Genomic DNA, 144179 nt, shown 5'->3' with positions numbered 1-144179 from the left:
ATTCCGTAGGGATGCGCACGAGTCGAGACATGTCTCGAATTCGAGTCGAGATTCGAGTCGAGACACACTTTGTAAAATTCGAGACGAGTCGAGACAAACGTATTTCTCGACTCGAATTTTCGAGTCGAGACTCGAGTCGAGTCGAGACAGCTGGTAAAAATCTCGACTCGACTCGAATGTCTCGAAAATTTTTCTATAATTTTTAATATTATTTTGAAGAAAGTGCTCGATCAGAAACACTCGGCACGAGAATTTCGGAAACTGCAGGACTTGTCAGGTGTTCGAGGAGTGCTATGGTGATTGTCTTCAGCAAGTGGCGAAACCAAGGGGAAAAGACGTCCAAATGTCGAGGGGTTGGGTGCTCCACCTCATTACAAATGTCGAACGTCGTAGGCTGGGCAGACTGGTAAAACAGAACAGGCGGCGAACTGCGTCGGAACTAAGATCAGAGTTTAATGCTGGGCAAAGTACAAGTGTGTCTGAACTAGTGTTGTCAAATTTCCGGAAATTTTGAACCTTTTTTTTTTTAAAAAAAAACGTTTTTTTCGATTTTCCGGAAAAATTGAAAAAATAAATATGTTTGTATTAGGTTAATTTTACTAGTAATGATATCTCTTTTTTTCAAACACGCGAAAAATTTAAGTTCAAAAATTTCAATATTGCGAATATTAAAAAATAGCACTCGAAAATAAAACTATTCCAATTATTATCTATATATTAAAATACTAGATTTACGCGTATATGTTTCTCCTCACAGAAAAGTTTATATGTTTGTCTCCAATCCTTTCAACAATGAGATCTCGAACCCACAAGTGCTAGAAACGTGCCGTTTTCATTTGTCGATTCCAAATTTTATGTAAATTGTCCAGTTCTAACTGAATATTTTTATATTTAAAAAATGGCCATTAGTTGTTTATTACATTTATAGGGGTACACAAGAAGTACTGTGGGGGCACGTTGACTCACTGGTAGGGCGTTCACTTCCGGTGCATGGGGTCCCTGGTTCGCTCGCCGTGTGGACTTTGTGGTGGACAAATACCATGCTCGTGGGTTTTCTCGGGGTTCTCCCGTTTCCTTCCACTTTCTTCATTCCACCATTTCATTCATTTCTCATCATCACCGTCTCCTTTAGCCTAACCGCAATAAACGTGGGACGTAAAACTAAAGATTTCATTTCACTAGAAGTACTGAAATTTCTGAAAAAGTAAAGCATACCCTTCCAACATCACATAGTTGTATATAGGGGTTGCATATCTGTCAGGCGTTTGTTTCATGGCCAAATGATAATGAAAACGAAGGATAACCATTTCTCCAGTCTAAGATTAATCTTCATTGCTTGGAGAGGGTTTTTTTTCAATAAACACCGTTTATCACTGACATAATTAATTGTGTATGTACTTTATTTACTTATTAAATAATGCATGCAAAGGCATGCATACACGATATGGGCGTTCAGTAAATGGATACTTGAATATTTGAATTCAATTATCTATACAAGCCGGCTACGAGTCTTTTGTCCAAACTACTCTTTGGGATGAGCTTCTTACCAGATGTGTAGCCTACCGAAGGACCACACATATGTTATCGAAACTATTGTACTATTGTTTTTTTTTTTTTTTTTATGCTTTGGCAGAAAGTTCTGTAGATATCGAAGCCCGCCAGTGAAGCCATATCTAGCATCTTGGTGCTAGATCTAGCATAATTCACTCCCATTTAGCATATAACATCTTGACTTTAGGATCTTGGCAAAATCTCATTCTTTCCTCTGGAGAACAGAAAAAGAACGAAAATTTAGATGACTCACTGACCGTTGGGAATTATCCCTTAGTTGAAGCGATGGTTGGAGTAATAAAACCAGTTAGTATTTCCGCTGTTGTATTGTTGAATTCAGAAAAATGTTCAAAAATAAGCAAAACGTGACTCTGTACAAGATGTTTACTTACCCATAGTTTTATTATTGTCAACTGAACCCTGAGTGTCTGGGATGTTTCAGTCCCTTCTCACTTTACAACTTGAGAGGGGAGGGGGTATGACCGCTAAAAGAAATGCTTCAGTGCTGCGTCGGAAGCGGCATGTTTTGTATATATTTCTTAAAATGTTATCCATTCTTAAAGTATAAATTCCCCCTTCCTCCCCTGATTCTCTTTACAATACAGAGAACCGACTCTTTAAATGAAGAAAGAACCCTGAACCCTCCCGAAAATGCAAAAATGAATGATGCGTACAAATAACAAATTTGTGGATGAATCAAATAATGCAGATACATGAAATGATGACGAAGATATGTAAATAGATTTGAAGGGTTCATATTTGTGTATGTGTACGTGTGTATGTACTTGTTTCTGAGTATTTATTTGCGCGTGTGTCTTGTAATTGTTATATTAATATCCACTGGATTAAGTGAAAGTATAAAATGGATTTGATGACTGCCAAATTGACGTCACCTTGGTAAGTCATTATTTTTTAATATTTAGTAATATTAAATTAGATTATAGTTTAGCGTCGTTTTCAGGAGCAAAGCTCTACAAGACGTGAACGTACAGTTTAACGTCGGATTTGAAACACATGAGCTCCTACCATGAATCAAACCTCGTTCGAGAAAGGCGCATACGCTAACCACATAGCAACGGGAAGCTCAACATTTAGTGATATGTATATTAAGTTGTAAAATTATATTCCTTTAATTTTCAATAATATAATCTTCACAATGTAAAGCATTCGCTAGGCACGTTATGTTTCAGTCTCGGGGTTGGACTGCGGGATGATAGAAATCCGAAAGAGATGTTTTTATTATATTTTGTACAGTAGATCTGCTCCTTCATAATCTCCGTGTTTGATAAGAATGAACCTCCCTGGCTCACGTATACGTAATATAACAAACCATGCACATTAAATGCAAGACTAATATAGCAAACATTGAAGATGCCCCCTAGAAAATTTTCTTCGACCGCCCATATCTGGAGGTACACAATTTCGCAACTCAGTGGATACGATGTGGATGTATTCAAAGTCTACTGATTTACCCATAAAATTTAAATTTTATAACAATATTCTCAGTGAATACTAACCTGAGGAGAACTATTTTTTTAATTCGATCGCTAAAGGAGTTTTTTTTTTTTTCACCAGGTCTCGGTAATCGTCTGGCACGAAAACTGAAGTTTCTACAAGTGTTTCCCCAGCATTTTTTTAAGAAAGGGGTCCTCCAGGAGCGTTATTTAGGGTGTAATTCCTGCGTTTGTTATATATATATATATATATAAATATAAATATAAATATACTGTGTATATATATAAAGATAAGTAGGAGCGGGTCTTTAAAATTAGTTCGGAAAGATAATATGAAAATCTGGCATAATTTGCAAGAATCTATATAAATATAATAGTTTGTTTGTGTTTGTCTGTCTGTATGCAGCCTGGGGACCAGACGAGTGGACCGAGAGTTACCAAATTTTAGTCAGGGGTACCCTGGCCCAGGCCCCAGATCAAGACGAATCTTTTTATTTTTTTAATTCGAACCAGGGGGTCTCAGGGTGCGCTTACAGGGACATGTAAAAGTGGTAGAAAATGGCTGATATTACTGTCGAATTCATAGTTTTCGCGGTCGCTGAAATCAATGGTGAAAGTCTGATCACATTAACTTACAAATTCACCCTATTCGGGCCGGTGGTCACCGGGGAGGGGGGGGGAAGTCGAATACCGAGACATGTAAAAGTAATCCAAAATGACAGATATTAGTGTCAAATCCATAATTTTCGCCGTCACTAATATCGATGGTGACACTTCCATTTGCGATGATTTGCAAATTAAGCTATAATTGTATGCGGGCCGGGGAAAAATCTTTAAGTTTTGCGTCCCACGGTTATGCCGGTTAGGATAAAGGAGACGGTAATGATGAGAGATGAGTGAAAGGATGGAATGAAGAAAGTGGGAGGAAACGAGAGAACCCCGAAAAAACCCACGCACACGGTGTTTGTACACCACAAAGTTCACTTGCAGGGGCTGGGATCGAACCCGGGACCCCAAGCACCAGAGGTGAACGCTCTACCACTGAGCCACCGCGGCCCTCAATGAGGTTGGAAGCTGGTCAGTCATGGCGGGAGGTGGCACATGCCATAGGAGTGGCACAGAGTGTGATTTCCCGATTGTGGAATCGATTTCAAACAACTGGAAGTGTTCGAAGAAGATAAGGACAGGGTCGTCCACTAGCAACCAAAGCCAGAGACGATCGTTATCTCTTGTTAACAGCCCGTCGAAACCGGCGTCAGTTTACAACTCTGCTGCCGCGAGCCTTCCGAACAACTACAGGACGCACAGTATCTACTCAAACGGTCCGCAATCGCCTTCGAGAAGGTGGTCTCTACGCACACAGGCCTATGGTGTGTGTCCCATTAACTGCATGACACCGTGTTGATCGAAGAGCGTAGGCGGAGGAACATCGTGGTGGGGACGCAATGAATGGGGCAATGTTTTCTTCTCTGACGAGTCTCGATTCAGTGTAGAGCCTGATAATCGACGTGTTTTCATCTGGAGAGAGTGTGGAACACGACACAATCCCATGTTTGTGCGAGAAACATCCCAGTATCATGGTGGTGTACTGATGGTGTAGGCAGGAATCAGCATTGGTGGGCGTACTGAGCTCCACATCATCCGAAATAGCTCTTTGACGGCTCTCAGATATAGGGATGAGATCACGAAAAATCTTGTTCTTCCTTATGCTGGTGCCATTGGTGATTCGTTCCTTTTTATGGATGACAATACTCGTCCTCACATAGGTCGGTTAGTGGATGAGATGCTAGATGCTGAGGGTATCGCTCGGATGAAGTGGCCAGCATGCTCTCCGGATCTCGTTCCAATTGAGCATGTCTGGATAATGCTTGGCAGACGAATTGCCGCTAGGCCAGTAAATCCAACAACCATTCCAGAGCTGGAAGTCGCTCTTCTGGATGAGTGGCACAACATCCCCCAAGAAACCATCGATAATCTGATTGAATCCATGCCACGCAGGTGCGAGCCCCTGTTGGCTATTCGAAGTGATCATATGACATATTAAGGAACAATTAGTGTTGTTGCCTTGCCTGTTTGTGAGCAGTTCGAGAGGTGCACACAAAACCGTCTTGTGTCATGAGCCATGTGAACAAGGTTTTCCGAGCCCCAACACCAGTATGTGCCCCATTTTTCTAATGTATCTTAAATCATTCCTTCTTGTATGATAACATGAATCAAACACAAGCTTATTCATACACTATCTTAAGGTCTTGTGTGATATTTCAGCTGAACCCCTAATTTTTTGAGCATTATATACAGTATATATATATATATATATATATATATATATATATATATATAGTGGCGGATCCAGGATATGATCAAGGGAGGGGCTAAACCATAGTTTGCAGTTTTATCCAGTGTAAAGCAGGATTGAAGCCCATTTTATGCAGTGTATACTTGAGTGTGAAGTGGGAGGCTATAGCCCCCTTGGATCCGCCTCTGTATATATATACATGATCGAAAATGGCCTCGAATCCATACTCGCTGAGATGAACAGAAGATGCCGTTTAAATCCACAAATACAGCCCCATTAGTACTCTAAGGAGGATGGTGACATGTAAAGATAATTGAAAATTATCGATATTAATGTCAAATTCATAGTTTTGGGGCTCCACAAGTTCATTGGTGACAGTTTTGGTGCCCTTTGTGTCCAAAAATGAAACGTATTCTCCCCGTGCGAAGAACGGATATTCTGCTAGTCTGTAATAACTAACGGAAGTTTCATTTAATATATTTCTCGCTGCTCAAATTTACTCACTTGTGCGGTATATGTGTGTAAAGTAGAATTAAAACCTGTTGCTCTAAGTATTTTTCCGTTAGCGAAATACATTGTATATACACTAGGACGTCGATAATCCTAACGTCAAAAATCCGAACGCGGTCCCTAGAAGCTTTTTATATTTCGTCTTAACGCTAGCGATAAACAAACAATAGCGTGTCCATCGACATTATGTGAAGTCAGTGTTTTTACAAAAGTTCATTTATATGTAATTGTTTGTCATGTATTTTTATTTTCATTTTTTCTTAGGCCTATAAGTTTTAAGTGTGACTTAGAGTACAAGCAAGTTCTTCAGAAACATTAAATGTAAGTAGCCTTACGTACGGTATTGTAATTACTGTATGTACTGAAAAACCACTGTATCGATAGAAGAACATACCGTACAGTATATGTAAGCCTAAAAGACATTTTCTTGATCATTTTCGAAAATCCGAACAATTTGAAAATCCGAATACCTATAGTCCCGATTAGTTCGGATTTTCCACTTCCCACTGTATATGTTGCAGACAGGCCCGTGCTGGCCCACCAGGACACCGGGACGTGTCCCGGTGCGCCCTCCGAAACATCACAGTATAAATAAAGATACAAGATTTAGTAATAAATTCTTACAGTTTTATTGATAAAGAACCCGTGAAATGTACAGTGCGCCTTCTACATAAGGCGCCCTACGAAACATCACATTATAGATCAGTGGTTTTAGTTACCTTGTATACCAGCTTTGTATAATAAATTCAAATAGTGATTTTTAATAAAGAAGCTGTGAAGAATACAAGGCGCCCTTTACATAAGATGCCCTGCGAAATTTCACATTTTTTAAAAATGTATTCTTCTGTATTCCAGTTTTGTATTATAAATTCATACAGTTGCTATTGGCATAGAACAGGTAAAGAGTATAATCACTTACAAAAATATTATAAAGTTATGTAGCTATAAAACGAAACAATGTAATACCTCAAGAATAGTTCGGGTAGTCAAAAGCACGATGCATTCATGAAATACTATATTGATACTAGTCTCTAATTTAAGATTTTTACGGCATCGAAGCTTTCACAGTCTTAATATGCATCCATATGTCCGAGTATATTGATTGTTCCTGTGTGTTCGGATAATCAGTATATATTGTAATTCTAAAATATAGCTATATTAATTTCCGTAAAATGTGGTCTTCCTGTCACCGTGGCACGGCGTATCCTCAGGTTGTGGAAAGAAGAGAAGGCCTCTGGGATATAGAGGTTAGCTGCGAATATACTGAATAAGCAATCGCGGACAGACAAGGGGTGATCCTCCAGCTTGGGTATTTGGTGTGGGGCTAACAACTCATCCTGTAGGAAATAGGTTTGTTCAGATATATTCGCAGAATCCTCGGATCAGAACTGATAACTTGGCACGAACTCAGCAAAGTAAAATCGACATGAGAATTGGAACATGGAAGATAAGAAGTCTCTATAGGGCAGGCGCGTTAAAATGTGTAACGAATGAGTTTAGAAATAGAAGATGGACCTAGTGGGATATCAGGAAGTTAGATGAGAAGGAAATGGAGGAGTCAAGTCGGGAAATTTTACGTTCTTTTACGGGAACGAATTAAAAATTACCAACTAGGATCCAATTAAAAATTACCAACTTTTCGTTCACAAACCAATACGTAATATCAGCAATTACAGGGTTGAATTTATTAATGATAGATTTTCTTTTACTTCTCTTGAGGGTTGGTGGTGTAATATTATTTTTTAAATGAACATACTCTAACAGAAAATAAGGATGACAATAAAAAAAATTTTTTTACGAAAGAATAGAACAGGTATTTGATCATCTCCTGCATACCATATGAAAATTCTGTTAGGCGGTTTCAATGCGAAGGTAGGACGATAGGATGTTTTCATGAATAAATGTCTGCATGAGGAAGATTGTGACAACGGTGTTAGACTCGTGAACTTTGCAAATCCAGAAACCTTATCGTGATGATTACAAAATTCCCACATCGCGACGTTCATAAATATACTTGGACCTCACCAGATGGAAAAACACAATCAAATTGATCACGTTTTAGTAGATAGAAGAAAACAGTCTAGCACAACTGATGTTCGGTCATTCAGAGGAGTTGATTATGATAATAAGAGAGACTATCGTTGAACAAGGGAAATATTCAATATCTGAAAACGGAGCGCTTTAATTTAAAGAAATTAGAGAGTCAGGTGAGAGGGGAGCCAGATTGAAGTGTCGAATAGATTCTCGGTTTTAGAAGGTTCGTAGTGCACTAGTGTTCAGGATATTTGGTTGAAATTAGAGATAACATTAAGATTTCAGCAAAAGAAATATTGGGACACGCGGAAATACGTAGGAACATAGCATGGTTCAACCAGGAATGCACTAAAGTAACAGAGAAGAGAAAACAGAAGAAACAGCGTTGGCTACAAAATCCGAACAAAATAACTACATAAAATTTCACTGTCATCTGGCGGAAAACTTCCAAATCTTTTAGAACAAAGAAACGCGATTTTTGAAAGCTAAAATTAATTAACTTGAAGATAATAATAAAAATAAAAACATTTGGGACATGTATAAATGCATTAACGGACTTAAGAAAGGCTATCAATTTCGTGCTTATATATTAAATAAAGCTCAAGGAACAGTTCTCACTGATCAGAATAGCATCTTAAATAGATTGAAAGATTTCTTTGATGATCTGCTTAACACATAGCCAAAAACTAAAGTGTGTGGAGAAAGTGAAATGCATACAGCATAACCGTATATTCCAGAACCTAACCAGACAGAAATAGAAATCGCTATTTAAAAAATAAAGAAACACATCTCCGGGTGTAGACAAAATTCTGGTTGACTTAATTTTAGCTGGAGGGGAAAAATTGTAGAGCAAGATACACAAACTCCTGGAACAAGGAGGAATACCACAAGAGTCAAAAAATCAATCATTATTCTAGTTCAAAAGAAAAGCAACAAAACTGATTTAATAATTATTGAGGCATTTCTATTCTATCAACATCCAATAAATCCTCTTAAACATTCTATTAACAAGATTAACTCCATACAGATATGAAATTATTGGAGATTATCGGAGCGGATGTAGGTAAAATCGATCGAGTATCGACCAGATATTTACCATTCGAGAATACTTGAAAAGAAATGGGAATACAATATCCTGGCAAATCAATTATTGACTTTACACTCGAGTAGAAGGGAAACATTGTACAACATACTTACAGAATTTGGAATACCGAAAAAGGTAGATTAATTAAGATGTGTTTAAATGAATCCGAAAGTAAGGTTCGAGTAGAGAAATTCTTGTTCACGAGCTTTCACGTTGAGAATGGCCTGAAACAAGGAGATGCGTTGTTGCCATTATTTTTTAACTTTGTTCTGGAGAACACTATAAGGAAAATCAAAGACAGCAATCAGGTCCTAGAGCTAAATTGTATTTACCAGGTTATGCCGTATGCTGCTGAGCTAAATTTAATAGGGGTGATAGAACAATAGAAAGGAATGCAGAAATCTTAATTAGGCTTGCAGGGATATGGGCTTAGAAGTAAATGCAGAGAAAACTAAATACATGGAAGTTTGTCGGGATTGTAATACTGCATTTTATGGATGCGTTAAAATATCAAATAATATTTTCTTTCGACAAAGTGGATACTTTCAAATATCTAGAATCATTATTAATAGACCAAAACTATAATCACTAAAAATTTTGATGTCAACTGAAAGCATGAATTTAGTGTTATTATTCAGTTAAACATCTTTTGTTGTCGCGAATTCTGTTGAATAATTTGTAGCTTAAAATTGAAAACGATAATCATGCCTGTTGTGCTGTATGGTTGCGAAACATGGTCACTGACTCTGAGGGAAAATCGCAGACTGAAAGTATTTGAAAACAAGATTCTTAAACCAGTATTCGAACTCCAAGAGAAACTGGAATGGAGAATGGCGGAAACTCCATAACGAGGAACTGCGTAACGGTAAACGAGGATACCGTTTACAAAAACATTGTTCGGGTCATCAAGTTTAGGAGGCTCAAATGGGCAGGTTATGTAGCCAGAATAGAAGAAATTAGAAACGCTTTCAAAGTTCTAACTGGAAATCCAAATAGGAAAACGAAAATTAGGAAGACCGAGGCGCAGATGGAAGGACAATATTAAAATGGTTCTCGCAGAGATTGAAATATAAAGTAGAAACTGGGTCCAGTAGGCTAAGGACAGAAATCAATGGAGAGCTTTTGTAAATGGGGCACTGAACTTCCTGTGTCCATAGGCCATAGAGTTAAATTTATATTAAGTTGTTGATACATTTAACTTCTTTTTATTTGACAGAAATGTTATATATATAGGGGAAGGACAAAAATCTACAAACACTTCATACAGGACACGTAAGTTTGGCCCTCCACTGTACAACACGTGTTGCGGTTGCCGATCGCTTTTTGTTTTCAATGTGTCATGTGGACCTTCCTCTTCCGTCAGCAGTTACCAGTTCACCTGTGAGTGTCGTGGTGTGAAAGTGGTGCGGTAAAATGGGCGACCTGACAGACTTCCAAAGAGGCATGATCGTTGGTGCCCGTCTGGTTGGAACTTCAGTGGCAACAGTGGCGAACATTGTGGGGGTATCGAAAGGCACTGTGTCCAATGTCACGAGCATACACAATTAATGGGCAAACGACGTCTGCAAAGCACAACAGTGGTCGAAACACAATCCAGTCAGATAGGGACCGGAAGGTACTAAAACGGATTGTGCAGCTAAAAAGAAGACCACTGCAATGAAAATTAAGTCTGAACTCAATTCCGGCCTACAGAACCCGGTTTTGTCGAAAACAGTGCGACTGGAATTTCATAAAATGAACATTCATGGCAGGGCAGCTATCGCCAAACAACTTGTCACAGCAGTAAATGCGAAGAGGCGTATCCAGTGGCGTAAGGACCACAAGGCATGGACCCATGAGCAGTGGAAACACGTAATGGGTTCGATGAGTCGACCTCCACCTTGTTTTCAACAACTGTCGTGTTTACGTATGGAGAACACCGTCGAAGGCCTATGATAGTACAGACTGTCTGCTCCCAACTGTAAAGCATGGGGGTTGTTTTGTTACAGTATGGGCAGTGATATCGTGGTTTTCTGCAGCTCCATCATAGCCCTGCATGGAATGATGAATGCTAAGGCGTATGAGGCCATTTAGGGCGAACAGGTTCTACCCATGGCCCAAATATTGTTCCCTGATGGTGATGGCATCTACCAAGATGATTTGGCACCCTGTTACGCTGCAAAAACGGTAAAATCATGATTTGAGGATCATGACCAGGAGCTATCACACCTCCCCTGGGTCCCACAATCACCAGATCTGAACATCATTTAGCCATTGTGGTCATCTGAGTTAGAAAGGCGTGTTCGGTCTCATTACCCTCCACCAGCATCCCTTAAGGAACTGGAGCATGTTTTGAAGGAACACTGGTACAAAAGTCCACACACCACAATCTAGGAGCTGTATACGTCCATTCCACGTCAGATCCAAGCTGTTTTGGACGCAAAAGGAGACCCCACACGATACTAGTGATGATTTTCACACTTTTGCAAACGTTTTAGATTTTTTGTCTCTCTCCTATATATATTCAAGGGCGGATCCAAGGTGGGCTATAGCCCCCCCCCCTTGACGCTCAGGTTTACACTGGATAAAATGGGCTTCAATTCTGCTTTACACTGGATAAAACGGCAAATTATGGTTTAGCCCCTCCCTTGATCATATTCTGGATCCGCCACCACTGTATATATATATATATATATATATATATATATATATATATATATATATATATATATATATATATATATATATATATATATATATATATATATATATTCCCGTTTGTATTGGCGCCCTTTTAATAGACTTGTCCACCGCCCTCATCAGTATCCCAGCACGGCCCTGGTTGCAGACATGTTACAGCAAGTAAGATCACTAGCATCAGGCCAACAAATAGTTTTTAAACTACATTTTCCTGTTTTTGCCAATATTTCCGAACAAATGATTTTTTCTAATGGTTTCAAAATTTCCGGAATTTTACATAGAACAATGAAGATATCTCTATGAAATATATGTTTGATTTAACATATTAACTAAAATGATTCTGTGATTAACAAGAATGATGATTCTGATAATACCCAAATTTTCCGGTTTTCCCCAGCTCGGGAAAACAGTAAAAAAACTGTTTTTTACCCAAAATTTCCGTTTTTATCACAGGCCTTCACAACACTAGTCTGAACACACAGTGCACCGAACACTCCTAACGATGGCGAATGTTAACACCACGACATCGGCAACTATAACTGAAATGAACTCGTGACCATCACCACTAGACCTTGGCACAATGGCAGAGCATTGCATTGTCTGATGAATCCCGATATCTTCTTCATCATGACGATGTGAGGGTGCGAATCCGTCGTGTTCAAAGGGAACAGCTCCTTGACATCTGTACTGACTGCGGGACGGAGACAAACTGGCTGCGGCTTAATTATTATCTAGGGAACATTCAGGTGAGCATCCATGTGTCCAGTGGAGCTCGAGCAAAGCACCGTGACGGGGAGGGTCGAGCAAAGCATCACCCCCTCCCCGCAATTTACGGGAATTAGATGACCTGTGTGTGCATATGTGGTGCCAACTCTCTCCAGCGACCCACCGAGGAACATTGCGACCATGCCAAGACGCGTTGCCGTTGTTATTCGTGCCAAAAGTTGGACATACTAACAATTAGGTAGGTAGTCATAACGGTCTGGCTGATGAGTGTGTATATTTTAACTCGTATATTTTATCTCGACTCGAATTTCGAGACGTCTCGACTCGAATTCGAGTCGAGTCGAGACAGAGACTGTCGAGTCGAGACACGAGTCGAGACAGCACCATATTTTCGAGTCGAGACACGAGTCGAGACAACATTTTCTCGAGACGAGTCGAGACAGGCTTAAATCTCGACTCGACTCGACTCGAATGCATCCCTAATATTCCGGCTGGAAAACTATTGTAATCGAGTTCTTGATATACCTTAGGGGGTCTGTGAAAGTAAGCAGAAAGGTAACAAATGGAATCGAAGTTAATAAACGGGTTGGGCTAGGTAGTACTATTTAAATCACTTTCTTTGATGCCCCCTCCCCGCAATTTTACATGCCAGAGACGCCAGTGTCCACTTCTATGCATCTACTAGAATTTATTACATTATAACCTGAGTGTGGTGGAAGAGTGAAGTGTTAATCCACCGTTCCTGGTTATAGGATTCCTTATTCGGTTGTTTCGTTTAACGTCCGACTGTTATGCAACGAGGCTAAGGGAGATGTCGATAGTGAGATAAAAGGCAATGTTAAAATGAAGAAAGTGGAAGGAAACGGGAAAATCCCGACAACACCGATGTACACGGTGTATATACATCACAAAACTCACTTGATGGGAACTGGGATGGAATCAGGGACTCCACACAGCAGATGTGAGCACTCTACCACTAAGACACAGCGGCCTATTAAGAGGAATCATTTATTGGTGTCGCTAAAACTAATAAATAATGAGTGTTGAATGCATTTATGTCAAATTATTTTGATGTAACATAGAAAATGAATATGAAGCAACGATTTGGTATGTAAAATGAGTAAAGTGTACTTGAATCTTTTTTAAAAGTGTATATCTTAAAGATCATACATCTAATCATTCGTGTTGCCGATCATCCGAGTTTTGACCGGACACTGCGGTTTTACTGTCCGTTGTCCTCTTCATTTGTCTGATCGGACGCCTTTCGCTGTGTAGTTGAACTAAGCGTATTTTTTCTGCCGAATTTATGTTTTGTGGTTAATTAATTTTATAATTAAGTTGAAATTGAAAAGAATGGTCGTAATCCAAATTTAATGAACGTTGAGCATCACATATTATTTCCCCCAGCAAACTCTGGAAAGATTTTCAGCTGGAAGAAACACATATGAACTGACAAGAGAAACAGACTACTTAACTTCTGGTGTATTTTCATATCTAAATGTTATGTATTGAAGTTAAGAGGTTAATCAAGAAAGATAAGAGCTAAGAGATTATCTTATTAGTAGTAGTAGAACCTAGTAGTACTGCTGCTACTATTATTACTACTACTAATAAACGCTAGTAAAGACAGTAAAGGGGATCACGCGACGAAGTATATGTATGGGAAATATGGATAGGCACCGTTAATGTCACTATTACCCGTTAAAATGTTAACAGATTGACTCCGTTAAAGAATTCGGTAGAGATAATCGTCCTAACTGTATATAGCAGAAAAACAGAATTAAAAACATTCACACCTGTTCAAAAGCTATCGTGTGGAGTAGCGAATAGATGGATAGATGGGCGTACTAACAAAAGACTATCTCATGTCTCATTGCGTGATTCTGATAAAAGAAAAAAAGGAAAAAAGTTGTCGATTGGGTATTCCAATATTCACATAGTGGCTGCACAGACTGCTGTTGTTTTAAAACCTCGCACAGACGCCGCTGCGTGGCGCTAGTACAAGTAAATACACACTGAACAACTGCTGAAACGCGACCTCTAAAACCATACTTGAGAACTAAGTCGAGGCAATCTTAGAACAACTGAATCAGTGAAACTGGTGATAGTGGTTATGGTTGTAGTAGTAGTAAAGTAGTAGTAGTAGTAGTAGTATAATGAAACCTGGATACTAGTGGCTACGGTCAGTTCCACCAGTGACGTCGTTAGAAGGGAGGATGGGGGACCAGTCCCCTAAAAATTGATTTTGATTTATTCATTTATGTTTCATTCTCTGAAGTATAATAATAATAATAATAAATAATTTAATATGATCAAAGGAATAACTGAGGTCATTGTCCCTGATTTTGCCCATTGGCGCTCTAATATTAAAACATGAGTTGAGTTGATTTTGAGTTTAACGTCCTTTTCAACAGCGAGGCTATATGAGACGGGACCTACTGATTAACGTGGAATCCGAACCACATGAGCTCCCGCCGGGAATGGAACCCGGGTCTCCTACGCCAATATTAAAGCATATCCTGATACTTGAAAAATTGTTGCTCTAAGATCAATTCCAAAAACAAGTGGGGATAGGATAAGTTATTTTAGACCTATTTCTGTAAAGAATGTTATATCTAAGAATTTTGAAAAACGTAATATATAAATTAGGGATGGTCAATTCTGGAATTTTTACCTTTCGGAATCCGTAAAGTCAAAAAAGTCTGGAGTTCAGAAAAATTCTGGAATTTAGAAATTTCCGGAGTTCGGAAAAAATCCCGAATTCAGAAAAATTCCGGATTTTTTTTTAGGAAATCCCGAAAGTGAAACTGAAAAATAATCAATTCTAGGAAGTAACATCTAAACTGTCTCATGCCTTTACGCAGCAAAACATCAAAAGTGACTCTTATCATGCAACGAACATTTACAGGCATCTATACTTTATGAAAAGACCTATCTTCCTGAAACTTTTACGGAAGGAAAAGTATTCAAATAATTAACAAAGACAAATGACATCCTTAACTCAATACAGCCATCTGCACTGAGGAATCAAATGTGTTCTAATATAAGATAAGTGGGAAGACTTAATGGCGCTAGTTCAGCAATAACATCCGTCTTCAAAGAGCGACATCCTAATCGTGAGCCGGTGACAGACAGAGCTGTACGAAAACTAACCCGCAAATTCATGGCAAAGGGAAATGATGATTTACCTCGATCAGGACGACCGCGAAATTCAACTGATCCAGACACATGAGTAGCTGTGTTGGGGTGTATTGGTGGAAAGTCCTATGAAGAGTGTGCGACGACTATCAAGTGAACATAATGCTAGTATCAAAAGTGTTCAAAGAATATTAAAAAGGAAAAAGTGTCACCCTTGAAAAATTAAAGGTGAAACAAAAACTGCCAGAAGATGATTTACATACACAAATGGAGTTTTATGAGTAGGCGTTGGCCCAGGTAGCTCGTGACCCAGTGTTTCCTCATAACATTGTTTTTAGTAATGATGCAAATTTCTATGTAACAGGTGAGATTAACAACCAAAATGTCCGATGCTGGGCTAATACAAATCTTAACTGGATACATGCATCAAAGATGCAAGATGCAGGTAAGGTAATGGTGTGGTGTGTAATATGGGGCGAAAACTTATTGGACCTGTTTTCATTGATGGGACCTGGGATGCTGCATAATATGGAAATATGCTTGAAAACACTGTTATGCCACTTTTGTTGGAAGAAGAAGGGTGATTTCGTCAATATTGGCAAAAAGATGGGGCACCGCCACATTATGGTGGTAATGTAATCGATGGTTCAATGAACACTTTCCTAATTGTCGGCATGAACCAGATGAATGGCCAGCAAAGTCCACCGACCTACCTCGTTTGGATTTCTATCTTTAGGGACACTTTAAAGCTATTGTCTAAAAGTGTAAAATTATTGACATTGGCTACCTGAAAAGAAGAATCATTACGGCCTGTGAATAAATATCACCAACCATGTTTCGCAGAGTGTACAAGCACTGGGTCTCACGGTTACGGATATGCATAGAACAGAATGGTGGGCATGCTGAACATGTTATGTGATTCTAATTGTCTCATGTGTGTTAGCTCTCTCTTTTCCTGGTTATTAAAGAATACGTAATGTGAGATGTTACAAAGCTTGTTTTTTTTACTTTATCTTTCAATTCGAAACTTCGCACAACACATTTCACAGCATTTCACATATAACATATCCTAAATCTATTCACAACTTCAAAAGTGATGTAGGTTTTGGAAAACTAATCTTACCATTGTGTTTCTCTTCGAAGGAGGATGTTGTTTAATATGTCACATGACCATGTTGTCATTTAAAATAAAGAAGTTGATTCCAAGAGGGCGGTCACTAAGATGGCGGAAGACAACCTTAAACACGTCATAATGTTTCCCCCCTTGCACCACCATTGAGCCCAATTGACTTCGGATCGACTGCATTTACAGTTTCTCAAATATTTAGCCCGGTCCAGATTTTGTATTTCACTTAACAAAATATTATCTTTCAATTACTTCGGACATTTTGACATTTTCCAATATGGCGAACGAAGAAGTTGTGGGATTTTAGTATGTCATTTAAATAATCTTTATCAACATCTGTGTCAAATTTTAACTTGTTAATCTTTACTTCCTAAGTTCAATAAAATTGTAAATCAGTTTGACGGTAATTTTCGGAACTTTAGAATTTAGAGCTAAATATTTGTAAAAGTATGCGTTTTATGAAAAATTGTTTCTCTGTAAAAAATATTGTGTTATCTATGTTCTATAAAACGACACTAAGTTTATCTCTTTATGTTCAACCATAGCGAAGATATTGCTATTTTTATCTGTGTATTGTTCATTTGATACTTCCAGCCGCCATTTTCCAATAAAGGGGCGAAAGTCACCTGGGATTTCAGAGGACTTTTGGTTTGTTGTTTAGAACATCATTCCCAACATCTGTACCAATTTTCAGTTTGTTACTAATTTGTTCCTTTCTTCATTAAAATTTGAGCTTCGTTCACTGCACTATTAAAGAATGTTTTCGTTTGACAAGTGAGCAAAGAATTCGTATTGGTGCGTGTTGGAGAACACTAACGCTTCAACACTAAAGTGTGTAAGGTTGATACAAATAAATAATTGTAGATTTATTAATAATAATACTAACTATCTTTTATTTTTAACATTTAATAATACTAAATGCCATTATTTTTTAAATATACTCTCGTATATAACGACATTGATGGAAATTACATATTCATGAACATTGTTATACGTACGAACATAAGTTTTGTTTCTTTATATATGTGTAACAATAATCCTTTTTAAAGTACATATATACTCAATGTTCGTTTCATTCGGAAAGTCCATTACATTCATACATCAGTATTTCAAATTATTTTAACCATGGCTATGACTATTTCTATTTACCTCTTATAAAAACTACGTCAAGGGCTAAACATGAAAGCTCTCTGTACTACATTGTAAAATGTTTATTAAAATTTTAAAATACTTATACTCTACTTCAAAAGTATTGTGTACATAAATATTCACAAATAAATTAGATATTGTACACTTAATAATATTTAAGCTCAAGAGCACCCAACGTTGAATAACATTTAATATTTTATAACTTCGGATAAATTCTAATTACGGTGGGGCCAGATTTTTCCGCCTAAAAAGTCACACCTTTTTCATAACTATAGAATATTTTGGTTAGGTTAGGTTAAGTTTGGTTTGATTTGGTTAGGTTATATTACGTTTTATTTACCTTCATGGTTTGTATAGATCGGTAACGGCTTTCAAAAAGATGTGCATTATATTCTCTTGTTTCAATGTTGTTTCTCCATTGAACATACTGTATTTCTGTTCCATTTACTTCAAATATTACACACTAATTTCGTTTCACTACTACCAACTCATTTCTGCTGTAAAATTTCTGCTTTTTACTTACTTGTGGTCCCCGCACTTAGAATTAACCCATAACCCTAAATAATGTTACATTCATATTTAATTATTCTTATATAATTTATATCATTGGCGTACCTAGGATATTTTGATCGTGAGGGGAATTACTTCTGAATATTGAAAGCGCAATCATGGTTTCAGCTTATGGTCCAACGGTATTCCTGACGAGTCAACAGTGTTATAGGAGATCTGATTCACCTCTAGGTATGCCTATGATCTATATAAATATATTAAGTTTAGTAACTATTGTTGTTCTAAATTAGTCACAGCCTCGAAATTTCGTAAATAAATTTTCTATACAATCTAAATATTGCTTTTGCAGATACATGTCCTCTATTCTCTGCTCCACACTTTACTCGCATTGAATTAGCTGACATTATAATTCAACAAATATTTTTATAACATGTAAGTGAAAAACTATTACACTTATCTTGTATTGAAAATAATTTACAAACAAAGTCACGGCCTTCATCACTGATCTTGTGGCAAGCGCGTATGCCTTTACTATATGTGGTCCCGGCTTCGATTCCCGGTGAGAGAGCACAGAAATTGACTTTTACAATAATTCACTTTCATTAGACATCCGTCTCTTCTAGCCTAAAGGGCATAGTCGTGAGACGTTAAACTAAAAAAAAAAAAGAATCATTATTCCAATCTATTTTAATTGTGCTAAATATTTCTAACAAGAAAACTTATTTTGATTTGTAATGGAAAGCAACTTGTTGAATGTAATTGCCTTTGAGTGCTTTAATATCGATGTTAAAGAACAAATATTTTTGCTTCAAAGTATTATCCGAGTAGCAGTGTCACGTGTACATCAAATAAAGAAGTTTTGTTTGTAAGGTCGTGGCATTTTCTCAGTTAATATTGAAACCGGAAGTCGTAGTAGATTCCATTTCTGGCTTTAGTACTATAGGAGGCACACATATAGCTATGTTCTATTTACAATTTTTATGTTAATCTCACGCGAAATTTTTGCTTAATATTAGAATAATTTACATATTTGTATGTTAATTAAGAGTATATAAGTTAGTTTAGGATAGAAGTATTTTTCTTTTCACGTATTCTTGGAATTATGCATAGGATTATGCATATATATATATATATATATATATATATATATATATATATGTAATGTTAGGTTAATTAGTATATAGAATAGGTGAATTAAACATTGTCATTTGGAATATAAAAATATATGTAGGAAAGAAAACTTAACTTGGAAAAGAACCACTGAGTAAAAAAAAAAGAAAAAAGAAAATGTTCCGTAGCAGTTAAAAGCTGTGTACGTGCACCCAGGATTGCTATCTAAAGTTAAAGAATTGTGGTATGAGAGAAATTTTATCTAGATCATATATTTAAATCATACTTCTAACTTAGTTAGGTAGAAGTGAGCAGAGTTGCTAACGTTGCTGCAGATAGTGCCCTGGCAACATAGATCCTATCCCATTACCTTTGTGTATTTCTGCTCAGATATTTTAGCAAGTGGGTTAGAATTCTTGGGAACAATAAGGCGTTAGATTTTCGTCAAGTGACCATTTTTCACACTAGAAACTTCGATAGCTTGGGTTAGATACCGACGGCAAAACCAGCCTATATTTTTTTTCTTCAAAGCGCGGTTTCGACAGTAAGAGCTCCTGCTCTTCCTGCAAGTGGGTTTAGTAGAATAGAGGGCCTTCATAAGCGTGGGAAAATTTTGGCCGTGGGAACGTTCCCACGGGGCTTAAATCGTTGTAAACCAGTGTGTTGCTATGCTAGAATAAGGAAGTATACTCTTGGACGCCTACCAGATGTAAAAAACAAGATAAAACATGCCTTTTTCGTGTTCTTGTCGTTTATTGGTTAATAATTTGAATCCCCAAACCCCCCACCCTCCTGCGAAGAGCGTAAGCGGAACGTATGTGCTTGTGTAGATCATTCTGTTAGCAGCTGTTGCAAAGGAAGAAACGTCAAAAATTTTAAAGATGTCATCGTCAATGAGTTTATTAGATAAACTTAATAAGCCATCAATGGTACCCTTTACAAAAATGCGAGATTTGGAGATTGGAGTACCATTTCGTATTGTAAACTGTGAGATAATTACAACGGTATATGGTAGGAAGGCCTGTGTGACATTTGAAGGAGGTGAAAAAGTGATTTTACCTGGACGTTGTACTGAAAAATTGGAAGCAGATAATGGTGCATTATTAACGTATTTACAAAGTGGAAATGTCTGTTTAATATATAAAGGAATGAAGATTAATGTATCTGGACGTAACATGCACGATCTTGAATTTACTGAACTGGTTTACTCATCGTAAGTGTATGGTGTCATGTACAAACAAGATGAAACATGAATTTTCCTCTTCGCCCCCCTCCTCTTCATGCATGCGCAGTCATCTGTATGCATAGTGTCGTTATTCTGTGCTGACCAGCGACTGGTGTAACATGTCTTTGAGTGCTTGTGCGTCAACTATGGATACCAAGAAAGAGTACTTGTTAAATGTTGAATATGGACTTAATTCAATGAAAACCAAATTAATTTGCATTGGACTGGATAGTGATACATTTGAACCAGTGATTCGTGTTGGCAAAGGACTTGTGTTTGGAGTGGAATTAAATTTGGCAGAGTGGGAGAAACTTGTACATTTAACCCCATTTGTTACGGACTATTTAAATTCTCAAGTGGAAATTACATTTATAAAATCTCTTGGTCGAAAAAACGAACTTGTGGTACGAAAACTAATGGGTGAAAAATTAGTGATGTTAGAGAAGAAAGGAACACTTCATGCTCCTCGAAACACTGTGTACTTATCTTCAAGTGATTGGCTTTATTTCTTGGAAATATTACCGTGTATTGAACATGCTGTGAAAAACAGTAAAGTTTGTAGTGTTGTGCTACGTGAATATTTTGACTTGTGTACAGATACTATTCGTAATCATGTACAATTACAGTGTCTTACATGCAGAGGACTTGCCGGAATCCATACCTGTGTAGATGAACAGAGTATTATTAATGGTATGAACATTAGTTTTCCAAGTGTCTCTCTTGATAAGAACAGTGATGTGAACATTGATGGTGAACGATTAAAATTGGAAATGAAAGTATTTTGCAAACAAAAACTCATAGACTCAATTATGGCTGATTTATTTGATAGTGTATCGACACAGCCATGGTGGGGGGAAACCGAAACTCAACCTTCGGAGGGTATCAATGAAGTGAACGACTCTTCATAAAGAAGGAGAAATTGATTTGTTTTTTTCATGTATGCTAAACAACGTAATATTAAATGTAATAAAAATATATATAGTGGAAAGTGAAATGTTTTATTTGTGTGTGTGTGTGTTTTGTGTTCGTTTCATACACCTCAATATGTTAGGATTTTAAAGTTTTTTTATAAGAAAAAATCCTAACATTTTTTTCCTCGTATATTATAAGTGATACGTATAATAATAATAATAATAATAATAATCATAATGAATTCAAATTCTTGAAATGAATGTTAAAATAGAAATTAGTATTTGAAATTATTATTATTATACAACTTTGTCTTAAGTATGATAGGACTTTTTTTTAATTTTAAAAAAAGGAATTAAAATAATTAATATTAAAATTTTAAAAACAAAAGTCCTATCATAATAATAATAATAATATTGAATTCACATACTTGATTTAATTTACGAAAGAATAACTGATTAAGTATTTGAATTCATTATTATTATTATTATGTAGTTATATGATTACATCATTGAATTAAAAATCAGTTTTAGAATCTTTTTTTAAATCACTATGAAATTCTTTAATTCAATGACTTAAAAATATGTTTTATGATATGTGTATTTAATTACATAACTGATCATAAAACATATTTATTTATTAGGAAACGGAGAAAATAAGAAATAAAACATTTGTTTTCAAAGAGAAAAAATAATACAAAGTGTTTATTGCTGATGAAACTATTTACACAATTAAAACGACGGTAAGTATAGTACATTTTAAAAGAACGTTAGATTTTGTTTCCACTGTCCATGTGATGATAACTTTACAACTGCCATATACTGTTTACTGATGATACTACTGCTGTTGATGATGATGATGAAACGTAGATACAAGTCAATCTGAACATTGAAGATGATGTCCATACACACGATGACGATCTTTTACTCTCTGAAATGAAAAAAAAATTGAAAAACAAACTTAAAATTTATTTTATCTATAATCATGAACAAATAATAATACATACAAACACATTATAATAAAGAAGAAGAAGAAATGGCTACCTGCAATAATATGAAAAGAAAGTAATCAAAACAAACGAAGAAGAAGAATGAAGACATGATTACCTGTAGAAGTAAATACAGCAAACGACGATCATTTTTTTCTGGAGTTGATGAGAAAGTGTAATGAAATTCATTTAAGGACTTTCCTTTAGCTTTGAAGCATAGGAAAAGATATGAATAATGCCCACATAAGGATGATTTCACACTTTGAATTTGTTTATTATTAAATGTATAAGAAGTGGAATTTCTACGTAGAAATTGAATATGATGCATTACATATGGAGGAAATCCAAATGTATCGAAGTAGTGGGCACGGCCATCAGTATGAATATATACGGAAATCCAGTGTGTGCCAAGTTTGTTCGAGGAATCTGTATTTATGATGATAGCTGCAGGTAGTGGAACATGTGCTGGTAATTCATTGGCTGCATATACGCCAACGAAATGATTGTGAAATAAAGAATTTGTTTGCAAAGCATTCAATAAATCTAGTGTAGAGGACATCATGTATAAAAATGCAGACATGTACATATATGATATGATATTTAAATAACGTACCTTTAAAAATCCATGATGATGTTCCTCTGATGATCCACTTCTAAGAGAGATTGGAATTCTCCATACACAATGCAGGAGATAGGTGCTGGTAGAGGTTTCGTAAAATGAACTTCCAGACGAACACACCCATGACGTATAAGATTCCAATGCTGCACAGCGCTGGCTTCTCCATCTTGAGTAATGTCGAAAACAAAGATAGTGTATCCTTGAGGAAAGTCAAGGCGAGGAATATTGTTGCCATGATTGGAAAAGTGAATGCCTGATCCACAGAATAAGGTATGATATGAGGAAACATAGAGGTTGTTTTCGAAAATTGGTTGTAATGGTTTTGAAGGTACAGGTTTTCCATCAATGTATAGAGAGAAGAAATTGATGTCAAAATGTTTGAAATGAAATGGATTTGAAGTTATTGTTCCTGTATAGGCATCATTTTGTGTAAACGCCACAATCACTCGAGTTGGTAATACTCCCATAAATAAATTATCTATTGTTTTTGATTGAAGATCCTTTGGAATGACGAACGACTTCATTTGCACTCTTGTGAGAGGATATTTGGCTGTTGTTGATTGTAGAAGCTTGTTATGTGCTAGTTTTATTGTAGGACTAACATTAATCTTTTTAATATGTAAAGCAGCGTCTAAAATGTTCACTTTAGCCTCAACAGACGCATCACTAGCGATGAGACAAAAGTTTGGCTTTGCAGGAATTAACTTGAGACGTAATTCTACTCCTTGGATTAAAAATTTATCTTGATTAAAAATATCACAATGAAGATGTCCAAGCATGTCGAATTTTGCACTTTTTTTTGTTAATTCATAACGTTGTTGAAATCCTTTATTACCACTAGATGTTGCATCCATATGTCCAGCAGTATCTTGAAACCAGAATGCACATTGAAGATGAGTATTTTTAGCAGAATCATCATAATTTAACAGTTTTTCAATGTATGATCGATATGGATGATTATGAGATGGAAATGAAATCAGTTTGTTATTTAAATACACTTCCACTTCACTGAACATAGAATTTAAAAAGTCATTAATAGGAGCCACAGCTTTATCACTTTCACCAAATGCCGATCCATCAGGCTTAACGATTTGAGCTTCGATGTAAAGAAGAGTATGTGGTAGATCTATGTATTCATCACTTGTTCCTGGGATGACAAACTCTATAGGAGCATTATCAGCTAGTGAACTGATTGGTTTGTATGTAACGACATGATTATCCAATATACTGGTTTGCGTTGGTTTTGTAGAAAAAATATCTAGTTCACTTTTTACACACTCGCAGGATTGATGATGTAAGAAAGCCATAATGGTGATGATTTAATCAAAGATATCGTGTGATAACTTCCTCTTCTTATAAGACTGATTTTTCTTTGTTTTCTGTGTACGTTTCCTCTTGCCCTTCTTCTTCTTCTTGCGCTTGATGATGTGTAATGGTGAAGGGTTAAAGATGGAATGATGTGTAATTCTTCTTTTCCTTCGTTGATATCCAGATCCTAGCATAGATTTCAGTTTATTTTTTGCTTTGTCTTGCAAGACGGATCTCGCTTCACCCATTCGTTGATGAAAGGATTCGTTAATAGGTTGATTGTCGATGATGACATCAGTAATAACGTTTGCTCCAGATTTTAATAATTCCTTTCCTACTGTTTTAGCTCCTTGTTTTACTAGTGGCATGACAGAACGAAATAATCCTCCAAGGAAACTTCCAATACCATGTCCAACTTGATAAGGTGAGCCAACATAAACGTTTCCAGTTCCAGAAAGAGCTTGTTTTTGATAATATTGTAAATATGGATTATTCATATTTGTCGATGTTGACGCACTGGTCGAAAATGTAGTTTAACGCATACAGTTCCGAAAGTGAATGCCAGTGGAGAGCCTGTACTATCTCTTATATCTATTTTGATGTGTTCAAAATGCATCTTCTCTATAGGCACATAATGTGGAGGATTAAAAATTTCTATAACACTACTTCCAAATGTATGATTCACAGGATTCATATTTATGATACGTAATAATGGTGCTACTGTATCTCCAACAAATACAGATTGAATTATATCACAATACACATACATTGTAGATGGAAGTCCTAAACGTAAATTTGGAATGCTTTGGCCTTGTTGCATATCCTTTAAATCAACGCTTGGATCAAACCCTAGCATCGCACTAACACTTGGTGATAATGCAACGTCTACATCTATGTCTTTATGAAGACGTCGTATAAAACAGGTATTACTCTCACGAGTATAAGAAATATGTAAATTTGTGAATCTGTTGTACGTATTTATTATCTTTATCAATTCTGATATGTCAGTGTAATAACGTACAGGAATAGTTATAAATTTCCATTCATCACTTTTTGCAGGTTTGTAAAAAATTTTATTATTTTCGTCATTAATATTTAATATTGAATGAGGATAATGAATTTCAACAATAGCCACTTCCCACTTTTCATGGAATTCCATTCTTTGATGAAGTTTCGTAGTGTATGATGTTAAGGTGTTGTCAGGAAAATATTCCATAGAACTATTACTGGGAAGCGTAACGTAAAAATCTCCATCAGGTTCCATTGTACTTCTCGATCTTCTTTACGGATGATGCAGGTATCCAGGAATCGAAAGAAGAAGGATATCCTTTCCAATGAACAAGATATTCTTTTCTGCTGCCTTTTCTTCTTGTACGTATGATTTTATCTATGTAAAATGTCTTTGATAACGTCACAGGTTGTAATTCCTCTCTGTAAAATAATCCATCCAGTGGTTCCTTGTTTAAATCTTCAATTTCATAAACAGGTGGATCTCTTGGTATTATCTTCTTCACTTTAAATATTTCCCAAGTCCAATTTTGCATATATCCTTTATCAAATGTACGTTTAGTTTTACTAATTCGTACTGTATCACCAATCTTAAGATGTTTTGAGAAATTTGGATTCTTTTTCTTCATCTTCTTTATTTTATTATCATATTGATTATGCCATACTTGTAATAGGTTATTTTGAGAAACATTTGCAGGTGACATCTTTATGCTTGAATGATAACCTTCATTGTATGATTTCACAAGAAGAGGTAATACATTTAAATAATTATACGTTTGATACTTTGTAAAATACTTCCACATTTTTTCTTTTAAAGTTCTGTTAAAACGTTCTACAATACTAGCTTTTATATCAGGATTTTTAGTTGTAATATGTTTTATTTTGCTGTCCACTAAGTACTTCTGTATTGTTTTATTAGTAAACTCACTTCCTTTATCTGTTCGAAATGTAATTGGTTTTCTGTCTTTGAACACAATTTGCAATGCTTTTAAGACATCATTTGTACTTTTAGATTTTAATGGCACAGCCCATGCATATCGACTGAACACATCTATCACTGTCAGAATATAACGATATCCATCATTAAATTTATGAAGAGATTGAAGATCATTAATATCACTTTCCCACTCATCATCAATGTTATTCACTACATAGAAATCTCTTTTAAAACGACGACGTACAGGTTTGTGTAACGTATATGTTGTTTGTTGCAGTAACCATCTTCTTATACAGTGTATAGGAATTTTCTTTTTTGTAGCTATCCACAATTTTTTAACAGTTGAAAACGAGGCAGGATGTGAAGGGTTGTAGTAAATCTTGCTTAACTGTTTGTTTACGGTTTCCACCTTGACCATACTGGACGTTTACAGGCACGTTTCCTTTTCCTTATAGGAGATATTACTTTTTCCTTTTCTTCTTCTTCTTCTGCTTCTTCTTCGTCGTCTTCTGCAAACGATTTCAGAGGTATTTTTTCCCTTGACGATGATGCTGTTGGTGATGCTTTAGTTCGTCGTAAAATATATGACAAACGTTTTGGATTTCCAATAAGTTCTTGAGGTGTGTTATTAGAAGATAAATAATTACAAAATTTCTCCCATCCCGGTGGATTTGTGTGTTTCCGGGGTCGCGACACATCAGAAATTAAATCTACAATGTGAGATCCTTCTAGTTTATCACCTCTGATGTAAACAGTTCCTTTATTATCCCACGTGATATTATCATCATGTTTCATTCTATGTAGTAGTAATTCAGCTCTTTTACGAAACATTTTGGGTATAGATAATAATATTTCTTCTTCTACTTCAGGCTTCTCTGATTTAGTTGACGTAATTGAAAGTGTTACAGGTTCTTCTTGTTTTCGTATTAAATGTAAATATTTTTGAAGAATATTATTATACTGATTCCACTTTTCTTCATCACTAAGCGATGATAACTGTAAAATCTCTTGCATTTCTTGATCCAAATTAGATTCACGTTTCTCCAGGGCTGATGATGATGATGATGATGTTGGTGTTTGTATACGATTCAGAACTTCAGGTGGAACTAAAATCATCTTCTTTGCATGTTCCATTGTACTAACGGAATAGTAAACTTGATAATGCACCAGTTAAAATAGGAGCTAATAATGCCGGTAGGAATCCACCCTGCTGCTGTACTAATAAATGCTTCTTCTTCTTTTGGATGGAGTTTCCTTTCTTCACAAGATATCGAAGCGTCCTCTTGTATCGCTTTAATCTTGCTTTCTGTGTCTTTGTAAGAGGTACATTCCCTTTTAATACATTATAACAACATTCACAAATACTTCGAATCACTGAAGAGTCTGCATTGGCCAATATAGCTTTACGTAATTTAGGATTTGCTTTGCTCAGCGTACGAAGAAGATCTCCGTGTTTTACTCTTGGAGACATATTGTCAGAATGAAGAAACACAGTTTAAAACAAACATTATAAACACATCTTCTTCTTCTATTTCGATGGAACATAAACGTAATGATAAATATCATCAGGAAAAATATTTGTTTGAAAACGAAGTTCATCTGACGTATCCTGTTTTAAATCAATAAAGAAATATCCATATGGTAACTTTGTTGCGTCGTTGAAACTTTCTTGAAGAAATTTTAGATTCTCAGGAGTTAATTGATAACTCAAATGTTTAATTTGTGATTTATCTCTTGGATTTTTAAATAATACGAGATAAGAACAATTTAAGCTCATATCTCTGCTTCCTTTTCCCTGATGAAATATGTTTTGTGTAATAAATAGTACACTAAGATTTCTATGATGAGAACCCTTTGTAAAGAAATCAACTATATTGCGGTTCACTTCACACATTTGATCATCAATAATAATAAGATGTGGTCCAGTTTCAGGTAAAAAGTCTTTTGTTCGAGGTAATCCTTCAATAAATTGTACTTTTGTCGAAATTTCTCTGTATGCATTTTGCCATTCTGCATAGTACCAATAAATATGACGAAACGATATATTAACCATACGTGGTAAATTGGACAGGAATCGTATTACAAAGGAAGTTTTTCCACATCCACTTGGTCCGGCAACAATACATGAAAAGGGATGTTTCCACGTCGTGTCCATGTTAAAGAGTATGATCATTCTTTCCTTATACGTATATTTATAAAGGGCCTTATTACATTTCTCTTCTTCTTTTGTTGGAAGTAGTGTAGCCATATGGAAAAGTATCATATGAATTTGGAATTCTACGTCGTTTAATATAATTTATCTTATAAATTTTTGTTTCGGGCATGCTGACGATAGTATGGTCTTTCCTGCGGCAAATTTTTTTCTCATTGGTAATTTTGACTTCCGTGGGACGAGATTCTTCTTCTTCTTCTTCTGCATCCTCTTCATTATCTACTATCATTTTCTTCATTACATCAAAATTTAGGTGTTTTGAAGATTCATAGTTTAATGAAAAGCCCCGTATCTTGCATACTTGAAACTCCTTCTTCGTGCTGGGATCAAAAATACGTAAGCTGTAATTCTTCGGGCCCGCCGATACATATTCTGAAATATAGGCTTCTTTACCATATTCGAGGACTTCATTTGTTAAATCGCCTAAAAAGTCACCAGTTGGAATTGTACTTTCACCAGGTTTTTGCGTATAAATGACGGAATCAGTATCAAAATATAATACTCTTTCTTGTAGTTGATCTAAATATTTGTACAATTCTAATCTTGCTTGTGCTGTTGTGTATGCGGCTATGACAACATTTACTGTTGGTAGTGAAACAGGAACGTCATCGTTGTATTGCCAATATACATATAACATGTCATCATTTACTGGGAATATTTGATGAACATCTATATCATGAGATGTTAATTTTTCATATAATTCCTTGGGTTCATTAATAATGCTGACATGACCCATGTTCTCACGTTGACCAAATTTTCCCCAAAATGAATTTAGCATTAATTTAGCTAAACTTCTAAGTGCTGGATTATGTTTAATTTTGTTCTCATCTAGACGTATTCCTTCCTTTTCATAAAATTGCTGAATGTACTTCTTCTTTAATTCATCTGTTTCACACCATGCTGGCCATCCACTTGCTTCTGTTTTTGCTTTCAGGAAGGTGTTTATGTATTCTGCAAATAAGCCACCACTTTTTGTTTTTTCATCATATTGAACAACGTCATATGCCCATATTTCATGAATATCTATTATTTTGTATCCTTTTTCTAATGCCTTTCTTACTTCATCTGCTACCCATGTTCCATGTAGCACTCGGTCTTCATCGTTGTGATTACAAGGTGCTTGGTTTAATTCATCACAACATGTACGGCAGAGTGGAAACATCAATCTATCATTTGATTTATAAGGGAGGACAGGATGAAACAGTTGTTTTGGAGGCAAAATACTGAGCTTAACTAATCCTTCTACTTCTTCAATGGTGGGAATATTTGAATCTCCAGGCAGGTAGATAGTAGGATGACGAATTGGAAACTTCTTAGTCTTAGAGATAAATGGGTACAATGAAATAACATCTTTGTATTTTATGGTCTCTCCTTCAGATTCTTGTGCTTTATGATACAAACGTATGGCATTCACACGTCCTCCATAAAAAGCGTCACGAGGTTTTAATGGTGTTTTCTTTGTATACGGATGATTACTAACATACTTCTTCATCTCTTCATTTCCTGCCAATTGTTTTTTAAATTCACAACCCCATATTTCATGCACTTCACAGCCAAAATCTTTTAATTTTTGGATTTTCTTCTTTGTTGCTTCATAACGAAATTCCATGGTATCTGTAGTATTGGTATAGATGGGTTTATCTCTGTCGTTAGGGTAGCAGTAGATACAACCATGTGTGAAATCGCCTTCATACTCCCAGACGTGTATTTTTCCTGTATTGGGATCTGTCCATACACCATCTACTTTCATTGATGCTATTCGTTTTTCCTTACTACGTGCAGCATTGGTAATTTGGATGTTTCTGGTTTTTTCTTCCCAAGCTATCCATTGTACTGCTTCAACTGATTGTACATCTCTCCATCGATATCCGTTCTTTGGTATGATACCAATTGTATTTTCCTTTAAGAAATTTCTACGATATACCAAATTACATGCACTGGCAATTGTAATACATTCAAGTAAGGGATTGACATTAGTTTCAGATTCAAATGTATTCATAAATGAAATACAGGCTTGACGTAATACCTCGACATCCTGTACACAATACTTGATGAGTTCTTCTTTCATTTTAAAGGTGTCGTTTTGATGTTCGGTATACCATTGGAGAAACTTGCGTCTTTCGTCTACTTTCATAGTATCTGCTCCATAATATTTAATGTCTGGAAGCGGCCCTTCATAGGTTTGGTTCTCACGTCGATTAAAGAAGTGTGGGAAATATCCTTTGCACGATTGAAGTCCAAATGCACCACTTAATTTACTTAAGGGCATAGGAAGAAAGCTTAGTGAATCGATGAAGGTTACGTTTCCTATTTTAAGAGAGAGAATTTTTGCTCCATTCATGATTACTTCTGGAGTCCAATTCATCTTCTCAACCATGGTCTTAATGATGAAATGTGCGTCATATCCCTTTGAGTTATGGGCAACACAGGTTACTGGTTTAATGTTTGGTCGACGTTGTTGCAGATGTTTTAGAAAATCTTCTATTACATTTTCTCCGTCAAAAATATTTTCTCGCTTTCCACAAATGACACAATCATTCTTGATGTTGTTATCTTCATAACACTGGTAACATACATGTTGACTAACCAAGACATTAGGTATGTGTTCATATATGTTTGCGTCCTCATCTTCTATTTTCGTATCTTGTGTGCATTCAATATCATAAAACAGAATCATAGCTTTCTTCTCCATGATGATTTTTTCATTGGCTTTTTTCGATTTTCTTCTTTCATTCACTTTCATGTAACATTCATGATTGGGTGGTACTATAGCATAGCAAATGTTGCAATAAGTTTCTCCACATACGTGAGAACCTTTCTCTTTTACTACATAAATTTTCAAACACTGGTCACAACATTTCACAATGGAACATAAAGGCTTTCCATTTTGATACGGCGCTGACTTGTGATAGTCATAGCATGACTGTCCATAAAATTCTCGATTACAATCATTGCAAGTAATATGGATATCTTTAAAGTCACATGGTGGCTTCTGATGACAACGAAAACATACAGCTGTACAATGTTTCAAATGTGCATGCTTGTTTTCATATTTCTTATGACAACTTTCACAATAATAACTACAGCTAAAACATGCTGTCAAGCTTTCAATGACGTTGTAGTGGTTATCTATAAACAGTAAATTTAAAGCAGTTCTCTCGTTATCACTTGGTGGTGCTTCAAACATAACATCACTTCCTGAAAAACCCCTATACACTGTGATTTTATAATCCTTTAAATATTCCTGAAATTTACGAATTTCAGGAATTCCACCACCATGACTAAGATCTACATCAGCAGATTCACATAGGTCTTCTGCTTCTTTTTCAATTATATATTTATATTGATTTACATATCTTCTGTATTCAGCTTGATTTCTTCCCTTGTATTTTTTCAGTCCTATGGCAACTACGATTGCATGTGCTAAACACCTTGTACCTTTATTCTTAATTGTAACAATACCACGTTTTGCCTTTACGTATTCTTCAGTATTCATAATATGTTGTTTCAAAGGACCTTGTCCTCTTGGCATACGTACATGATGAAAATTCACGATGCAATCTTCATTTATAAGAAAAGCCGCATTACTTTGCAGTACTTTCTCATAACTTATCCATAGAACTTCTGCTGAAAGATTTCTTGCTTCTCTGAATGACAACCAAAAAGGGCGGTGTCCTTCTCTCTCATTTGTAATTGTTATTCCTACGTAATCATGCTGGTCCACATTACGTAGCAAATAATCTATTAGTGCCCGTAGACTTGCTTCAATTGCCGTAAAAGGGTTTTCATCTGCACGTACGGGGGCTAGACGGAATCGTAGCATTCTACCCTCCATATTGTATCTTCTGTATTGTCTTCTTCGTTCTTCTATTATATGAAATCTATTGTGTCCATCATTACGGTTGTTATTTCCGAATCCTACTTGTATATTTGAATTTCGTTGTGCTTGAAATACGGCTAGCAATTCGTCCATTCTTTTTTCTATGTCGTCTAAATCGACTTCCATTTCTTCGTGTTCTGTATTAGCCTCTGCTAATATTTCCATAATTGAGGGATATATTACTTCTTCTTCTTCTTTTCTGGGATCGGGAAACAAATTGTTAATCCAATTTTCTAGTTCATTCGTGTAAAACTTATCATCTTCTTCTTCTATCTTCATCTCTTCCTTATTGTAATCCTCTCCTATTATTTGGGAAAACGTGAAATTTAGCAGCTCTTCTTCTTCATTTCTCCTTTCTTCGACGTCTTCTTCTGTTCCTTCTTGTAACCACTTTATAATTTCTTTAATACGGCCTGATGCTTCTTCTGTTATCGTTCTATTGCTAGCACTGTTCAATATTTGTAATAGTTCTTCTTCATCATATTCTTCTTCTTTTTCTACTGGAATTTGAATTTCAATAGTTTCTCTTTCTTCTTCTTCTTCTGTTGCTGCTTCTTCTATTCTTTCTTCTATTTTCATTTGTTCTTCTCCGGCTTCTTCTTCTTGCATTTTTTCATGATGATCTATTTCCATTTCTTCTTTTGCGTCTTCTTCTTCTTCTTCTTCTTCTTCTTCTTCTTCTTCTTCTTCTATCCCGATTATGGCATTTATTTCACTTAAAAGAACTTGCGTTTCGTTATTTACGCCCACTACCTCTTCTTCTTCTTCTTCTTCAATGTCATTAATGAAGACCGTAATCTCCTTCAGTAAATCTTGCGTACTCTCTTTTGCCATTTTTCTTCCTCAGATGTATATATACGTAATGCAATATATGTAAATGGTATATGTAATAGTATATGAATATGATATATAATAGGATATATAAATCTTATTTAAATGGAATATATATATGTATATAAATATTTTGAAAGGGTATATAAGCGTTTAAAAGAATATACGAGTAAGTAAAATGTGATATATATAAGTAATTAAAAAGGAATAATAATAATAATATCAACGGGAATAGGGAAAAGGATTACACTTATCTTTATTTGTATGCAACCTAAAATAAAAAAGAAATGAATTTTGTTACTTATAAATCAATATATATTAGATATATAAATATATACTATATAAGACAGAACTTTATAATGTCAATGAAATAATCTCTCATCATACCTTTTAAATATTTTTAACTTTTCTTCCTATTCCATGGGATGAAGAGTGAAACAAATGTATGCTCACAATCTCTTTCAAATGTATTGACTAATGAAGATATGTAGATTACACGGTCTTTTATACTTATTCTGTTTTAGAATTTTATCGTTAATTTTAGTGAACGCGAAATCCGTATTTCCTCCTCCTCCTCTCTACACTTCTTTCTTTTATACTGTCATTAATTTTAGCGACCACAAATTCAATGCTATCTTCTTTACAACTTAACGAAAAGATGCTATTGACTTTCCCCGGAAAACCGTTCCTACATGTGTCTTATTCATATGCTCCCCTTAACGTGTGAATGAGGGATGGAAGACATTTTAAACTAAAAGATTTCATCTCTTTTTCTTACGTGATACAGCGTTCATCTTTAGTGCACGGGAAGTCACAAATTGGAATCCTGTCACGATATGGAATCAACACTAGGAAAACTATGGAATCCATACTAATATTGTTTATTTTATATTATTTTTTACGTGTAAGAATACCACCCCCCGGGAGCCCACAACTTTTTACCCCTTAGATGTCATGTTACTGATTTCAAAGTGTCTTTATTGAATACAACACCTTCGAAAACTATAGAATCGATACTAATGTTGTTTATTTTACGTGTATGAATATCACCCCCCGGGAGCTCAACACTTTTTACCCCTTAGATGTCACGTTACTGATTTCAAAGTGTCTTTATTGAATACAACATCTTCGAAAACTATGGAATCGAAACTAATACTGTTTATTTTAAATTATTTTTACGTGTATGAATATCATCCCCGTGAGCTCATCACTTTTTTACCCCTTAGATGTCATGTTACTATTTTCAAAGTGTCTTTATTGAATACAACACCTTCGAAAACTATGGAATCGGTACTAATATTGTTTATTTTAAAATATTTTACGTGTATGAATATTACCCCCTAGGGAGACCCCATGAGCTCACCACTTTTTTTTTTACCCCTTAGATGTCATGTTACTATTTTCAAAGTGTCTTTATTGAATACAGCACCTTCGAAAACTATGGAATCGGTACTAATATTGTTTATTTTAAAATATTTTACGTGTATGAATATTACCCCCAGGGAGCCCCTCGACAAGTGAACTTTATGTTACATAATATTATTACATGAGTACTGTACTTTGATCTAAGGGGACTCGGTGAATCAGTGGTAAAGCGTTCACTTGTGATGCGATAGGGGACCTTGGTGATTTAGTGTCCACGTCTCATATAGCCTCGCTGCTGAAAGGGACGCTATGACAATATAGATGAAAGTATTTTACAAGTACTTATTGTCTTTTCGAGTGCAAAATAATACGCGTTCAATACTACACAGAGGCTTGTAGTGTTTGAGCCCCGTCGCCCAAAGCTTGGACCTCTCCCAACAAAAAATTTCTTAATGCACGCCTGTGTACATAGCTAGTATACGAATTCTATGACGGGAATCTGAGCATTTTAGAAGAAATTGATGATAATAATAGGGAATATTTTAACTACTTTCGTCCTTTTAAAGTAATATCACATACAGCTTAGACTATAATATGGAGAAAACTGTATAAAGTTCAACTTCCTAGATCAACTTAAAGAAATGGAGAAATGTTCTCTTATTTGAGAATAGACAATTGTTTTAACTTGAAGATTTGTACCCCATGTTGAAAACGTGGGGTTCTGTGGATCAGTGGTAAAGCGTTCACCTCCGGTGATTGGGGTCTCTGGTTCAATCCTAACTTTCGTCGTGTGAACTTTGTGGTGCATATAGCCTCGCTGCTGAACGGAACGTTAAACTCAAAAATCAATCAACATCATATGACATAGGTAACGACATCCGAGATGAATAAGCAACACTAGTTTTGTAAAGTTTTAGATCTCAAACACTGTTTTAATATTACCTAAAACACACACACACACATACATATCTTCGCTTCGTGTTGTCTGAAACCATGACCTAAGATAATGTTGACGCGACAGCTGGAGAACAACATTGAAATACAAAACATGTTCTGTTATCTTATTTTTCTGCTCTTTGCAAGTAGACATTGCAGATACAGAAACTCTCTCTCAGTTCGTTGACTTGTGTATGTGTATTTAACGTTAGATTTCACTCTTATTAACATTAGAAAATTATGAAATTAACTTCAGTGCCTCAGTGGTAGAGTGTTCACCTCTGGTGCATGAGGTCCCGTGTTCAAATCACGTCTTTTTTTTTTCTATATACTTGTCATTAATTTTAGCGACCACAAATTCCCTGCTTCCTTTACAACTTAACGAAAAGATGCTATTGACTGTCCCCGGAAAACCGTCCTTATCATTTCATTTTACGTTCCAGAGGGCACGGTGGCTCAGTGGTAGAGCGTTCACCTCAAGTGCTTGGGTCCCTGATTCGATCCCAGTTCGTGCCCTATGAACTTTGTGGTGGACAAACATCATATGCGTGGATTTCCCTTCGGAGTTCATCAGTTTCCTTCCACTTTCTTCATTACATCATTTCATTCATTTTTTCATTATCACCTCACCTTCATTAGCCTAGTAGACGTAACCGTAGGACGTAAAACTCGATGGACAAACACCGTGTACGTGAATTTAATGCAACATTTCATTCATTCATTTCTCATTACCATCGTCCCGACTGGAGCTCATGTGATTCGGATTCCACGTTAATCAGTAGGTCCACGTCTCATATAGCCTCGCAGCTGAAAGGGACGCTAAACTAAAATCAACTCAACTCATCAACTCATCATCACCGTCTGCATTAGCATAGCCGACATAACTGTAAGACGTAAAACTTAGTGGTTCAGATTCCACGATAATCAGTAGGTCCACGTCTCATATAGCCTTGCTGTTGAAAGGGACGCTGAACTAAAATCAACTCAACTCATCACCATCGCCTCCATTAGCATAACCGACATAGAAAGACAGACAGACCTTGTTGGCTTTATTGTTGGACGTAAATCTCTTCATTGTTTAAAAGATTTCATTTACAAACAGAAAGACAGACGTATACATCATATTATCAAAATTAAAATACCAAGTCTACAGACACTTCTTGCGACAATTGCAATGCGAACCAGAAAACATTCAAGAATTCCATCTTATCATTTTTCTTAGAAGCATCATAGAAGTTCGCTTATGTGTTTTTAACTAGGGCAGTCTTGTTATCTCGTTGTAGTACGTATCATCAAAACATTTGACAATGGCATCTTATCTGTTGTTCTTGAAACTAAACCATTTTAAGATGAAGTTCAATGTACTAACAAAACAGAGGAAGAAAGAGACTAACAAAACAGACATTCACATATGTGTCTGTGTGTTTTTTTTTTAAATGTTAGAACATGAACGGAACTTTGAATAAATACACTTGTTCTTTCAACTGCCTTTATAACTAAATGAAGAAAGAACATATATATATATATATATTTTACTTACCTATTTTAATAAGAACGAGCGGTATCACAAAACACACATACACTTCAGTTTTAGGTTGAAAACACAATCAATTGATAGGATTTAATCCTAAGAACTTAAAGCACAAAACACTCACTACAGTTTAAGCTGAAAACACAATCAATTGGTAGGTTTCAATCGTGGTAACTGAAAGGACTCTGATGAAGATCCGGTAGACGTTCAAGAGTCTTTGCGGGAGGGGGGCGGGGCTTGGGAATTCAAATTAGCTAACCAATACAAGGCGACTAGAAAAGGCGTGTTTTTTCATGAACCTATAGCTGATGGTAACCCTAAAAGGCATGTTTCATCTTGTTTCTAGCAACATGATGTTCTCAAAGGCTATGAACATAACAACTAAACAGGAAGTGATATCGATTTACTTAGCATAGCAGATATCATCCTGTGAATATTCATATAACACACTTCACACCCTACGTTTTAAACAATATGATATGCTATGAGAAGTTTCCATTATTAGAATTTGCTCAATCAATGGAATCCATTCGCAGGAGGTGTGGGGGAAAGGAGTGTATAGGTATGTGTTTCGTTATGAGACTTATATCTGGTTTCATGTCTCACGTCTTTAAAAAATTGTGAAATACAATATTTACCTTAGCAACTAAGCCAATTTCGTGAGAGGCTTTGATCATTTGACTATCACGTCTTCTACAGACACTTTGTGGGAATAGGGCCAAGGGGCTAATCAACATGATTTTGCATGAGTATGTGTTTCGTTATGAGACTCATATAGTGTGTCTCATCTCACGCTTTTAAAAAAATTATGACATATAATCTTTACCTTAGCAACTAAGACCAATTTCATACAATCTCCTGAGAAGCTTCGATCATTTGAATATCATGCTTTCAGTTCATATTCTCCAGACATCTCGTGGGAATAGGACCAAGGGGCTTAATCGCTTATGCTCTTTGAAGACAAAAATCAATCATTCAATCGACTGGGAAGCTTCTATCATGATAACTGATAGGACTCTGATCCGTCCACCAGTATGAGCATCCAAGACTATGAAGGCCAAGAGCATCTAGCTATTCAATACATAACGAAAAGCAAAAATCAATCAATCAATTGGAAAACTTCGATCATGATAACTGATAGGACTTACAATTGGGGAGCTTCGATCATGATAACTTCTGTGCTATCCGTAAAAGGCTATGAACATAGCAACTAAAGTCTTGTCGAAACTTGCCTCCCAATTCCAGGGGCTATGAACCTAGCAACTAAAGAGGAGTAGGGGTTACGGAGGTTCAAATAAACCAAAATTTTCCCACGCGTTTCTGTGCTAGCTGTAAAAGGCTATGAACATAGCAACTAAAGGCTTGTCGAAACTTGACTCCGACATATTCGGCTTTCCAGGAGAAGCAGGGGTGGCGGGGGTTCAAATAACTAAACAATATAAGATGAGGAGACGAAAAAAAGGCATGTTTTATCTTGTTTTTTACATCTGGTAGGCGTCCAAGAGTATACTTCCTTATTCTAGCATAGCAACACACTGGTTTACAACGATTTAAGCCCCATTGGAACGTTCCCACGGCCAAAATTTTCCCACGCTTATGAAGGCCCTCTATTCTACTGGTTTTCCCCCCATTGAAAATTATGAATGCAGTCATATCTTAGCATGGTTACATATTTAGAATTGTAGAAATGTAAGATAAGATGTAATTTTGGTCAGAAAAGATTTTTTCGTTGTTACCTTAACTTTAAAACAAAAGCTTATTACTTTACTGTGCTTGGTGTTGACATTGCTGTAATTGAGGCGACAGCGATACGCAGTACCGTGAATGTCATAGCAGCTGATATGTGTATATTTATTGATTATTAATTCTAAATTGAATGTCACTGCTGGAATCCTATGTAAATATAATCAGAGGAATATTAGGTACAATGTGATATAGAATATATTGTTGATTCATGATAATTATTGTGAAAAAAGTGAAAAACCAAGAACAAGTGTGTATGTGGAGGTTGCGAGAGATCACCGCTAGAGTACTCTGGCGAGGTAAACAAAAGCACATGGACTGGTTCGGCAAGGAAGGTTGTTTACAAAGAAAATGTACAGTGACGCCGGGGAAAACAATACGAAAACAAGTATTCATTTGAATAACAAAGTGTATGATACACCGTTTTAAAGCTTAGTATTTCCTCTATCCAGTGGTCAAACTCAATACAGATGACAAGCAATAATAATTTAAGAATAAATGAAAGATTACATGAAAGTGTACTACCCAGACATTTTGGCGACAAAACCATTAGGGTCCGCGAAAAGGGTCTATACATTGAATTTTGGGTAGGTCAGGAGCGAGCCTTTGAAAATCGTGTTGTTTCCTCTGAAAGAAAACTGTTTGACAGGAAAGGAGCAAGGTAGTTGGTGTGAAGACGCGATATACAGAGGTCATCCTCTGTAATAGTTAGTGCAAGACTCATCGTGGCAATGGTCTGTTTTGTGAGATAGGCACATTTTAAATAGCCGAATTGCGACCTTACTCGAGATTAAGTTTTTTTTCTTGATCTGAAATATCAACAGTAGTAAGTCTGTCTCAGAACTTAACGTCATCTCAGAACTTAACTGTGCTTTACGGGAAACACAAGTTGCGAGACGAGATGTTTAAAAAAAGGAGAGTTAGAATATTTTTTTATATAGATGCAGAGACTGAGTTTTGAATCTGCAGCTAGGACAATGAATACTAGCATATAACTCTCGTATGTAGTTTGCCGTGTGATATATATATAATTCGAAAAATAAAATTTAAGGTGCGTCATATGTGGCCAGGGTAGTGAGAATTTTGAAACTGGACCGTAGAATCAGTACATTTCCAGAGACTTTTGAGGCAATACAGATGAGAATTATCCAGTAACACTGCATAAACCAGATGTCTTCAAATGGATCCAGAGATACTAAGAGAGAGACACCAGTGCAGCGAAGAAACAACCAGAACAGCCACCAGTAGCAGCAATTGATATCATCTAGGAGGTTCTAGGATGCCGAGTGAACTTCAGTGAGAAGAGAGAGGACTGAAGGAAGAAGACAATGAAGAACACGTCAAAACAATACGTGCACGAACTATGAACAGAAATATATAATGGCCAAATTTTCATTTTAAAAAAATAATAATAATTCGTTATTTTATTATCGACCGGTCACTTCAATTTAATATTCGTGTGAATATAAAATAATTTCTTTTTGTGTGTGTGTGAATATCAGTGTTTAAAATCTGTCTGATCTCTGTGGAGGAGTGGAGTGTCTATTTTATCAACATTAAAAATTCGACAAAATAACATGGAAGTCTTTCTTGTACGGATTCCAGACATCAATTAAGGTATGTGCAATATATCGCATATGTTTTCTTTTACAGCATGGCAAGAACATGTACAGAGAAGAGTGTATGGTTGTAATCTGACCATTTCAATGGAGCATCTGAGTTGAAGTAAAGCTACTGATTACCTGAGTTAAAGAGTATTTTGTATATTTCAAATCACTTAATTTTTTTTTAAAAAAAAAAGCTCTACCGAATATTTCTTTTATATCTTTAATATTTTTAGTAATCACAAGTAATTCATATAATTCATTTACATAACTTCTGTTAATTACTTAATTTAAATACTTCTTTGGACTGTCCATTCAGGGCACTCCACCATTGTGGTGCAAATATTTAAGTATTTTAATTTCAAAATTGGCTATGTCCAGCACGTTCACTTTAGCCCACCACAGTACTGACATATTAGAGTGGAGATGGAATATATTCATGTGAAGCCTGATTGATTGCTGGAAACAGGTTCTTGCCCTCTATTACCGTTTTCACTCTATAGTGGTCAACGTAAAAACTGGAAATGGTTGATTTTGACCACTTCCAGGTTTAGTATAGAAATAAGGATGGAGTTGAAATCTATTCTGTGATTTGCGGTTTCGATATCACCTCCTCGACGAACTCGATTTTAAACTTTTGACCCTCTCCATTCTTATCAAATTTGGTGGTGATTCATCAGGTAGTTCTTGGGGTCTTTTATCTCCCGAACGAACGAATGGACAAGATAAATATATAAAAGAGTTTTGGTAAACCAAACTCTTTCATAAAGATGTTATTGTATGTCTATAAATTTTTCCATTGGAAACCAAACGTAATTGCAATATCTGTGTTAAAACTCACTTCTTATTTAAAGCATCTTGAAAATATTCTTCATCATCGTAAAACTTTAACTTTGTCCACCTAAAATATTCTAATTTTGCACTTAAGATAATGTACAATAAAATCTAACACAGTGAATCTAAAACAACTGATACAAAAAAAATATTCTATTTTTAGATTCTATCGTTGTATTACTTTCTTTAGTGGGTGAATTTTCAAATACCTTCAAACAGCCTTCTGAGGAGTAAATAACCTTAAAGTAAACCCGTAGCAAATCTGCCAATAAAAAATATATATTACATTCATATATTAGTTCTTACAATCATCTGTTCATTAATATAATTGCTTAGCAAAGACATACGATTTAAGAATATCACATTATTCTCTTAAACAAGAATTCTGACTACGTTACTTAGATTGGATGTTAAATTAAGATTACAGCTTCATGAACATTTATTAATAAAATTAAACCATTTAAATTTAGAACCAATTAACATTCTTAGCTAATGTATGAATACATGTGATAATTTGTTCTGTTGCTTACCGAAAACCTAAAATTGTATTATCATAGTTTTGAATTAAACACACATTAGGAACACATTAATTGCCATAATACCATTCCTCAATGGTTTTATTATTTTCCATCAGAATTTCCATATATCCTCTGACCAATTCAAGGTAACACTATTAATTATATGAAAATTTATAGAAATCTAGGAAATAGTAATGAAACCAATACTAATGCAAAAAGCAATTTTGCATTTTTAATCTTTCTTCTGAACTTTAATTAAATCCAAACTAAATTTTTAATAACTTTTAAATTTGAGTAGAGATAACTTTTTAATTTGAACAGAAATATTAAGTTTTTCATTTGAATAGAGACAATTACCAGATCCCATAACTTCCATTCAGATTGATTTCGGAACCGAGATTATCGAAATATTATGTATGTTTTAGTTAAAACCCAATATATTATGGATATTTTTTTTGCCTAGGTGTGTACTGTATAATGTAGAAAAAAAATTTTTTTTAAGTGGTAACGTTCCAAAGGCGCCTTTTGCCTTCATCTCCAGAGCTCAACTAATATGAAACATAATATTAGACAATTACCTGTCATTGAATTTTACATTTAAATTATAGCTCTTGGCCATATACACATTTTATCAAATAGGATGTACAATTTTGACCAAGATAGAAAGAGCATAAACAAATATCGGTTTGAATTTTCAAAAATAGTGTATTTGTGGATAAACATCACATTCACAGGAACAAAATAATAGATTTTTTTTTAAATAGTCAGTTATTCACGTATCCACACATGTACCATAGATTGATACATGTAATTATCAATTATAAATTTGAATACCAACATCATGAAATGAAAGAAAGGCTTAAAATTCAGTGACATTTGGTGTGTTACTATAATTTTAAAATTAATTTCGAAGTTTAATTCTTTGCACAATATAACTTTTTGTATTAGTTCTATTAGGAAACGATGTTCTATACTTATTCCTATTTAAAATTACAATGGATGACAGTCTTCAAAACTTTATATTAGTTGAACCCTAAAGAATAGGATAGTAAATATAATATTGTCTTTTGCATTTGGAATGTAAGTATTAAGAATATTAAAATAACGAAAAAGAGTCTTACTTCTATCATTATAGAGTTCAACATATTTAATAATAATAATAATAATAATAGTTATACTCGTACTAAATATAGGGATATAGTTTGAATAAAACATTGACATGAATGAAAAAAGTTTGAAAACCTAAACCTTATTTCTCTTCTTCATTTTATAATAGACACTTGAAAACTCATTTTAGTAGTTTGTCCATTTTCTTAAAACTCCAAGTTAAGAGCTTGTTTACACTTACAAAGCACACTAAATGACAGTGCTTAAGAGATTAAAAAAATTCTGCGTACACTGGGATTTCACCAATATTCTGTCTGTGGTTTTCTGTTCACAAAGTATTTAAATAAGAAGATATATTGTCATGGTCTCAGAATTATAATCCTAATACTTATTATCAGGAAATTTGTATGATATCGTCTTTTATTTAAAACCATTTGGATATACTAGAAACCACTACTAGGGTATACTATACTAGGATAGAAAACGCTTTATCGACCTTCCTTTACACATCTACTAAATAAAGTTTTGCGGAGAGATATTTTGGATATACCTTGGCATCAGGTCAAAAAGAACAACCTTCTACTACTATAAATCTACTCGTATATACTTTCACTACTATAATCTACTTGTGGGTGTATTTATATATACCTACTTCTACGGACGAACAACTTCCTAAGTTTCACAAAAACTAAAAACTCAGTTGATAAGTAAATGAAAAGTCATAGAAATATGCACATACAAGGTCCGCCAGTGAATTGGGCGATTTTAAAAGAGTAATGAAATCACGAAAACTTTACATGCTATGACATATTTATTTTTAATACAAGGTATACATCTTAGCACTTACTGTACATAACACTAATTTAAATTTTTCAAAATAATATCCGCAAGTTCCCCTCCACTGATGCATATTTAGCCAGCCGATCGCAAAAACTTGTCATAGCCGTCGTAATATTTTTACTGGGAAATTCGAAATCTCTTCCTGTTTCCGCACTTTTAGTTCTTCAGGTATGTGTGGTGTTGGTGGGCAATACATAAGACTCTGAAGATGGCCCTACAAGAAAAGATCGCTCAGAACACTCAGGTCTAGTGATTATGCTTGCTATTTCATATAACTTTTTCTGAAGATTAGACATCCTGAAAAAAAAAGTTGACGCAGAAACATCCATTGTCGCCGTGAACAGTGATCCAAGAACTTCTTTATCCCTCGCCTCATGCTTATTTTCAGTAGGATGGGGCCGCAAGCCACATTGCAGGAGCCACAGTGGGTGTTATGCGTCCACTTTGTCTTGGACGCCCTATCTCCAGAAAAGGTGACATCGAATGGCCAGCATGGTCATCAGATCTGAGTGTTTGTGTCCTTTTTTCCTGTTGTTGTTTCCTTGTTTCAGTTTTTTTAACAAATCTAATCGTGTCATGACGTGTAGTATTTTTGTGATTTTACTACCATTAAGAATTGCCTGATTCACTGGTGGACCTTGTATGTGAAAGCTGGTGTTGTTTTACGACGGCGTTTGTTCAATTTACAACTTTCCAACGAAACTGGTGTCTATTTCCCTGCATAGGTTAAGATATTCAAAAGTAATAGTGTAAAACTAAAGTGATACTTAAAGCAGGATTGTAACCTGCAGGTAGTTACATTCACACCAAAAGACTTCGTCATACAAAACTACAATTACCACTTTATATAATAAAACCACATACATTCCACTATGGAAAACATCATTAAATGTTTATTCTTCCTAAAAACTCTTTTTCTCAGTATATATAACTTAATTCCTCAGGACAGATCTTTTGTCTTAACACCAAGATCTACGGTCTAACTAAAACTTCCATATTCTCATCAACAAACTTCGTCGCAAAGACTATAGGTTCCGTACCCACCTTTTTGTCACTTTTCTTGTCCACTTAATACAAAACATCATTATAATTGTGACCTTATTTTCATCCTCAACATCAGTAACTGCAACTTTCATAACACGCTAATGGCAACATCTATTTGATAACAATAGTTTTATTTTAACAGGAACAACACTAATGCGCGTTCTAGTTGTTTTCTTGTTGTCGTAAAGTAATACAACCTTCAGATATGATTTTATGAATTCCAACTTTGATTCACTAACTTTGCTTTATTTAGAGCTATGATCAAATTCTCAATTGCAAGATAATATTATATTTTCATAGGTAATACCCAACTATTATATAGTTCAACTTCTTTCTTTTAATGCGTTGCATGAACTTAACAAAGGATGATACGGTTGTTATTATAAGAACAAATATTACAATATGTGATGCATAGACTGCCAAAAACGCCATAGCTGCGAGGTGCAATGGAAGCTTAAACACTGCCTGAAACAGCAAGAATAGAACACAAAATATCATTAGGTTTGTATTTTGTATGTTAGTAAAAGGTGTTTGTTCATAGATGTCATTATTTACATTTGATTAATAAAAACTATCACAGATCTTTACATACACTTCTGTACGCATTTAGTTATTTAATTTATACATTACCAATTACTAAAAGCCATTGATTTGTCCACACAAATGTAACATCCGGCAATTCCTTTTCCAAATTTTCTAAATCACAATACTACAAATGCATAGGAAAATACTCTTCCGGGGAAGGATGGAATGGATATTCTACATGTAGTATTTACATTTTAATCCCAGAAATTTCCGTTACACCTACTTATGTAGAAAAATCTAAACCAGAGTTTTTCAACTTGGGGGTCACGAGAGAGTTTCATGGGGGTCGCGAAGATAAGCGGAAGAGATAGTAAAAATAATTAGAATCTAATACCGGAAAATATTTTTAAATGTTATTCTGAATGTTGTTCTGATAGACATGGTTTTGTTGCACATACAGTTAAGAACAACAAAAAACTCGTAAATGTACTAGACATTTTCAACAGATGCAGAGTTGTTTAAGAATCAATTTAAATGAAATAGGTACAATATGAAAATCAATTTAAATGAAATAGGTACGCTATGAAACTAATAAGAACTGCATATTGAAATACCAGAAAAATACAAATGCAACAAAACATGCATATTAAAATACAATTAAAATTGAAAGCTAATGAGATACCTGAGCATGGTGTGATTTCACTAGTGCGGCAATGTCCGGTTCAATCTTCGTGACGCACATTATGAAGTCATTTAAAATACTCAGTAACGTTTTTAACATCTGTCCAAGTTTTAAAAACCAATGACCCAAAATTAAGGGATTTATGAAGTTTTAAAATTTTCAGACGCCCTCCATTTTGAAAAGTATGATCGATCGGATTCGATATTCGTAATGTGAATGAACTGATCAAATTTAGTTTTAATCCATTGGCTTTTAGGGAAGATGCAGTATCCACTACATACAATAAATGGATTTTACTATTGTAGAAATAGATGGATATCGTGAGATCTCCGCAATAGGTATTTTAAAAATCTCACACAAGCTTATTACAAACTATAAATTATCAGATGGTCACTGGCAAGAGGATATGATAAAATGGGGGTCGTGATAAGAATTAAGATGAGAACCACTAGTCTAAACTAATTTACTGCCGAAAAGTAGTAGATTCTTTTTGAAGAGCAGACCGAGAGAGGTGGCCAAGCCATAAAAACTAAATTCCGAGAAATCGAATTTAGGATAAATAGCTGCAAACTTTCCCCTGTGAAGGTGGTTCTTTTATTTCTGCATACCATTCTACAGACATCTGTGCAACTTTTAACCTGCAATACATAATGTAAAGTGTGTTGTATAAAGAGTAATAAACGAATATTACTAATGTAATGGAAATATTTTGCAGTGATGATATCTGGAAGTTTATTTAATACAAACTAAATACAATAAGTTAGGTTAGATTTGTTACCTAACCTAACCTAAATTTACCAAATTGTCCGTGTTATGGTCTGATTTCAGATTTCAGTAGAATGGGTGGTACACGAGTGGAATAAATGGCATCATTTTTAGCAGATCAATATACTTCAGATATATGATCTTCCTACCATCAGGAAAATTGATCTACCATCCATCCAAGCTGTTCAACGGAGGCCATAGGTCATCCGTAGAGGAAACAATACATTTGCTCCCTGTGCCTGATGTTTCTGAAACACACGAAGTTTCCTCCACACCTCAGCTGATGAGTAGGTGCACTTAACCAAGATGAACCCAGGTTCAGTAGCCGATACTCTCACAGCAGTCACCTTTCGCATTTTCACCTTGGTGCCAGTTTCATCCGCTGTGTCTTTGAATAACACTTTGGAAATTGATTGTACGTCTTTCATATCAGATGACATGCGTATTACATAAAATGGATCCTGCACTCTGGCTCTTCCAACAAGATTGTACCACAAGATCGTTCAGGCATGTACATATGACTTCCTGGTTTTTTCTCGATAACCACAAAATCAGCATTACACGACATAAAGGTATGGCTTGGAACCAAGTAGTATTAAACATATTTCTTCAAACTTGTGTGAATGAAACAGAATGTAATACAACAAGATTTTTTTTTTTTGTAAAAAGTAGTAGTCCGAAATGAAACATAGTTCTATCTTGTGTAGAACATGGCCCGGATTCAGAAGAAATTCCAGCAAGTAGGATCCGATTTCAGATGAACAACAGGATGCTTTTGTTTCTAGCCACATGACAATGTACACATTTCTCATATTGAATTGCTGTTCACTGTTTCATTGTTTTTTTTTTTTGTTTTTTTTAACCAACATTTCGTTTCCGCATTTAACATTTGTTAACTTTTGTTGCAGTTGTGTTTGGTAGCGTGCTACCAGGCTCCGCCATCTTTTTTGCAAGCAGACATGTCTTCTGATTGACCGTTAAAGCTGGACTGTGGTTTGACCCCTTCTCTCAGGACATGATTTGTTGTGCCGCAAATCGTCATATATTTTCATTCCTATTTTTGAAGACACAGGGAACAAATTACAGACTCACTTAGTTCGGAAATTGATAGACAGATGACAGAGCAATGCATTTCCACCATAATCTCATTTTTCGTCGGAGTGTGGTTTGGCCCCCTCTCTCGGTCAGCCCTCCAACTCTTAAGGTTATTGGCTATATTTCAGTCCAACTACATTTGAATTGGATAAAATCTGAATCTATTTATCTACGTGTAGGAATGTTAAAAGGAACTTTAAACATCAAACAAACGAGCAAAAACTAATTGGATAACTACTTCTGATCATCTTTCAGAGACTCTGGCGAATATTATCTCCTTCAAAATTCACTATACATTCTTATGTAAACTTTTCTTAAATTGGCAAAGAACCGTAAGCCTTGAGTTCGACCATATTTTACACTGAGTGTAAGCTAGTTGAGACGCGGATCTTCGACACGTCAGCTTGGTACGAATCAGCTTACCAGTTTCTCTAATACAGTATGTAAAGGATATGGTTCAAATCAGGGCTCTGAACGCTTGAATTCAGTCCGTAAAAATTGCTGTCCATAGAAGATCATACCCAGGAAAAATTCGAATCTTTATTATCTAAAATTGAAAAACAAGAAATCGTACTTCAGAAATTTGAAATATCGCTTTTATTCAAAGTAAATTTGGAAGTTTCAGATGGCATTGACCTCTGATACACTTCCATCAATAAGGTATTTTGTACACAGATTATTGCCCTGAAGACATCAACATAACATTTCACATTTCACATTAAATATTATAGATGTCTTCTGTCATCTTATGCAGTAAATAACAAATAATGATCAGATGTTATACTAGGAGAAACTCCACACCATATCTCACATCATTGTATTTTAAGGTCCTCGCAGTGTCGCAGTATATTCTGAAAGAACCCATCATACACACATGAAAGCGAGAAATCTTGTCTACGCAGTCTAAAGAAGTTACTTTCCTATAATACCGTTCAACTCAAAAGCCACTACATACACACCGGAGATGAGACGCTTAATTTAACTTGGTGATTAAGTATAACTGAACAGTTGAAATATCCAAGCGGCGAGATACCGTGGGCAGTATTCTAATAGCAGCTGATGCGACCCAAAGACGTACCAACGTTAGAACTAACGCGACAGTCACTACCAGAATCGTCTGGTGGGGTAATTTTCAACACCTCATAATTACAGCATTAGAGATATTGAATGGTACGTAATCATATGTAGAGACTTCATTCATAAATTAACATAAAAACTATTTATACCAACCTCTTCGCCCCAAGCGATAGGCAAAACAATGTCTTCTTTGAAAATGTTCATACGGCGAATGCCGTTGGTTTTCTTCACAACTATGTTCAACTGGATCCTTGCTGCTCCGCTTAAAGGTAGGCCAAATTTCTGAAAAATATTTAAAGTATATGTAATATTCAAATAAAACATAAAGAAATACAATATTTTGATTAATTTAGTTGATCAGGCTATTATATGCATAGATTCATATGTGCTACTCAAATTATTAAATTATGAAACAGAACAATAAAGTCTGTTGAGACAAACGAGACTTCTTGCCAGGTAATTTAGTTTTAATTTTTAGAGTGGGATAAATATTTAATAAAATTTCTCGGTGACACGTTTATTGTCATCGAGTAATGTAAATTAAGAGACATTTTTGTGAAAGTAAACTATCAACTACATTTCTAACTTTATTCATTACGGGACATAATAACGAGAATAAGGTTGAAACTTTGAGTGAACGTAGTTTATAGTTTACTAAGGGTCAGTTTTAAGATCTTCTTATATGCTTTCCGTTTCTTAACAGACAGATACATTTATCAAAGAGTTATGTGCGCCATTAAAAGCTACTGCAGAACTGTCCACTCGGTTCTTTATACCAAGGCCTTACCAAAAGATCGTAATACTGGCTTAAGATTTTGCTTTAGCTCAGTTTCTTCAATTTGGTTGGGGAAATATTCCATAACCGCATCACTTATCTAACGGAAGTATTTTTACGGTAAGAAAATAATAAGTTAAATTAAAGTTCACCGGTATATAGAACTACTCATTGCGCATTGAAACAAGTGATTGATTGGGTTTCAACAACAACGGTGTCAGTGAACATAAAGTTGCTGTATATGTTCAGCATCTGTGCAATGTGTTTTGAGTTCCTAAACTGCGTACAAATCCGAGAATATGTAAGAAGTTTGTGGGTGGCTTTAAAATAATAGAACTATTCGTTTGACATTTTTGAAGATACTTTACTTTTAATACGAAGTGGAAAAACGAACACATGTTTTTCACATCACATGTTCACCAAACAAAGTTACAGGACAAAAATTCGCAAACGCTGCATGCAACACATCATTTATCCTCGGATCTTGGAAGTAGTAGTAAAAACAATCATTGGGCATGTTTTAAAAACTAGTTACATGGAACAGTCCATTTGAGAAGATTAGTGTTGCACACTTGATCAAAATGTATCTATACAATGGAGGTGCTATAACGAACTTAGGGTATTTCCGGATTTGACTTCATGACATTATTTATTAAATTCCCTGTATTTCTTGCTACAAATATTTTGCATGCAAAAGCTTCTCTTGTAATAGAAACTGAAGCTAAAGATCTTTCCAAATACAACCAGGAAACACTAAAGGAAGTATCTCCAGAAAATACTTCTTATCTAAAGTGGATGTGAAGTGTGTGTAACAAATATATGTATAAAAAGGTGCATGTGCTATGTCCATAAATCAAACATTAATAATGTATAGGAGTATATTTATTGAGATTACCTTCCACACATAAGACTCTTCCCTTTCTATTAATCCAATTGTAATCAGTTTATAATATGTTGTTTCTTATGCAAACTAAATTGCATTAAAACATTTCTTTTTTCCTACCTGACAATAATTGCTATAACGTTTCATGTGACGGTTTTATTTCATCGGTAGGCATATTTTAACATTGTGATAACGAAATTACCCCAGTGAATATCGTTATCACGTTATATGAACGTTTATCAACCTTAATACCTAACAATAAATGTGTCGATTCTTCAGAAGATTTCTTAAAGATCGCACGTTTTTCTCTTACAGATTCAGTTTTTTCAATCCCAATGGAGTTTCAGCCTAGAGTAAAATTATGTCCAAAACCGGCTTATTCTACGCCGCTTCACTGTAGCTTATTAAAAAGAGGAAGAGACCAGTACAGAAAAAGAGATTTGTGTTGGTTATTCATGTTGAGCATACGTATCTCACGTTAGACAAGTTCTATATAAATAAAAATTAATCTCTCCATCTGAAAAAAGAACTGTTTAAAAGTTGGTCTGTTAAAACCAAGACTTCAATACGTAATTCGTATTATAATGGACATTTCAAGACTTTAAACTTGTTTGAAATCTATACAGAGGTTCACTTGTTGTAATTCTTTTAGGATATCGAAACGTAAAGTCCTATACATAGTTAAATGATATATTTACGAATAGAATTAATCGTAAACTTACCGGCTGTAGGTTAATATATGATTCATGCATCTCTTTGCTAGCTGGAAGTATTCCGTCAACCATAGACAGAAGCTTCTCATCTCCAAGATAGAATCTAGGATAGGAAACTACAAAAGGTCCACCTATTAAGATAATGAGAATTGTTAATTTGATTATTCTAGCAAACACTATCTACAGATTATATTAATAATCCTTTACGATATTAAATTTAACTACTGTCATCACGCTACTGAATCGCAATCAATTCTTAGCCAACAAGGCTATTTTTTAGTTCTTCTAGATAAGTAATTGAATGATATCTTGAACATAACACAATTCTTGTCTTGTGTTGATGAAATTTTACAGAGAAATGTACGGATGTGTAGTGCCTTTCGAGTATGTGCAATTATATGTGAACTAATAATGTTAATGAGAATTTCGAAAGAATGTTGATATGAAACGAATTAACAATAGACTCATAAGAAATGATATGCAGTGATTTACTTATATTTTCTTATTTCACTTGCCTTACATACATCCTAAAGTTTAAGCGCCTCTAATTCCTCCAATGAGACATCAAACATCTTTTTTACAAGTAATTTGTAAACTTTCTTCCTCACAAATTTCCATTACGTTCTCCTTCCAAATATAAATATTCAGGATAAATTAGCGCTTATAACTACATGAATCAATGATTAAAATGCCTCAAGAAAAGAAAAGAAAGGACAGACTTTAAGAGAAAACTTAAGAAGACTTTTCAAGAATATGGGGTAAAAATAAACCTTAATAGTGGAGTCATGGATATTAACATGTAGGGTCAACTCAGAAAAAATAGTACAAAGCTGAATTTTGGTATGGAAATAAAGGAGAGTGTTGTTTATAATATCTAAAATCGGGCTTTGGAGAGAAAATTGTACGTGGTCTATCCGTGAAGAGAGCGTCTTTTCATTAGCTTATGCTCCCTGTCCTCGCCAGCCACACAGGTTGTAAATGACCTACAACCATCTTATCATGCAATTTCATTTATTATCATATTTCTTTATTTCATTTCATTTTTTTGAAGGGGGTTTATAAGCGTGTCGTAAATAACTTCAACTGAACTAGTCAAAAATCTAGGAGATGTAATTGAATTTGACTTGGGTAAAAAATAGTGCAAAACTTATTATTGTTTTAATTGTCATTACTTTACATGAAAGCTCCAAAAGGGAACAGATCTCAAAAGATGTCTGTACACCTCTGCACATAAATACTTGCCGATTTAAAAGAAATGTTTGATACAAAAGTATTGCAGTGGTACAGGGATGCCTTTATGAATATACGTACCTAATTCAACAAAGTGATCATATATTATAGTTCACAGACTAATTTGTAAATACAAAATGTGGATGTTATTAAATTTTTGAACCTAAAGGTAGCACATATAATAATGTTGAGTACAACACTTAACACTGAGAAATAAATATGCATCCACTTTGCGTATTTATGCACCCAAAATTGTATATTTTATGTAATTAAATCGTCCTCATCTGTCAAGTCGTTACAGACTTCTTGAAATTTAGATATGGGAGGGACCGGATGCTGCTACGCAGTATTTTAGACTCTTATTTCAACAGGAACAGATCTACGTAGAGAAATAGTTGTTTTGATGTTATTTTACATTTGTACCTGATAACATGCAGGATGTCTGGCTGGAAAATCAGTGGCGAAGCGTACTACGAGGCTCTGAGACCGGGCCTACGCGTATCTTTTCTTTATCTTTGATTTCTTATAAAATAAAATCAATACTTCAAAATTTCGATTTTTTCGGTAAAAAATAGTAGGTTGGAAACATTTGGAGACCCTTCCGTCTGAGCCTCACCAGCACGCTAGACAGGGTTACGGACTATGCTGCTCAGGGAGCGAAGCTATTATCGCTGGGGATTGCACGCATTGTTGGGAAGGTGCAAAGGTTCGCCTCTGGGAGTTTAGTTTTAGCGTTAAATGCATCATTCAAAGTTAATACGTTATTAAATAATTTCTTTAACATTGAGTAAGAAGTTTATGTATTGAATTAAGTATTTATATTAGTGATAACCTGTTTAGGTATATACTCTCAGGAGTTATTCAGAGTAGCTGTATTTTTTTTTTCCTACGTGGGGCCCTGGTCCATAATAGCTTGTAAAATGTAAGTCTGATGCATTAAACATATGTATAAATTTACCAAACAGTACCGTACAGAATAAAATAATAATATCTGTAATTTTCGTTCAGTTTTTCATTTCATAGAATCAGTGGTGCATTTACAATTTTGTTTCGAGGGGTTTTGCTAACTTTATTTCCGGAAATGTGAACATTTTGCAATATATATAAAATAAAAAATTACGATAAAATTTTGGTGAGTGCTTAAGCGCTGAAGCCACCCCTGAAGCCACTGCATAGAAGCGCTGAAGCCACTGCATAGAATAGAGTATTAAATATATTGCATTGATTCAAATGAAGTTCCTTCGAGCATTGACATTTCTATTAAAGTTATTATTACGTAATGCATAAATTAAATGTAGTATTGTACTTACTTCAAAGTTAAAGATGCAAGTAACAAACGCTTATCCGAGAAATTTGACAGTTAACTGTAAGAATGTACTTTCTTTTTCTCCCCCCCCCCCATTTTCAAATATGCAGGAAATGAAAACAGCAAGTGAGGAAGAAATTCCTCTCATCCTCCTGCAAATCCTAGACAGAAGAAAATATGAATTCACTTCAAAATATTTGTAGTGGAGCTAAATAAGAATATTAGTTTATCGGGCTTTATCAGGCCTACCCTACTTGTGGGATTACGCTTCGCCACTGTGGAAAATACAACTGTAGACTGAATAATACAATTGAAAGTAGACGGGAAAAGTGTAAAATAATACCAGATGAAAGAATCAGAAAAAGTACAAATACTAGTGAACCTCAAGAAATGAATTCAAATGGAAGGAAATAAGATCGTTGTAGACACCACAGTTTTTTTTCCCCTGAAACTTGTAACTGTTGCAGAGAGAAATTGTAACATTGAAAAGTGTTTTAAATATGAATTAACATCAGAACAAACGTCATTATTTACAGGTAGTTTCAGGAGGAAGCTAGATAAAGCTTCTTTAGGAAATGCAGTACTATTGTTTGTGATATGTTTTGGTGATTAACTTACCCAAGTAACAAGGTCCAACATCTGCTAACCCTTTCATTGGGCATGATGACTGTTGATTAGGACAACGACACATCACTTGAGTATCATTATCTTCGAGTGTGTAAGATACCAAATCCTTGAATGTGAACTGAAGAGCTGGCATACCTTGAGAATAAACTTCTTTCATATACTTGAAGTCAATAAGACGACACACTTCTGACTTATAAACTTCAAACTGTGAAGATGGTGTCAATCGATTTGGATACAAACTCTGATCATAGCCATTGACTCGAGCACATTCTTCATCATTCCATCTACTCATTAGAGTCTGATTATTTATTTTGCTAATTTTTCCTAATGAGGAAAAGTCCTTTATACCCCTAAAGATTGTCATCACATCAGGATACGTTGTATTAAGCTGAAAAAGAAACAGAAAATTAAATTGTATTATGTTATGTACAATGTACAGTGTAATGTAAATTTTATTTGTAATTGGCAATATCAAAAATATTGAACATCATATATGTAAGCTATCTAATTTTACTTTAAAATTTTAATAGCCAATTTTTCACACTTTTCCTTTTTATTTTCAACCTTTATTCAAATAATGAGTTAGTGACGAAACAGATCTTTATTTTTTAAAAAAACGTTTCCTACAAGAAATTTAGTAAAGGCTAAAAAGTTTTACTTATTTTTAACGTTCATTTTTTTTTACTTCATGTTTTTTTAAGTACAATTTAACAGAAAATAGAAGAAACTCTTTCAATCTCGACTCTGTTAGAAGTAAAATCTTTCCTGTAGTCAGTAGGCTCATAACAAAGCCTAAGAACCCTTCCCGCTAGTCTAGTGACTAGCGCGCCCGTTTTGTGAACGTAGTATTGGGTTCTAGTCTGGTGGAAAAGCATTGAACTCATTTCAGTGTTACGAACTTCACCTTAAACTATAGGTCCTTGTCTCATATAGAGTTCGTACTGAAAAGTACTCTAAACCTCAATAATAATAATAATAATAATAATAATAATAATAATAATAATAATAATAATAATAATAATAATAATAATAAAGCTTCAGAAGCCTAACTCAATCGGTACTCTTGCTACAGATTCTAGAGGAGCCGTGCTCAATCCTCAATACAGCACCCCATATTGTTTATATACAGGGTCTTGAATATGTCCCTCCAATTTAATGAAAATCCCTCTCATTTTTAATTATATTAAGTGTAATGTTCTCACTATATCTAAATTTGTGTTTATGATCTCCATGATATTAGTTAGGAGATTATTCCTTATACTAAATAAAAGAAAAACGTTCTAATAAATATGAATTTGAGAACTCTTCCTTCCAGACTTACAAATCGTTGAAAATGCGAAACACAACATTTTTAAAAAGCCGTGGCGTGAACATTATCGGAATTTTCGCAAACGGTTCAAAGATTTAATATGAAGAACTAATATGAACTCTTATTCAAGTATCCATGTTCCATAATTCTCTGATAACCACTCAACAGAAACTCGATTAGTACTTAAAAGAGTATTCCAGTACCTCCAAATTATATGTGCAATTCATGGGTTACATGCACAGGACCGACACGGCGTAGGATCGACACGGCATAGGATCGACACGGCACAGAACCGAAACGGCACAGGATCGACACGGCATAGGATCGACAGCAGAACTTTCATACGATCGAAATAATAAAAAATACATTATTTTATAATTACGCAATATTAAGTAACAATTATTTTCTCAAGGATATATAGGAGAGAACCGTCATACGATCGAAACGGCATAGGAACGAAACGGCGTAGGATCGACACGGCATAGGACCGAAACGGCACAGGGCCGACACGGCATAGGACAGAAACGGCACAGGATCGACACGGCACAGGACCGAAACGGCATAGGATCGACACGGCACAGGATCGACACGGCACAGGATCGACATTCTGTAGGGTGGTCAACACTTTCTGAAAATATCAATATCGCATATCCCTCACCTTGAATTTGTGGATATAAAAAATTGTAAGGATAAATAATTCTAAATGGTCTATTTTTAAAAAAATTATATATATATATATATATATATATATATATATATATATATATATATATATATATATATATATATATATATATATACAAATTGTATAAAAATATTGTGCGTAATATATCCATGCCGTAATAAATACACCTTTAATTTTGTGATATTAAAAAAAAAATACGCTAAATAACTCCAATAGTTGATTCGTGGTTTTCAATACCGAATAAATAATATTATTTGTCTGATATTTTTATAATGCTGTAATTTTTTATGTATACTAAGTTGAAGTATGTACATGTAACTGCAATTTTAAAACTGTAGGCTTAGAATTTGCGTTTGGATTTTTTTTTTTTTTTTTTTAAGCGAAGCAATGCACCTATGTTAAGTTGCCTCCTTTCAAATTTCGAATTGAAATCGGAAGCCAATCGTTTGTTTTTCGTTTGTTATTGACTTTTTGAAGAAAAATAGTAAAAATCGTATCTTTCTTAAAACATAAAGAGATGCTTACAAAATAAAGTTGGTATATGGCCAAATTTACCCTTGTTCCTCCACTTAAAATTTTGATTGAAAATCAAAATCAATTGTTTGATATGCGTATGCTACTAATTATTTTGAAAAAGAATAGTCTGTTTCGAAAAACATAAAGAGTCTTTTCAAGAGAAATGGGTGATGGAATTTCATATTGGCTCCACTTTGAAGTCTCGAATCAAAACCGAAGCCAAGCGTTTCTTATTGGTTGTTTTTAAGAGCAAATCGCTTGTTTCGAAAAAATAGAGAAAGAGATTTACAAAATAAATTTAGAATGTGATCAAATTCAATCTGATTCCTTTACTTACAAATTTCGATTCAAGACCAAAATCAATCGTTTGATATGGATTTGTTGTTGCTTGTTTGAAAGAAAAGTAATTTGATTCGAAAAACATAAGAATATAATTAAGAAATAATGTTGATGAAGGTGATTTGTTTCGGGGCGGTTTGCTTATTTTGAAGAAAAAATCACTTGTTTCAAAACAACCAGTAAAATATATCTATTTCCAGGATACATTTGGTGGTCAACTTCATACTGTTTTTTCTGCTTTTAAATATCGATTCAATACTCAAGCTAATAACATGTTTTCCTTTCTTATTGATTGGTTTGAAGAGGAAATAGTTTGTTTTGAAAATTATTAAGAGTCATTTACAAAATAAGGTTGGGTGGGCCAACTTTTTGGTGGTATTTCAAATTTCGATTTAAAATCAAACTCAATCATTTATTTTTCGTTCGTTATTGATTGTTTTGAAGAAAAACTAAGAGCCATTAAAGAAATTTTTATAGTAAAGGGGTCACCTTCACAGGGTTCCTGCACTTCAAATTTCGTTCAAAGCATAAAACGGTTAAAATAATAAGAGAAACACAATCAGTACTCTACGCAAATGTTTAGGGGGTTCAGGGGCTTTAGGAACACAAGTTTATATAATATCGAGTGTTTATATATATAAACGTGCTAATATGATAAACGTGCTTAATTTTGCATAATACCTTGCTCAAGGGGGGTTTCAAAGTCCTTAATCCCTTTACTTCAGTACGCCACTAAACATCAATTATAAGTCATTCGTTATCCAAATTGTACTTCTTGTACTGATTCAATCCTTAATTTTAAAGTTCAAAATTATATGAGCACTTATTATGCTATTGGAAAAGAGCACATATTTTATGACAGTGCAAGGTAGTTTCTTGTTTTAATAATTGAAAGAAAGGAAAACACCAATAAAAGTAATAATAATACCTGACACGAATTCCAATAGTAAATCATATTTTATTATCTTATTTGAAACTTTGAGAAAATTGAAGCTCTACACCGAATACAAATTGGATAATAAGCAATGCTTTATAATTGCTTGATAAATTTCAAATTGAGAACAAAGAGAGTGATACTGTTTAAAAGAAAGATTGAATAAAAACAAGAATTTTAGGAATGATCTAAAAAATGGATCAAAGTATTATGATCTTGGCTAATATTAATTTTTGGATCAGTTACCATAAAATATTCGAACGGTCTCTAAATCGAGTTTTCTCCAGATATGTAGTTCTCCAGGTATAAGGAGTACAAGAAAAATTTCGATTAATTAAATATTTTGGATTTTTTTTATAACGGGCCACAAAATTTTTGGACGGTCCCTAAATCGACTTTTCATATTTTTTACGCAATAAGCATATCACACTGAGTTAAGTGATATCTTGGGTTGGGTTACACTATATGTAGTTCTCCATATATAAGACATACAATAAAATTATTGATTGAATGAAATATATTGGACTTTTTGGATCAGGGGCTACAAACGTTTGGACGGTCCCTAAATCAAGGTTTCGTATTACTTTCGGAATAAGCACATCATGCTGAGTTAAGTGATAGTTTTGGTTTGGCTGCACTATATGTAGTTCTTCAGATATAAGACGTACAAGATCTTTTTTTATTGAATGAAATATATTAGATTTTTTGGATCAAGGGCAACAGAATTTTTGAATGGCCCCTAAATCGAGCTTTCGTTTTATTCAGGCACTAAGCACATCATACTGAGTTCAGTCATAGTTTAGGTTTGGGTACACTATAAGTTGTTCTCCAGATATAAAGCCTACAAGAAGTTTATTGTCTGAAATATATTGGATCTTTTGATCCAATAATAGTCCTTCATCCTCCATTTATACATTAAGCAAGTAACAGTATAACGTGTACATTACGTGATACACTTTGTATTTTATGGTGTGATGTTTAATAATAAATTATTAACAGAATACCCGTTCTTCGCACGGGGAGAATAGTTTCATTTTGAGCATAAAGGGCAATAGAATCTGAGTATGGATTTAAACTGCATCGGGAGTGTTACTGTTCGTCTGAGTGACTCCAAATACTATTTCATCGACACTAATATCGGTATTATTTTTTATCATTATATATATAGTGTGTAACTTCATTAATGTAATGAACGTCTGGAGGTGATTCCTGGACTCGGAAGAAGAATTTAAATGAAACGAAGTCTTTAGCTTATCATAATTATAACTTCTATGCCAATGGTAACGGATGATCAATCAACGGCTTCCTGTTCAACTTAAGAGTGTGTAAAAATGAGAAAAAAATAACTTTGATCCAGAGTAAGTTTATAACGACTGTGCATAAGACAGTCAGGGGCAAAAGATCATGTACGATGAACTAGAGTATAAAGGATTCTTCACATAACAACAGTGATTCCCACAAATTATGTGAATATAATTTGAGCCAAAGTAAGCTAGATTAAAAGATTTCCTCCCCGTAATGCGTAAATTCGTGGAAGATAATAACTACGAGTACAGAAGGAATGAAACTCGACGATACTCAAGGTTTTGCGCGTGTTGCACAAGGAAAGAAAGAAATACAATTTCAAATTATCGATTTATTCTGTTTCGGAGAAGGTAGGATAACTGAAATACTCAGAGGTACCTTGTACAGTATTTGTGCAATGCAGTATGTGTACACGAGACAGCTATGAAGAATAACAGTTCACAGTCTGATATTGTCGACCGTTGACCGCATTGCAAAGATGACATCGGCGAAGCAAATTTTTCCGCGTGTGATCAAGCACATCTGAAATTTCGTAGATGATTGCCGCAGCTATATTACATCGAGCTACAAGTTCTTCGACTGTCGTGGCCGGAGTTTCATACGTATCCCCGAAATAAAATATCAAGCAGCGTGAGGTAGAATGAACGAGGTTGTCATAACACAGGTTTTTCTCTCCCAATCTGGGAATGTTTCATTTAGGTAAGTCTGCATATTCCTGTCAAAATGTGCAGGTGTACTATCATACTGAAATCACATCTGCTGTCTTATGTTCAAGGGCACATGTTCTATCAATTTTGGGAGAAAATTACGTAAAAATAAAAGATACGTACCCCCACACAGGCAGACCGATAATAAATAAGATCCTACCACAAAATTATCCACCACACCACACCAAATTTCTGCTGCTGATCGTTTACTAGAGTTGCATGTGGGTTTTTACGCCATACACATGATAGTTTCAAGACGGTTTTGATCATTCGACGTACGCTGTCTTCAAGTTCAGCTGTCCATATGGGGCTATTTCCTCCGATTTCACGTACGAGAAACCGAAGGGACCCCTCTCTCGAATTCGAATATGGAGGCGTGGAAAAATACAAGGAAAGTTACTCTCTTTTGAGGGCGACGGTCACGATATAAACGCCTCACTTCTGGGCTATTGCCCTTTGCTACTCCATAAATGAGTTGTATATCTGCCAGCTCGTGGACAGGGTAATCTTCCATCGCGCAGGCGTGTACAGGTTAACACAATCAATTTTACTTAAACACCAACGTCTACACTTTTACACGACCTTAAATACCTGGACACAACCCTCTACCGTTGAACACAACATTTCCCATCCTGTTATACAGCAATTACACGTGTAACAGTAGAGCATCTGACTATGTATATCACTCACAAGTTGCGTAGATGCTTATTACAACTCAGCCATGCTAACTGAAGCCATTCCACAATAAAACCTCAAGACAGCCTTCTGTAAGCCACTCGCAATTGGCACACAAGGGACGATAGTTCCGTAGGTATTCCTCCGTGTAGGTATTCCATACAGCTCTAAGGTATGTACATTAGAATGTCGAAAAAAGACTATCCTTTTTTTAAAATGTACTTTCAACGAGCTTCCTTTGAGAAAATTTCTCCGGCAATGATAAAATCAAAATGTAAGTGGTCTACACTAGGATAGTATTTTGGTATATTCACAATAGCAATGAAGTTTTTCATAGCTCAGGGAAAAGTTGAGGTTTGCCAACTCGAAGGAAGGGGAAAACGCCATCAAAAGTATTCCTGGGAGAAGATTCATCTAACGGATAAATCAAGTATACTATTCCAGCGCACTTCTTGGTATCGTTATGCAACGTGTACAACATCCCTTGTTTCTCCACTTTTGTTGCTTCTGTGCACAGAAGTACCATATTCCACGGAATTACATATTACGAGGAAGAAACCGTTTAATGCAGCTTACTTTTGCCCCATATGTATTCACACAATATTTGGAATCCCTGGGTCATGTGGAGAATTCCTTGTACACTCGTTCATCACATATGATCTTTGCATTTTTCGATGTTATATTTCTTTACATGCCGCCTGACTGTCCTATGCACAGTCGTTTTAAACCTAATCTGGATCAAAGTTATTTTTCCTTTTTCACACACTCTTGGACAGGAAGCCGTTCATTTATCATCCGTTACAATTAGCGTAGAAGATATAAGTGTGATACGTTAAAGACTTCGTTCCATTTAAAATCATCTTCCGAGACGTCATTATGTACTGAGACAAAATAGATGAATCACACATGTGTATCTCTCTTTCTTTCGAATTCTGAGTGTTCTTCTAACTTGAACGATGCACTATTATTTTTTAATTTTAAATCTTGTACTTGATTGATCATTTCTTCATTCAACGTTTGATAAAATACTCAAAGGAATACTCCAGTTTCTTTGGAAGTCATCCTTGCATCGTCACTGTACACTAATCGAATCTACGACTAAAAACAATGGACATTCTTTTGCCCGACTTCAATCCGACGTTTTGTTCATGAGTTATGGCGGTTTATTATACATTTTTCCGACAAATTTTCGGGTGTTACACCCAGGTTGTTGTATAGTTTTTGTTTTATTTCGGTGTCAGGAATCACCTAACGACGTTTGTTATATTAATTAAGTTACACCCTATATATATACGGGCGCCATTTTATGTATTTAAAAAACCAAATTTGTTTAGTAACGTAAATAGCTAAACTATGAAAACGTATTTACTAGAGAAACACTTTTTAGTTCTTGTAATAATTTTCTCTCAAACAAACTGAAGGTAAATATATACCAATAAATCAATACAGCTATATTTTAGAAAATGAAATGAAATCTTTGAGTTTTACGTCCCACGGTTATGCCGGTTAGGCTGAAGGAGACGGTGATTATGAGAAATGAATGAAATGGTGGAATGAAGAAAGTGGGAGGAAACGGGAGAACCCCGAGAATATCCACGCACACGGCGTTTATCGACCACAAAGTTCACTTGGCGGGAGCAGGGTTTGAACCCGAGACCCCATGCACCAGGGGTGAACGCTCTACCACTGACCCACCGCGGCTCCAGCTATATTTTAGAAATACAATAGGCACTGATTTTTCGAAGACTGCTCTAATACATAGGAAAAATCAAATTTGTAAATAGAGAGTTTTCTTTTTAAATAAAACAAACTGAATTGCTTAAACTGCGCTATATCGATTGGTTTCAGCATCTGATTTTTTAAAAATAAATAATTAGCAGCACGAAAAATTCCTATATTATCTTCGAAAATAGACCTACATGTTAATTGCTTTACTGGCTTTATACATTTTTTTTTTTGAAAAAGTGATTGTAGGGGAAGATGGGGCTAGTTGCAACAATTTTCAGGTCTGTTTTTTTACTCGAAAATTATTATAGATATAAAAACTATATTGAGTGTACTAAAAGGTACATGCCTTAACTACATACCAAAAAAAGAGAAGTGCAAAACATCGAACGGCAGTTTTGATAGCATCCACTTTTTGAACTAAGTCCGACTGTTGACACTTGCCCCACCCATGGGGTAAATTGCAACATCATCTGGGGTAAGTTGCAACAATCGGACTTGATTCAGAAATTTAAAGCTATCAAATCTACAGCTTGAACATCGCTTCACTCATTTTCACTGTGGCAGTCAATGTCTATAATCTATACAGATGTAGTACGGATTTCTCTCGGAACACGACCAATGAGACCACTTCTCACAACATAAACACTGTACCCAGTCTTCTTCTGTATCCTGTTCTTCGTACGGTTCTTCAGAAACCAAACAGACGACTTGAGAATAAATTCTTCTCAGCTGATGATTTTACGTTTTCGGTTGCTTTCAGATGCTTCTTTTTCATTTCGAAAGTACTTTTTTTCTAGAGTGTCTGTGAGAATAGCACATCTCTTCCTTTTCCGAGCTGTCAGTTTTCTAGTTCCAGATTTTGGATAGAACCATACATGTTCAGGAGATCATCTGAAGGATTCTACACTCACTATCTTCTTAGATACATTTGCAGGTGATCCATGAAGCTCACTTTGACCTGCAGTCTGAAGTTCTAACTGAGAAGATGAAAGGAAACAACTACTACTAGGCACTGCAAGCAATAAGCCATCACTGTTGTCCTATAATAATAATAATAATAATAATAATAATAATAATAATAATAATAATAATAATAATAATAATAATAATAATAATAATAATAATAATAATGGAATAATAAGCCAGCAAGTTTTTCTAGAGGGCCTTCATTTTTACAAACTAAAAACAAATCAAAAGTTTCTTTCAAGATTATGAAAGAATTAATAACACATAGATACATATGTATTTCAGAAGTACATATTATTATTATTATTATTATTATTATTATTATTATTGTTGTTGTTGTTATTGTTATTAATATTTAGTAGTAGTAGTAGTAGTAGTATAGTAGTAGTAGTAGAAGTAGTATATTTCATATATGCTACATTTCTGAGACTTGAGTCTTGATAGTACGTGAAGTTTAAATCAAAGGTTATGTTACGGACGGCAAATGATGGCTTAACACCAAAAACATATTCTGGCCGGGACCGGAGGTTAGTCTGTTTTATGTTTATTAAACGTGTTTAATAATTACAGCAAATGAAATATGTTTATAATAGAATGTGAAAGAATACAGTTTTAAAAGAATTAAACTACGTCAACATGTTAAAATAATTAAAAGAACCTAATTAATCAGCCACTTTGTACTCTCGTTTGCTTAACTGGATGAACCGAGGCCTAAAGGAAAAAGAGTTTTCTGCCCAAATCTCATAAGCAGTGGGATATTTTAATATTATAGAAACTGACCCTCCTTTCGCTTAGAAGTGTAATTTTCAAGACGCTGAAACATATAGTATTTTATTACTTTTAGTTAAAAGTTCAAATGCCGAGTTTCACGCATCTAGCTTAAACAAATCCTTCCTTAATTTATTTGCATATTTTCTGAGTAAGTAATGGGGAAATCGAACATAAAAAAATGTGCTCCCTTTGCTCTTTCCCTTTTATGTGTTCAATTTTCAATTTTCAGTTTTTTTTTTTTTAATAGGAAAGCTTATATGCCAAGTTTTATTTTACTAGCTTTAGAAACTTGCGAGATACACTACCCTTTAAAAAAATCTTACCCCACCCTTTTTACGATACTTATTTCCAAAAATTCTTTCTTATGTACTGCTTTCATAAGAAAATTATATTTTATAACTAAAATTTATCGACTCTACTTGTAGTAGTATGCCCAAAAATCACTCATCTTTACTCTTTTATATAAGAGTACAGAAGATAAATACAGTCAAACAAATGGACTTCCATGAACAGTTTCCGATTTCTTATAACTAACTTATTCGTACATTTCCCACAAGCAGTGGTTTTAAATTTACGCTCTGTCAAAGTCCAGGTTTCAAAAAGGAAGTAACTGGAAATACAATAATATTATGTATTTATGTACATGTGTAATATGTATAAATTTATTGTCTTATTGAAGCTTTCGTAATCTGAAAATAAACTTTTGATTTGCTTTTAATATATAAAAATCAAGCTCCCCTAGCAAAAATTGCAGGCTACACCCCTAAATGACTATGTAGTAATTTCTGCAAAAATGGCACAGGACCTAAAATTTAGGTCTAGTGCCTATATTTTTAGGACTTGTGCCGTTTAGAACTTATGAATGTCACCCAATGTATTGCATAGTAAATGTTCTTTGTTCAATTTTAAATCTACTGCGTTCTTTATGTATACCGTTGGTATTTAATGTTCACTCGTGAAATGTCTAGTGAGCTTTTGTCTTAATTAAGTAAACTTTGGTGGATTTTTGTCTTACTCTTAATAAAATTCGCTCCACACAGTATATATTGAAATTCTGAATGTTTTCTTGCTTTCAGAAGTCTGGTAAAATATGCTTTTTAAACATTTTTTCAATTTTTTATTTATTTATTTTTGTTTTAGGAATTTGTCTTGGGATTCTCGTATCTCCATTCGAAAGAAACGAATTTCTTAACTAATTATGTAATTAATTCTTAGAATGAAATAAGTTGTATTATGTAATTCACGTATAAGTGCAGAACAGATAGTGATAATAATAATCTTAGTAGTACAAATATAGCTGTTATTGTTGGAATTAGCTACGTTCGTGACATTATTGCCAACTAGTTGCTGCATCGTCGCAATTTCGTGGGGTGGTGGCGAATTTCAGAACTAAAGCAAGTGAATGAAAAAGGCACAAGACCTAAACGGCACAAGTCCTAAAAGGCAGAAGTCCTAACCGCCAGAAGTCCTAAAAATCATATCGCGGCACAAGTCCTAAACGGCAGAAATCCTAAAAATCATACCGTGCCACAAGTCCTAAACTGCAGAAGTACTAAAATTCAGGTCTAGTGCCTATATTTTTAGGAGTTCTGCCGTTTAGGACTTCTGGATGACACCCGACACATCATGCTGCCTCAGTGATGGTTTGGTGGGGAGTGAGCTACTCAAGCACAATCCAGCTGTATTTTTGCGAACAAGGTGTTAAAACATCTGCCAAGGTATACCAGAACACAGTGCTAACACCTATAGTGTAACCACTATCTGCTACCATGTTCCCTGGAGAAAGGTGGACCTTCCAACAGGATTCCGCTCCAGGCCACACAGCGAAACCAACTTAGGACTGGCTGGCGCGGAACGTCCCTCATTTCATTTCTACCACTGATTGGCCTTCTAGCAGCCCGGATCTTAACCCGTTGGACTACAAACTTTGGGCAGTACTTTAGGCAAAGGTCTGCCATAAACGGCATCCATCTGTCGACAGTCAGAAACAATCTTGGCCCGAGCAGTGAACAATTTTCCCATGGACAGTTTTGGGTAAGTTACATGTAAAAATGTAACGCGTTACAAGTTACTTTACTTTTTCCTAAAATGTAACGCGTTACTTGCCCCCAAAAAGTAACTGTTACTTTACTTCGAAAGTAACGCGTTACTTTTAGGTCTGAAACTTAGAATATGTGAACAAATGTTATCACTTCAATTTTCCGTACTACTATTACTATCGCTTTTATTATTATTATTATTATTATTATTATTATTATTATTATTATTATTATTATTATTATTATTATTATTATTATTATTATTATTATTATTGCCCTTTCTGAATTGCTTTATGTAAATGCAAGGACACATTTTTACTTGACAGCTATAAGTTATGAATATTTTCATATAAGGTAACATTGGCTAAAATGCCATACTGCGTTACTCGTAGGGATGGGCTAGGGTAACCAGACGTACTGATTTTCGCAGTACAGTACTGTTTTTCAAAGAGCTGTCCTGCGTGTTGCGAAGATGTCTAGGAAATCGAGAAATATCCTTCTTCTTTAAAATGTCCTGCGAAATGTCCAGAGTTAATTTATTTGCAATATCTTAATGTTTCATTCTTTATTCACAATATTTTGAATCAAACACACTCTTTTCCTGAATGATGAACCGCTGTGTTTTTTAACACTCCTCAGAAGACTAGGGATGGAGAACAATCAACAAACCATTTTTTACAATACATCGCTTTTACTGAGAAGGCCTTGTTGAGATATCGGTAAAGTAGGAAAGGTTTCTTATTGAACTTATGACAGTGATGCTAACCAAGTTAAATAGAAGTTCCTTTGTGCCGGTCTAAATTTTCTTTCATTTCTTAAAATAATACCACGCTTCGAAATTTATTATTATTATTATTATTATTATTATTATTATTATTATTATTATTATTATTATTATTATTATTATTATTATTATTATTATTATTATTATTATTATTATTTAGCCCAACACGAACTTTGACTGTACGTTCATAAAATAAACCAATTTGTTATTCATCAAAGCATTTGGAGTTGTGTTTAATTCCTTTAATAATTTTGTTCAGTGCTTCTTCTTAACAAAAATGTTCATTAACTTAAGGTTAACATTAATTGAAATAATGATATGCGTATTGCTGACGCAGTAAGATATCATATACAGTACTATTATACTTGTGTCCTACTTTTCGATTGTTAGAATATGGTCATCCTACGATGGGCACGAGTGAGTACGAGCGAGTATTCTTTGAAACTCGATTCGACTAAAAACAGACATCTTTGAACGCGATTCGAAAAATTTCCTCCAACTCGACTCGAATTCGGGTCGAGTCGAACCAAATCTGGTTTGTAGTTTCGAGTATTCTCTTCAAGTATCTTGCATAGACAATATAGGTTATCAATGATACTAGTACTACTACTAGTACAACTTTTATTATTATTAATAATAATAATAAATAATAATTATAATTATAACAACACTGTGTTTAAACATGAAAGAAACGCGGTCTGTGTTTGAATACTAAAAAACTAGTTGATTTCTAACCTCGGTAGTCGTGAATTCTAGGAGTCAAGGATATTGTTCACGAGCTTGTGAATTTGGGTTGAGGGTTTAGGTTGAGTATTCGGGCTCGAGCCAAACATTGTTAAAAGTTATAGGGCACTGGCCAAATATCTTCAAAACTGTTCGGCCCGGGTTTACAATTGTAAACAACTTGAGCAGCTGGGCTCACAGCTCACTCACTATGGACCCGAACCGAGAAGTGAGCCGAGCCAACAGCTCACCGAACCGTGTCAGCAAGAGCCTTCGGCCCAGATGAGCCGAACCGAGCAGATGGTTCATCCAACCAAGCCAGCTCGAGCCGATGGTTCACCCCAAGCGAGCCGGCTCGAGCCATCGGCTCAGTTATTACTTCCCAACTGAGCTTCTTATTAAAAAAGTCTCTTGTGGTCTCGATATCGAGACGAGAAGACATGCGAGCATGTTTCCTCTAGTGAGCAACATTAAAAGTATTCCATATTACTACTTAGCTTACATTTCTCATGGCTTTCGCTTTCTAGTGGAATCAGGCCATGATTTCAAAACGAGTTAAACGTAATAATAATAATAATAATAATAATAATAATAATAATAATAATAATAATAATAATAATAATAATAATAATAATAATAATAATAAATATAAGTATTCCATACATATAGAAATGCTTTTGACCAAGCACACAAGAAATTATATTTTGTCCATTTAGCACTATCATTCTTTTGTCACACACAATTATTAATATTCATATAGTAAATATCTTATAATTCTTATATTTTAAAATCAATTGACAGGGCTCTGATTGCTTTTATGAGAAATAAATCTTTGGTTTTATAGATCCTACGCAGTGGCGATGATCGTGCGTCGTTTCGGTCCTATGCCGTGTCGATCCTGTGCCGTTTCGGTCCTATGCCGTGTCGGCTCTATGCCGTTTCGATCGTACGTATTCTATGCATATAACTTGCACAGGCATAGAATCGACAGGAGTTTATAATTTGTAAGAGCAAAGATTAAACAGATAATTAAAATATTATTTTTTTAGGCACATGATTCAAAGTTAAATTATTTCAGAGCAGCGGCGTGAGAGCAAAACGGCACAGGATCGACACGGCATAGGATCGACACGGCATAGGACCGAAACGGCACAGGATCGACACGGCACAGGACCGAAACAGGTTTCTGAGCTGAATTGTCGGTCGTATGCCGTGTCGATCCTGTGCCGCATCCCCCAATTCATTAGAACGGTACCAAAGGATTGTCTTTCATGTGCTGACAAAATGTGGCGTATCGTGATTGGTGACTGGGGAGTATGTGTTGCTTACTTGTGTTGGACAGAATGCAACAACAGTGATGTGAATATGGATTCAATGACTTTTGGAAAATCATAGACAACAACGTGGTGGATCTTACGGCAAGGAATTCGATGTTGTTGTCCAGCGGTGTTCATCAAACACTATCATGAAAAATCGATTTGTACAGCAGTAATAGATATTATGTCGTCTCATCGCCAGTTTTGAAAACAAATGAATATAGAAAGTGTTGGAAAATGTTATAAATCTTGCGAGTATTGACAAACAATCTAAATGACATTATATTTTAGTCAATATATTGTACATTAATTTGTTTACAACACAGTCATAGCACTATGAAATGATATGTGATTTGTACTCTACTGTATATACCGTACTTACCTAAATTTTTCATGAAATTAACTGACAGCACAGAAGGAAGGAGTCATTTCGAACGAATGTACGAGGCTGGGCAGAAAGTACCAGACGTTTTGGCCTATCGCGGCAGTGGGTGTGGCTAGAGTCGCCATCTTGGTGTCAGAACGTACGCATCCAGCTGTGGTGGCGTGAAGACTACATAGGTGTCCAAACTCGCGAGCCCGGCGCTCGTGAGCTCGGCACTCGCACTCAACCGGGCTCGCGCTCAATAATTGAGCCCGAGCCCGAGTGAGCCCGAGCCCAGTTGAAAAAAGTGAGCGCGAGCCCGAGTGAGTGCGAGCCCAGTTGAGATTAGTGAGCCCGAGCCCAGTTGAAAAAAGTGAGCGCGAGCCCAAGTGAGCGCGAGCTCTGTTGGGAAAACTGAGCGCGAGCGCGAGTGAGCGCGAGTCCAGTAGAGAGAAGTGAGCGCGAGCCCAGTTACGATTAGTGAGCGCGAGTGCGACCGAGCGCGAGTGCAGTTAAGATTACTGAGCGCGAGCCCGAGTGAGCTCCAGCCCAGTTGAGAGAAGTGAGCGCGAGCCCAAGTGAGCGCGATCACAGTTGAGAGAAGTGAGTGTGATCGCGAGCCCGCACTCGCTTCGCGCTTACGTGGACTCATTTGCTTCAGAGACAAGAACATAAGAAATGCATTCCATGTCATAGATGTTCATTTTACTTCGACCTCACTCACCCTCGCCCTCGCAGTAGCAGTTGGCCCTCGCCCTCGTTCACCCTCGCCCTCGCGAATGGAATTGTCGATCGCCCTCGCGCACCCTTACCCTCGTCATCGAAGCTTGTCCTCGCCCTCGCGCACCCTCACCCTCGCTGTCGAAGCTTCTCGCCCTCGCGCACCCTCACCCTCGCCATCGAAGCTTGTCCTCGCCCTCGCGCACCCTCGCCCTCATATCATTGAGGGCGAGGGTAATTGAGGGTGAGGAGGCCTCGAGAGGGCCTCCTTCATGAGGATCAGAGCATCAATTATTCAACCTATTTGTTGAATTATTTCCTTATCGTCAGTGGCGGATCCAGGGGGGGATCGGGACGATCGATCCCCCATAGAAGAGGAAACTTCTTTATTTTATATATACAAATAAAACGCATCCCAGAGTTTGGAGCTCTTAAAAGTAGCTCTAAGTAGCAGTATCCCACAACCCCCACCAGAAGTCCGTCCTGGATCCGCCCTTGCTTAACATACGTCCTAAAGAAAGGAAACTAAACATATTATCGTATAACTTATTGTGGAACACCTAAAATGGAACAACTGTTACAATGGAGATCTCGGTCGATAGTGACGTTCACATCATTTATCAACAGTATCCAATGCCTTTACTTCAAAATGTTCCTTGAACTGCGATGCAAGCATAAGTATTCAGCCACACAAGGGCGGCTCTCATGAGAGTGAGGGTGAAATCAAGGTTTGATGAGTGGTGGTAGAGTGACTGCCGCGGACTATCTGTCAGAATTTGACAGTCAACACGTTGGCCATTCCTGATGTATGTAGCGTAACTGAGGAATTTGAACAAATTCAAAGGGAAAGATCTAAAGAGCTTAATTTTGAAACTCCGTCAGCAAACAAATGAAATACTTCAGAACACTATTGTTGAATTATCACTCGGAAATATATACCCACTCTAACCTATAACATGAATGACTTCATTGATTTGAATGTGAATCTAAGTTAATTGGTATTTTAAAATATAAACTGAAATGTGTCAATGTGCTTGTAAGGTTAATTTCGATGCTCAAATGTTGTTAATGTTCACCACTAATAGAGATATATTTGTCCTACCTTAACAATGTTAAAATTTTTAATTTTTTTTTTTCAATAATTGCCATAAATATGAAACTTTGTCTTAAGAAACTACCCTAGGGGCCAATTTGTGCACTTTATCACTTTGGTCTTGGTTCATTTTTGGCAGCTATCATTGTTGGAAAGTTTATTTTCAGTAATTCCCACAATTATGAAATGATATCTTTCGAACGTTGTCTCAAGGATTCCTTACACTACAAATACGTAAAGGCAAATGAAAAATGAAATCTTTAGATTAAGATCCCACGATTATGCAAGCTAAATGCTAAAGGAGACAGAAGTGAATGATGAAAGAAATAGTTGAATGAGAATGTGGTAGGAAACTGGAGAATCCCCAGAAAACCCACGAACACGATGTCCTCCACCACGAACTTACTTGGACGGGAATCGAACATTCGACCCTTCGAACAAAGGTTATTTCTCTATCGCTGAGCCACCGTTCCTCCCTAAATGGCACGCTCAGAGCTTAACGCCTCCAGGGGCCTTGGAAAGATTATCGAGCCTAAAATGATTTAGCACTGACTTTTATAAATCCACCAATTCAACAATTAATAATGTCGTGCAAGCTTTAATACGTGCAAACTTTAAGATTGTAGTAATGATAAAAAAGATGAAATCTTTAGTTTAGCGCCCTAGAGTTATGTAACTGCTAAAGGAGATGGATGAAATTGCAAATGAATGATGATGAAAGAAATGGTGGAACGGGAAAGTAAGAGAACAAACCTTTATTTTCTTTAGCACAAATAATTAAATGTGTAGATTAATTGATTTTCAGAAATTTTATTATAATTAGCAATTAAAAACTGAAAGGGCGATCACAAACTTTTCTTGCCCAGGACCTCGCAACAATTTGTTACACGCTGCCATACATAATTAAAACAGGAGTAGAGTGAATGAATTATTTTGCTCTGTGGTTGAAAAGTAATAATGCAAAACAGACAATTATTGACTTGAAGAGATAGGATAGTTTAAAAATTCTGACTGAGGAATAAAATCTTCATTTTTACTTCCTACGATTATCGCAGTCTTGTAGCCAACCTGGAACGAAAGAGATTCAGCCCACTGAAGATTCTTTTTGCGAATATCATTTCAATGTGAATTTCGAACAAAGATCTAAGCTTACCTTCATGCTTACGTTACGTCAAACAACTAACATATAAGGTGGAAATTATTCAACTTTTTTCATAAGATGTAATCCAGCTGACTAATTAAAATTTTATAAGCTTTATATGTTACTAGCAGCGTTCACCCCGCTTCGCTGCGGTCACCCCGGAACGCAATAAACCTTGTTAATTAGATAATTTTTACTTTTTCGCTTTCAAGTGATATGATAAAAACCATAGTAGATTCCAGTAAATGTTAACATTATATCGCCTGTCATTTATGTTAACCCGCCGAGTCACATGGTCATGCGGGTTGCATATAAATACGTTTATTTTTACCTATGATGAACTAATAACAAAGGATTTGTACGTATGGACACTTGAATGGTCAATTATCTCAAGACACTGGTAATTAAAAATTAAAGTGATATGATAAAAACCATCTAGGGTCCAAATCCTAATAACCCCCCAAAAATGAAAGAAATTGGTTCAGCCGTATTAGCGTGATGAGTTCACAAAGGATTTGTGCGTTCTCTTTTATATATATAGATATGTTGATTGATTAAATGTTGCACCTGATAATATGTAGTCGTTACTGCTTAAAAAAAATCAAATCAAATATTCCTTACTATTAGAAAGAAGAAAAGACATTTCAGGAACTGTCGATTTTTGTGCAATTACAGAATAAGTTGTGAAGAGTGTTTCTTCCAGACATGTTTTTTTTGGGGGGTACTCTGCCCCCCGAAGCTCTGAGAGCCTCCCCCCGAAGGAGACCAATATAATACGTCTATAATATAATAATGAATAGAATAGTACCTGCAGTGCCCCCCCCCCCCAGAACATTGTTTCTGAAAGAAACACTGCTTATGAAGGACTTCTTTTTCTGCGAAATGTTAGGGCCTATCTCAATTAGTTCCAAAGCGGCTGACTAACATATCGAGCCCTTGTAAGAAGAAATGAATATGAAAGTACACTCGGATAGGTTAATTTTTGAGCCATTTTTCGTGGCAATTAAAACGCAACTCCTGTAGCTTTCTTAACTGCACGGGAAGACAACTAATACGTACTCACGGAACGGCAAATATCTTATGGCACCATTTTCATTCTATGAACCTTAATATATACAAAAACTTTATATTTCCAAATGAAACTATATAGCGACATTAAAGGGTCATTTCAAAAGAGTGGGGGGTAACTGTCCCCCTTTGCCCCCCTAATCACCGCCCATGCTATGATGTGTGGCACATTTGTGCGAAATTAATAATAATATGATTAAACTGTTAACCCACAACAAAATCCTGCTCGTTTTGCTGAAGTGGCTTTTCCTAAGTTTTATATGTTTCATATATCCTACAGTTTTTTCAGGCCTTTTTTTTATTTTGTCCAAATTTATATTTCTCCTTTTACCACACAATCGTTCAATACTTGCACTATAATATTTACAATCAGTATATCATCCTGTAACGTATTTTATTCCTAATAAAAATCATTGAACAACACAACATACAAACCTTATCTCACTGGCTTGCACGCGAACCTTTGGTGCATGGGGTCCTGGGGACAATTCCGAATGGGAGAACATTGAACGACAGTGGATCGAATTCCGCGCTAAACCTATAGGTCCACTTCTCATATAGCCTCGCCGACGAAAGAGGACGCTAAACGGAAATCAGTCAACAGTTGCAAATTTCGGCTGCATAAACAATTTATGTCTTGTGGAACTTATTAAATTTATTTTGTTAAAGCAGCTCTTTTAACAAAAATTTCATTATTAACGTGTCAGATATTTCTATTTAAGGACAAGAAATAAACATATTATTTATTTTGTAACTAAATGATAGTTCTACCCACGTAGATTATAAAAGCAGAAACAATGAAAATCGATACAATAGTGACTGACATTATTTTAACAAATTCAGATAATAGTTTGGGCTGTCACAAAACTATGAAAAGTTAAAAATTCCGATGAATTGTAACAACTTCATCAGTGTCACATTGGAGGAGGATGTATGCTATTAATTAGCCCATTTCATGGGCATCCAAACTCACGAGCCCAACGCTCGCTAGCTCTGCATTCGCGCTCAACCGTTCTCGGGTTCAATAATTAAGCGCTACCCCGAGCGCCAATGAAATAAGTCAGCGCGAGTCCAACTGAGGGAAGTGAGCCCGAGCGCGATTCCCAAAGGAATAAATGAGCGAGAGCCCAGTTGAAAAAAATGAGACCGAGTCCGAGAGAGTCCAGAGCAACATGGCCATCTATGAACCAAAGTCATTCCATCAAGTCTTTTTCCATCTGATCTACTGCATTCTGATGGTTCTCTCATTGATTGTTTGTTCAGATATCAGCGCTCTTGTCATTTACTGCTGAATGACGTGAGTGACTGTCTGTCTGTCTACCAACACTCTTTAATCATGACAGTGTAGTAGACACTTCTTATCTAAAACGTCTCCAGCACAGGGAGGGCAACAATGAGGCACACTTACTTCTTAATGTAGCGCTATTTCTACCCAGAAACTTTCATGGGAAAAATCAAATATTATTCTTATTTGCATTATTATTTTTAATAATTATGTACGTACACACGAGAAATTGTCTACTGCAATTAATTGAAAGGAAAAATACGATTAATGTATAACCTTGCTATGACACTAACTTTTCATCTAGGGGACATGGCAGATGATATTTAAATTTTGCCTCTCTCCAAAAGAGATCAAACAGCAAACTCCAAAACAGTTGCTTTTAAGGAAGCTTGTCCTCCTCCTTCGCGTGCCCTCGTTCTCCTGAAGGAAGTTGTCTCTAGCCATCGTGCACCCTTGCTCCCGCAGTAACACTTGGCCCTCACCCTCGTTCACCCTCGCCCTCTTCGTCGAAGCTTTCCCTCGCCCTCGCGCACCCTCACCCCCGCCATCGAAGCTTGTCCTCGCCCTCGCGCACCCTCGCCCTCTTCGTCGAAGCTTGTCCTCGCCCTCGCGCACCCTCGCCCTCGCGGCCAAAACTTGTCCTCGCCCTCGCGCACCCTCGCCCTCGCTGCCGAAACTTGTCCTCGCCCTCGCGCACCCTCACCCTCTTCGTCGAAGCTTTTCCTCGCCCTCGCGCACCCTCACCCTCGCCATCGAAGCTTGTCCTCGCCCTCGCGCACCCTCGCCCTCGCGGCCAAAACTTGTCCTCGCCCTCGCGCACCCTCACCCTCGCCATCGAAGCTTGTCCTCGCCCTCGCGCACCCTCGCCCTCGCGGCCAAAACTTGTCCTCGCCCTCGCGCTCCCTCGCCCTCGCGTCACTGTGGGCGAGGGAATTTGAGGGTGAGGATGCCCTCGAGAGGGCCACCCTCGCGAGGGTGAACATCTCTGTTCCATGTGCAGCATTGAAAAGGAAGATTGAAGAAACTTTACAAAACGAAGGAAAAGCATATTCTTGACGATGTCTGAGCCAGAGATTGGCACCCTCACTCATTTTTGCTCTCAAGGGGGCCACCCTCACCCTCGCTTACCCTCGTTTTGGTAGGTAAGTGTGAGTGAGAGTTAGTAAAAATGCCCACCTCTGCTTCGTAAGCTCTGAATGAGACGTAGCGTTTTCAAAATTCTCCCATCATTCCGAAAGATGCAAAGATCATATGATGCTTGTATTTTATGGTTAAAGGTACAGAGCATAGAGGGAAGTGAGACAATTCTTGGAAATTGCTATCTATTGTTACAGAGCAGCAGGATTTTTGCACATGAGTTTGTTGTCCATATCGAAGGATAGTATGAATTAATGTATGTAACTAGATTTCATATCATAAGGTTGTGAGTTCGAATCCCATCTGGGTCAATGCTCTTTTAAAAATTATATTTTCCGCAATGCATGAAAAATTATATAAAATAATGACATTAAATACATCAGTTGTATATATATAACATAATCATTGCAGAATGTAGTAATTATTATGTTTAAAATATAACATCTGAAATAGATAGGTGTTCACAGTAGGTCTGTATTATATATATATATGAGAATGTTAAATACAAGTTAAGAAACTCGTTCACTAGCAATAAATAAATCATGTAGTGTATTTATTTGCAGCTATTTGTCATATAGAGGGTAATTCTCGTCATTCATAATACAGCATGTCATTTATGTTCTTGAAAACTTATTCGATGCATAAACCGAGGGTTTAAACAGAGAATCCGAAGTCGCAACGCTCGCAAGAAATTCATGAACCCCAAAGGTCACGTGAGCAGACTGGAATTGTCCTTATGAAGCACGCCACAGCAGAAAGTCTTTACATAGATTTTCAATTCAATTCCTGATATATGCTTTTGCAATGTGGAAGTGGTGATGCCTTTAGTCGCTCTCTCTCGCTCGGTCGCTCACTCTCTATTTATACAGAATATAAAAGTGGATGTATGTGTGTGTTTCAACATAATTCTGATATATCTAGCGCAATTATAACTATATTTCTTACAGTCTGGAAAAGAGTACTGTCGGGATACATATCAAAAATGCTAGAAACGGGTCGATATTAGTATCGAATCCATAGCTTCGTGGTCGCTTAGGTGAATAGTTATACTTTCAATTCAAGTCCAATTAAGCTCCCATTAGCACCCAGGGTGGTTACGTAGCGACATAAAAATATCGAAATCAACCGATATTAGAATCGAATCGTAAGTTTTCAGCGCCGCAATTCACATTAGTCCACATTAGTCCACATTTCACATTAGTCCCACTGCCTAGAGGGCAATATATTTGCAGAGTGCAAAATTTAAAACTTGAATAATATTTTAATTTTTTCCGTATGAAAAAGTTAAAAATCAAGAGCAAATATACTATTTCATGAACAATCCTCTTTTACTGTTCTAATATGTATAATAATAGCGTAAGAAATCTAAAAATAATTCAGAACACGTTTCACATTTGTTATGTTTTGTTACGTAGTTCTAGCTGTAGCATGTAGTGAGTGGTATTTAAATGTAATAAATTCACTAACTAAGCATATTTGAATTAAGTTTTATTTTTAAGTTAGGGATGAAGGGGCGGAGAAATATGTAGTTATTGGGGGCGCCGAGAGCAAAAGTGCGTAGGGGCGCCGAGCTTTTAAATGCAACACTGGTCGCTAAATTAATTGGTAGAAATTTTAATGTCATTTAAGACCAAATTTAGTCCTAACGGTGGCAGTATCCGTTTGCTCTCCTAGGAGAAATGAAAGGGACTGACTCAAAATTATATATATATATATATATATATATATATATATATATATATATATATATATATATATATATATATATATATAAAGACCGACATTAGTGTCGAATCCATAATTTTCGAGGTGGATTAGATAAAGAGTGGCACTCCAGGTGCTTAATGTTATAGAAAATTAGTTTTTCTTTCTTTTTTTACGTTGGTCTACTTTTCCTTGATTTGAGACTTTCAAATTTCATCCTATTTTCTACTGAAATGTGTCTGTAAGGCAACAAAGAAATAATTATATATGATAAATTTAAAATCAATTTTAATTCGGAAGTTGAGAAACACTTTGCCATTATATATCGTAAAGGTCAGATCCACCAGTATTGTAACAGAGAGGTGCTTGAGCCATTGACGGTAGAAATTCAAACTCCGATAAGTGATAATTTCACAGTCTTGTTTTATTACAAGTGTAGCCTTTTTAGTCAACGGAGAAGAGGACGTGGATCATGGGTCAGAGTTGATGTCGATGGGTGTTGGTGGGTCGGAGTTGGTCGCAATGGTTCAGAGTGGTTCATAGTTGGTGGTGGGTCAGAGTGGATCACGATGGATGATGGGTCAGAGTGGGCCAATGGGTCATTTGGGTGGTGGGTGATACTGGATCATGGTGGTTCGTGGATCAAATTTTCATTGACCCACACCATCTCTGGTTAAAATTGTACTAAAGATAAGAGGCTCCGAAGATGCATGTCGGCTATTATACTCAAATTTTGCACATAGACAGTACCCCACCAGAAAGCAATAAATCTGAAACGGTTCACAGTATCACCTCCTAGAACTCGAGATGTAGGGGTTTGTCTGATTGGCTAAATTAAGACGTCAATGATTTATCCTTCAACAACCAAGCTTTTTATGATCGTCTTCGTGGGGAAATCAGAAAAACACGTGCCTAGTAATCGTAATATTGATAGTTCGCGTCCACCCCGGGGTATTTGTTTTGTTTTTTTGACTCACCTAAATATAAACAAATCACACATATAGGCATTTTAACATATTTTGGGAGAGTAATTTTGTGGTTCGTTGTCGTTTCATCGCGTCTCTGCCGCTGGTAGTAATGTTTTCAAAATGGAACTGGGGCCACCGCGGATTGTCGCTGCGGGGCCACCAATTTTTGGCGAGAGGTCAATAGTTGACCATCTGTAGTACACCGACGCTTACAGCTTAGGGTAATGAACGATGTCTTTGCTTTGTAGACGTCATGACTACCGACGTCGGCAGTCAACTAGCTTTTAGTATTCCTTTACTAACCATCTATCGTTCATGTTTATACACGGTATAATAATAATAATAATAATAATAATAATAATAATAATAATAATAATAATAATAATAATAATAATAATAATTATTATTATTATTATTATTATTATTATTATTATTATTATTATTATTATTATTATTATTATTATTATTATTATTATTATTTGTAGTAATAGTAGTATAATTGATAATAGAATAATTATATTGTCTATGTATTGTCTCGGTAGGACTACACACAGGATTTGGTTCGTTTTAGTTTGACTCGACTCTAATCCGAGTCGAGTTGGAGGATATTTTTCGCGCCGAGTCCTAGAGTAGACCTCAAAGATGTCTGTTTCGAGTCGAGTCGAGTTTCAAAGAAAAATCGCTCGTGCCCATCCCTACTAATGAGAGCTTAATCGGAGTTAAGCGAAATCGAAAGTCACACTATTTATCTAAGCGACCCCGAAAACTATGAATTCGACACTAATACCGATCATTTTCTAGCAATCTTTTATATGTATCCCCCTTCCATTCACCATAGGTAACCCGACAGCATTCTTTTTCAAACTATAAGAAATTTGGTTAAAATTACTCTAGGCCAGTGGTTCTCAATCTAATTCCTATCACGATCCCCTTTTATCACATCCTCTTGCCAGCGACCCTTTTATAATTTGTGTTTTATAATAAGCTTGTGTGGGATTTTTAACATACCTATTTCTATAATAGTAGAATCCATTTCTTGTTTATAGTGAGCAGTGCCGTGGCATGGAAAATCAGCGCTCGGGGCGAGAGTATACGACGATGTCTCCGTACATATGAGTGAGGTCGACAGACTAGCTGAGAAGCGCCACCATGGTTGGCACGAAGCTCAATAAAATTTTCAAAAGTAAACCCTGCCTTTCCTTGATTTTGAGCACATTTTATTACGTTTTTCCTTCTATTTTATTCATGTGCACATGCACTTTCCTATAGGGATGCACGCGTGACTTCTCGTCTCGTCTCGCGTCTCGTCTCGCATTTGCGTGAGTGAGAGACGAGAGTGAAAATTTTATGCGAGACGCGAGACGAGACTAAACCATACGAGACGAGACTCGGTTAAGTCTCGCACGAGAAGTCTCGCAACATTTATGAATTACATTTAATTGTATATTTAGTAATTTTACATTTATTGAGTTTTCTAAGTTGAGCGTTAATGTCTCCAGGAACAAAAAAAAGTGATTGGGGCAATAGACATTTTATGAGATTTATTATTAATCAAGGTTAATTTTCAGAATTAAAGCCTTCTTTAGTTTCTAAAAAAGAAAAGCTTTGTAAATTGGATATTTATTACAGCATAGATTTAGGACTTTTTTTTTTGCGACACAAACACATACACGCGGGCGCGCACGAATACATGAACTTCTATTTTTGGTCTGAAAAGCGAATAAGACTCCCTATTGCTGCGAAATATGTTATTTCTGTTGTTTCTGTCTTTTTCACATTACTACTAGCGATTAATGTTGGGGGATGGCGGGGAAATCCCCTCTCTCAAAGTTTATCCCCGGCCCGGCTCGCAGAAATAACATGATATTTTTACATGGAATAAGTATTTTCTTTCTATATATTTATCAAAAACATCCCCCTCTAGCTCGGAAGTTTAATTCAAATACTGGTTTGGCAGGATGTCCCTATAGGTTTCGTGGGAGATGGTAGGAATGGCCCTATATCTGTCAGTAATTTTATTTTCTAGATCTGGCAGTATAAGTTGAAAGCGAAAGTTGATAAAATGCGATAATCCAACATTGCTACAAGCACGAACGAACCAAAAGAATTGGGTCGTATTGTGTTGTGAGGAGTTCTTTTGTTGTGTACAAGCGCTTTTGGTGGTATAAAAACATCTTTATACTGGAAAAATCACCCTTCAAGGAAACGACCAAAACGTGTAAATGTTGATAGTGGCGACGATATTTTAGAAGAGCCAAATATTGCTGGACACCTCTAAGCTGGAAAACAATGTTGGATCCAGCAACAATTTATGCTGGTTTTGCTGTAAATTATGCTATTAATTTGACGAAAATTAATGGTCCAGCGATCAAATTCCAGCACAACTTTTCTTTTAATTTGTAGCGGAGGGGACACAAGTTCGAATACCATGTTGAACTCTAGGTTCCGTCTCCTTAGGATGTTATGAACATTCATCCCATGGAAAGCAATGGCAAACCACCATTCACCTTGCCAAGGGACTTTTAGCTCAAATACCTGCCTTCGGACAGAATATCACATCATCATTCAACAGCCATAGAATAACACATTGCAAAATTTTGACCTAGAATATATGTGAGACTGCGAGACCATGCGAGAAAGTCTCGCGCGAGACGCGAGATGAGACTCAAAATTTTATGCGAGACGCGAGACGAGACTTAACATTTGCGAGACGAGACCAACGTTTGAGGTTGCGAGACGAGACGAAATTTTCCATTTCTCGTCTCGTCTTGTCTCGCGTGCATCCGTACTTTCCTAACATGAGTAACACACTTCCTCCGAAATTTGTGCCTCTCTTTTCGGCGCCCGGCATTGACAGTGGATACAGTAACTGTACTATCTATATTCCCAACGACGAAGGTGCTGGTTCAAGATGGATGTTAAACTCCTTCATTGAAGAGGCCATTAACGTATCTGATCTAAGCCCACAACTTCTTGACCAAATAATAGAATGATCATGCTACAAGTCTTTGCAACTGGTTTTCTGTAACGAAGACTTGGACAAGTTCTGCCTGATGAGGAGAGAAGAATATCCTGGTCTGGTATCTGCTGCTTTAAAAGTGATAATTCCATTTGCTACATCGTACTTGTGCGCAAGTTTTTTTTTTTTTTTTTTTCATGGTAAACATTAAAACAAAGACAAGAAATCGCTTATCAGTTGAAAATGGCTTCATAATGTTCGTCACGAAGATTGAACCGGGAATTGCTGCACTAGTGAAATTACACCATGCTTAAGTATCTCATTAGGTTTCAATTTTAATTGTATTTCAATGTGCAGGTTTTGTTCCATGTGTATTTTTCTAGTATTTCTATATACAGTTCTCTTTAGTATCATATCATACGTCTTTCATTTAAATTCATTTCTAAACAACTCTGCACCCTTTGAAAATGTTCAGTAGACTTATTTTTTATTGTTCTTTACAGTATGTATAAAAAATAAAAGTATGCCTATCAGAACAAAATTCAAAATAATTTCCGGTATTAGATTCTAACTATATTTATCTCTTCCGCTTATCTTCGCGACCCCCTAGGGGCCACGACTCCCAGGTTGAGAAACCCTGCTCTAGGCATACATGAGTTATGTTGGAACATAAATGCAGATAAGAGAGTTGAGAGAGAGCGATTAAGATATTACCGCTCTCAATCTCTTCACTTTACTTTTGCGATTGGTGAATTTCTTACGTGACAGTTTGGGGCTAGCTAGTTTTTTGTCTTGAACCACGATCCGATTTTCTATATTCTCTACCTAAATGTTGTAATGCGAATATTGAGAAGTTACCTGCGAATGAAAATAGCTGCAAATAAATACATTACATAACTTATTTATTGCTATTACACGATTTTCTTAATTTGTATTTAATATTCACATATAACATACCGACGTTCTGTCAATACCTCAAATGTTATATTTTAAAGATAAGAATTGCTTATGTCGTGAAATGATATGAATATATATATTCAACTGATATATACAGCTGATGAATTGTAATGTAACTATTTTACATAATTTTCATGCATTGAGGAAAGTAGAATATCATAAAAGAATCTCACCTGAACGGGTATCGAACTCACGATTTAAACGCTCGGGGGTGTACCACTGAGCTAACATGACCGCTTTTCGGAAGCTGCTTCTGAAATATAACTGAGCTCATACGTAAATTATTTTTTTCGTATGGAAATCACAATGACGAAACGAAAGTGTGAATATATAGTTTCGAAATATTGTATCATTAAGTATTTCAATCAACTTTACTTTTTTTCTACACTTAATACCATTTCAACATGTCTTATTATATTTAACAGAAGGAAAAACATACCTGTACATTTTTTCCCGATTGCTAAGGTTGGGTTAGAGGTTCGAACCAGCAGCTTTAGTTTACTGTTTTCAGAAGATACCCGAAGTTGGACTTTGAAAGTGTTCGTCTCAATACAGCTATCATCATATCGCTCAATCTGTTTGGTATATGGTATATGTTTTTATACGTGTAAAGTCAGTATAAAAATTCATTCTTTAAACAGCTTTTCGTATGTATTAATATTCCTTTATAAAAACTGTTTTTAATATTATTATTACGGCGCACCATTTTCAGATTTCTTTCGCGAGTCGTTGACCAAGTCGTTCCCCACAATAGGCGTGTCGTGCAATCAACCAACCACACGTCAGGTACTAGCTTTTTACCTATTGCTTCCTGCTCACAGCTCAGAACATTGGTAACTATGGATAGACGTACAGCAGTAATTACTTTATGGGAGTTGGAAGGCTATTCTGCAACTGCAGCTAGCAGGCGAGTAGGTGTCCCGGCCTCTAAGGAAGGCGATGGATTCGGAAATATGGTCCTACACGTCAAACTGGTAATTTACGATCTTCTGGTTGTCCGCATGTGTCAACCGAAGCAGAAGATGCGAGATTAGTAAACGAAGCCCGGTTAGACCCACTACGGACGTCTAGACAGCTAAGGGAAGCTTCTCTCTTTCCTGGTAGTAAGCATACAGCTCTGCGAAGGCTTCGTCATGTTGGGTTACGTGGCTGTGTTGCTGCCGTGAAGGAAAAACTCTCAGACGACCACAAAATTTGCCGTCTCGCGTTTGCACAGGCGAATGTGGGTCGCAATTGGGAAAACGTAGTTTTCTCAGATGAATCCATATTCACAACATCAAATGAGGGACGCCGTTTTGTGTATCGCCCGAGAGGCACCCGATATGACCCTGGATGTGTTGCTGCTTGAAATCGCAGTGGCCATGTATCTATTTCATGTTGGGGTTGGATTTTCAGGCGCGGAGCAGAACAGCTTCACAGAATTGAAGGACACCTGGACAGTGCTCAGTACTTAGATATTATGAGTAATATCATGGTGCCATCTGTACGAGTATTTCCGCCTGATGATGTAATTCAGTTCCAGCAAGACCAGTCGCCAATACATACTTCCCGTGTGGTTCAGGAATGGTTCGCAGGGCAGCCTGAGATTGATTTAATTGACTGGCCGCCTCGTGGAGCAGACCTCAATCTCACGGAAAATATGTGGGCAGAAGTGAAGCGTACTCTAAGGGATAGTTGGCCTGAGGCAGATCCACCAAGAACCCAGGATGACCTGTGGCATCTTGTTTCCGAAGCATAGCTGGAGGTAGGGGAAGGAGATAAATTTGTCACCCATTTAATAGATTCCATGCCCAGAAGAATGGGGCGTGTAATAAATTCAGAAGGGTATTGGACACAATATTAATGTCCCCGCCTTAACTCCCGAAAACAGTCATTTTCAGGGCTACCTAAACGCTTCTGAAAATATTTCTAGAAGTAAACCACTCCTTGAATCCGATTTCTGTGCAATTCTACTAACAAAAAAAAAAAAAAAAAAAAAAAAGATAATTTTCTGCAGGCTTTGAACTCAAGACGACCTTATTAACAAGCCCGTACTCTACCAGTGAGCTAACATGAACACGCAAATCCAACCTGAAGAAACACGACTTTCAATTTCCGGTATTCCATGACACTGATGGTCATATACTTTGCAAATGTTGTATTCAACTTGGGATATTCCGCAACACATAAACAAAGCGAAAGAGAGAGAGAGAGAGAGAGAGAGAGAGAGAGAGAGAGAGAGAGAGAGAGAGAAATGAATATACAAAAGCATATTCAACGTATTCGAATGAGACTCTAAGTAACGATATTCCGTTCTAAAGAGAATTTATGTTTCTTCCCGTGACGTTAAGGGGATCGGGAAAAGTTATGTGTCTTGAAGCAGGATCCGACTTTGGATACTCTGTTTACACATTTTCTATATCCGTAGGAATATACTGTATTTCACGAATGTAAATGACATGCTGTATTGAGAATATTGAGAAGTTACATCTGTATAACAAATAGCTGCAAATAAATACACTACATGATTTATTTATTGCTAGTGAACGAGTTTCTTAACTTGTATTTAACATTCTCATATATATAATACAGACCTACTGTGAACACCTACCTATTTCAGATGTTATATTTTAAACATAATAATTACTACATTCTGCAATGATTATGTTATATATATACAACTGATGTATTTAATGTCATTATTTTATATAATTTTTCATGCATTGCGGAAAATATAATTTTTAAAAGAGCATTGACCCAGATGGGATTCGAACTCACAACCTTATGATTTGAAACCCGACAGCTTACCAGTGAGCTAACACAAGGACTTCTGCTAAGGTACTTTTAGCGATGTATAACGGTTCTCAAGAAAATTATGACATTCATACCCACTACAAACGCTGTTTTTGTTCTACTTTGACTATTATTTTAGTACTCAGGCGATAATTATGTTTTATGTCTTAACTTTGAGCATTCTTTTACATATGGAAAAATTCGTTTACGTATCTAAATGTCCCATCACGTATGCAGAGCTAAATGACAAACAAACATGAGCTGACATTAATACAAAGTTTCGAAATATTGTATCATTAAATATTTCAATCAATGTTGCTTTTTTTGTACACTTGGTAACAAGTATTATTATATTTAAAAGAAGAAAAACACATCTGCAAACTTTTTCCCGATTGCAAAGGCTGGCTTGGAGGTTCGAACCTGGTTTACTATTTCCCGAAGATACCCGAAGTTGGACTTTGAAAATTTTTGCCTCAAAACACCAATAAAGAATGCGCTCAACCTTTTTGAGACAAGGTGTACCTATAACAGCACTTGGTGTGGGGAATGTTAGGTGTAAAGAAAGATTCGTTGTAGTAGACCGTAGGATTTATTAAAAACTCAACTTTGAGAATAAAAGAGCGTATTAGTTTGAAGTTCAAATTTTGTGTAGAACGTACTTTTACTGTCTACCATCATTTTTACTGTTTACTGTCTACTTTATATTGCTTTATATTGAATTGTGTTACTGAAATTATTTGAATTCTAGATTTCGACGGATTTTTAACATTTTATGCCCCTTACATAACGAGAAATTTGTTTTTCGATGTCCGTTCGTGTGATTTAGCGAAGTGACCATCGCTATCAATCGACATTTAATTTAAAACGTAAGTTTTTATGCTGTTTTGGAGGATGTCTCCTAGAATTTTCTACTTCAAAAAAAAAAAAAAAAAATGTAGGTTACTAGATGGGTAAAGTTGAAAATTGTAGATTTTTCAAAAAATGTTCTGACGATTTTATGTCTATTTTATAAATAAATATTTAAATCTAAATTCTTCAAAAACGACATAGTTTATTTATGTTACTCAAAGGTGTAAAAATAAGTGCCTCAACTAAAGTATCTACGCCTGATTGGAGAAGTCAATACTCTCCGAAGACCCGTTTCTATTTGCTTCGTTAAACGAAATTGTTGGCGAAAGAGAAATGTTTTTAAATAGTAGATTTCTTTACCCATCCACCTTATTAGGTATGCCACCCAAGAATATGATTGCCAGTTCTAAGAATTCCCAGTAATCTTCTCTGCGGTGTCCTACTTCTACAAGTTTGATAGCAAAATTCAACACTTCATTTCTTACATCGGAAATATTGTTCATTACATCATCACCATCAATTCCTGGAATAAAGGTAGTGCAGTCTATTTTAGACCACTCGTTCTGAAAACACTTCAATAGGAGAATATCTGGTCCAGATGCAAACGAAACACAACACTTGAGGCATTGGGTGGCCAAGTGGCGCAAGTCAGTTTTTAGACATTGTGAGATGTCTCAACTTTTATTAGAATCTATATAGTAAAAGCGGATAAAATCGGTTCTTTGTTCTGCCATCTTTTGGCCTATGGCCTGTTCTTTTAACTCTGAGATACACAGCGTTGCCATCCAATAGATTATGGTTTGAAGTTCACAGAAATGACTACATCTCAATTTTCTTTAAAAAAAAATGACTTACGCCACTTTGCCATCCAACGCCTCACTTATCAAATACACATTTTAAAACTAATCCATAAACGTGGTGTCTACAAGGAAGGTATAGAAGGTTATTTTGGACCTACTGCTCTAGCAGAATGCAAGCACCGTTGACATGACCCATATTACAGGGAGTAGTGTCACCATAAACTGACTGCACGAACTTTACCAAGTTCCATTCTTCAAGCGAATGTACTATAGTAGAAGTAATATGTTCTTCTCTTTATGATGACAAAATGAGAACACCATTTAGCTTCTCATGACCATCTCCTATAATAATTATTGATAACCTGTCGGCAGTCTCTCTGCCAGTCAAATAAGGCAGTAGTTATCCATTCCAATGCACAACTAACGCACTTGATACACTCTGAAATTGTTTTTTGTGGTTCTGTACAACTTCGCTATGGATTTTCTCTCAGCATCGGTGAATGCAAGACCCATTTTTTACTAGTTCCTCTGCATTATGGCCTAATGCTTCTGCCGTCGCTGTCAGAATATGTATTGCTGCTCTATCAGTGACCCTTTATCGATCAAGAACAACACCAGTCTCTGAGTAATAAAATTAGTTTTTCCCCTTTTACATCTCTTGGAGGGTCCGGGCACAGACGCATCCAAATTTACATTTCGTCTAACATTCTCAACTGGGTTTTCCTCTTCATTACTTGAATTGCTCCATGTCTTTTGGTGTATAAAGTTAAAAGAAATACTTTTCAGAAGTGCATTTTCTTTCGCATTCCTTTGCGAAGCCGTGCATATCCCTTTAGTTGTTTTCGCGCCAAATTCATGTCTTTACTTTTAGTCGTGTAAAAATTACTATCTGTGAAAAAGAGAAATCTTTTCACAGGTAATAATTCTTACATTACTAAAGCTATCTTTAAAATAGTGCCAGATTTGTGCTTCTGGTAAAACGCTACATCAAAATGATATGTCATATGACCCTCTTCCTATTTAAAAATTTTGACCTGAATCCAAGATGGCGGATTTCAAGATGGCCACTATGACAGTACTATACAAAATTAGGTATGTTCCTTCCTCTATTTCTATTATCCAGGGTATCTTCGCATCCCCTTTAGCCGTTTCTAAATTACATGAGTTTATTCCAGATTTTTCCCATATACTATGTACTGTGAGGTGCTAGGTGGCCAGAGCCGAAGCTACTATTTACCTAAAGACACCAACACAATAAATAAAAAAAAAAACAAAAAAATTTGGTGAAGGAGAGTGGCTGGGAATATTTAATTAACTGAAGATTTACATAAAATGCAAATATCAAAAATACTATAAACGTAGTTATTTATTCCCTCTTGGAGATTAGGTTCTCTCCTGTCAGGGCTGCCACTCTCTTATGAATTCGGTAGAGCAAATATTAATTATTTCTGAAACAGCAGATCTCAGGGCCATCTGCCTAACAACCATGCTCCAGGATGCTATAAATAGTGAGTCCGTAATAAGTTTCAAAGTTATGATAAAAAAAAAAAATCTATAATTTAAATTTTACAGGTAGCAGCCTGTAAATGATCTCACTATTTCATGGTTGTTAGTTGTTCTTTTTGGGCAGTATTCTCTCTCTGAGCCCCATACAGAGAGATGGTCAACATACACAATTAAGGGGAAACTGTCTCCTTGAATCACACTCCTGAAACAAAATTGACATTAGTGCAGGTACTCACCCTACAGCAATTGAATACACAGTTGTTCCGGTAAGAGTTGACAGATTTATTTTCCATGACGAAAACAGGCATCTCAACCATAGTAGATGAGATAATATCACTCATTATACACTATTTCTTTTGACCTTTTTAGTGCACTATCACATGAAACACATAACTTATTATTTGATATATATTTGATATTTAACACACTAAAAAAAAATAAATGAATGAGAATAAACTGCTAACTTGAAAAGGTCTGTCTGACCTTTAAAAATAAAAAAAAAACTTTTATAGAAAATATTTATACAATTATTTTTATCTCCTCATAATTATCTAGTTTCTCGTCTCTAACAGTTCTAGAGGAGAGATGTATTAAACTGTTGATGAAAACTATTTCACTATTATTTGTCACTTAAAACCTCCGAGTAAAGATAAGAATAAAGAAAATTTTAAATGCTGATACACTGTTCCAAACTGTTACTCGACGTACTCAAAGTTCCAATTCACTGACACAGTCTCCTCCAAGATGATCATTCCACCACATGAAAATGTTCTGCTACAAAATCAGGTACACTGAATGTGAAGCATTCTGTAAAGGAATGTTCAGTAGCTCCCATTTTAAACAAGCAAATGGTTACTTGTAAGCCTTGTGCTAAAATGTCCAAGGACAGGCCTAGTATAATAGCAGTACTAGCCTTGGCGTTATATCTCTAATTGAGATATGTAACGATATATATTTCTCCCATATTGGGAAACTGCAAATTGTCCCATATTAACACGGGAGTTGTGAAGAGATTTTAGAGTACTGATCTCCACTGAGAGTCCTAAGCACTCAGAGATAGATGAATGTTAAGAATGATTTAGAATTTAAATTTCCATTATCACTGAAGAGAATAGCACCACTGACGTATAACTAAAATAAGTTAAGTTATACACTGTTTGTCACTGTACTATTTCATGTGCTTCTGAGTAATTTTGAACAACTCACTCGCGATACTGTAGTTCACAGGACAAATCCCGGGGAACCGAAATTGTTCTCACCGCGTCCTGGGTCTTGAACTCTGTACTGGAAGTCGGATGACTTCCTTTAACACTGCAAAACTACCTCTTGTTACTTCACGAGTCTAGCTTCAACTACCCCGTTCTCCACGGAAAACGAGTATATGTTTTGGGCAAAACACAGGAAACGAAGAAACTCGCTTCTTCCACCACCCTTTGACAAAGGGTTCATGCCTTGCGGCGAATATTGCGGGTGGTCTCCCGTGTCAATGCCCTTCTTCCAGCTACCATCCGTAGCCAACTTTACCTTTCTCGGCTGATACGTGCTGCCCCTCCCTGATAGCGGACAACACGGAAGCTTAATGCTCACAGCAGAAACTATGGATGATTTCCGCCTACATTTGTTTTCCTTTGCTAGTTACATATGAATGAAATACAGAAACATATGATATTACACATAAAAATAAAGTTTAACATACAAAGATTACATATATATACAATTTATTAACTGACATCTCTCCCAGAAGCAGCATTCTACCCAATTACTGTGGCAGTCGTTCAAACCGTCTGCTTACTAATGCAGCCATGCTTCCTTGGAGAGAGATTGAAGGAAACATCATTGATAATTATATAATTTCCACAAATACAAGATCTAAGTGGTCTTGTTCGATAAGGGAAACACGTTGTTAAAAATAAACAGATTTTTATGCGGTCTTTCCAAGAACGATTATAGCTTAGTACGTAAATATTAATATTAAACACCAGAAAATGAGTCAAATTAAAGTATACATTTTCAAATTGGTGTTGCCTACTGGGAACCTAGCAAGAGGCTCGCTAGCCAGGTTACTGGTTTTTGGTGAACAGGGGGGGAGGAAGAGACGCTGATTCTAGATGCAGTGGAAGTCACACGTATAGAAACCAATATTTTCACATGTAGACGTGAAAAAGTTTATGGCATTTTAAACAATAAGAACTCCGTGTTTCAACACATTGTATCAAACCCAGTGTAAATTCACCAACGGAAGTCTATAGGCTACTTCCTGGGTATACAATACTTATTTAGTTTCTATCCTAGGTGTTTCTTTCTGTGTTGAGTTGAGATAGACCTCCCAACCTGTAGTATAGGCGACAGTCAGTCGGAGAAGAAAAAAAAAACTTTTTCAGCTCTAGCTCTTTTCCAAGCGTTCAGAAAAATCAAGTATGATTCTTATAGATTCTGCTCATTTCCTCTTTTAATTAATTCTTCATCTCTGCTTTATATTCATTATCTTCCATCATCCCCTGTTAGTTATGCATTATGCAACAATGATGTAATTATCTGCAACCCATTAATACATTTTATAAGCCTATAAATGGAAATAAACACAATGAAATAAATACAATATATTCAATATTGTATTAATATTTACGTACTATGCTAGGTGTTTCACACATCAATATTAATAATATCCAATAAGTATGCACAGAATATGCTAATATTAAGCAAATAATTAAATCACAAATTATCCTATTTACATATACATATGCAAATGTGCCTCTCATCTGCATTTTGATATGCAGATGATGTAGACGGGCATCGGCCCTCTACATAAATTTCCCCCCTATGATTCTAGGTGCTGTACTTTCTAGTACAGGACGTAGATCATACGGAGGGCACATTTTGTTCCTGAAATGTTAGAATTTCACAATACATCCAAGGTTAAAAAAAAAATATAAAACACTGTTAAACACACAATAAACATAATAAATGCAAAACAATAATCAAAAGCTAAATAAGAGAATTCAGTGTTCCCTGAATTACATGAAAATGAATGACATAAGTTCCCAATACATACACTTACACTAATACACTGAAATATACACTAACACTATCACTATATACACTAGTTGTCACTTCCGGTTGCGTGATGCATATATGTGTGATTTGTGTCTTCTCTATGTACCAGTACCACTTTGATCCTTCTCGTCTCTAGAGATGTATGGTTTCAATAGAAACGCATTCCTTGTCATCTTCACTTCTTTAGTCGCTGGATCCCCTAGTGTGTACATGTTTCGACCAGTGGCGGCGACAATCTGCCACGGTCCCGAGTACAAGAGCAAGAGCTTCTTCGATACACCTGCTAGAGCATCCGACTTGGGGAAAACTCTAGTTAGCACAAGATCACCCACTTTGTACTCTACAGTACGGTGTGACTTGTCAAAATTGCGTTTTCGTGCAGCAGCATTCCTTTTATGGTTCTTTCTAGCAATTTCTACATAGTACTGCACGTCATGGCGCTTATCCACTTCTGGGATATCAAACAGCCTGGCTATGTCTCTTGACATAGACTGTCCAAAGTGGCACTCAAAGGCTGACACGCCAGTGGTCAGGTGTTTGGCGGAATTCAAGCACTTCTCTATCTTTTCCAAGTATTTGGGCCACAATCTTTGGTTATCATGGCACAATTTACGTAGCAAACGTACTGTAGCCTTGACAGCTACCTCTGCCATTTCTCCTTGCGGATAATATGGCGTCGAAGTGATGTGCCTGATACCAAGATCTGCTAATTCTGTTTTCCAGCGGTTAGACTGGAAAGGTGACCCTCTGTCTGTTAAGACTAGTTCCACTCTAGGATTAACCTTCAGATACTCCTTGAGTTTCCTTATGGCAGTGGTAGTGTTTGCCTTTCTGCATGCATACAATCCTATTAGTTTGGAGAAAGCATCATAAAATACTAATACGTAGTGGACTCCCCCAATTCCCTTGGTTAGAGGCCCTAACCAGTCAGCACAGACCAAATAGCCTGGCTTCTCAACTACCACGGGATTCAGTGGTCCCGGACGATAACATTGAGGGGGGTTGCTTTTCTGGCACAGTTCGCAGGAAGCACAAAAACGCCTCACACTTGCTCTCATCTTTGGCCATACGAAGAATTCTGTTAGAAGTGGAAGTAGTTTACTGGCCGACAGGTGCCCTCGATCTGAATGGTAATAATCGAGCAGTGGAACTACTAACACTTCTGGGATGCAAATACGGACTCCTTCCCGGTCACGCTTGCATAAGCGCCCGTTCAAAACTTCAAAACGGTGACAAGCACCGTTCACCTTTGGTGAGTCCGTCTTCTCTTCGACGTCTTTCTTGATCTTGCCATAGACAGGATCTGAAGACTGCATCTCCGGTAGTATGGCTATCATCTTCCTCAACTCACATGGAATTTCCGTCAGGATGGACATCAGCGACTCCTGGAGGATAGGCTTCCGTGCAACACTGAGGTCTTCTTCTGTGTGAGGAGGGTACCTAGAGTGATAATCACTCAGATTCTCATTGGACTTGACAAACTGGAATTCAAAATTGAAATTTGAGAGTAACATCGCCCACCGGGTGATACGCTGGTTTGTAAGTCTACAATAGAGAATAAATTTAAGAGCAAGGTGGTCACTGCGTACTATGAACTTAGTACCAACTAAGTACTGCTTAAACTTAACAACGCCATCTATGAGTCCATAAAATTCCTTCTCCGTTATAGAATAGTTGCGTTGTGCGGCATTGAACACACGTGATGTAAAAGCAATGACACGGATGTCATCATTGTCATCACGCTGGTACAATAGCGAAGAACACGCAATATCACACGCATCACATTCGAGAATCAGTTGCTTGTCAGGCAGGACGGTTTTCAGAACTACTTCCTCCTGGAAGATCTGCTTAATCCTGTCCATAGCTGCCTGGTGTACAGGTTCCCATTTGAATCTAACATTCTTCTTTAGCAGTTGGAACAACGGATGGAGAACTTCCGAGTACTTCCTACTAAAGCAACGATAATACTGGCAGTAGCCAATGAAGGAACGCAGTTCCTTGACGTTCCGTGGTGTCCTAAAATCTAACACCGCCTTCACTTTCGCCGGATCTTTGCCGATACCGGATTGCGAAAGATGGAAACCAAGTATGTTAAGTGATTTTCTCGCAAAATTGCACTTTTTCAGCCTGAGAGTTAGGCCGCCCGCAGTGAGTAAACCCAACACTCTGTCGAGGTGTACCAAATGATCTTCGAAGCTCCTGTCGGCTAGAATTAAATCATCTACATAAGCGCCGCAGTACTCTCTAGCCTCTGATCCAATTATCATATCTAATGCTCTTACGCAAGAAGCAAGGCTCTGTTTTGTCCCAAACGGTAGTTTTTGAAAAACATATGAAATGCCTTCATGTAGGAACCCAAGATACTTCTGGTCACTTTCCTTGACCTTAATTTGTAAAAACATCTCAGTTGCATCCACGCAGCTGAACCAAGAGTTGTCGCAAATATCTTGGAGAACAGATAGGGGTGGCATAGGTCTGTCAGAGAGATCCCCTGAAATTTTAGCCAGAGCTCGGCCATCTATACAGACACGAATACGTCCATCGCTCTTCGGTGTCACTACCAGAGGGTTTATGAAAGCGGTAGGCATCTTCTTGATCACACCCCAGGCCTCCCAACGCGAAATTTCATTCGATACTAAATTTCTGAATTTCTTTGGGTAAGGATACAATTTAGTTTTTATGGGACGTTCGTCCGTTACTCCAACCTCGTGCTCGTAGTTAGTTATGCAACCTGGCTTGATATCAAAAAGCGCCTGGTGCTTTAAAAGAACAGCTTTCAAACTCTCTCTTTGTGAGGCTGAGAGATCTGTGTAGTTCGTGACAAAATCTTCTATATCTGAATGGGAGGCACGTGTGTTCACTTTACGCCACTCTTCTGGTGGGAAAACATGAACTGCCATTTCTTGGGCACTTGGGAATCTCCCATCATCCAAGTTCGGGGCGCGAGCAGCCTTTTCTCTGCAGGTCTTATGCTCATCCTGTGCGCTAACCCGTATGGCCTTCCGTCCTTCATCTGACGGGGAAAAATTACACTCAAAATTATCTAACTCTTCAATGAAACTATATGGTTTCTCGCACTCACCATTCAATTCTAAACATCGAACTACTAGATCCTCAGTCTCGCAATCTACAGATCTAAATTTGACTTCTACATCATGAGGATGTTTGAGATGTAGAAGGCCAGTATCATAATCTAACACGGCACGAGATTCTGTAAAGAAGTTGGAACCTAAAATCAAAGATCTGTTCAGACCTGATATAATGATGCCTAATGTATGAAATTCCTTCCCATGTATCTGAATGACTAACAGCGTCTGGCCTATGATCGTCGCTGATTTACTTCCGAAAGCAGACGTAACCCGTATATTCTTAGCACTTAAAAATGCGGGTGTGGGGTGGCTATTTGAGACGGAGTCCCAAATTTCTTTAGAGATAGCAGAACAAGTAGCTCCTGTATCTAATAATGAATTAACTTCCTATCCAAACAAAAGTACATTAATCTCTGGTAGTGAGATGACGTTATTACTGGGTAGTTCTTCATCACTTGAATCAAATAAATTCTTAAAAATGCCATTGGCCTCTTCATATACAGCCCTATCTAAATCAATGTGTTCTCCTGTCCTACTTAACAAGGTTAACTTATTTTTGAACATGCCTTCACTAAAATGCTTCTTTGCTATTATATCTGAACAAATATTACAATTTTCTTCTTCTTTTCCTACAACATTGTCAAAAATCTCTTTCACTGCGGTTTCACACGTATTGTCATATGACTGAATATTTTCTACATTTTCTTCTAGATTACGCACATACTTGGAATTTTCATTTGTCAACTCAGATGTACTCGTGTTCTCCATAGTCATCCTAACGTTGTCCAAAGTACATGCGGACCATCCTCATTCTCTGGGAGCAGAAGAAGAGGATTGGTTATTTCTGGTCATGTTATGATTCTGACTGGTAGGAGGAGGCGCTCGGTCATAGTGCTCCAACAGCTGGATTTCCTGGTCCTCGTGACGGAAGGAATTTCCCTGCTGTCTATCCGTTTGGCGCATCCCTCCCCTCCTACCTCGGGCTCCACGAACGTTGTTGTTGTGAGAGGAGTGGGAGTTCCCCCCACGTGACCAGCCAGACGACCCACTTCCGCTGCTCTGGTGGCGAGGCGGGGATCGCTGGTGGTTGTTGTTTTGGTTCGTGGTTTGCTGTCTCTTTCTCTGGTAAGGACGCTGGTTTTCTCTCGTTCTATTCTTTTTACGAGCAGCGTGTTTACCACTGTGGCCAGAGGGGTTATTGTCCTCGTTTTCGATGCTCACTTGGAGCATGTTGACCCCTTTCCTCTGGTTACCCTGAAAGAACTGGTCGCGATTCGTCATCGACGACTGCAGTTCCTGAACAAGATTTAGAAGCTCGGCTATTGTCTTTGGGCGAGAAGAGACTATCGCCCTAAACAGCCAGTTCGGGAAATGACGCGGAAGTACCTTTAACAATGTCGCGTCAGACATCCTCGGCTCTAATATACTGTTTTTGTGTAACAAATCCAGCAGATATTCTGCTGGGGATTTGTGTACACGAGTGTCGAAGTGGGAGGTGAGGATTGTTGCCCTAAGATTTGCCAGTCGTTCTTCACTCAGGTAGCACTGTTTGAAGTTGTGTACAAAGTCATCGTATGTATGGATCTTGTTCCGGTTCACTTGAAACCATTGGTAGCAAGTATTACGGATCGCTCGCGGTATGAAGCTGAGCCTCATCTCGTCCGGTACTCCAGTGACCTCAAAGTACCGGTCGAGATCTTGGAGAAAGTTGTATGTTTCTGTCTCAGATTCGTTCCCTGAATACACTGGTAAGGTGACATCCCTATGTATTAGTCCAAAGGCTGTTGCTAGGTGTTGTCTCGTCTCATGATTGCATGAGCGAGACGTCGATGGGACAGGTTCTGTCTCACGGGATGTAGCGAGGTTCCCCGGTTGAGAACCAGGCAGATCGCGACTCGAGATGTCATTTTGTGACGTTGGTCTTTCCTGTGTGCTGGAGACAGAGATGTTAGCGAGTCTCCCCTCTATAACCTCACTGGTCTCCTTCTGGATGGAGCTCTTCCACTCCTCCATTTTCTTCTCAAGCTGAGCACACACGTCCTGAACGGTCTCTTGCATCTGTTGGATGCTGCCGTTACATTCTGACCTTATCTCATCGAGTGGCGTTTCCTGCTCTAGTTCCCCCCGGATCCTAGCTAGTTGGGAAGCGAAATTCACTTCCACTCGCCTGACCTGATTATTTAGGGTTAGAGTGGTCTGTTCGACGCGAGACGAGACCTGTCTAACACTGTCAGCTAGTTCGGTGTAGTTCTCCTCTAGTCTCCTAGTGGATTCCGTGACACGAGAATTTAGGTCCTCCCGAGTGCCTTCAATCTCCCCCCTAAGCTCTACGGTGGTGATCTCCAGTCGCTCGGTCAGTTCCCGTTCACTCTGCTCAAGTCTGGACGTCATGGATTCTAACCGCCTTTCAAGACGAGCATTGACTGACTCTATAGCCTTTTCTACTCCCTGGGAGTTCTCCTCTAATTTCTTTTCTAACTTTCTTTCTAAACTTTGTGCATTTTCTACTAATTTTTTCTCTAATTTTTCCAGCCCTTTTGAATTTTCCTCTAGTTCTAACTTTAGTTCCTCTTTTAAACTTCGATTATTTTCTTCTTGTCTCCTTGTACTTTCCTCTAATTTGGTGTTAAAATCTTCTCGAATACTTCTACTATTTTCTTCTAATTTTAGTAAAATTTCCCCAAACATAGCGGCAATATTCATGTTATTTATGTTCTCAAGTCCCCTGTTAGTGTTACTGGCTGGGCTAACACTTTGTTCTATATTTTCTGCGGTTTCCTCCCTGTCCTCCCACAATGGTACTTCCGGTTCCCGACTGTGGGCTGGCGGAACGGTATCCACCGCATCAGCGTCTCCCACAACGCTGACGGGACGCTCGCTAGCGCTCTGCGCGTCAATAACATTACTATCCTCTGAGAGCTCCCCAGCTCTCTGAGCGAACTCTTCAAAAACGAACTCGTTATCCATGTTTCTTACTCTTCGAGCCTGTGCTCGCGTTATTACCATTAAGAAAAACAACAAACGGGCTTACAAGATTTCTTCCCCCCAAAGTTCAAAATAACTGAATTCTCTATTAATGTTAAGACAAAAATATTCAAACATAAACAAATTTCAAAAACACAAGACACCTACGTTCTTGGAAATTTTCGGGGAGATAAAACAAACATATACCGAAATTTAACACAAGCCGTATGTTGACCATTTTAGTATATGGGATTATACTCACTTGCCCTTAACGCTGAAGGCGCCACAAATATTGTGGCGCAAAAGCGTGAAGAATCGTGCCCTGCAGCTGGGTAGCCACTTCTTTTGTGAGGTGCTAGGTGGCCAGAGCCGAAGCTACTATTTACCTAAAGACACCAACACAATAAATAAAAAAAAAAACAAAAAAATTTGGTGAAGGAGAGTGGCTGGGAATATTTAATTAACTGAAGATTTACATAAAATGCAAATATCAAAAATACTATAAACGTAGTTATTTATTCCCTCTTGGAGATTAGGTTCTCTCCTGTCAGGGCTGCCACTCTCTTATGAATTCGGTAGAGCAAATATTAATTATTTCTGAAACAGCAGATCTCAGGGCCATCTGCCTAACAACCATGCTCCAGGATGCTATAAATAGTGAGTCCGTAATAAGTTTCAAAGTTATGATAAAAAAAAAAAAAATCTATAATTTAAATTTTACAGGTAGCAGCCTGTAAATGATCTCACTATTTCATGGTTGTTAGTTGTTCTTTTTGGGCAGTATTCTCTCTCTGAGCCCCATACAGAGAGATGGTCAACATACACAATTAAGGGGAAACTGTCTCCTTGAATCACACTCCTGAAACAAAATTGACATTAGTGCAGGTACTCACCCTACAGCAATTGAATACACAGTTGTTCCGGTAAGAGTTGACAGATTTATTTTCCATGACGAAAACAGGCATCTCAACCATAGTAGATGAGATAATATCACTCATTATACACTATTTCTTTTGACCTTTTTAGTGCACTATCACATGAAACACATAACTTATTATTTGATATATATTTGATATTTAACACACTAAAAAAAAAAATAAATGAATGAGAATAAACTGCTAACTTGAAAAGGTCTGTCTGACCTTTAAAAATAAAAAAAAAACTTTTATAGAAAATATTTATACAATTATTTTTATCTCCTCATAATTATCTAGTTTCTCGTCTCTAACAGTTCTAGAGGAGAGATGTATTAAACTGTTGATGAAAACTATTTCACTATTATTTGTCACTTAAAACCTCCGAGTAAAGATAAGAATAAAGAAAATTTTAAATGCTGATACACTGTTCCAAACTGTTACTCGACGTACTCAAAGTTCCAATTCACTGACACAGTCTCCTCCAAGATGATCATTCCACCACATGAAAATGTTCTGCTACAAAATCAGGTACACTGAATGTGAAGCATTCTGTAAAGGAATGTTCAGTAGCTCCCATTTTAAACAAGCAAATGGTTACTTGTAAGCCTTGTGCTAAAATGTCCAAGGACAGGCCTAGTATAATAGCAGTACTAGCCTTGGCGTTATATCTCTAATTGAGATATGTAACGATATATATTTCTCCCATATTGGGAAACTGCAAATTGTCCCATATTAACACGGGAGTTGTGAAGAGATTTTAGAGTACTGATCTCCACTGAGAGTCCTAAGCACTCAGAGATAGATGAATGTTAAGAATGATTTAGAATTTAAATTTCCATTATCACTGAAGAGAATAGCACCACTGACGTATAACTAAAATAAGTTAAGTTATACACTGTTTGTCACTGTACTATTTCATGTGCTTCTGAGTAATTTTGAACAACTCACTCGCGATACTGTAGTTCACAGGACAAATCCCGGGGAACCGAAATTGTTCTCACCGCGTCCTGGGTCTTGAACTCTGTACTGGAAGTCGGATGACTTCCTTTAACACTGCAAAACTACCTCTTGTTACTTCACGAGTCTAGCTTCAACTACCCCGTTCTCCACGGAAAACGAGTATATGTTTTGGGCAAAACACAGGAAACGAAGAAACTCGCTTCTTCCACCACCCTTTGACAAAGGGTTCATGCCTTGCGGCGAATATTGCGGGTGGTCTCCCGTGTCAATGCCCTTCTTCCAGCTACCATCCGTAGCCAACTTTACCTTTCTCGGCTGATACGTGCTGCCCCTCCCTGATAGCGGACAACACGGAAGCTTAATGCTCACAGCAGAAACTATGGATGATTTCCGCCTACATTTGTTTTCCTTTGCTAGTTACATATGAATGAAATACAGAAACATATGATATTACACATAAAAATAAAGTTTAACATACAAAGATTACATATATATACAATTTATTAACTGACATCTCTCCCAGAAGCAGCATTCTACCCAATTACTGTGGCAGTCGTTCAAACCGTCTGCTTACTAATGCAGCCATGCTTCCTTGGAGAGAGATTGAAGGAAACATCATTGATAATTATATAATTTCCACAAATACAAGATCTAAGTGGTCTTGTTCGATAAGGGAAACACGTTGTTAAAAATAAACAGATTTTTATGCGGTCTTTCCAAGAACGATTATAGCTTAGTACGTAAATATTAATATTAAACACCAGAAAATGAGTCAAATTAAAGTATACATTTTCAAATTGGTGTTGCCTACTGGGAACCTAGCAAGAGGCTCGCTAGCCAGGTTACTGGTTTTTGGTGAACAGGGGGGGAGGAAGAGACGCTGATTCTAGATGCAGTGGAAGTCACACGTATAGAAACCAATATTTTCACATGTAGACGTGAAAAAGTTTATGGCATTTTAAACAATAAGAACTCCGTGTTTCAACACATTGTATCAAACCCAGTGTAAATTCACCAACGGAAGTCTATAGGCTACTTCCTGGGTATACAATACTTATTTAGTTTCTATCCTAGGTGTTTCTTTCTGTGTTGAGTTGAGATAGACCTCCCAACCTGTAGTATAGGCGACAGTCAGTCGGAGAAGAAAAAAAAAAAACTTTTTCAGCTCTAGCTCTTTTCCAAGCGTTCAGAAAAATCAAGTATGATTCTTATAGATTCTGCTCATTTCCTCTTTTAATTAATTCTTCATCTCTGCTTTATATTCATTATCTTCCATCATCCCCTGTTAGTTATGCATTATGCAACAATGATGTAATTATCTGCAACCCATTAATACATTTTATAAGCCTATAAATGGAAATAAACACAATGAAATAAATACAATATATTCAATATTGTATTAATATTTACGTACTATGCTAGGTGTTTCACACATCAATATTAATAATATCCAATAAGTATGCACAGAATATGCTAATATTAAGCAAATAATTAAATCACAAATTATCCTATTTACATATACATATGCAAATGTGCCTCTCATCTGCATTTTGATATGCAGATGATGTAGACGGGCATCGGCCCTCTACAGTACTGTAATCGGATTCAAAATTGTAGGTCGCTTGGGGCACCATTTAATATTGTTCAATGAAGCTATTTTTTTCTCCTGGATTAATTTAGTCCTATGGAACCATTTTAGGGGGTGAGTCCAAAGAAATTCGGAAATCAAAAATTAAGGACCACCCTAATATATATATATATATATATATATATATATATATATATATATATATATATATATATATATATATATATATATATATATATATATATATATATATATATATATATTTCCTTTAAAGTCTTTTTATTTTTTTTTTTTCGAAATCTACTCTGAAACGATAGCATTCAGTTTGCCACTACTCGATTTTGGTGTTGTTTGTCACAATATTTTCATACGGATTTATCAGATCATATTACAGTGAAGTTTAGCACATACCTAACGAAACAGCTAAGGGTTACCAGGCATTTATATTCATATTGATTTAATGTGATTAAGTGGTATGTAGTCTCGTCTTCCGGACAAATGAGGTATCATATACTAATTGCTAAAAAAAAAAAAAAAAAAAGAAAAAGAAAAAAAAGAAAAAGAACACAAAACATCCTAAATTTTACGATAGCTTCGTCAATTGACATAATTGTTTAAATAGTAAGGTAGTTAGGGATCTCTTGCCTGTCAGATGTCAATTAACAGATTAATAATTTTTTTTCTACAACAAGCAAGACTTTATTTTACATGAATTAAAGACCAAATACAAATTCAATTTATGCTCTTTCGCAGGAGACCAATTCGACAAGCTTGGAGCCTTATATAAATGACAGTGAGTTGGTACAAATGAAAAATACAACTTACGGTATAAATGTTAATTTTCGACCCATGTTGTGTAGATGCTGGTCGATTACTCGACGAGATGCTGGTTGGTTGCTGAGATGATCCTTGGTCCTCTCCCTTACCTTTTTATATTGTATAAATTTTGTCAGTCAGACCCTGAGGTTCTCCATAACAGCCTTGTTTGTTCACTTTATTACTTTTTACGCTACGTGACTGCCGGAGAACCTCATTAGTCCACGATAAGTGTGACTGTTTATTCAAAAATTCTTTTGTAACCTAATTTAAGTACACATACATTTTTTTACATATAATTACAAGAAAACAATGTTAGTTATTTCACTAAACTTTTTTGATATATTCCTTTTTGCAATATGTTGAGCTAACTTTTTTTTCAACTCATGTCATAGTTTCATTACAGTCCCCCACTGATGAGGAACTGTTCCTGAACATCACCGTAGTGTTTGTCACTTTTTTTTTTCCAACTCACAGTTGTGTAATGAAACTATGACATGAGTTGAGAAAAAAAAAAGGAGTGACACACACTACGGTGATGTTCACGAACAGTTCCTCATCAGTGGGGGACTGTAATGGAACTATGGCATGAGTTGAGAAAAAAAAAGCTCAACATATTGCAAAAAGGAATATATCAAAAAAAGTTTTTTGTCGCATAACTAACATTGTTTTCTAGTAATTATATGTAAAAAAAAATGTGTATGTGTACTTAAATTAGGTCACAAAAGAATTTTGGATAAACAGTCACACTTATCGGGGACTAATGAGGTTCTCCGGCAGTCACGCAGCGTAAAAGGTAATAAAGTGAACAAACAAGGCTGTTATGGAGAACCTCAGGGTCTGACTGACAAAATTTATACAATTTAAAAAGGTAAGGGAGAGGACCAAGGATCATCTCACAGTCAGCAACCAACCAGCATCTCGTCGAGTAATCGACCAGCATCTACACAACATGGATCGAAAATTAACATTTATACCGTAAATTGTATTTTTCATTTGCACCAACTCACTGTCATTTATATAAGGCTCCAAGCTTGTCGGATTGGTCTCCTGCGAAAGAGCATAAATTGAATTTGTATTTGGTCTTTAATTCATGTAAAATAAAGTCTTGCTTGTTATAGAAGGAAATTATTAATCTGTTAATTGACATCTGACACGCAAGAGATCCCAAACTACCTCAATATTTAAACATAATTGTATTTCTTGTTTTAATGCAGTTCGTAAAATTACCTCATTTTATATAATGTAGCTACTATTTTTTCCGTTATGTTATGCGATTTAAAAACTGGCATTTATATACATAAAGAAATGTAAAGATGAATCGAAAACTAGAACCACATTATGCTTATCATTATCATTATCATTATGCTTATCATATATAACTTCTTGACTCAAAGTGATATTATGACGTAAGTTTCATATTCACAAACATCTTGCTTGACCTTTCATTAACTTGTAATTTTCTTTGATAGGTGTTTTTTTAACAAATTACAGGCTATAATCAACGCACAATTTCAAAAATTCAGTTTTAATACTCTTAAATTTGACTTAAATTAAGAAATGTTCATATTTACTGTATTGTAACAGGACAATATGCCTTCAAACAGCAAACACATAATTAAAAGTAGAGGCTGCTCCGGAGGGAAGTCACCGTTAAAATATTAAAGTTTTCTTTCTTCAAGTGAGAGAGAAAAGATAACCTAATGGACTTACAAGACGTGGGACTTGATTAGAAACACTATTTTACGGGCCCTAGGTTTCCAACTAATTTGCATATATATAAAGGGCTTGGAGTAATATAACTTTAAGCCACATTTATACGTATTGTTCCGAAAAAAAAAAAAAAAAAAAAACGAAATTTATCGCTGCACTACAATACAAATTAATGAAGGCAAGAACACCATTTACGATATTTACTGACATCTAATCTCAATTTTTGCAAATTTGTCAACAGCAACGGGTAGATTTTGTTTTTACAAATGCGGCTTAGCACTATATTGCCCTAAGCCAATTATCTATCTATCTATCTATCTATCTATCTATCTATCTATATATATATATATATATATATATATATATATATATATATATATATATATATATATATATATATATAGGGTGCGAATTACCGGGGGAGATGAGGGGGATTTTCCCCCTCAATCACATTTTCTTTCTCCCCAAAGAAGTTAGCTGAAGTATACCCACCGGGGATGCTCGCTTCCCCCCAAACTATGCTCAGTGTAACTCCAAATTTCTTCGGAATGATCGATGCAAACTATTCAGTTTTGGTCATTTCTACTTACAACCTAATTATCCACTATTTTCAACGTTGTTTAGTTGAACTATATTATTATGACTATGGTTGTTACTTGCAACTGTACCTTCGTACCCTTCAGTTCGTTATCGTTCGTGAATTTGAATGTACTAATTGCGTATAACAAAGCCACATATGGATTTATAAATGTTCTTAGCGGTTGGTCAAGAAGAAGTAAACAAATAGCTTCTTCCACCATACTTGGCGAAGTTCGGACATGCCATATTTATCCTCTACATTTGTATCGATTATCATCTTATTTTAATTTTTGTTATAACATGTTATTTCATTTTCCAGTGTACTCTTTGTTAGTACATGCTCTTCATTCCCTGGTAGTTTGTGTGTATGCAACTCAAAAGTTGCATTTAATTTGTGATAATTAGCATAGCAATTACTGCCTTTACAGCTTACGGAAATGAACTTTTGAAACTGTACTCAAAATCTGAGATATAGGTATTCTCTCGTAAGTATATGTTAACGTACACGCTGGGGATTCGCTTCTAGTGAGCAGACATGTTAGTGAAGGTGATTTTTAGGTGAATAAGCGCATAATTGAAGATTTGTTTCACCATTTGTTAATACGACTGGTTCTCCATGTCATTGTCCGTGTCTGTATCATAGGTGTCCAAACTCGCGAGCCCGACACTCGTGAGCTCGGCACTCACGCTCAACCGGGCTCGGGCTCAATAATTGAGCGCGAGCCCGAGTGAGCCCGAGCCCCAATGAAATTAGTGAGCGCGAGCCCGAGTGAGCGCGAGCCCACTTGAGATTAGTGAGCGCGAACCCAATCAAGAGAAGTAAGTGCGAGCCCGAGTGAGCGCGAGCCCAGTTGAGGGAAGTGATCGCGAGCGCGAGTGAGCGCGAACCCAGTTCAGAGAAGTGATCGCGAGCCCGAGTGAGCGCGAGCCCAGTTGGGAGAAGTGATCGCGAGCTCAAGTGAGCGCGAGCCCAGTTGAGGGAAGTGATCGCGAGCCCGAGTGATCGCGAGCCCAATTAAGAGAAATGAGCGCGAGTGCGAATGAGCGCGAGCCCAGTTCAGAGAAGTGATCGCGAGCGCGAGTGAGCGCGAGCCCAGTTAGGAGAAGTGAGCGCGAGCCCGAGTGAGTGCGAGCCCAATCCAGAGAGATGAGCGCGAGCCCGAGTGAGTGCGAGCTCAGTTGAGAGAAGTGAGCGCGAGCGCGAGTGAGCGCGAGCCCAGTTGAGACAGGTGAGCGCGAGCCCGAGCGAGCCCAATGGAAAATGGCCATCTATGGAAGACTATGACGATCTCATTGTGCTTTTTGTGACATGTTAAATGTGCGTTGCAATAGAAAATTTCGCCTCTTGTGAGGTGCGTTGTGTGATTAGAAGGCATTTTGAAACACTGAGAAAGTTCAGGCACATGATTCAAAACAAGCTCCGGGGAAATCTTAGCGCGAAGCTGTTGGTCTTTCACAGCAACGCACGTCTACACACGGGCAAACGTACCCAAGAGCTCTTGGATGGTTTAGGACGGGAGGTGTTCGATCACCCACCATATAACCTCGATTTTCCGCCGAGCGACTACCACCTCTTTCCAACGATGAAGATATGGCTCGCTACACAACGCTTTGATACTGATGCCGAACTGCATGCTGCTGTAAGCCAATGGTTACAATCGCAGGCGACTGATTTCTACCGCGACGGTATTGAAAAGCTTGTGCCACGATATGATAAGTGTCTGAATTTGCATGGCGATTACGTAGAAAAATGGCTGAAGAGTGTACTGCTCAAATGTGTGTAATAAAATTTCGTTTCTTCATTCTGTTATTTTTTCTGTTATTTCAAAACATCTGTTACTTTCGGGATAGTCCCGTACTTTTCTCGTGTTTCAGTAAATATAGTATAGTATATAATAATGATTAATGAATAATATTTTATAATTACCCTTGTTATTAAACCAAACTTGGTCATTGGAACTTTACTGCCTTTTGGAAGTATAGCTTTCACAAGGTCAAATAGTTTATCATCATAACCCGTAATGAATTCCCTGGCTGTCAACTGGATAAAAGGTTTCAAATTAAATGTTCTCATGAATGTTGAAAATCCTAATTTGACAGGGAAATAGGTGTCTCGGACTTTATCTGCTGCTGCCTGCAAGAAAAAAAAAAAAAGATTCTTTTAAGAAAAACTTCTGTTTCATTCTGTAATTTGAGCTAAGAAATAATTCATAAGCATTTTTCTTTTTTCTCTTAATTTATTTTAAAGAAGCAAATTAACAGCACTAAGTCTGGAGAGGCACGAAGTATAGGAAATTCATGAAGCCTTCTACCAAAGAAAAATTAAAATCAGAAAGTATAATTATGCACTTACAAGGAGACTTACGGAAGTGTCACTCACCGATTTGAACGAAACTTTGCATACTTATAGAACATCGAAAAATAATCGACACGTATTTTTTTGTTTTGTTTCGGCAATGGTGAAGATTTAAGGGTAGAAACCACCCTTTGAACGTTAGGGGTAGTCTCCAAACATAGACAGAAAACAACCATTTAATATAGAAGAAACCATACTGCCAGGGGCGTTTCAGGATAGATGATTCAGAATCTGACGTGAAAATTACAAAATTCAAAATGGCGGATCCAATATAGTGATTACAATTACAAAATTGTCTTCTGGTTTGAAATTCTCTGCATTTAGCAAAGAACAATTATAGTTGGCAGGAGTTACTACGAGAAAGTTGCAAACTAATTTGAAATCCCTTTATATTGAATTGAATCCCCTTTATTTTAACGGAATGTTTGATTAAAATGAGTCTCTTCACCTCTCCCTATTCGGGGTGCTTATGTATAGTGAGTCCACTCGCCTCCCACTATGTTAGATTTCCACATATTCTCAATTATTATAATTATGAATTTATTGAGAAAACGCTTCACAGTAATGACATTTCGTAAAAAAAATAAAATAAAATAAAAGAAACATTGGAAAACACTTCACAGTAATGATATTTCGTAAGAAAATAAATAAATAAATAAATATTGGCATAACGATGCATAAACATTGATTACACAAGTTCACCTTATTACAGCAATAAGTGTGACAAATCACAAAATGCAACATAATCTTCTTCCAAATAACTGTTTTTGTATCACGCATATCTAATAAGATTTGCAAATTTGGGAGAAGAAAACTGATTATGAATCAGTGATTTGCATCTAAATTATATTATTACGGAGATGTAAATTTTTGTTATAGTCGTAGAGGACAATATCAGTAAAATGTCACAAGAAGTTTTTCCACGGCATAAAACCGAACACATCAAGAGACTGAATTCTACCAGTTGTTAGTGCCGAATGATTTCTATTTTGAGGCACTCTTTTGTTTGTAAAATAGGTTGAAAAGTTTATTAATGTGACCATTCCACGAATCTAATAACAAAATGGACTTTGCATTAGACATTGGGAGAAAAACATCTTGAAACCATGATCTCACAAGACCTGATGTTAATTTTCCCGAATTTGATGCTTTCACAAGGACATTTTCAGATTAAAAGAGGTTGTTTTGGACTATAGGGCCAAATAGTCCATTCTTTTCCTGCAAAATAATTAACAACGGAGATAACAGAACACCATTTTCAGAAATTAAAGGCTGTATGATGCAGCTGTGAGTCATAGATTTATTGACTGTTCCGCACTTTCTACTGTTTGTGTTTCTGTAAACACTATAGTGAGAGATGCAGAGCCTCACTTTAATTAAGCATCCCAGTAAAATGAGTAGAGAAAGGGGCTTCAAATTGATCTGCAACCTTCTCGCAGTAATCCCTGCCAACTATAATTGTTCTTGGCTAATTGCAGAGAACTTCAAACCAGAAGACATTTTATAATTGTAATCGCTATATTGGATCCGCCATTTTGAATTTTGTAATTTTGACGTCAGATTCTGAATCAGCTGTCCTAAAATCTCCCTGGCAGTATGTTTTCTTCTAAATTAAATGGTTGTTTTGGGTCTATGCTTGGAGACCACCCTCAAGTGTGCAAACTTTCATTCAAATCGGTGAGTGACACCAATAATTTTCCTTGTTAGTCATTTTACTCATCCTTCAGTTTCGTTCTAGATTTATGGACTTTCTTGTAACGTTCTGATGAATGTTTAGCGCCAAATTGGGATAATTAGGATATTTTACTGAGGAGACTACGGCCCTTTAACTTATGAGAACTGAAAGAACCTTACCTGTGGTCCAACAGTATTCTAGGCGGTCAACAGTGTCTACACGGTCCTGGCCCTCCTGAGCTTTATCTAGTTACGGTATGACTATAGCTTTGAAATGAGGTTTTGCATACTCACGATAGTCTATATTTTTTTCTTTATGATAAATCATTTTCCAAAGTTTATCTCTGTTTCTTTTGAACATCTAATACATATAGTACATACATATGCAAGTTTGTCAGCACTATGAAGAAATATTACAAATGCTTCTTACTCCAGCGACTAAAATAAACTCAAATTTGTCAATGTGTTTCTGTGTAAACTTATGGTTACCATATTTACTTTTGATGCGATTGTCTGGAAAGCTTGGAATTCTCAGAGTTCACATAACATTGTTGAGGCAATAGTAGAACTTCTTCAGTTAAAAGGTGGCGAATTTCGGTATAGAAAACTAGAAATAAGAGCGATACTGTCTTACTTGCTGACTACACATCAAGCAAGAAATCGCTATTTACCGAGTTATTGCTCTCCGTGAATAGAGTTCCGGCAGATTTGAGTGGAATAGGTTTGTTAAGTTTGAGGCTCGGCAAATTTTCACCTTTTAGTCAAATTTATTTAGGACCATATTGAAGAATAAATAAATAAATATCCCGATCTACAAAATTTCCACATCAGGAAGGAGAATATTCTGATTGCCAAACATTAGCAACACATGTAGAGCATGGTTGGAAAATGATTTTTTTTTTCTTTCTTCACAACACATCACATGCTCAATCCGTGCTCCGGTTAATAATAACCTAAGGAAGATAAAAGGAAGTAGTTTCATAGTTATGCGTTGCTGGGCAGATGAAATATTCCTTGCTCACTGTTTACGCCTTTGATGGCAGGAGAGTTAAGGAATATCGAAAAACCGTTACGAAATCCTTTCCGAGAAATTCGTGTTTGTGTTGCAGTCAGTGGCTCGAGGAAGGAGAGTTACACTGACGTCAAATATTGTAATGGCACTATCACTCACCGAACGAGAGGGTATGCCTATTTCGGATAGAATAGACACACCACGTTCACTAATACAAGAATTCGAAATTATTACACAGTGATAAGTACAAGTACGTATGGTTCGACTTCATATAAAGAATTGAAACTTTCTTCTGCCGTGACCAGTAATGCAATTCCTTTTTTGCTACCTATCGTAGGCATTTATAGCTGGATTGATTCCGAGATAGTTACGTGTAGCAGATTCAATAGTACAACCTTTTCGTTTTCAATCAATGCCACTTCTGTCTGCAGCATGATGGTGGCCATATCAATGTGTCAGTACAGCGGCAATGCTTTGAGTGGGGTATGTAATTTGCATCGGCATACAGCGCAAGAATGGGTCGATTATTGTCTTATTATTGGACTTCAATCCTCCTCGGTTCTAATATGAATTAAAGAAGAGTTGAGGAGCCATTGTTACATACATAGACCTATTAATAGCTGGCGTATTGGAGTCTTTGAAGTTTCATTCCACAATTTCAGAACTAAAACACTTTTCAATAGGATATTGCGCAACCATATACAGCACGCAACATCCTACACTACTTAGGCAGACAAGATAGTCCACTCCATTCTCGACCAGCGAAGTCACTTGACTCTCGCTAATTGAACACATTGAGTTCATAATAGTGCAATACTTCGCACGCGAAAGACCTCCATCTACAATTGAAGAGCTTTGGCAACATATCTTAGACTTGTGGTTTATTAAATGAAAGAGCACTCAAGATGTAATCCTGCCTATTCTTCGTTGTGTCACAATCACTCTGCACGGGTATGGTGGACCCATTCCCTAATGATCACTGGACATTCTGCTATAATCTCGTCTCGCATCTCACAGAGCATATTTTCATGCTCCATATTGTGTATTGAAAGTACATTCAAAACTTGAGGTCGTTTGGTTCACTGTTTAATATATATTATATCTATTCAATTGAGCTAATTTTTCTTATGGGTTACTTTGGACTGATATGGAAGTATTTTAGAGAGCGAGACTATTAAGAAACTTGGAAGTTGAAAAATAAGACCACCCAATCACACAACAACACTCGTCTTGTTCTTTAACAACCTTCATACTCCTAGCAGCATACCCTCTATATTAAGTATGATCAGCCTGTCGTTTAAGGTGACCGGTGTGCTGGGACCTTCAACTAAGACAGTCTTGGGAAGTAACGTAACGCAAGTAACGCGTTACTTTTTAAGTAACGTTTCCTAGTAACACGTTACATTTTTTCCAAAGTAACTGTAACGGTAACGCGTTACAAATTTTTAAGTAACGTACCTAGTTTGCGTTACTTTTTCGCGTTACATTTCGGATGAGTAACTACAATATATGTATTTTTTTTCGGAAACAAATGTTTCTTTCCTGTAAGTGAATTTCTCAGAATGGAACAATGGAGCATGAAAGATGTCAGTGACCAATTCCTGCACTGTTCGCCTTTTCCCGTTCTGCCTTATGACCACTAGCAATGAAATTAGCATGTAAAACCTGTTATCACTTTTCATCTTAATGCAAGGCGGAACGGGAAATCTCGATGTGCATTTTCCTGTTTCGCCTTACGAACTTTACGTTTGTAGGCTTGCAAATACATTCATAGATACAATTTGATTTGTTTATTTACGTAACAAAATATAGTGCCACTTGCTGCTTGTGGAAGATGAGGACAGCCTCAGGGAAATCACGTGTACTGATTGCAAGCACCTGGAAGATTTTGTCTTAGATCAATACATTCAGTGAGTGAACTACGAGTGCAATGGTACTGGTAGTCTATTTTACTTTGAATGATGCTTTTATAAAGATGGAGAACGGAAATATTTTATCGTTCGAACATTTGAAAGAATACTTTTTCTTAAAAGCTGAAGATGATGATGAACAGCAGTGGCGTATTTAGGGGTGGGGCTTCCTGGCTTAAGCCCCCCCCCCCCCGAAATCTTACTTACTATAGTAAAGTATATATAATATCTTGCAGAATTTTCACATTTTCAGGCAAAGCCCCACAGAAACAAAATCGTAAGTACGCCACTGCTGAACAGAATTTAAAAGTAAAGTGGTGCCCCGGCGGGAAATATTTATCAACAATTAGGGTGCCATAATGAACGACATTCAGTAAGGGTTTAATATGAATAAACGGTGTTCTGATGAGCAGGTCTACTTTATTGATGTAATGTTGATGGTATGTAATATTAGGGTTATTTTAGATCAGTTTGCATATCCTAAAGTCCCGCTGATTATAGAGTTTGGAACAACTAGCTTTAAAAAGCATGTATCGATTTTAGAGTTATTGGTAATTTTGATTCACCCCCAGTTCATATGTTCTCATTTCGTCAGTTGTAGTGTAATGTTTCTCTATATTCCGTATTTTTAATTTTACATAGCAACATTGTTATTATTATATAATTAGTTCAGCAGAATAATAATAAGCAACAATTTTTTCTAACGCATAGGGATGGGCATGAGTCAAGCTAAAACGACTCGAATCCAAGTCGAGTTTCGAGTCGAGTCAAAAGTAATATTCTCGAGTCGAGTTCCGAACCGATTCACTGTTTTTGCGTCGAGTTTAGAGTCGAGTCGAGTTTGATAAGTGGCTCGCTCGTTTTAACTCGTTTTGAAATCATGGGCTGATTACACTGTAAAGCGAAAGCCATTAGAAATGTAAACTAAGCAGTAATATGGAATACTTTTAGTGTCAGTGGCGTAACAAGACGGGGGTGCAAGGGGGCATTGCCGCCCCAAAGTTCTGGTAGAAGTTATTGGGGGCGCCGAAGGCGCCTAATGATTACTTTGCCTTTTTTTGAAAGCCGATTGAAGAATGAAAAGTTTATGTACAAAAGCAGTGTTTTGTATGCACTGCCAAATCTTCGACAAAATATAGAGTGCAGTGCTTTGTATTATTATTACTAATTGACACTTTTTCTGTTCCTTTTGTGTTGATTGTCTAGGGCACGTTTGATACAATAAAATAAAGAAATAAAAATTGCCTATAGGCTATGACAGTCAAGCAGCGATATAAACATTTTCTTAATCCTTTGTCGCTCCTCATTATGTACGGGCGACATAATGCTTCGATAGAATAAAAAAGGAAATAATGTTACAATGGCGGAGCATTGTAAATATATTAATTATTCCTTTTGTCGCCCCTAACTGTATAGGGGTGCCTTCGATAGAATAAAAAAGAAATAATATTGCACCAAGGGGCGCCGTAAGTATATTCATTATTCCTTTTGTCGCCCTTGATTGTATAGGGCGCCATCAATAGAACAAAAAGGGATATAATATTGCACCAGGGGCACTGTAGATATATTAATTATTTCTTTTTTTCGCCCCTGATTGTAGACTTATAGGGGCGCCTGCGATAGAACAAACAAGGATGTAATATTGCACCAAGGGCGCCGTAGATATATTAATTATTCCTTTTGTCGCCCTTGATTGTATAGGGCGCCTTCGATAGAACAAAAAGGAATATAATATTGCATCAAGGGCGCTGTAGATATATTAATTATTCCTTTCGTCGCCCCTGACTGTATAGGGGTGGCTTCGATAGGATAAAAAAGAAATAATATTGCACCAAGGGCGCCGGTCGCCCTTTATTGTATAGGGCGCCTTCGATAGAACAAAAAGGGATATAACATCGCACCAAGGGTGCTGTAGATATATTAATTATTCCTTTTGTCGTCCCTGATTATATAAGGACGCCTTCGATAGAACAAAGATGTAATATTGCACAAATTGCGCCGTAGATATATTAATTATTTTTTTGCCTCCCCTGATTATATAAGGACGCCTTCGATATAACAAAGATGTAATATTGCACAAAGGGCGCTGTAGATATATTAATTATTCTTTTTGTCGCCCCTGATTGTATAGGGGCGCTTCGATAGAACAAACAAAGATGTAATATTGCACCAAGGGCGCCGTAGATATATTAATTATTCCTTCCGTCGCCCCTGACTGTATATGGGCGCCTTCGATAGAATAAAAAAAAAATATTGCACCAAGGGCGCTGTAGATATATTAATTATTCATTTTGTAGCCCCTGATTGTATAGGGCGCCTTCGATAGAACAAACAAGGATCTCCTCAGCTACCGCGCAGGAAACAGACCCCGAAAACTCTAGAACACTCGCAGACATTCGCGAAAAGTTACCAATTCAACACCGCAGAAGAGAAATTACGCGCAACCTATTATGAATGTTTGGACAATATCATTTGCAAAATTTAGCCGATTCCATCAGCTTGAACTGAAGAAGTATCGTGCAATAGAGGATGTAATTCTGGAAGAAACTTTTCTCACGACATTAGTGACATTTTAAAAGAATACCATGTCAATCCGAACCGACTACAACTACAGATGCAACAGTTACTCACCACTATTCCCACTTCAAAAAATCTGAGAGACCTGCTTGAGAACTTCAAAAACTCTGTAAAGAAACAAGAGAGTTGTTTCCTGAAGTGTTGAAAGTCCACGTCTCCTGGTTGTCATCCCGGCGACATCTGCAACTGCCGAGAGAAGTTTCTCAATGTTCCGGCGATTCAAAACTTATCTGAGGTCCACAATAACCCAGGCAAGACTGAACCATTTTGCAGTTCTTAATGCAAACTCAGACAGGCTTGACTCACTAGACGTGAAGGAACTGTGTAGAGAATTCACAAATAGCTCCTACCGTACAACTGTCTTCGGAAAAGTGTGAATTCTACTCTTTGAAGTGTGCAGTTTTTGTGTCAAAATGAGCTATAGGATCACAGTGGCTCGATATTTTTTACATTGAACATTTAGTCAAATTGAAACTATATTATTCCGTTCTTTTTTCCCACCGCTTCTATGCCTATCAAATTTTGAACTTTTTTTTTTTTTTTTTTTTTTAATATTTCAACTTTAATGAAGAAAGTACTTTCCACCTTTGTTCCCCACTATAAGAAGAAAAAGAGACTTAATTACTGCATTCTGAAGAAAAATAAATATGAGAAGTTCAGCAATCAAGAATAATCGATCACTCATAACAAAAAGAAGGGCAAATATATTAACCCTTTGGGGACTTTTGGTACAGATCTGAACCATGTCGTCGACCTTCGGAATTTGGTTTATAAATCTCTAGTAAAGCTTTTCACATTGTGCTTTTTGGATTTATTTAAGCTGGGAAGCAATCAAAGAATGTGTTTCATGGGCAGTTTGCAGTCACGCTTGCGATACCTGGGAGTAGTGACGTCACAAACATGGACGAAGGAAGAAAGAAAAGAAAAAATTTTAGAGCTCTTTTTTTTTTTTTTTAATCCTAACACATCGCTATTAATTCTAGGATCATGGTCCATACCTAGTTGTGTTCATAATAAAGAAATGTTTCCAACTGTACCACTCAAATTTCTCTATTGTGTACCAGAAGCGGGAATATCTCACCCAAAATGGAAAAAAGGGGATTTTTTCAGATCTTTTTTCTTTTTCGGGAATTCCTCCCCTCAGGGACATGTGAGTGGTACCGTTTGAAACCTATCACCATTCCAAACAAAACAAGGTACAAACCATGATCGTAGGGTAAATAGTGATTTTAAAAAAAAATCAATTTTTTCCCTATTACACATTTTTAGTCAACGTGCTTAGTAAAGTAGCTATAGGTCATCCCTATTTGTCGTAGGTTTGTGGTCTGCACCTAATTTTGTTCGTAATGATGCAATGTTTCCAACGGTACCACTACCATTGTGCTGTCATGTACCTGAGGAGATAAGATTCCGAGAAAGTTAATTTTTGAAAATTTGAATTTCCCGCTTTTCTTTATTCACTTTGGGCGGGAATTTCTCCCCTCAGGTACATGATAGGGACATGCAAGTAATACAATTTAAAACGCTGGTTCATTACAAACAAAAAGTACAAACCATAATTCTAGAATAAATAGCGTTGGTGCTAGAGCTGATTTACTAAATTTCCCTCCCCATTCTTGGTAATAATTACTAATGTATTGTTATTCAATAAGCTCTAGCGTCAAGAGTGTTCATTGTGGGATTTTTTTTGAATGAAACAAAGTTTTTTTTTGGTAACATTTGCATGTCCATGTTGTGTACCGGAAGGAAGAAATTCGCAGGAAATGGGGACTTTTAAAAAAAATCCTTTCTTTCCCAATTTGGACAGGAATTTTATTGCCTTGGGTACATATTAGGGAAATTTACAAATTAGGAAAACACTGTTTCATTCGGAATAAAACGGGGTATGAACCATGATTCTAAGATAAATAGTCTCGACGCAATAGCTGCTTGACTGAAAGTATAGAATTTACCTTAAAAAGTGGAAATCTTAAAAGGGTTAATGTATAGGGTTTTCTAGTTCGAACGAATTGTTTGTACAGTTCTTAGAATAATGTTTAACGACAAAAAAAGTTCTAGTGAAAAGTTAGTGGTGGGAACAATAACTATTCTGAATAGTGGTTTAAGGTCTCGAAGAAAACTGCTTTAAAAAAAACGAATATCTCTTCCATGCTTTTTTGGCTTGGGATTTTTTTTTAATATTTCATATTTAGCGAAGAAACAACAGTGTGTTCCAGATTCCTTTTCCCATCTTAGTCTACCTTAAAAAATACTGTATTTTGAAGAAAAATAAAAGGTAAGAGCCACCGCATTGAGCTTTGTTGCTCCAGTTCCTTAAACTAAATCATATTATGCTGCTGTTATTAGTGAAACATTTTCTTCTGAAATATGAACAAAATTATGAAGCCTTTACGGCTCTAATATTAGGTATTGATGAATATCTGAAACAGTAGTGTTTCTGGAACGGCGGTGATACTTTTTTCTTGTCTACCAGTTTGACTTGAAGCAACCCAAACAACACATTTCAAGATGTATAAATTTGATATCATGGTTAGGCCACCAACGTGGAACTTATGAGATCCTAGTTGTGTCAAAAGAGCAAAAATTTCCGTTTTCTTTCCTAAAGCCGTTTTTTAAAATGAAAATAAAGCACGTCCCAAAAATTCGGCTATTTTGCATCTCTAATCCGGTATATCAACAGGCCTATAACCAGTCCAAAAATGTAGGGGGGCCCGATGCAACCATACTATAGTTAATTTGCCAGTCTACGGTGAACATTTTAGGGGGCAGCCAAAATATAGGGGGGCCGGCACCCCTAGACCCCCCTGGATACGGGCCTGTATGTCAATACAAAGTGCAGTTCAATCTATGCACTGAAACATTTGAAGATTAATGTGGTGTGAAAGTAAAATAAGAAAAGTGTGCGTGTAGATGTATTGTGAGAATCTGTTGATCACTTTAGAAAAAATGTTTGTCGTGATATGTTTTTAGCCTATGAGTTCTGGAGAGTGAGATTGTGGCTTTAGTGCCGAACGTATACGGAACAATCATGTCGTACTATTTAGTGATGAATTAATAGTAAACTGTACTTCATACGTATCCCGATGCAAATGAAATGAGGTCTACTAGTTTTACTAATGTACGACTCTTGTGTTGAATGAATACATTGGGTGGGTGAAGAAGCTGTCTTTACTTCAAGTAAGTCTAATATTTTAATTTTTCAAATGTACAGCTGTTTTCGTAAATTACAATTATTTTCCCCCACACACGAAAAAAAATACATAACAGTAATGCTGTAAAGATTAGTGGAAATTACACGCTGTGATGGGGGGCGCTGTTGAGAGAGGGGCGCAACAAATAGACTTGCCCCCTCCTATATTCAAAATGTTGTTACGCGGCTGTTTAGTGTTGCTCACGAGAGGGAACACTGCTCGCATCTCGTCTCGTCTCGATAGCTACAAGAGATTTTTTATAACAAGCTTAGCTCGGCTCGGCTTAACTGAGCCGATGGCTCGAGCCGGCTCGCTTGGGGTGAACCATCGGCTCGAGCTGGCTTGGTTGGGATAAGCCATCTGCTCGGTTCGACTCAACTGAGCGAAGGGCTCTAGCCAACTCGGTTGGGTGAGTTGTTGGCTCAGCTCACTTCTCGGTTTGAGTCGATAGTGAATGAGCTGTGAGCCGAGCTGCTCGAGTCGTTGACAATTCTAAACCCAGGCCGAGCAGTTTTGAAGATATTTGGCCAGTGCCCTATAATTTTTAACAACGTTCGGCTCGAGCCCAAATACTCAACCTAGACCCTCAACCCAAATTCAGAAGCTCGTGAACAATGTCCTTTACTCCTAGACTTCACGACTACCGAGGTTGGCAATCAACTACTTTTTTAGTATTCATATATAAACCGCCTATCTTTCATGTTTATACACAATGTTGTTATAATAATAATAATAATAATAATAATAATAATAATAATAATAATAATAATAATAATAATAATAATAATAATAATAATAATAATAATAGCGGTAGTAATAGCAGTACGGAAAGCTGAAGTAATAAGATTTTTTCCACATATTCAAAGTTTCGGACGTAAAAGTAACGCGTTAGTAACGCGTTACTTTCGAAGTAAAGTAACAATTACTTTTTTGAGGCAAGTAACGCGTTACTAACGCGTTACATTTTAAGAGAAAGTAAAGTAACTTGTAACGCGTTACATTTTTACAAGTAACTTACCCAACACTGAACTAAGATTAGCTTGCCCTCTACAGACACACGGTTTGTGATTCGGATTTCGTTCGAATATATAGTAAGTTATCTAAAAAAAAAAAAAAAAAAAAAAAAAAAAAAAAAATCCTAGTTTCACATCAGACGCAGCAAAAATTCAGCTTATATACGAGATTATATGAACAAAGAAGTTAGGAAATTGAACAGTTGATTTGGAACGAAACATAGCATAAAGACGCAACAAGCTTCCATCCAATAAATAGGTGAACGCTTTTCAGACAAAAAGAAGGAAGTATAAGTAGTATTTGCAGATTTAGAAAAGGCAACTAACGTCTTGAACTAGATGAACTGGAAGATGTTTGGAATCAAATGAAAGAGTAGACTTGGAAGAAACGTACACATAAAAACAAAAATAATATTTGAAATACAAGAAATTATATGACACTCTTTAATATGTAGAAGAATAGAGAAGAAGAATGGTTAGGGAACAAGTTGATTTGATAGGCATTAGAAGACTTAGGATATTTACTTCACAGATAATGTTGCTATTGTGGTGGAGTCTGAATTAAAAATGAATGTGGTTGTTAGAAAAGATACAAGAAGCTGTGAAAATAATTTGATATTTAAATAAATATGAAAAAGATGGTAGTGATTATTGAAGTTGAAGTTACTAGTAGAATATATGGTTATTTTTTAAAAAAAGAATAGAATTATTAACAAAGATGTGAAATGTAAACGAAATATAGAAACTACTTTCTTTATGGAGAATCTCGTCTCCCTTCCAAAAACTAAACCTGAAATGACACTACTATTTTAAATAGTTTATTGGTGCAATTTTCAAGTTAAACTTTTCGTTAGGAAATTATTTTCAGGAAAAAAAATCCTATTGTTCCGTAATTGAAATTGCGAAAATACTGTACGTAAATCTATATAAACTATTGCAAATTGTCAATAAACCTATAATAGGCAGGCACCGCGCCAATGGTATATCGTATAATAAAGGTATTATAATACAACTTACCAATAGTAGTAAATTGGGTAATACTAGAATGTCATCCAAGTTTCTTGAAGACTTTTCAGGCAAAAATTCCAGAAATCTTTTCTCCTGGAAACTAACGGTGTCATCCTCATGAAATTGAAGATTAACTTTCTGAAGGGTTTCACTAAAAAGGAAAAAAATGAATTCGTTGCTATTTGTTATTATACTTAAAGGAATACTCCAATACATTTTTCTTTCTTTTCTTTTCTAACTGATTCTTCAACTTTAAGAATAGTACAAAATCAAGGACAACAATAAAATTTATAGTGATGGTGTAGTGTAACTCCTCATTCAGGGTTCACCTAAGGTGAATTAATCTATATTATAAAATTGAAAGTGACTATGTTTGTGACTCTTAATCTCTTGAACCGCCCACCGATCTCGATCAAATTTCCAACGTAGATGCAGTTCTGGCCTGGGAGTGTTTTTAGTTATTTATACAGTGAAACCTGTCTTTAGCGGAATCGAGCGGGACTTGCAAAAATTTCCGTTAAAGTCAGGTTTCCGCTTAGTGGAGGTAGACCTTTCCTTTTAAAAAAAAAATACATGCTTATAAAGGGGCATACTGAGAAAATATATTGCTGTACGTACATTGTTCAATTACAGTACTTCTTTCTTCTACGAATAAATACACAAAAAATTAAAATGAATACAAAATATACTATGCACACGTTTTCTTTATTTTTCTAATAGCCAAGCAGGGTTTTCTGTGTACATTGCTGCTTGACTTTCCGCATACACTTTAGCCTGAGAAATTATACTAAGTGAATCAGAATCATTTTTCCGTAAGGCAAATTTTTGCAGTTCCTTTAAACTTCTGAGAGCATCTTGATATGTATTTATTCTACACTCTTTTTCGAACTCGGTATCGTATTCCTCTTCTTCCTCTATCTTGTTTTCTTCTTTCCGATATTCCGTATGATTCTTGATTAAGTTGCGGGGATTAAGGACAATTTGTGGGGGTGAATATGAGTAGTGGTTGGGAAGGTAAACACTGTCCAGAAATATTTAACAAAAGAACGAACATTTTATCGCAGACAGTGTAATGTATATGTCTCACAAAATGTCTAAACATCTTCTAAACGCTGTAGTCCGGAACTCAGAATTTTCCGTTAAATGTTTATTTTTCTTTCCGTTGTCCGCGTAACACAGTTTCCACTTAATGAAGGGATTTTTACACGTTTTGTTCTCCAAAATTCATGGGACCGTGAAATATTTCCGTTTAAGACAGTTTTCCGTTTAATAAAGGGTCCGTTGAAGACAGGTTTTACTGTATTTTGATAGTAGAACTTAGGGTTGCGGGAGGAGGGGGACAGAAAAAAATAAATAAAACTTAATAACTCTTGAACCCCCAGACCGATCTTGATCAAATTTTCAATGTAGATGAGGTTTGGGACTGGAATTATTTTTATCATTTCATTTTGACGGAGCAACCTAGGGGAGGGGTGGAGGTGGAAATATATAAAAAAAATCAATAAATATAAAAATAAAAATGACTATGTTTGTGAATTAATAACTCTTCAAACATCCGATCGATCTCAATCAAATTTTCAACACATATGAAGTTCAAACCTGGGAAGTGTTTTTATCATTTCATTTTGACAATAGATTTTTGGGGAGGGGCAGGGGTGAAGGGGAAATATATGAAAATGAATAAAACTTAATAACTCTTGAACCACTCGACCGATGTCGATCAAACTTTCAACATAGATAAAGTTCGGGGGTGGGATGTTTTCTCCATTTCACTTTTACAGTGCAACGAAGGGAAGGGGAAGGGGGAAGATATATGTAAAAAAAAAAGTGCAAATAAAAGTGTCTGTGACTTCATCACGCTTAAACCACCCTACCGATCATTAAAAAAATCAACATAAATGAGGTTCGGACCTGAGGTGTTTTTTATCATATCACTTTAACGGTAGAACTTAGGGGAGGGGAGAAATCTATAAAAATAAATTAAACTTAATAACTCTTGAACCACCAGACCGATCTTGATCAAACTTTCAACATAGATAGGGTTCGGGCCTGGGATGTTTTCGTCATTTCACTTTTACGGTGCAACCTAGGGGAGGGGGAGGGAGGAGATATGTAAAAATCAATTTATATAAGACTGAAAGTGACTATTTTTGTAACTTAATAACTCTTGAACTATCCGACCGATCTCAATCAATTTTCAAGATTCATGAGGTTCGGATCTGAAAACATATTTGCAATTTCACTTTAACGGTAGATCCTAGGGCAGGGGAAAGGAGGGAAACGTATAAATAAAAACTAATAAAACCTAATAACTTTTGAACCACCCAACCAATCTCGATCAATTTTTAACATATATGAGGGTCGGGCCTTGGGAGTTTTTTTTTATCGTTTCACTTTGACGAGCCAACGTAGCGGAGGGGGAGGGGAGATATATGTAAAAAAGAATAAAATAAAATTAACTGCCTTTTGTGACTTCATTACTCTTGAACCACCCGACCGATTTCAATCAAATTTTCAACATGCATGAGTTTGGAGGCACGGATTGCTTTAGGCTATCCAGTTTGTCGATACAACGTAGGGGAGGGGGAGATAAAATAAATTTCAAAAGATCAAAAATGACCGATATTAGTAGTTAATACATAGTTTTTGGGGTCGATGAGAGAAACAGTGACACTTCCGATGTTGTTTTGAATCCAAGTTCAGCACTGATAGTTGGGGAGGGGGAGGGTACAACGTAGGGGAGGGGGATAAACATTTAAAAGTGATCGAAAATGACTAATATTAGTGTCAAATCCATAGTTTTAGGAGTAGCTGAGATTAACAGTGACAATTCTGATACCGTGTGTCTCAACAAGGAGGAGGGGGAGGGGGAGCTATATATAATAATGATCGAAAATGACCAATATTAGTGTCTAATCCATAGTTTTCGGGCTCATTCAGATGATCAGTGACATTTCCGATCCGGTTTAAATCTAAAATCAGCCCCGCCACTTGGGGGAGGGGAAGAAAAAGATATATAAAAATGATCGAAAATGGCCACTATCAATGTCGAATTTATAGTTTTCTGGATTCCTTAGATGAACAGTGGTACTTTCGATCCCGTTTAAATCTAAATTCAAACCCACAACTTGGAGGAGGGGGAGTAAGAGATATTTAAAAATCATCGAAAATAACCGATATTAGTGCTGAATCCACATTTCTTGAGGTCGCTTAGATGAACGGTGACACTTCCGATGCCATGGCCCGCAACATGGGGGTGGGGAAAAATATATATATGTATATATATAAATGGTCAAAAATGACAGATACTACTGTTGAATCTATAGCTCTTGCGATCGCCGAAACGAAGAGTGACACTTCTGATGCTGTTTAAGTCCATTTTCAGCCTTGACACTTGGGGGATGAGGACGGATGACATACATTAAAATGATCAAAAATGAGCAATATCAGTGTACATTTAAATTATTTCAACCCAGCGAAGCGGGTAATATATGCTAATACTTCATAAATATTACTTGTAACTTACCTTATACAAAAGCTGATCGTTGAACCTAAAATAATTGTTATCCTTATAATTACTATATGTACTCACAAGTAAACCTTACGTTTGGGTGAATCGAGTTACTGATTGAGACACACATGAGAAAGTAGTACTAAATGTGGTCAGTATTTCAGTGAAATTGTAGGTGCGAAGCTCCAGTTGTTTAGGAGATACAGCTACCAGAACATCACATGGAAGTACAGAATAGTCTTCATACAGTTGGAGCTAAAAGCCCTGTAAGACCTCTTGTAACGACAAAAGGTGAAAAACAAATATATGGGTATATATTAGGACTAGGGAAAAGTCATATAGTAAGGGTACACCTGACGGCAGCCATCTTGAAATCCGCCATTTTGAATTAAGGTTAAGTTTTTAAAATAGGAATAGGGTCACGTGATACATGATTTAAGGCGCAAATTTAATCAGAAGAACAATGGTGACGTTAATTTTGATTTACGCGCAATTGGTAAAAAGTTACAGGGAAATCAAATATTGTTGCAGCATATGTATTAGTCCTTTACCCCACCTTGTAAATTTTGTGTTAATGATAATAATTAAATAAAAAGCAGGTGGATAAATATTAGGTCTATGGTAAGAGTTGCCTTGATGGCGGCCATGTTCAAATCCGCCATTTTGAATCAGACAAAAGTTTTAAACAAAACGCATAACAGTGACACCTTATTAATAGCAAATTTTACCATAAATCCAACGTTATAACCATTTTTGCTTTATCATTAACCAGCATTTGTTATTGCATAAACAAGTTGCTAATTTAAGGAAAAATGACCAAAATGGAATTGAGTCATAATTGAACTTGGGTCTTTCTTCCAGAAAAGTCCTCAATTAGTACAATCAATATGTAGTCCAGAAAAGAGTGCATGACTTGCACAAATGCTCTGCTCACAGTGAGCACACCTAACTGATTCAAAATGGCGGATTTTAACATGGCCACCATCAAGGCAACTCTTACCATAGACCTAATATTTATCCACCTGCTTTTTATTTAATTATTATCATTAACACAAAATTTACAAGGTGGGGTAAAGGACTAATACATATGCTGCAACAATATTTAATTTCCCTGTAACTTTTTACCAATTGCGCGTAAATCAAAATTAATGTCACCATTGTTCTTCTGATTAAATTTGCGCCTTAAATCGTGTATCACATGACCCTATTCCTATTTTAAAAACTTAACATTAATTCAAAATTGCGGATTTCAAGATGGCTGCCGTCAGGTATAGGGGAGGGTGGGGACAATTGTAACAGCGGGTTAGTTGTAACAATGCATCCCCCACCTTACTCCTTCCCGCTGCAAGAACAAGTTTCTCACAGCGCGTATACCGTTGCAGGTTCGTGCCTGTGCGACAGCGATAGCAGCCTGTGGATGCAATCAGAAAGGACTGGAAATTAAAAAACGATTTTTTGCATAGTCAGTAATATTTGGAAATCTTCATTTATTTATTCTTAGATCTTAATGAGTAACGGGAACGAGAAACAAAATACATGTGAGAATGCATGGATGTATCAGGTATAAATAGTATAAATGTTGCAATCGGAAAGTGCAGCGTTGATTCTGAAACCATGATATTATTCAATATGGAGGGTGTGGGGCTAGTAGTAACATAGCGGTTGGGGTTAAATGTAACAGTGTTACAACTTACCCCATTCATTGATACACGTTGTTGTACGATAGAAAATAGGCATACAAATTAAAAGCCAACAGCAAGGACTCAAGGAACACATTAGAGCAATTTGGTTCATTAGTTGTGACCCAAACAAAAATAAAGTGGTTATTTTCCCCCTTCCCACTATTTCTCCCTTTCTTGAAGTTGGCTTTTGTGACCGCTTGCTCATAAAGTATTTGTGCTGTCACGTAGGTATTGCTTCTGATTGTGTTGTGAGCAACTCAGCTTACATTTTGAGGTCTCGAATGATGATGATGAGAGAAGTAAACAATTCTGTGTGTGAATGCGTTTGTATGTGTGTGTGTTTCTGTCCAGGTACACTATACTCTATACAAAGAACCAATCACAAACGAAACCAAAAGTGACTGTGAAGGGAGATCACCATCATATGAGTCCCATTGGAAAGTAAACATGATTAGATAAAATTGTTAATATTTCTTTTTGTTTTATGTTCAATTATTATGCATATCAAGAGTTTCCAACTCATATTTTCCACTAGTCGACACTTTTTTGTATTTTTTTACGTATTTTTTGTATTTTTTTGGATTTTTTGGTATTTTTTGTTTTTTTTTTTTTTGTAAAAAGAGAATTTAGAAGGAAACAGAACAGGAAACAGAAGGAATTTAAAAGAAAATTTAGAACAGAATCAGAAGTCATTGCAGGACCCTCCAGGGAAGAAGCGAGAGATAAGGTGATCTTTTCTCCAGACATTGTACGACCAACTCCTGAACTAACCTTACAGAATACTAGACCAAGGCAAAGAAACGAATCGAAAGTACTGACAGACACTCCATCCAGGAAAAAGATACAAGAGAAAAAGAAGACTTCTAAGAAGGTCAAGAAAAGTGCTAGAAATTTATTTCCTGAAAATGATTCATCTGAATAAGAATCGTTTTGTCTCGTTTGCTGTGATGTATTTTCGAATAGCAAGCCAAAGCAAACGTGGATACGATGCCGTGTTTGCAAAATGTGGACTCATCTTCTTTGTACAACCAATAGCAAAGGACAAGGCGATTACATTTGTGAAAATTGTAATTCAGATGATGATTATGAATTCTCATGAAAAACTTTTAATTTTGGCGTTGAAACACCTTTCTTTCTTTTGTTTCTGTGACTGTTTTGTTAATAAAGTTTATCTTTTAACAGTTAGTAACGTAATTATGCTAGTCTACATGTGAATTTGCTACTCTATTTAGAAGTTGATATATTTTCTTTTTCTTATTCTGTATTTCATTTTTGAATTTCCACAGATGGTATTCATTATGATATTTAGAACTAAGGAGTTATAAGTAGTTAAAAGTGAAGCTAATTTGGTTGTTGATCAGTTATAATAATTTTTGTTATCATTTTTCCTGATCACTAAAAACAGTTTAGTTCTAGATTTTTATTATGTTTCAGTTACGGTTCTTATTTAGACCTATTAGTTGCTGTTCTTAATTCATGTTTGCTAAACCGAAGGTTATGTACAATTAATAAAAACATAAAGACATATAGATTATACTTGCATTATATCAAACTCTGTAGCGTCTTTAAGTTTGTATATGTTTAATTTTTGCGTATCTTATTATAATAAACAACAGAAAAAATTTTATTCCTTTGTTACATTTTACCCCATTGTCTGTTACAACATACCCCACCCATGGGGCAAAAAGTAACGTTTGTATTGTTCTTTCCAAACACCTATTTTAAACATTTATTGAAAAGCAGTGATCTCGTACTTTTGCCAAACGTTAAAGGAAGGTTCAAAGTTTATTGTCGCGCTGTGGCAGAATCCAATGATGTAACGTTCATCTCCTACAATCACTTTTGTAAAAAATGTTACAATTGTCCCCACCTTCCCCTACCCTTATTATATGACTTCCCCCTAGTCCTAATATGTACCCATATATTTGTTATTTACCTTTTGTCGTTACAAGAGGTCTTACAGAGCTTTTACCTCCAAGTGTATGAAGACTATTCTGTACTTCCATGTGATGTTCTGGTAGCTGTATCTCCTAAACCCCTGGAGCTTCGCACCTACAACTTCACTGAAATACTGACCACATTTAGTACTACTTTCTCATATGTGTCTCAGTCAGCAACTCGATTCACCCAAACGTAAGGTTTACTTGTCAGTAATGAAATGGACCAGGTCACTTGCGCCATGACTTTTGTCTTGGTCATCCGGGACGAGGACTAGTTTCTCAGGCTCAGTCTGACTTGGTAACTCGGACAGACCCGGTGACTTAGACAGACCCAGTGACCAAGACAGACCCGGTGACTCAGATAGACCCAAAGATCAAGACAGAGTCAGTGACCCAGACACAGCCAGTGACCGGAACAGACCCGGTGACTTAGTTAGACCCAAAGTTCAGATCAGACCCGGTGACCCAGACAAAGTCAAAGATCCAGATAGACTCAGTGACCGAAACAGACCGGTGACTCAGATAGACCCGAAAATCTAGACAGACCCAGTGACCCAGTAACGGGGACAGGCCTGGTGTTCAGATAGACGCGAAGACCTAGACAGACTCAGTGACCCAGACAGACTCAGAGACCCAGACAGACTCAGAGACCCAGACAGACCCAGTGACCAGGACAGATCCAGTGACTCAGAACTAGACTCGAAGAACTTGACAGATCCAGTGACTTAGACAGACTCAGAAGCCCAAATAAATTCAGTATCCCGGAAAGATCTGGAAGCAACAGAATATCTGCTATGCAGCATTATTGCAGAATTTCATTGAGTATTAATGATATTCACTAATAGAGCTTGAGTATTCATTTGTTTGATTCCTGGTGTGACATTTCTTAATTAAGGTGCCATATTTTGATTATTTCAAATATAATTTCATGTTAATTCGTTTTGTCAAACTAAAAAAATAATACAGTAGTTTTTGAAATAGACTACAAAAAGATTGAACAAAATAGTATTTGGGATAAGCGGTATATTTTTGTTTAAACGAAAGTTTTACAATTTCGTTTAATTAAATTTTGATGAGTCTTCATAAGAGCTTACCTTCTTTGAGAGTTTTACGTATTTATACTCTGATAAACCTTGCAGTTATCTTTCAGTACAACACATTGATACGCACAGACGTGCATAACAAGTGAGACGGAAAATTATAGTTTTAATAAGAAGATAGGGAGATGAGAGAATTGTATTTGTTATAATTATATTAGAAGCCAGCATATACTCCCCATGTGTATGACGATGTTTCGTCGTCTCATGGTCATGGGTTTGTCTGGGTCACTCTGGGTCATGGGTCTGTCTAAGTCAGACCGAGTCACTCTGGATCATGTGCCTGGCCGGGCCAAATAAAGTCACTGTGGGCAATGAGTCTGTCTGGATCACCAAGTCTTGTAGGTCATATGTCTGTCCAGGTCAAACCGAGCCACTCTGGATATGTCCTACTCAAAGGAGATTACTCTTGATCACAAATCTGTCTGGGCTACTACGTCTGGTAGGTCATGTCTCGGATTACCTCCACGTCAGAAATAAAAGTCATGTAAGGTTCAGTGACATATCCATCACTGAAGGTAATTTACGATTTGCCGTTTACTCATACTGTGGCAAAAAAAAAAAAAAAAAAAAAATCGGTAAATCACCTACATGATAACTCTACCTGAATCAACGCAAACCGAAGCAAAGTTTCATTGATAGCTAAAGAAAAGCAAAGGTACATTTTCTGATATATACATGTATATATATATATATATATATATATATATATATATGTGTGTGTGTGTGTGTGTGTGTGTATAGCCAGACAGAGCATAACAATTCTAAAATATGATTGAAGATTTTGCTTCAAGAAGAATATTAAACTCAAACTGTGTAAACCAAATCATTTGCTAAATGCTAAATCGGAAAATAGTTTAGCTGGCTTAAGAACCAAGAAATTTAAGATTGAAACATTGATTGATTGATTTTTTCTTTTAGCTTTCTTACAACATGCTCTTTTCAGTAATTCAGCACAATAGTTTCTAGGGGGCTTAGTGGTCTCTTGTTCATGAGACTCGCGCTTACTAATGTTAATAAAGCTCACGCTAGTTTAAACTCGCACTCGATCGAAGTCGGGTCCGTTATCCTAAATGAAACTCACGTTCATTAACCCAATTGAACTCGCTCTCAGTATTCTCAATGAGTTCACCTTCGCTTGTGCTCGCGGTCACTACCTCCAATGGGGACCGGGCTTTCTCGGGTTCGACCTCTGGTTCGTCATTCACTTACAGGACTTGTCCTTATGTATTGAGCTCCATGACTATTAAGCCAGAGCATCACTCGCAAGTTTGAATATATCTTATCCTCGCTATGTAAAGTGTTCGTAACCCTGTTTAATTAGGTAAAAGTCTGAAATATGGAACGAAGTAAATCATACGCTCAAAAAATTTAATAATAATTAATAAATTTAACTGTAAGTCGGTGATGGGAAAATTACAGCCAACGGGTCAGATTCGTTCACCCTAAAAATTGGATTTGACTCGGGACATGATTCCTAATATGACGAATAAAGGCACTGACTGCCACTGTTGTTTGTAACAAATTATATGATTATCTCTATTTGTTTAATTTTCAGTTAATGTATCACTCCATGTATTTATTTAACCTATTTACCTGAACACGTACGGCCCCACTTCGTGAACTCTTAGTTTCTCTCTGCCTTCTTCGAAAGCTTCGACATTGGTGTAATTATAGATGTAAATTGAGAGCTGTGTTTTAACTGGGATGTCTTTCCACCAATTAAAAAACAATCCTCCTTCTCTTAGTGGCAGAAGCTGAAAATAAAATAAATAATTAACATTAGTGTGTATCAATTATACATTATAATCGTGATCATCATCATGGTATTCTGCCTTTATTGGCAGGTCACTTGCCGCAGCTGAGAAGCTTCCATGCTCCACGGTCCTCCGCTAACTTCTTCGTCTTCGCGCATGATCTTTCTGTTTTAATATCATCCATTAATTGTAGTCTCTTTCGCCCCCTCCCTCTCTTTACCGCCACCATACCCTCTAGGACGTCCCTCATGATACAATCTCTTCTTAGGCAATGTCCCAGCCAGTTTCTCTTCCTCTTCCTAATAATATCTAAAAGTGTTCTTTTCTCACCCACCATTTCTAACACTCTCTCATTCGTTTTCCGCTCGACCCAACTAATTCTTTCCATTCTTCTCCACGCCCACATTTCGAAGGCTTCCAGTCGATTTTCGTCACCTTTACGTAAGGTCCACGTTTCCGCCCCATACAGTACAACACTCCACACGAAGCATTTTATGAGTCTTTTTCTCAACTCTTTGTTCAAGGTCCCACAAAACAGACTTTTCTTTCTTTTAAAGGCTTCTTTCGCCATTCCTATCCTTGCTTTTATTTCACGTTCGCATTTCATGTCATTACTAAGAACACTACCAAGGTATCGAAAACTATTCACTTGTTCTATTTTCTCCCCTCCTACTTTTATATTTGACACAGACCCCTTCGTTCCAATCACCATGGCTTTTGTCTTTCTAACATTTATTTTCATCCCATATTCTTCAAAGCCCTTTCTCATTTTTTCTAACATTTTATTGATTTTCTTTTCAGATTCTGCAACAAGCGCCATATCGTCTGCAAATCTTATACATCTAATCATTCTACCTCCTACCGAAATGCCATCATCATCATGTAGGCTCTTTTTCACTATTTCTTCTAGATAGACATTAAATAGTGTTGGCGAGAGGCAGCATCCTTGTCGAACTTCCCTTCCAATTGCACTCTCTTCCGTCAGTTCTTCCCCTATTCTAACACTTACTTGTTGGTTCATGTATAAGTTTCTTATGAGTCTTCTATCTTTCCATTCCAACCCTATCTTTGTTAGAACTCCCAACAACAATTCCCAATTCACGCGGTCAAAAACCTTTTCTAGATCAATAAATACAACATACACCTCTTTCCCTTTTTCTATAAATCTTTCACCGATCACCCTTAATAATCCAATAGCATCTCTTGTGCCCCTGCCTCTTCTGAACCCGAACTGCTCTTCCTCAACATCTTTATTTGTTCTTCCATATAATCTTCTGTTCAGTATTCGGAGCAGAATTTTAGCTGCATGAGATATGAGACTAATAGTTCTATATACATTATAAAAACAAAGGAAATATAACCTATTAAAACAGAGCTCAGGAAGTTTTCTTTTCACTCAGGACCCAGTTCTGAAAATGAGGGGCCCAAGTAATGTAAATTCAATGGGATATATGGTCCTGTATATTTTGGCGTCTAATTATATCTACTTTACCATAGAAACTACAATGGGAACAGTAACAGAATTCAATTCTGAAATTCTACCCCTCTCTTCACATGGCTGTAACTCAATACTTGAACACGAGTCTTTCCTTCCGACTTACATGCTAATAATTTGTCAGTCGAGGTTGCTTCAAACCTGTATTTGAATGGGTTATTTGGTGACTCACGTTTCGTTGTTAATCTGAAAACTACAAAATTTTGCTAATTATAAAGTAAAAATACAGACATATATAAAATGAAATGGTGATATAATCGGCAATGCTCCTAATTCAAGAAAGTTAAATTTGATTTTAATCCATCCAAGAATATAAAGGCATAGCTGCTGAAAGATAAAAAAGGAATAGTAGCGTCAAAGAAAACTAGGCGTAAGATTTATATTTCTAACCGCCATGGCGATCTGGCGCCCGAGATTTTTCGAGTCCTGTATTAAATTATATAAATATATTTAGTTAATTAAATAGTATTATCTGAACCAGCGCACTCTACACGGCGCATCATTCACATATGAGCATGAATTTCCTTGCCATTCCTCATAACATTTGCATATTTAAAAAAGTTCATACATGGATGCACGTGTATGTGAGTTATGGATATATCAAAGAAATATCAGAATTTTTAGTGTACAAGGGTACTTTTTTTTTTTTTTTTTTTTTTTTTTTTTTTTTGCAATGACATCAATTTCTAGAGCTTTTATAAGGACATATTTCTGTTGAATGAAGCCATAGCTTTAAATTCTTCAATGACATTTTCAATATCTATGCTCACTGAAATCGACTTTTCAACAAAAGGCAACATTATGAAGTGGAGTCTTTGTTGAAGCATAATCGATCTTAGTTTGGACTTGACATAATTTATCTTGGAGAAACTTCGTTCGAATGATCAACCAGTAACCGGAATCACTGAAAACTTTCTCATCAATCTGTAGAAATTCACATACACCCTTTGTCTTCCAGATTCTTGCAACCACTTTAGCCATTCAAGAACTGTAGATGCAGGATTGTTCAAGACCCTTACCCTGCACTATTGTGTCTTAAGATCTCAAAAATCACCCCTAAATTAAAAAAAAAAAAAAAAAACTCGAAGAACACTGTATGATAGCAAGTAACTTATGAAAGACTTAAGAAGTCACTCAAATATATCCAAACATAAGAAACAATAAATATACAAGGTACTAAATAGAAAGGATTATTGTAGGAAATCTGAAAATCTAAGTTAATATAGGTGCAGCTGCACCCACTGCACCCACTATGGCGACGCCTATGGTGACACATATTCTTAATAGTGTCGCATACTTCTAAGAGTGACACACATACTGCTAACAGTGAGACTTATATTCTTAACAGTGACACATACTTTTAACAGTGACAGCTATACTCCTAACAGTGACACATACTTCTAAGGGTGACACACTCCTAACAGTGACAATTATACTCTTAACAGTGACACACAAACTTCTAACAGTGATGCACATATTCCTAACAGTGACGCAGACGCTATCAATACTTCCAATTTGGATATGGACAGAGTTAGTATTGTATGACAACATTTTGGGTTACATTTTCATGACAAACCTAAGTGTACAACTCAGATACGTCAGTTAGGAACTGGGTATTTATACATTTATGCAATAAGTACGTATATTAATCTTGAAAAGACTTATTGGCTTGAAACCATACGTCGTACAGATTAAGAACACGAGGTTAAATTTGTGAAAGAGTTAAACTTAAATTTGTTGGTGGAAACACTATCCTAATGACTTTGACCCTTTTTTTTTTCTCCTGGTGATTGCACACATACCTAACTTAGCATAGGAAATTTTAGGACAGTCAATTGTTCAAAAATTAAAATTCTTTCATTAATTATATTCTAGTACCTTCTGAACTCTTTATTTACTTGGCGCCTGCTCACCAACCTCGAAAAATATAAAATATTAATAAAGTATAGTACCAGTCTATGGTTACGCCTCCGTAACATTTTTCTTAGACAACATCACCAGCATCTTTTATCAATGATAATGGAAGTGTAATGAAAGAAATATATGACTATATTTACCAGAAGAAGAAGATCATCCACCAGAGAAGTAGTGCACACCACAAAGGATCCAATGGTACTCAGCACACAAATGAATGCAATAAATAAAAGTCCTTAAAAAAAGACCAAAGTATAAAAATCAGCTGTTATAATAATTTATTGCATTAAACTGATTAGTTATCTAATTGAAATATACGCACTTAAAATGTACCGCAGGAACAGTAGAATAAAGTTGAAACAATTTAATATATTTGTTAGCATTCTCAATTATTTTGCTTTCATAAATAATGAAACATCTCTTAACAAAAATCTCCATAATACGGATACTTTTTATTTCTCCCAGCAAACAGGTATGAATTACGTGGTTAGTCCCAGAAGTACCCGATCAACATATAGATGACGGTTGTTGTTTGAAAACCATTACTATTGCCGAAACCAACCTTATAAAGCTTAAGGTTGAAGACACCACGTTGTTTAAAGTTTGTTTGGCAACCGCACCATTAGTGAACGCTCTCAGTGAATTTGTAAACATGGTCAAAAATGGGTCATCATTATGTGATACAATACTTTCATTTGAAAGGACTCAGTCCAACCAATATCAAAGCCGAGCTAGATTCTTATAGATGGCAGAGTTAAAACGGGGCAGTACGATCTCCAAAGACGAACATCGCAGTGGTCAACCAAAAAAGGTGACCAAGCCAAATAGAAAATCCACAAAATGGTATTAGATGACCATAGACTGAAAGTGCGCAAGCTAGTAGATATGGTAGGTATTTTAAAAGGTTCTGTGCATCATATATTGTTAAAATGTGGACTTAAGAAAGCAGTGTGCAACATGCGTACCACATTTGCTTTGCAATGGAACAAAACCAGCGTCGTGAAGATTTTCAATCGAGTGTTTGGCGATGTTTCACAACAATAAAGCCGAGTTTCTCCATCGATTCATAACCATGGATGAAACATGGGTCTATCACTTTTTATCTGAGACGAACAGTCAAAGCAGCGAACTGAAAGAGAAGAATCAGGTTCAAAGAAGGCGAAGACACTTCCATCTGCTGTCAAGATCATGGCGTCAGTTTTTTTGGGATGCGCGTGGTATAATTTTCATTAATTGAGCAATATTTTAGTTATACAGAAATTAAAGTTTAAGCGTCAGTGGTAATTTTACGCTATATTTAATTAACTATACTATATAGACTCAGTGGCAGATTCGGGGAGGGCGGTAGGGGCCACAGTTCCCCCTAAAAGTCTACCTTTTTTTTCTAATTTTACTTGATTTTGTGACACATAGAAATATGTCTCCCTTGCTTCTTCTTTTCAAAATTAGAAAATTACAGTTCTTCTTTTCAAAATGATTCAAAATCGATTTGCTCTATTCAATTGTGTGTGCTGCTGCTGATATATATTGATATAAAATAAATGAAAGAAACAGATAAAAAGTGTTCACGTACTTTTCTTGGCCTATTCGAATATTGCATGTTAAACTTGTATATTACAACTCGCTAAAGCTCGCTGGGGGCACCGCCCTCAGGCCCCCGGTCAGGCCTTTGCCATGAGGTGTCATGTTCTAGAAAACTATTCCTTCAGGAATTCACTTCCCTTTACAGCAGTCACCTGTTACCAACACATACTTCAATTCAACCGGTATTATTCCTTCCATGTAACTTTGAAAAGCAAACACACAATTTATTAGAAAGAACTCTATTACTACTTCTACTCTGGCAATCATGGGCATGGCTTATTATGTATTATCTGTCAGGAAAGTAAATGTACACCTGTTTTTCGAGTCTGGCATTCCTGCTCTCCATCCGTGGAGAGTATGAGAATTAAATCAATCAAATGTTTACTGAGGGGCAAAAAGAAAAGTTTAATCTGAATAAGACATTGCAGAGGGACACAAGCTGTGAATACGAATAGTGCGTAGTGTAAATAAAGGACGACACCGAAAGAGAAAGCCAGACACAGCTGTTGAACTTAGAAAAAAGAGTAAAAATTGTTGAAGTGGGAACATAAAACACAAATACAACAAATACGCCGAAAACTAAACATTCATCATGCCATGATCTACGTAGTTCGTCCGTGACCTTCGTGCAGTTCACATCGTGTACTGTATTGTGTCTGTACGAGTTGAGTGCTTGGAGTTTGGTGGAGGGTGGTGTCTGTTTGCTTAGCAGTTTTTGCCCTCGTTTGGTGTTGTGTTTGCTGACTGTGCAATTGAATTGAATTGCATTGTTTTTTTTTTCTTGGAACGCTAAGTTTATTAATTGTGATTATTCAGTGAATAATGGCTTCCTTACGTCTTAATACGATTCGTATTAACTTCCAGAGTGTAGTAAATGTTCCTAATTCTATTTATTTACATGAATGGATACACAATGAATTTAACTTTGCATTAAGTGATGTTTTGAGCATAGAACTTGATTTTGCTCGTAAGTTTCTTTTTATTAAACTTTCTAATGCGGACTTGTGTGATCGGATCCTCATGGATCGTAATGGTGTTGTGTCATATACTGACGCTGAAGGTACTTATGAACTGCCTTTAGAATCTGCTTCTCACATGTTCAAATTGGTGAAAATTCATACAGTTCCTATGGAAATTTCGGATGCTCAAATAAAGCAAGTGCTGGGACAGTATGGCGAAATTATTTCTATGGACGAAGAGAAATACACCAAAGGTCATTATTATCCTGTACGGACTGGTCGGAAACTCCTAAAAATGATTTTAAAACGGAACATTCCTTCCTATGTGACCATCTGTAATTTACGGCTTTGGGTTACCTATTTTGGGCAATCTAAAACGTGTGCTCGGTGTGATAGTGAAAATCACCTCGTTTCCTCCTGCCCTCATCGCCAGGCCAAGCCAGTTCAGCCTCATGGGCATACGTCAACGTCAGTGGCTCCCGGTGTTCGTACCATACTGAGGGGACCCCCTCCCCCCTTACAAGTTGACAGTGCGCCCGACCTTACAAATTACAGTATTTTTCCTGTATTGCAACCGAAACCTCCATCAGACCCTCCCGCTAATACCAGTGTTGAATGTGTTTCTTCTGTGCCAGCCCCCACCCCCGCTGTAACTGGGGAAGTGCTTTTTTCAACAGTAGTTCCTAACAGTTCTAAACTTCTACCTAGTGCTGAGTCGTTTTTTGAAGCTGAACCTTCTAGTGCCAAATGTCCCCCCCCCCCGGATCCTGTATTTTGCAGTCGCAGCAACAGTCCCACTACCGTAGTAGAAGAATTGCCCGGCTCTCCGGTACCAGTTTCACTGCCTCCCACTGTTGAGACCCCTGTGGATACTCCTGTGACATGTTTGAATGCTTCATCTACCAAGAGTACGACTACTCCTGACGTTCATCCTGTTTCTACCACTACGACATGTTCTGACCCTATGGTGCTGGACAGCGTTTCAACCGCACCTACTACCACGGAAGTCAACCGTTCGTCTTCTGCATCTCCAGAACGAGGACGTCGAAAACGTAAGAAGCGACATGAACTTGGTAAGTTACTCTTTTCTCAAACCGTTCAATTACAAGATGATATCAGTGCTCCCGAGGATGTCAGTGCTTCTCAGTGAACTCGCCGATCTTGTGTAAATTGAAAACTACAGTGCCTAGTGTATATTGGATATTGTCTTGTTTTTATAATGAATCTCCTCCCGATCCGTTTTTTACTTTTATGGTCCCTTTTTATAGGGTTTCCATTGTGTTTATTACCGTTTCCGTATGATTATTTCTCCATGTTTTCAGTGAATTTTGCTACAATTAATGTGAATGGTTTGTCTTCCGTGGTTAGAAAAGCTGCATTAGTGGATTTTATTTTGGTCCATTCTCTTGACGTAGTGTTTTTACAAGAAGTAAACTTTTCTACTCTTCATTTACCGCATCAATATACCTATGTTGCTAATGACACTCCTTCTGGTACCGGAACTGGTCTCATTTATAGGGCAGATTTGGCAATTGATAATTTATTTTTACATCCGGAAGGTAGACTGTTAACAGCAAAATTAGAACACTGTCACCTTGTTGACGTTTATGCTCATTCTGGAAGTAATCACAAAGCTGACAGAGAGCATTTTTTTGCTACTGACCTTGCAGTCGCTTTACATGATAGTACCGCTCCTATTATCTGCGCAGGGGATTTCAATTGTTCTCTTCTTGCGCAAGATCATCATCCAGGACGCAACTTTTCGTCTACCCTACAACAGGTAGTCACTTCGTTTAACCTTATCGATGTTTGGAATTATTATAAGCCTACGGAACTAGGACATACATTCTTTACTAGCCACAGTTCTAGTCGGTTAGACAGATTTTACATATCTAAATCCTTAATTCCTTGTGTGCTGGATATACAACTTTATCCTGCTTCGTTCACTGATCACTGTGCTGTATTGTTAACATTGAAATTACCTGTTCAAAAATTTTATCAGTGTTCTCCGGTATGGCATATGAATACATCTCTGTTAACGGACCCTGAGTTGCAACAACGCCTTCTCACTAAATGGCGCCAATTTTCCAATTCTAGTGGACGTTCATCCTTGCTTACTCGTTGGGAACTTTATATTAAACCAGCTTTAAGATCTGTATGTAGACATTATAGTAAGGAGCGTTGGCATGCTTATCATACCCAGTTTAATTATTATACTCGTTTACTACATGACTATTACTCTGCATATCCTGGACCTATGCCTCCTTCTGTGTTTGTCAAGGTCAAAGAAATTAAAGCGTTACTGATATCATTGTATCGGAGGCGCACAAAAGGTTTTTTCGTTAGAAGTAAAACGGAAAGTTGTAATGCAACGGAGGATGCGGCACTTCAGCAAATTTGTAAAGAGCGCAAACGCGGTCAACGTAAACTGATAAGTAAATTAGTAGATCAGACTAACACTGTGCATCAGGGTAATCAGGTGGTGCCATGCTTTCATAAGTATTATACCAGTTTATATACAAATGTATCTCCCATAAATACTTCCTCTTCCCCCTTTTCTGATATGCTTCCCAGCTTGGAGGCTGCCGATCGTGAAACTCTGGATGCACCATTTACAGAACAGGAAGTTAAAAATGCCATTCTTATGGCTAAACGACAAAAGTCAGCAGGTCCTGATATGATACCCAATGAAATGTACTTAATGTTTACTGATTTGATGTTACCATTCCTCACTCAAATGTTTAATGAATTTTGGAGTCGGCCTCACTTGACTCGGCACATGAAAAAAGGCTTTTTGGTATTAGTTCCTAAACATGCCCATTCTACTCGCATTAAAGATTACCGTCCTATTACATTACTTAATTCTGACTACAAGATTCTTGCACGTCTTCTTGCAAATAGACTGAGGCACGTCTTACACCGTTTATTGTCTCCATTTCAGTTTGGTCATGGCTCTTGCCCTCCCTTGTATGTCGCCTTAAGTAATATCAGGGACACTATTGCTTATTTTACTAATGTTCAAGGTTCTACCACTGCATTACTCTCAGTCGATATGACACAAGCTTTTGATCATCTCCATCTTGATTATTTATATCAATTACTGCCGTCTTATGGTATCGGATCTCATTTTATTTCTATGATAAAAGCGCTTTCTTCCGATCGCTTACTTCAAATACATTGTAATGGTATTTTATCTAAACATTTGGTTGTGAACAGAGGTCTCCCCCAGGGATCCCCCTTAAGTTCCATTTTATACAGTTTAGCTATTGCACCTTTAGTATACAAACTTCATAATCTTTTGCCTGGTGTCCGTATTGAAACAAGGGCCATTTGCATTCAAGCGTACATTGATGACGTCCACGTCATACTTAATTCCCCTACAGATTTACAGGTGGTTCAGACTGAGCTTAATAATTTTGCTAGTATTTCGGGTGCTGTTGTTAATTACCACAAAAGTAAACTTTTTTGTTTTCACTCTGAGGCTGAGCAATTTTGTCACACACCTTTTACTCTTGTTGATGGTTTTAAACTTTTAGGAGTTCACTGGCGACGCACAATAAAAGAAACCATAGATTATAATTATTCGCAAGTCACGGCTAAAATAATTTCTACTTTATATGCTAATAAGTTGCGAAACCTTACATTATATGGTCGTGCTTATTTTCTTAATGTATTTGCATTTTCTCAACTCTGGTTTCTTGCTCAAATTTTTCCATTACCGGTCAAATATGAAAGTAAAATCACCAGCCACGCATTATACTTTCTGTGGCATAAACAAATCTTCAGAGTTGCTCGTCCAACTATCTATGAGCCTCTTGCTCATGGAGGTTTACGTATTTTAAATATTCGCCAACAATGCCGCAGCTTATTATTACACCGTACATGTGTTTTACTTTGTGTGTATGATTCTTCAATCACAGCTGTGTTACTAAAACAATGTCTTTTTTATGTATCTTTAGATTCGCCAGTCAGTGTTCTACCTTGGTCTCATATGTACCCACACCTTACTAATGCTATTCTTGATATAAGTTATGCTCTAATCAGTCATGAGAATATTGAAACGTATACTGTTAAGCAATTATATTGTTATTATCATAGTAATATTCGATATGTTTCTAAAATACAGCAGCAATTTCCGACTGTTCAATGGTCGCAAATTTGGACCAATATTACGGCGAAATTTCTTTCTTTTAGTCTTAAATCGCTTTGGTTTCTTCTTGTACACAATTTAATTGTTACAAATGTACGTAGATATAACATTGGCCTAAGTAGTACTATGTATTGTGCCCGTTGCCCTACTGAGGATACAATTGAACATCGTCTTTCAGGGTGTCATGAAAGCAAAGTGATCTGGTCCAAATATTGTTCTATTGTAAGCCGCATTCTCCGTTTGCACCCAAAATATGTCACTGTTACGAGCATGTTGCTGCGTCCTGAATATAAACATTTTCCGCAACCAAAGCATAATATTATTATCTGGTTAACGATAACTACTGCAGCTTTAATACTTGAGGACGATATCAAAGGAAATACTGATCTGTATCTAAAACTTTTAATTTCTCGTCTGTCATTTTTTACATCTCAACAACAACGGAAATATTTTGCTAATTATGTAAACGCCATTTATTAACGTTCAAAAATTGTTTTCTGTTTTCTTTTAGCTTTAGTATGTGCTTAAGTATGTAATTGCACTTTTCTTGAATAAAGATTTGAAAAAAAAAAAAAATCTTGGTGTAGTGGTTAAGGTGCTGGCTTACAAAGGCAAAGGTCGCCAGTTCGAATCTTCGGTGAGGACATTTTTAAAAATTTTTGTTTATAATATACTATGCAGCTCATGAGAGATGGTAAAAGATATCGTATTTAGTCTTTCGTAGCAATTATTATTGGTAAGGTTTAGTACTGATAATACTTTTTGTTTTGTTTTTGTCTTTTTGTCTTGATAAAAGTAAAAAGAAAAACATGGAAGTAGACCATACTCATGGTTATTAAAAATACAATTTCTACATGCCTTACACCTCCCGACCACGTTCCTACGTTAGCAAGTAAAAGGTTTGTGTTTAGGTCAGGCTGGTCAATACGTTTTGCAAAGAGACCCGGTTTAGCTCTGACGCACCACAGGTGCGAGAAGGGAGCAAAACACTTTTTCTCTCTCCCTCTGTGTGTCTGTTTATCTATCTATCTGTATATATATAACGCTATTTGTGAATGCCGTAACCACCCTAATTTTCAGCGGATTGAGATGAGACTTGGCACAAACATTAATTGTTGAAATATCTTCAGTTCGTTAACCAGAATAATCAGACGAAAATGTTCAAAATGGCGGCCCTTTAAACTCTTAAAAACTTCCAAGGGAACCAAATTTCGCCCATAAATGGGTATTCAGAAAGTTTGAATAACTTTTCCTCTTTTACTGAAATATTTGTGTGCAGAGACTTATTGAAATATTGGACCCGATTAATCGCATAAAGAATGTTCACGCCCTTTACGCTACGGCCAGGCTTTTTTTTTCTTTTAGGAGGGGGTTATTTTCGTATCGGAACAAGATGATTGCTAGTGATGATATGAAATTACACATTGAAAGTGAAGTAACTTGTGAAACGTGTTATTTGAAAGAATCATATAATAAATGTGCTTTCCTCTAACACAGAGAGAGCGTGAATGGCGAGGAGTGTTATATGATTTGCTTTTTAGTAACACATTGCATTGCAAATAAAGGTAGGCAACATTAGTGGTAAGTAAAACAACAATAATAATAATAATAATAATAATAATAATAATAATAATAATAATAATAATAATAATAATAATAATAATAATAATAATAATAATAATAGGTGTTGTTTGTGGCAAGGCAATATCTTCTTCAATTCTTCTTCAAACGTAATTATTGTAACGCCATATCTCCCTTACAAACAAAATATTAGCAATTTATATCGAAAGAACGGGAAACTGTTGAGTGATGGGAGCAACGTTGGACAGTATGCACTCATAGTACTCAGAAAAATAAGCGATTTCAATGAAAAATGAACGAAGAGTCATTGTCATGGGTAGTCATGTAGCAACGGCAGAGCCCTCTTTAGGCAAAATGTCGATAACTTATATCGAGAGAACAGGAGGTGATAGTGAGATGGGACCAACGTTGTACACCGTGGACCCATAGGGCGCATCGAAAAAATTAGGGGGGCGGGCGCCAGCCAGCCTTACTTATTTCCACATAATAATATAAAATTATATTGTCAAAATACACACACGAGTTAGCTAGTAATATTTCATATTATTATTATTATTATTATTATTATTATTATTATTATTATTATTATTATTATTATTATTATTATTATTATTATTATTATCGACAGCGTCTTTTCATTATGTGTGCATGTTTGACATGAAGCCAAAGAGAAGATCCATCATTCGTAGAAAGAATAAGAATAGCCAGTTACTTTAATTGTGAACGACGGCGAAAAATACGAAAAGAGTGACAACCTTAGCGAAAAGAAACAATACTTTCTCTCAAATGGACAAAAAATCAAGCCGAGATAGATTCGAACTCACATGGACGGCGCGAAAAGCCAGTTCAATGTCCACTTTTTTTTAACTGACTCACCGAACATGTTTTAGTAATTTGCTTATTGCTAATTTTACTTGCTTCACTCGTTTAACTTGCTTTTTCTAATAACTTATAACGACAAGGACACGAACACAGAAACATCGAGGACAGTTAAAAATCATAGATGCTCTCCCACCGGGAATCGAACACGGGACACCATGCACGAAAGGCGAACGTGCTAGCCACTAGACCAGCCGGCGGGGCACTGCTCACTCTCTGTGTCGTTAGGGATTACGACCACTGTATTGCCAGCTATCACTTCTGAGGGTTGTATACTATGATCACATGTTTCTTCTTTGCTGGAAGAGTTAAACCTACATTCTATGTAATACATGAAATATTTAGACCTACATGCTCTTCATATAATGTAATAAAAGGTCTTGCTGGGAATAAGAAAAAGAACATTCCTTGGACAAAACGGAAACTATTGGCATCAGAAATAATTATCTACGAGGCATGCGCAGTAGTATATTTCAGAATAGTTACTGTTTAGTTCAGTAAACGAAGAAAGGGGTATAAAAAAGCAATTATGTCGAGTCAACGAGATCGACCAGAGTTGACAGAGGCGGAGTAGTAATACAACAACTTGGTTAAATTGATAATTGGTTCTTTATTCTGTAGTAGATCGTATCACTCTTTACGGGAGAGTAGAGAAAGACTTACTAACGCTGTTATATAGTAAGCATTAGTAACACGATCATACAGACACAAATGGATGTAACTGTGAGTACTACAACTTGGATTTAACGAAAGCCGTTTAGATATTCAGTGGTTTGCAGGGTTGTATAAGACACAAAAAGTTAAGACACAATACAATTCTTCATACCTCAGCTTCCAGTAACTAGATACATGCAATTTCAGGATAGATACTGAAACTGCTGTCGGATTTTAATACATGACGTATTGCAGGATACAAAATGCTTTGCATTACTTGTTTGTTTGTAGACAGCTACTAGCTTAGTGTTCTGAAAGGTTGTGTATAAACTAGAGATAGCCAATTCCGGAATTATTACTTTCCGGACTCCCGAAAGTAAATCCGGACAAATTCCGGAATTCGGAAAATTCCGATTTTGGAATAATTCCGGAATTTGGAAAAATCCGGAATTTAGAAATTTCTGATTTCGTTTACATTCCGGAATTCGAAACAATCCGGATTTTTTTCGAAATCCGGAATTTTTCTCAATTCCGGAATTATCTAAATTCCGGATTCTTCCCGAGTTCCGGAATTCTTCTGAATTATGGAGTTTAACTGAATTCCATACTTTTCCGAAATCCGGAAAGTGAAAGTTCCGCTTCCAAAAAATGAATTTATTTTGGTTAATATGTATCATGGTGGAAATAAGTCTTTGACCAGGTAATGGCGACTGCTTTGAAAGAAATAGAGAGTATGAGAATTCAAACTGTCATATTTGTAGTTTCGTGTGGAGAAAATCCAAACTTGTGAACCAACGGTTCAAGGAAAACACAAGTTATTAATGTAAACTTTTCGGACATCATAAAAGAAATACGAAAGACATTTTGAATCGAAGAATTATAACATACAAGTTTGCAAGCGGAGACAAAGAAACCTAACGTAACCAGACTAAAGACGAATCGTTTACCGCGTAGCGATCAAGGTCGAGCTGTTTTCCAGAGCGAGTTTCGAGTTGAGTCGAGTTTGATAATGGCTCGCTCGCTCGTTCAGCTCGTTTTAACTCTTTTTTAAATAATGGCCTGATTAGACTGGAAAGCGAAAGCCATGAGAAATGTAAGCACTAATATGGAATACTTTTTAGTGCTGCTCACGACAGGGGTGCGTCTCTTCTCGTAATTTTAGTGCATCTCGTGGGGCAATTTTTGTGTATCTCGTCTCGTCTAGATAACGAGAAGACAAGGTTTTTTTTTTTTTTATTATTATTACGAGACAGCCTCAAATGTCGTAATCACCAATATAAGTATATACTGTTGTTCTTAAAATCAAGGCTGAGACCTGCACTGTCGAAGTTTTGAGCCCAAGCAGAAGACCAACTCGGATAGCGATATCAACCGGCTCTGCTCGTATCAACTGAGCGAACAGCTCGAGTCGGCTCGGTTGGGATGAGCCGATGACCCGAGCCGGCTCAGTTGGAACGAGCCATCGACTCAGCTCAATTGAGCCGATGGCTCGAGCTTTCTGGGTTGGGATGGGTCCCCTACTCGGCTCATGTGAACCGGTTCAAGCCAGCTAAGTTGAAATTAGTCCATCGGCACGTTTCGATTCAGCTCAACTAAGCCGATGGCTCAAATCGGCTCGGTTGGGTGAGCTGTTGGCTCGGCTCACTTCTTGATTCGGTTCGATAGTGAATGAGCTGTAAGTCGAGCCGCTCGAGCCGTTGAGAACCCTAAACCCGGTCCCAGCTGTTTTGAACATGTTTGGCTGAAGCCTATAACTCTTAACAATTTTTGGCTCGAGCCCGAAAACTTGCCCCTTCGGAACTCAAACCCAGAACGTGACCGATGTCCTTCCCTCCTGAAGACTTCTCGACGACCGAGATCGACAGTCAATTAGCTTTTACTATTCAGATACAAACCGTATATCTTTTAAAGATTATACACGGTGTTGATATAATAATAATAATAATAATAA

The 144179-nt window shown here is 36.5% G+C and overlaps 2 protein-coding genes across 2 annotated transcripts; both read right to left on the bottom strand.

Moving 5' to 3' along the window:
• Positions 1–30972: 30972 nt before the first annotated feature.
• On the bottom strand, positions 30973–38654 carry LOC145661531 (uncharacterized). Its single transcript, XM_081726851.1, has 3 exons — positions 37126–38654; positions 31028–33555; positions 30973–30980 (listed from the first exon to the last, which is right to left on the bottom strand). Exons 2-3 carry the CDS (start codon positions 33285–33287, stop codon positions 30973–30975), a joined length of 2268 nt encoding a protein of 755 aa, XP_081582977.1. The 5' UTR covers positions 33288–33555; positions 37126–38654.
• Positions 38655–42890: 4236 nt separating this feature from the next.
• On the bottom strand, positions 42891–124235 carry LOC145661530 (scavenger receptor class B member 1-like). Its single transcript, XM_081726850.1, has 7 exons — positions 124231–124235; positions 119035–119176; positions 106212–106418; positions 54476–54872; positions 51331–51452; positions 49104–49232; positions 42891–45271 (listed from the first exon to the last, which is right to left on the bottom strand). The coding sequence occupies exons 1-7, from the start codon at positions 124233–124235 to the stop codon at positions 45101–45103; spliced, it is 1173 nt and encodes a 390-aa protein (XP_081582976.1). The 3' UTR covers positions 42891–45100.
• Between the last annotated feature and the right edge of the window lie 19944 nt (positions 124236–144179).

Source organism: Thermobia domestica, chromosome 10, assembly GCF_964235325.1.
Source record: "Thermobia domestica chromosome 10, izTheDome1.hap1.1, whole genome shotgun sequence".
NCBI classification, from domain to species: Eukaryota; Metazoa; Arthropoda; class Insecta; order Zygentoma; family Lepismatidae; genus Thermobia; species Thermobia domestica.
Note: the sequence above shows the minus strand (reverse complement) of the source record. Positions and strands in the feature narration are given on the sequence as shown.

What these genes read in the sequence shown, in the direction of transcription:
- LOC145661531 (XM_081726851.1), bottom strand. Translation starts at nt 33,287, where the DNA reads ATGGCAAAAGAGAGTACGCAAGATTTACTGAAGGAGATTACGGTCTTC.
- LOC145661530 (XM_081726850.1), bottom strand. An exon ending in TACCCAATTTACTACTATTG is followed by an intron (nt 106,419 to 119,034) that starts GTAAGTTGTATT and finishes TTTTTCTTGCAG; the next exon opens with GCAGCAGCAGATAAAGTCCG. An exon ending in TGTTGGACCTTGTTACTTGG is followed by an intron (nt 51,453 to 54,475) that starts GTAAGTTAATCA and finishes TTATCTTAATAG; the next exon opens with GTGGACCTTTTGTAGTTTCC.